This window comes from Chiroxiphia lanceolata, chromosome 5, assembly GCF_009829145.1.
Source record: "Chiroxiphia lanceolata isolate bChiLan1 chromosome 5, bChiLan1.pri, whole genome shotgun sequence".
NCBI lineage: Eukaryota > Metazoa > Chordata > Aves > Passeriformes > Pipridae > Chiroxiphia > Chiroxiphia lanceolata.
Window position 1 is genome coordinate 44,506,607 of NC_045641.1, and position 144,179 is coordinate 44,650,785.

General features: G+C 36.7%; 3 protein-coding genes across 3 annotated transcripts; all 3 read right to left on the reverse strand.

The window, feature by feature from the left end:
- Positions 1 to 20,169: 20,169 nt before the first annotated feature.
- KERA (keratocan) lies at positions 20,170 to 26,217 on the reverse strand. The gene is made up of 2 exons (XM_032689380.1): positions 25,332 to 26,217; positions 20,170 to 20,342 (listed from the first exon to the last, which is right to left on the reverse strand). The coding sequence occupies exons 1-2, from the start codon at positions 26,215 to 26,217 to the stop codon at positions 20,170 to 20,172; spliced, it is 1,059 nt and encodes a 352-aa protein (XP_032545271.1).
- A 12,649-nt stretch (positions 26,218 to 38,866) lies between these two features.
- On the reverse strand, positions 38,867 to 48,729 carry LUM (lumican). Its single transcript, XM_032688786.1, has 3 exons — positions 48,405 to 48,729; positions 44,651 to 45,547; positions 38,867 to 39,894 (listed from the first exon to the last, which is right to left on the reverse strand). Exons 2-3 carry the CDS (start codon positions 45,525 to 45,527, stop codon positions 39,740 to 39,742), a joined length of 1,032 nt encoding a protein of 343 aa, XP_032544677.1. The 5' UTR covers positions 45,528 to 45,547; positions 48,405 to 48,729; the 3' UTR covers positions 38,867 to 39,739.
- Positions 48,730 to 64,818: 16,089 nt separating this feature from the next.
- On the reverse strand, positions 64,819 to 101,786 carry DCN (decorin). Its single transcript, XM_032688340.1, has 8 exons — positions 101,584 to 101,786; positions 97,346 to 97,581; positions 80,953 to 81,065; positions 70,924 to 71,137; positions 70,622 to 70,735; positions 69,366 to 69,459; positions 67,179 to 67,317; positions 64,819 to 66,051 (listed from the first exon to the last, which is right to left on the reverse strand). Exons 2-8 carry the CDS (start codon positions 97,551 to 97,553, stop codon positions 65,857 to 65,859), a joined length of 1,077 nt encoding a protein of 358 aa, XP_032544231.1. The 5' UTR covers positions 97,554 to 97,581; positions 101,584 to 101,786; the 3' UTR covers positions 64,819 to 65,856.
- Positions 101,787 to 144,179: the final 42,393 nt, after the last annotated feature.

Sequence of the window (144,179 nt, forward strand, 5' to 3'; positions counted from 1 at the left end):
TATTCGGTGGTTTTTGGAGCACTACATCTGGAAGCATATCCAGTTGTTGACCATTGCCTAACACATTCCTAGCTAAAATGCATTCCCACTGCATAATTTCTGGCAGCAGTAAATGAATTAATTTATTTCCCTGTTTTCTGAGACAGCTTTGTTTCCATTTCAGTTCTCCTAGTTCTTGGAGGTGCAGTGACTTCTAACTGTGTTCTTGAACTCAGTGCCAAAGCCTCAGGGTTGTCTTATTCTTGTTTTTCCAAAACCTTGATTATAAAGCACTGAGCCTTTGATTCAGACTGTCAGCATTCACTTGATATAAATATAATTTTTTCTTTGCTTTCTTTTCTTTTGGTCCTCACAGATTCATCCCCAGGAACTTGTATAAGAAAGAATGTGTGGGATAAATGCTAGCTTTGCCATAAAATGAAAAATCCTGTCTATGACCCTCTGTCATAGGTTCAGAAAGAATTTGGGTATAGTACCAAGTTTCCCTCTTGTCAACTTCTCAGTCTGCCACCCTGAAGAGAAGTAGAGGTCTTCAGCGCGCTGTGTCAACTCTGGAAATTTCTAGTAGTGGTTTTTATAAGAAGAGTAAGATAATATCCAGCTGTGGAAGGAGTGACAGGGGAGCCCCAAAATGACTCATTCATTTTGTTGTTTCACCTTGGCACCCGGCTAAAAGATGTTCCTGGTCTGAAACTATAGACTAAGAGTAATAATGCAAAATATTGAAGATGTTTATGTATTTTCATACAAAACAGTAGTAACAAAATAAAAGATCACCTTCTCCTGGCCCAGGGACCAGTCTACAAAAGAGGAAGTAATTCTACAAAAGGGGATGTAATACATGAGTGTTCCAGTAACAATGACATATAAGTTCAGCTGCTTGAGCTACACAGTCTCTTAAAAAGTCATATTCAGTTTCCTCCAACTCTTCCACATTCTGTGATCAGAAATGCATCTGTCAGATGAACAAAACAGGGTCACTCACGTTGTGTGACAGGGACAGATGTGTTTTATTCAGGAGTTGGAGGTCTGCGAGTATTCATTTCTCAAGATATGCTATGCCTTATGAGCTTGTTAATGTTAGTATGAGTTGTTAAGAGAATGTCACCTCACTGGGTATAGAAAACATTGGTCTTAAATTTCAAAATTTATATTTTTGGCATGTTCCCTATGTATTTTAATTTATGTAAAGATTATTTCTAGAAAAAGCAAGTTTGTATTGTTTCCCTAAAAGCCCTGTGTAAGATGTAGTTCATTTTTCATATACTAGGAGAGAATTCATAGTTGAAGTAATAAAACATCATACACTATGTGGTTGCTAATTTATATATACTATTTATTTTTGAAATCTTTACTTCTTTTCAAGTACCTATAAACTCTTATCTATTTATTTTAGGTTTCATATTATTTGGTGGCAAACGTATCATTTACTAAAAAAAACTTCTACAAAGAATGTTTATTTTCTTTGACTTTGTTGTAGAGAATTGCTACAAAGTAGTTGTAACTCCTTCGACGGACATTCATAATTCTTTGGAAAGATATTTATTATTGTGAATTTTTTTAAATTATTTTAGAATTTAAAATATGATTCAAACAATATCCTCTAACCTCCACGTATGTATATCAACCTAATCCAAATGGATTGGGTTAAGTTTTCTAAATAAAAGTAGTATTTAGTGTTCCAAACTATGGCCATTGAATGTTCATGAAGAATTTTACTAAGGTGCATAAAAAAGAGCGTTCCCTTTTTGCACTTGGATTAACCTTTGAAATCCTACTTCTCCCAGGCCTTTAATACTAGAATCCTCCAACATTTTCATGAATGTTACATACTGTACCAGCGAGTCTGCTTCATGTCCAAATAAAAGTTTTTCTCACCTTGTTTTTGGTCTGTGACCTTATTATTTCCTGAATCATTATTTATTATTTATTTTCCAATTTAAAATATGTTGTCAGAACTATATTGAACAAGGAGAAAGCATGATGTGAAATCCTGAAATCATTGAAATTACTACAATGAGTTTCAGGGCTAAAACTCAGGCCAGTGTAGAATGTTTCCTTCTGTGATACCAAACACTCTGACTCTTTCTGTTTGTTTGTTCTAAAGACAGAGTGAAGGATGGAAAGGTAGGAAACTGCTTTGATAAATCCCTTGCCTGTTTCAGTATCACTTGCATTTCATGAATTGCTGGATTGTGGAACCTTGTTCATCCTAGGGCCCTGGGAAAAGGGGAGCATCCTAAGAACCTCGCTGGGACTAGGGAACAAAGGCTGGAGAACAGAAAAACAAACGACTCAGAGAGAAGGAGAAAGGAAGGAAATCACATGTCTGGAGAAGGGATTAGCATTTCCATTTTGCTCATCAAAGTTAAAAGAAGTACAAAAGAGGGATTTAGAGTGCTCCAACTGTTCCATCCCGTGTGCAAATCACCATAAACAGGAGGGAAAAGAGAGTTAAACAGAAAATGTGAAATAGCTGCATTTGTTTTTACTACCAAAGTCTTGTTTAGATTTAATTATTTCTACATAAACAGTGAATGCAAGGAATAAAAAAAGATTTTTAAAGAATCACAGAAATAACTACCCATTATGTGTACATAATGCATATACAATCAACTCAAGTGTCTTATTTCTCACATTTGCCTGATTTTTGGTTTTTGATGGAGGATTCTCCTTTCAATTCACACACACTTAAATGTTATTCTTTTCCTTTACATTTATTTTCATTGCCAGTTCTTACTTCCATGGTTGATGTAGGCAGATTAAAGTGTCAAATTTTGTAGTATGATTTTTTCCCCCAATGTCATTCAAATATTTTTTGGTCCAACTGGTTGGTTTTGGGGTTTTGTGGGGTTTTTTTGGTTGTTTTGTTTGTTTGATTAGGGTTTTTTAAATCTTCCAGAAAAAACCAACATGACTATTTAAAATTTGTCAGGCATATGGTTGATCTGCTTAATACTGATTACTAATAGTGAAATTTCTGAATAATTTCATGCAGTCTGATCTATCAGGCTATTGTGCTTTTCTAAATGAGCACCCAGAATATTGTTTTCTTACATATGTAAAAAATGTAAGAAAAAAATACCATATGTATATAGTCTCCGGTTCACCATTGCATTCAGTCTACTTAGAATTTCGTAGCTTTCAAGAAGAAAACATTAACTTTAACAGAGACCATTTACAGCCAAATCAAAAAACAAATCTATAGTTACAGCAACAGGAATGGATAGATCCCAGTTTTCTTTCAGAAAGGGTGATTTAGAATCTTCAATATCTGCTTCTGAAATTATTAAACTTTGTTGTAAACTATGAACAAGATCCAAACCTACTGCTTTTAATTGTCTTAAGCTAGGCTTGCTGTCATGACTGTTTTGCAAAATGCAAAGATCCTCCTTAAATACATTTCTAATTTTACATCTCTGACATTTGTTGGTATAATCAGCTCACAAGTTAAATTCATCAGTGCATTCTGTTCACCCTTTCTGCATGTTATAAATTTTAAAGCAGGTGAAAACCTCATCAGATTGCTACTATATATACTATATGCTCTTATTACTCAAAATTTGCTAAAACAGGTTTGAAATATCCTCTATAATAAATTATATTCCTTGTACTTCTTTTTATTTGATTAAAAAGTCTCAGGAGAATATGTTTTTTCTAAAGATATTTAGTAATTTTGATTTGGAAACAACTGACAGGTAGTACTGAAATATAATCTAAATTGAGTTTGGTGCCTACAATAAAAATTTTCCTTGTTCTATATAAACATGCATAGGAGTGAAAGAGATACACACTTTCTGAAGATTATGCTGGAGAAATCATAATGGGTCAGGTTTTTTCTACCTTTTTACTACTCTTTTCATAACTAATTGGATTACAATGAATGTGGATTGCTCTATCAGGTACATGTACACACACACATGCAGGTTATACTACAGTTCATTAATGAAGGCAGTTCCAGGAATTCCCATTGAAGCCAAAGATGAGAGTCAGAGCTTCAGACTCACATACTTGGCTTATATTTCACTCACATTAGACAGACTGTCATTCTTTCTTCTGAAACCAAATTTACAGTTTACTGTTTAAGAGGTATAATTTTCATCGGTTTTGAGAAGGAACAGGGAAAGAAATCTATGTTCTTTCTTTAAACATAGTTGAATATAAGATAGCACTGCTGAGTATGCAAGCATGTGGTATTGCAGAATGGTTTTTATTAGCATACAGAGCTATTGTCTGCTGTTCCAGCCCAGCCTGTGGACTGGTGGTGTTAGACCCTTTCAGGAAAATGCAGTTCCTGGCCCTAGAGATGGAAGACTTCTAAGCAAGTACAGTTCAGACTTAGGTTATTATATTTATGGTTAAAAGATGAATGATGTTCCTTGGGGTTCAAAAATTAACCAGAAACAAAGTTCAATAAGACAAGGATTTGGAATTCACTAGAGCACAGGCTTTTTGTTGTGTGTTGATATACCCATTTATTCAAAAGAACACTCTTGTACTACACTTAATTTGTGGATGGAGACTATAAAAGATTTCATGTAACATAATTTCCTCAATAGCCTGAGCAAATTTGAAATTGAGGTCATGAATCACAGTTATTTTTCTCATTAACATAAATTTTTCCCAATTTCCTATGAATTTTGAATATGAAATTTTATATATGTTCTTAGGTTTGCTTTTGTATTTTGTATTGTATATATTGCACTGTTTTATACCCTCTATATATGTTTACAAAATGTTAAAAATGTTTGTAAAGAAGATAGTATGACTATTTATATTTGAATCCCTTCCACTAATCCTGCAGTGGTAACATAAAGACATTCTCTGCTTTCATTGAATTTGTTACAAAATGCATGCATACTAATTAGTTGTAGTAACTTAAATTTTACAACAACAGTACAACTCACTAGCAAGTACTTCTCACCTACCGTGATCCAAAAAATTATAATTACTCCAAACTGCAGAATATAATCTGGGAATTATTAGTGCAGTGTATAAACCAGTCATTTTCAGACTTTGCTCAGGCATCAGTGTGTCAGACACGCAGGTGGCATTTGTATTCTCATAATATCAGTTGCATCCTTCAATGGCATATAGGCATTGTCTCCTTTTGATTGTTTCTTCTAGCAGTATCCAAGGTAGTGGCTCTGAGAGCACTGATCTCAAGGGAAGCTCTACTGATCTTAAACTAGATTGGTCTGGTCTAGTACTCTGGAAATATATTAATTCTCTTAATCTCTTATGGAATCAAGGATTGAATATAAGAGTGTTTTTCCCCGGAATAAAAAAAAAAAAAAAAAAAAAAGGAAAAATGCACTTTGTAAAGGGTAAAGTAACTCCCTTTTCCCCCCAACTATTTTTTCAAAGATGTTTTCAAAGAAATTGGGGTTTTCATATTAAAAGTTAGTTTCAAATAGAAGTCATCCTATTACAAAAGCCAGGCATAAAATATGTATAAAGTATTGGAATATATTTCATAGGATTATATAAAATACTAAAATTGTAACCCTACAAGTAGGGTTTTCAAAATATGAATGTCTGACAAGCAGATTATTTTTTTAATTAATGTAATCAAAGTACATACACTGCAAAATAGAGCTGCAAGTGATCTGTTGCTGCTGATCCTCAGCAGGATTGCTATGGCCAGTACAACTGACTGTCCACAATTTGTTTTCTTCCCTTTACTCTAATAACAAGGTAATTTTTTTTTAAATTATAGATGTTTTTATAGAGTAAGCTGTTAGATTTTCTTTTAGCACAGATTTTTCCATAACAGTCTCCATTTTATAGGAAGTTTTCTTTCCTTTTAATAGCAGTTTCTGACTTTGAAATACTTGATATTCAAAAAAAAAGGTTGCGGTAGAGCGTTGCTGTGTATTGGGTGGGATAGCACCAAGACTTTTGGACAAGCTGTAAAAGAGGGGAGCAGTTTCACCACCGTGGCCCATGAGGTGTCTCATGGCATCAGGGAGTGGGAAGATGGGGAAAGGAGAAGATAAACCTGCTTTAGTAGGTACACTAGCTTTAGTAGCCCTCCTTACTTCCCCTTCTAGCAAAAGACAGCCTTCACAGGTTTTTTCATGTGACAGAAGAAAGACTATCCTGTTTCACAGATGGATGCAGGCAGCTTGAGTAATGGCTATACAATATAGCCATATACAATAGCTATATCCACACCAGCACTATGTCATCTGGTGGGGGACCCACCAGACCAAAACCAAAGGTGTATTTCCAAGTAGTGTGGGTATGAGTCTTGTTGGATGATCCACCCTGACTACAACACAGAATTTGGGCTCTCTCCGGCTTTTTTGACAGCTGCCAACAAGCTTTGACTGACACAGCTGAGAGATACAGAAGGAGCTCTGGTCCTCAGTGGGGAGCATGGGAAGTGGGTGCTGTAGTCAGGGAATTTGGGGCAGGAGTGAGCCAGTTGCACAGAGTGAGACAGACAGAGCTGGTCTGTGCCAGAACTAACCACAGCCTGACTCCAGGACCTCTGACACTGTAAATAAGAGACACACAATCCTTCAGCCAAAAGTTCTGTTTATTTGGTTTGAATTTCTTCTTTAAACTGTTTCTTTTCTGAATAGACTTGGGAACATGTCCTTTGAGACACTAATGCAGAAAGAATGTGAGAACCTTGATCTTTCTCATAGGCTTTAAGAAAAAATATCAATTTGCTTTAGCTCTTACAATGACTATGGATTTATCTATTACCTATAAAATGTGCCTGTGAACAAGAATTAAATGTGTTTTTAGTCAGATCTTTACTTATATCAATTAAATATTTGGAAAACATGTTTTAAAATTTTTAGAAAATATCAACACAGACAGCAGTTTGGCAAAAGTGCAGGTTCCTATTAGCACGACAATAGAGGAAACTATCATTGGTTGATGAGCAGCATGTGAATTCCTCTGCTATTCTACAGGCCACATATTCCGTATATTAGACATATTTTTAAATCCAAATATACAAGAAAAATATCAAAGCTAATACTCTGTGTTTATTTGTGGTTGAACAGAAGTATTAACACATTGGTTTTAAGTTCTATTTGAAATATATATGTTTTCCAAAAGTGTTTTTCTAATTTATACACTCACGCACAGAGATCCTAGTAGGTTCAAAGAATCTCAAGATAGTGTAATCAAATGGCCTTTAAACTTCTGATTTTCAGGATTGTCTTTTAGGGGGTTTTGTTTGGTTTTTTCATTGCCTGCACAGTGTGTCATTGACCCTTATTGCTTAAAATTAAACTGCAATCAGCATTTACTTAGCTCACCATCTGCCTCAAATTACCACGTGGTCTCTACTCTGCAATCTCTGTCATCTCTATGTTACCACTAACAGAAACAGGATCAGGATAGGCTGATGAAAGCCCCTATATCTAGCACATTCAACATAGCTAAAATACAGGTAAATTCGTTCATTGAGTGAAATTTCACTACTGTATATCACACAGAAGAGACAAACAAAGCAAAAATTGAGTACCTGATCTGACCAAGTGTTGGGAAAATACCCAAGGACTGGATGACACACAGAAGGGAAAAGGAAAATGTTAGTTAGGGTTCCACATAACTGCAAATGTACTGTGTCTTGGTGCTATTTCAAGGTTGTTTATGTCCTGTTTTTACACAAAGCTGTGCTGGTGAATGTGTGAGGGAATCATTCATGGGGAAGTTTCAGCTTGTACAGGTTTTCTGAAGTTAGGAAACTCAGATTAATCCAGATTCATCCATCTTTAGACTTAGGGAATAACTACGCCTCTGGTGCAGAGAAAAATTCTCCACCCAGGCAGAAGCAACACAGTGTTAAATTTCATTATATAAATGTTGCTTTGTTTTTGTTTCTGTCCTTTGATGAGCAATGCAGTGATTATAGTGTTGTTTGCCCAGATACCCACAGTTATTTTGCTGATTCCTTTTGGTAGTAAATTGGTCCACTGTAAGTAACCAGGGAAAAAATTATCTGCTGGCACCATGGCAAACAGTCTTATGTCAGCCACGTATAAATTCAGGTGGGGACTTAAAAGTTTTTTAACTGTAAGAGCAATAGAACAATTGTCCCATGATGATGAACAGCCTTTGGTAGTTTTAGTGCAAAATCACAGAAATGCATGAATTAGATTATGTGAGAACAAGTAACAGAGATTTTTGCTCCAAATGAACAAGTTCTACAGGAAGATCAGAAGCTTGAGTTTTATCATCTGGGGAAATGGAGTAGGTAGAAATGCTCATCTATAGCCTGATGTGGTCAAGATGGTAGTCAAGGAGGACTATTTGAAACTGCATTTTTAATGTATGGAGTGTGTCTGAATGACCATGTGTGAGGAGAGAAGGAAAAAAATAATAGTTTCTGTACTGGAGACCAGAAAGAAGATATTCTAATAACTGAGCCATATAAAAATATTGACAAAAGCCACACACAGAAATAACATTTCAGGTATACGAAACAGCATAGCGGATAGTGACAAAATTTAGACCACAGAAGGAAGAAGAAGGAGTACAAAAGAAGAGTGAGTGAGAAATTAATATCAGTAAGAAAAACACATGGATTGCATCATCGAGAATTACAGAAGAAAAAGAGCAAGATACATTTTTCCCATTCAAAATTCCGGTTTCTTTAATATAATCTTCGGCAGGAAAGTGGGGAATGCTTACCACAGAGATTAAAGTAGTGTGAATCAATAAACTTGTCTAAGGAAAATGAGCAATGGGAGGTCAGCAGGGAGTGGAAAAAAAATGAGGGAAAGACTAAAAGCTACTGAAGAATGGCCTGAGATATAAGAGGACACCCAACTACTGATGTTGCAGCTAAACCCACAAATAAGATGCTGAACCACCACTATTTCACACAATCCTGGAAGGAAAACAGACATTTCAGTTTATCTCTGCTATGCAGAGATTTAAGTGTGCCTCTCATTTGTAATCTCTAGTATTCATAAATTGTCTTCGCCTTAGTAAATTCTGAAGAACACAGCCTCAGCTGGTGAAAATCATCAGATTTTCCTGTCAGAGTGTAAATTAAATGAAAATTGAACCCTGAACATTTTATAGTAGCTTAATGATAGCTAATATACAAGCATGATATGCCAAAACTAAATATAAATTAAAGAGCAGAGCAGCATGACTTTTAAAACAGCATTACTGAACTAAAGCCATCTGTGAGGTAAATCACTTGAAGCCTGTGGTGAGCTTAGTCTTTTAAGAAAGTCCTTGCTTTCATTTACACCTCTGAAACACCATTAACAAAGGCAGATTTTATTCCACTTTAAACAGAATTCAAGGGCAGTGAATAAGTCAGACATTTCTATCATTAAAAAGAATCCTGCTGAGGAGACCGGTCAGCTTTGGTTGTTACTGTACAGTGCCAGTGACTGTTACTGTGTCAGCTGCTACAATCCTGTAGGACTTTCTGCAATAACATTCGAAATGGTTTCATTTCATTATGTCTGGAATTTTAAATCATTGCATAAAGATAATAAAAGGGAGGAGACAAGAACTCCATAATATATCGTGTGAGAAGAAGAATAACCAAAGCAACAAAAACTTTCCCTTTGGCAGTTAGTTTTTTCCCTTTTACTCTATGAAACATGAGAACTTTTATTATATAAAACTGTGCTTTCTTGTGAATTTTTCCTTTAGGTTTGCCAGTGAGAGATGATGATTTAATTCTTTCCAGATATTCAGTTGATTTAATATAATTTTTTCATGTGGAACAAAATGGGAGAAACGGGCACGGCTCCTAGAATATCTATTCTTTTTCACAAATCCTTAAGGGTACATTTCATGGAGTCACAACATATTTTTGGCATTCAATTCTTGAAGTAATTATATGGTGTTTGGTTATAAGGCTGTTTATCGACGATCATATGGTGTTTGCTCTGTGTTCTTAGCCCTGCTTTTTTCCTTTGTTTTAATGGACAGAGATGTGTGCTTGAATGAAAAATACCATTTAAAACAGATATATTTGAATAAGAAACCCCCTTGCCCAGGTTCTCTAGACACAGCTGTTACTATTTCAAACCCAGAAGCTTTCATGTACCTCATTCTCATTTCATTTCTCTGGGATTATTTCCGGAATAGCTTGAAGCATTGATTATAGTTAAAAGTTTCATTTCTCTCTAACTAAAACCAGTTTCATGAAAGCCTTCATTTCATAATATCTTTTATTCACTTTTGTGCCTCTTCTTCTACCCTGTGTCTTATATGTGTATTCAATATGCTACACATATGTAATTGGAAAAAATTTACTGAAAAGAGCAGATGTATCACTCAGTCACGAGCTATTGACAGAACAATCATGACACTGTGGGATTCTGGAAAGAAGATGTGTAGGTGTGGAGGGGGATCCAGAACAACATTTTTTTCCCTAACTTGATTATATATTGAAATAGAAATGTGTTAAGGTTGAGCCAAAAAGCAATACTGTGGGTAGAGGGATTTGATATGAGAGCTATTGAGTACTTTCTTCTCAACTTTCCCTCCTCTTTGTCATGGAAATTCAACTTTAAAGTTAATAACTTTTTGTACTGTTCCATATATTGTTAAAGTAAAAAAGGACTTAGGGAAATTCACAGAGTTTTCCTTTAACCGTTCCTTTTCCCTTAATTTTTTAATAGGGACCCATAAGGTCACCCCCACTGTCTGGAAATGACTGCTTCACTGACCTCATAGTCCAGGGTGAGGGAACAGCTGAATTTTGTTACTTTTGCTGTCATGACCATTTCAAAACAGTGCTGCTGTTCTCACTGTTAAACTGTTGACCAAAATCCATTTGGGACCAATGTAACCTAATCTATCTCTGTAACAAGAAATTAACTTTTAGATTCCTGGAACCTCAGAGAGAGTGAGATCAGATAAGTTTATCTGCCTTTAAAAAAAAAAAAAAAAAGAAAAAAAAAGACTAAAACATGTTTAACTTGAAAGGTAAACCTATTTTTCTGGTGAAAAAAAAATCTTGCAAGTTGGATTTCTGATCTTATGAAATCAGTATTTAAATTTAACTTTGGTCCATATTAATCAAGATTAAGTATTTAGTATCATGAGTAAGATGACTTTACGAAGCCATCCTATTTATAAATATATGGATGCCAAAGGCTTTATGATGAAGCAGTGTTTGGACTGCACTTAGAATTTCTTTAAAAATTTTTTATATAACCATCCAATAGTGACTTTTCTCCTTCGGCATGGATAACTTTTCTCTAGTATTCCTAGAAAAAAATAGGACTTTTTCTTTTTGTGATGTTAAATGGAGGCTAGCAAGAAGAAAAACTTTCCTTTTTAGCTTGTGGTACATCTGAGCCATGACTCAGCACCTGAAAGTATTTAAGGGGCCATAACATTTCTGTAAAATCCAACAAGTTACCACACCTCTGAAAATTAGTAGACCTTGAATCTTATATCAGCCAGTGTCTGAAACATCAGCTGATAAAACTAAGCATATAAGCTGATAAAAACCTGGAGGAGCATATGGTTTCCAGGATAAAGGCTAAGCCTGAGAAGCTGCCAGAGTTTATTTGCCAACTGACATTGCCCCTTCGTGTGGTTTCCAACTAACAAAATTGATGGTTGTGGCATATTATCATATTCCTTCTGGAATTCATTCTAAAAGACAACTTCACATCAGCATGGAACAGTGCACAGAATAGAAAAATGCATGATTTGAAGAAAGCTCATAGCTGTTATTCACACATCTGCACAGTTTCTTTGTGTTTGGACTATATATTAATTACAGCACTTTGGACAGCATTACAAATACTGAACACTTGTTATTAGCTGTTGTCCTGCCAGTTCTCAGAAGAAGTAACACTAGATTAGGCTGAAGCATTATAAGTCTCAGGCTTTAGGAAAGACCACAGCAGTGCTATAAGAGGCATTGAGGACCAGTAGTTTCCAAGGCTCTCAGTTTTCCTCCCAAAAAAGCATCTAAGCTCCTTGTGTCTCCTCTCTTCTTTTACTCTCATGTGAAGGGATGCTCAAAAAGGCATCTCTCAGTCTTCCTTCTTTTCCAAATATTTTTCTTCTTCCTCCTTTATCTCCTCATACCAAACTTCTTCTCTCCCCTTCCTAGTCATCTTTTTCACATCTGTCGTCCTCTCTCTTCTAGTATTTGACTTCCATTTTCTCCTTTCTTATCAAATTATGGTTATGTTGGTGAGACGACAAATATCCAATAAAATTGTTTTGTTACTTGTTCAGATACTGGCTACAATGAGAGCTTTTTCATATGTCTGGAAGTACTGAGTAAAACTGATACCAGCTAAGACTCCTGCATGGATTTTTGCGATCTCTAAGAATTCCCCCTAAGCAGGCAGTTTTTCCACCATTATGATGCTGGGAAAGGGTATTTTTTTTTTTTTAAAGAGGAAAAGACCACCAATATGGATAAAGCTAATATACCTTTCTAAGTAAAGAATACCATCCACAGCTATTTTGACTGTAATCTATTGACTAATTTCTCATTTTTTCATACCACACCACTTCCCTTTCTACACACTCTGTATCTAGTCCCAGTTCAACCACTGACAACAGATCTCCATGATCTTGTGATGCAGAGGAGGAAGCACCACCTAATCCTGGTCAAGGGCTGTATAATTTGCTTTCAGCTTTCTTTTCAGCTGTAGAAAGCACAAGGCTTCAGTATGTTCAACTCATCTTTAAACAAGTTAAAAGGCTTCAGTTTAAGGGCTTAGCCTCTTGAAACAATAGGTATTTCCATTCCCATCAAGAAAACAGGTTGGAGTCAGCAGCTCAGGTGATTCCCAGTTCTTTAGACATTTTGCTGGATTTGAAACCACTCTTAAAATTATTATATGCATGTCTACACACAAACAGAGCAGGGAGAATTTAGAAATATCAAGTGTTTTCACTTCAATGGGAGGCAAATATTTCATACAAAATGTGTCGTTTAGCAGATCAATGTGAAAGCAAAGCAATACAAGGAACCCCATGGGCAGGAATGTGTTCAGAGATCTTCAGGAAAGCAGAGTTCCATCCTGTGTAATGGTGACTTGGGAAGACAAACACTATCACTCCTTCTTCACCCAGATTCATATACTGAGCATGATGCCTTATAGTCTGGAATGCTCCTTTGGTCAGCAAGGTCAGCTGTCCCAGCTGTGTCCCCTCCCAACTCCTTGCTCACCCCCAGCCTCCTCACTGGTGGGGTGGGGTGAGAAGCAGAAAAAGCCTTGATGTTGTGTAAGTACTGCTCAGCAATAACAGAAACTTCTCTATATTATAAACACTGTTTCCAACACAAATCCGAAACACAGCCTATGGTAGCTACCGTGAAGAAAATTAACTCCACCCAAAACAAAGCAACACAGGGATAATGTGTCAAGCAGAATACATCAAGTGGGATTTTCGTCTTCAGTCACTATTAGGATCCTTCAGGCTTGAAACAAATTTTAAGAAATAGTGTGATTTCCAATCATTGTTGATCCTTGGCCAGACAGAGCTAATTGTTCTCTCTCTCTCTCTGTTTCTCACCTATACAAGTAGCTGCATATACTTTTAAGTCTGACAGTTTGCTCCAATTACATCTTCACCTCCATCTCTCTTGCACTGGATGATTTTCTGCTCTGCATGTTTGTGGTAAAATAGACATCTTTTAGTTTTTGAGCCCCATTCTCGCATTGATTCCTACCACATAATTCAGTATCTTCATAAGCCTGAGCTGCTGGTCACTTGTTTCAGCTCCTCAGACACAAGACACACTGGCTGTCATTCCTCCATCAGGCCCAGATGGTCCATGTCAGAAGCAGCCCAGCAGCAACAGGAGTTATCACTCTCCATACCTCACAGTACTAACATTGGGAAAAATGACAGTATGGAGGTAGCATTAAACCACCAGAAATAAAACCCAAGAGAGTGTCAGGAGGTAAGCAGAGGATGTTTAAATATGGGGAAAGCAGGCACCACAGAAAGCCTTAAATCCCTGGGACCACTTTTTTTCCTGCAAAAGATCTTGCACAAGCATTGACCACCACTGTGGTTGAAACAGCACAAAAAAGAAGGCCTGTATGCAGACTTTACGAAAGTAGGAAAATACAGGCACAAGCCTTAGTAACGCTTTGAGGAGAATGGGAAGCATGGATAATACTGCAGCTGAAATAATTCTCAATGTTCTTCAGTACCTGATAAGTCTGTTGCATTGTTCCCAGACAAAATGTAGATGTAAATAAAGAACAATGGAGAAAAAGGAGAAGCATGGAAATCTTGGTTTGAGAAGAGAAAACTGGCTTTTCAGTTTGTTTGTTTGTTTGATGGTCAGAATAATACAAAAATATTTATATTTATTTGATTTAGAATTAATTATTTTAATCTTCCTTATAGTGAAATGGAAAATAAACCTCACACGATGTTTATATGTTGTATTTTAAATTGAATGTTAATGAACTTGCATCAAACCAAAACAAACAAATAAGTAGCTTTTTGAAAGATTCAAAACACCATGACCTTCAGAGAAAATCCTCATACAAAGCTTTCTCTTCCCCATTTGGCCAGTAATTCAGAGGGAGTCTGGGGGCTCTGTACTTGGTAGCTTTCTTAATGGAGATATTTAAGGTGTTACTCTCACCTACTCTGCTGCTAAGCAATGTTGGGAAGGGTTGTCATCAGACTTTTGCATTGGAAGCAGTTCCAGTCATTAAAAAAATCAAATCTTAGAATTCACAAAATAGAGTGAACCTCTAGTCTGGTGCTCAAAACATCTTCCTCAGAGAAAAAAATATACACTCCAATTCAATCTGCTTCTGATTCAGAAAACGATTTGGACCTAGATCCTATAATACCATGAAGCCTATCCTCACTGCCAGGATAGAGAATCGGTGATTATTTCAAGTCCTGTTACAAAGTAAAGCATCAGAAGGAGATTATCCTCCTTGAAATAGGCTTCCTAGTAGTAGGAACATGATTTCAGACAAATTCCAGGATTTCAGCACATGCTACACGGACATCTTAGCAACAAGAACATTAAATAAGAAGGACGAACACTGTTTTAATTTTTTTCTTTCCTTTACCATGGCTGAAATTCTTTGCTTTTTTTTTTTTTCTGAATTCACTAACATTTAATAAAAATGGTGATAGACCATTTTAATGAATAAATGATGTAATGAAAAAGTCTTCACTGAGTGCTGCTGATTCCACATGTCACTTTCGTTGCCCCAGACCCTAATTAGGAACAGCTTTTGTTTGAGGAAGATGTGATTCCAGATTCTTTGCCAATTTCCCTACAGAAAAGACTGAGAGTGGGGAGAGAAAGCCTTGAAAAAGAGATTTCCAGCTATATTCTGTCTACGTGCCAGCATCAGCCTGGGTCTGAGCACATGCATGGGAGGAGGTGAGTGTGCTGTTTGCTGCGGCAGGTGTGTGGCAGTCAGGGCAATGCTGAATGTCCCCCAGAGAACCCAGATATAGGTGAACTACCAGAAAAGGATTGACACCAAAGCAGACATTAGCGCTGAGTGCATTAACATGCATAAGCTAATAAACACTGAAAAAGCAAAACTAAATCAACCTGATAGGCAAATAGGTTGGTCAAATGGATATAGAATAGTAGAGTGGTTTAGATTGGAAGGGACCTTGAAGACCATCTAGTTTCAATTGCCTTGCCATAAACAGCAAACCTTCCATTCGACTAGATGGCTCAGAGCCCCACCCAACCTGGCCTTGAGCAATTCCAGGGATGGAGCATCCATAACTTTTCTGAAGCCTTCTCTTCTGCAGGCTGAATGACCCCAACTCTCTCAGCCTGTCTTCACAGGAGAAGCATTCCAACTCTCTGATCAACTCAGTGGCACTCCTCTGTATTCCTTCTAATATGACAGAAACCAAGATAAAAACAGTAAGAAGAACATTCAGACAACAGTGCAGGGAGTGTAACAACTGTGTTGGGAAAGGTTTTAAATTCATTACAGTAGAGGATTGTTGGAACTAACACTGATAGAGCAAGCAGAGGACTTGGCAGCATATTACTTCTACTAAAATAGTAAATTAGCTAGGGCAGAACATGATGCCAGTGATGGATATTGCTTCATACACTTGACTGGAAATGTTTGCTACTATTCCTGCACACCACTATACACTATACAGTGCGATGCCCTGTAGAACTTCCCTTCATGTTTAAATGGGAAAGCAATACTGTGTAAAAAAAAAGGAATTATTGAGGAGGCTTTCAATCAAAAGAAGGATGTTAACTTGCTGACTTCAACAATGTCAAAGTTTTTCAGCCACACATGGTAAAATAGGGATATTAGCTGTTTAACAATCAACACAGAAATGTAGATGTTACAGTAATCTGATTCCAGATAGGTAATGAAACTAGATGCAATATGATATCAACAAAGAGTTTTCCCAGGCTGGAAAAATGACAGCAAGTACTTTTAGCAAATGTTGGAAACTGTTTGGGTGCAACAAGGGTGACTGAAAATCCCTTCAATGACACAGAATATGTGTTGGAGTTATAACTGCAAACATGCAAATTGGTTTTCTGCTTTTCTTCCAAATTTTTACCTCTTACTGTTTGTGTTTCTTCCTTCAAGTGTCATACAGCCTGCTGCGGTCACTGGCATCTACAGATGATTCTTATTGTGGTGTTTTTCTTTAAAAATATTGAAGAAGAAAGTGATAACAAACTGGATATTGAGAAAGAAACAGAAAATGCTAGAGTGTGGAGCAGGGAAATTCATGCATATGGTTGAATTTTTAAGTATGCTAGCAGCATCTACTAAGGACTTTTCTTCCTGCAGAACCAACTGTGTTTATAAAACCCCACAGCCTTTTCATAGATCCAACACCCAGCCTCCAGTCATGCTGGAAGACATGTCAGAAATATCTGGGCATTTTTCACTTTTTGAGTCTTTCACTTTGCTTTAATACTTTTCTTTGCAGAACAACTGTGCATATCATAGACTGAGGTAATAGCACATCTGTATTAACAAACTTAATTTCAAAATGAACTCATTTGTAACATGGATTTGTGCAAAAAGCACTAAGTGTTCGTGGTTTGGTTAGTGATTGACCATGACTGCATCGTGCTTGTGGCGACCTGCTTTGTTCTCAGCTCCTCATACTTGTAAATGTCTTTGTTTCTGTATATGGTATTCTATTCAAAAGTATTTTCAATGTGTTCTGACAAATAAGCAAAACAAATGGCTGTTTCATGATGGCAGCTGGGGGTTCAGACAGGACAGCTGAGAGGTGTGTTCCTCACTCCTTTCAGTGGAAGAGACCACATTTTTTTCTAAATCAAGAAATATCACTGGGGAGTTTTAGACCAATCTAGAATTTGGAAGAATTAACATCAGACTTTCAAGCACAGTGATGCTTTATACTGTGTATTAATGACCATCTACATTGAGAAAAAGACACTGTGTTTTACATAGTCCTTTATAGTCTTCTGGCACAATGAATGAAATGAATGTGTAATGGCCAAAAGCTTACATTGTTTAGTTCCACACAAGAATGCAATTCAGGCCTGCTATTGTAGTCTGTAGGGAAATTTCACCAACTTTACCAGGATGTTTAAGAATATTAATACTGTTGCAATTGGACATGTGCATTCACTAAAGCAGCATAACCCTCAATCAGGGTTGATTTACTCTGTGAAGGTCATTACAGAAATATAACTATTTAGTATTCTAATTCATAGTGCTGTTTTTGGTGGAAAAAGTCAAGATGGGACAAATTAGCCTAAGTGAGGATACTTAGGATTTTCTCTGTATTACATAGTTCTCAGATGTTGAGTCAATGGGTTGCATCAAAGGTGTAGAGCAAGCACTTAGCAGGAGTAGTTCTTCAGCCCAATAGAAGTTTGTCCAAGTATATATCATGAATGTTTCTCTCCACTCAGATTAAATGGGATTTGACAGAGATCTTGAGCATCTGTCTGTATGTGTTCTAAGACTGTTCCATAAGACAGCACTGGCCTTTGAAGAACTAATTTATAAGGATTTCCACACTACACTGCATTGGAAAAATAGCAGGCCAGCTGATGAAAATAACTGTTAAAAATTATTTCATATGCTCCTGATTTCATTGCATAATACCCCTATCCAGAAAATGGAGTACCTTGATGATCTAGTGTCCCTTTATGATTTTACATATCAACCCTTCTCATATGTAAGCTAGACATCTCTTTGGAGAAGCGTTAGTCTTTCCTCCTTTAACGTGTACCTTTAAGAGTACCTAAAAGAGTCATATTTTTTTGCTGGAACTTCAAGATGCTTTGCTGTATGACCAGAAATGTAAATAATGTCAATAATATGCACATATGCCTGTGAATATTTACTTTGGAGTACACATATTTATTCCTTGTTTAAAGTGGAGATTGATTTCCAAGTACAAGAACATAATTATTGGTATAATTTAATTAGTAGTATCGTCACTTTTTTTTCAAAAAAATAAATTACTATGCTATTACTGAGTAAAGAACATAGCTAAACATGCATACATATTGTAGAGACTTTTAAAATCTGTATTTTTTCATATTGGGTAAATAGAGATGTACAGAAAATATTTTGGTAGAAGGGCAAGAGTTTCTCAGCAATCACATAAAAAGAACAGCAAAAATAAATGTTTTTTGGATAGGATTTCTGAATTGGTTATTCGTATGCTGGATTTCTATACTAGGTTATTTCCACAAGTGCTCTGAAGCAGAATAAGGCCTGATTTTCACATAAAAAGATATTCAGTGTTAGAAACTGCAGTTCTCAACACTTTTTAAAATCTACTTTTAAGAAAATACCTTATCTTCAAAGTAAAAATTATACCACATGCATAGTCTTTAAATGCTTGCTATTGAGACCAGTCTTAAAATGTTAGCAATAGATGCAAGATATCAAAGAGCAACTAATTACTTCTATCTATGAATGCAAGAAGACTAAAATAATGCGACTGATGGATAGTTTGTTGTGCTGGTTGTCAGAAATAAGGATGTTATACTCTCACATTGAAGAACTGATTCTACTATTCAAAGCATCTATTGAAATCTCATTATTATAAAAGAGAAAAAAATCAACTAGATTTCATAAAAAGTTGCCTGATGATATCTCCCTTGTTAATGAATTGTTAATGTGCTGTGTTCTAAATACCTGGACTTCTCTACAGTCCAGTTTTATTATGTACATGTATATCACATATAGTTAAATGCTGCTGTAAGTTGATTTTATTTGCTTAAACTGCTTTATTTGCATAAATTCCTATGCAAATATTTGGCTAGTTCAGTAAATAACTGGGAAGGGATGTATATCTTAATTTATTAATTTTCTCTTTATCACCATTGCACTAACTAACCATTGAATTTTTTGTGAAGTACCTAGTCTGTGAAATATGTAATCATTACTGTTGGTTGTATCTCTGTGGAAACTAAAATGAACCAAATATTCAGTGACTATTGCAAAGTTACAGAAAGAAATGGTGTCAAACTAGAAATGGAATACTGAAGAATGAAATTGCATAAAACTGGTACTTTGACAGAACAGGATTTCATCTCATGTTCTCTTGTCCCTGGATTTAAGTTGGATCAGTCTATATTCCAATTCTGAAATAATTCACTGAATGAATCCCTATGACAATATATATTCACGATGTTGCTTTGGATGCTGAGCCTCATGTACTTTTTGCCTTAAAAATATCCGTCTTCAAAGGATGACAACAATTTATGGGTTATTTACATGTTAAGTGGTTGTTCACCACTAGTCACTATCTTAAATGACACTGACAGTTCTGATTACTAGTAGTCATGCAGATCATGATTTTACTAGTATATGCATTTGACCAAATGCACCCAAATTCACTGTGTTAGTTACTACATGACAAAAGAAGGAAATATAATTTGTCTATAACAATGATGTTAACAGTGTAGGTGTTGCATTTGACAAGAACCATGTAGTAGGTTCTTTGGAATATTTGTGATCTTATGCAGATGATTTTCAGTATATTCCCACTAGAAATTCTAGGGTAAAGTGTTAAGCACATGTTTCAGGTCCGTACAAAATCTCTTCTGAAAGAAGAACAACTTTGTCAGCCGTAGAAAAGATAAAAGCAAAGAAAAAATTAAAGTCAAATAAAGCTGTTATTTTTTGATTTCTGAGTTAGAACAAGTTTCATTCCAGGAAAACTTGTATTTTAGCACTCTTGTAGTACAAGACTGACACTGCAATATCTTTATATGACAACAGCTTGAAGTAGGCGGAAACATATCATGATGTCCAATGGAATTGGAGGCTGAATTTCATTTCCATCCAGGCGAAGGTATCGGAGGCGAGGAATGTTGCCATAATAACCATAGTCTTCTTCTAGGGCAATTGAAACTGGACATATTTGAGTACCATTGACACCTGAAAATGTAAATCAACATGTTAGGTAATTTCTGTGGGAAAGGTTCATGAAAACAAAATTAATTTAGGAAAATAATAAAGCAGGCTTCCACTGATATTTGTATGGGAGACAGTTTTATCTGTCAGATTTGTAAAATGCCAACAATTAACTACTTTTTTGATGAAGCAAAAAACATTTTAATATAATGTAATCTGGATCAGTGAATCACATATTTACTGCGCTGTAACTATGAATAAAGGCCATGAGATGCATAATTTGGACAGAGAGGACACTAATTTAGGCCACTCCATGGTAAGCATTGAGAAATAGCTCTCTACCTTCTGAGAGAGGGGGACAAGATTAATGTGGAGAGGTTTTGAACATCTTATTTCAAGGACAGTACATTAATTTTAGGCTGATGATATTCCCTAATGAAGATCCTGCATTCAAAATGATAACAGTATTGAATCAGAGGTAATTTTCATTTAGTATTTTTAACTTTTAACATCTGTACTTTCCTGTTCTCTCACATTCTTCAGTAGAGTTGGTTTTAATTGCAAGAATATAATTTTACAATGGGATATTTTTCTTCGCAATCTGAAATCCAGAAAATCCTTAACATTCTTTATGCATCACACATAGTTTGTTTCTGTTCAGATAAAATTTGAAACTAGAGCTTAAATCATTATCCATATTCATAAGTGTTGAATGGCTTGGGCTCTTTCCATTGTCTCCTCTAGGTTACATCTGCACTTGGCTAAGATGCTTTTCATATTTTGTCTTCAGTTGTTGAATACTCAGGCAGCTGCTGCCCTATTTCAGTCTCAAAATGGGCTCATTCTATAAAATACCGAAGTGGCGTTTGTTTATCAAAGATGTCAAATTCCTTTGACCAAATTACAGTATTTAGTGATTGGTCTGACGGTGTGAGGATCTTGCTGGCTCCTGATCAAACGAAGAAAAATTAGTGGAGAATGTGTATGTAACAGATCTTTTGAAACATATTTTTTTAGCAACTCAGATTTCTACCAAAATTTTTCTCCCTTTATATTTAACAATTATAATATGCACATATCTTCTGATTACACTACCCCAAATCAGAAAAATGTTATGATGTAAAAATTACAACATAAATTACTTTTTTTTTCCCCCAAAAGAAACCCCTCCACTCTGTTTTGAACAACTGCCTAGACTTTTGCAACATCTTGGAAGTGGACTTTGTCATGGAAACTAGTTAAATACATCCAGCTGGCCCAAGTCTGAAACTTTTGTCATATCTGTCATATCAAAATGTCTTTGTCTGTCTTGTGAAATTTGATTAATATTGGCAAAGATTTGATATTCTTGGAAGAAACAAGCTACAGCTTATTTTATGTGTAAAGCAGAAAGCTTGAGAGTTTTCATTATGAAAGCAGCTATTACAAATTTTACAGGTGATCAACATTATGTAGCAGAAAATATCCACCTTTTCTGGTCAGCACTACTGTCCGTAGAAGACAAGATGGCTTCAAGTGTGTTCTAAATCTTGGTCTTCTCTGACCTAGAAACTATCTCACTACACTTATTTTCACTGGGTTAATTCTTCAGCCTTAAAGTGAGGCAACAGTTATCTGACCACAGGCCACCTATGAAGAAGTTATTTCTTGATGACATATGGTGTGAACTGATTTGGGGTTTTATTTTTCTCATCTCATAAACAGTAAATCCTACCTAAGCTATCAGAGGAGTGAGAGCCTCTCCCTCTTCCTGTCTTTCAATCCTCTTCATGTGTATATTACTGAATTTTGTTTAAGCAGGAGGGACAGGCCTATGCATCTACATGAGTACAATTTACCTTCCTAAACTGATCCATGTAGAGATTGTCAGCCTGAGTAAACCATTTACACTCTGTTTTTAAACTGAGAGAGATATGAATGTTTGCAAAAGGTGATTTACAGCTCCTTAAGGTGGGATGATTGTGTATTTCTTTGCATTAATTGAGTAGCTGGTCGATACACTAGCCCAAATTAGATAAAAAATCTAGGATAGCTAATTTAAAGAAAATTAATTTTGCTGCTTGTCCACAGTATTATTATGTGGTATAATATTTAAAGATGAGACTCTGGAGCTGCTGTAAAGGAAAACTGCAGAAAGGTTCTCATTAATGTCTAATACTGTATATCTGCTGAATAACTGAAGATCTTGTTTCTTCTTCAACAAAACTCATAATTTAGAAACATAATTTAGCTACTTGGCCTAAGCACTTCTCTCTTTCTCTACATGTGGAATAACATTACCTCAGAGCATCTATCCCAACCTCCTGGTGCTCTTCTGGGGAACTTAATATTCACTCCCCTTTACCTGTCCTTTGATAGCACTGTAATACCACCTGCTAGCCCTTGCTCACTTGTTCCACCATCATTTCATGCCTTCTCTTTGTTTCCTTTAACACTCTCTTTTCCACTATTTAACATCTCCCCAGAGCCTCTCCTAGATCAATATGTAAGCATGTGTGTTTTAAAATGCCATGGAACAAGAGTGGTGCAAATGTTGGAGCCATTATTAATTTTGATTTTATTTTGATTTTACTTCCAACTTTCAAGTGCTTCTTTTCTCTGTGTATTGAGATCCTTAGGGAAGGGACAACAGGTGAAATTCTTGTTCCATTGAGACCAGTGACGGTGAAGGGACTGGAGAGGCTGAGGGAGCTGGGGTTGTTCAGCTTGGAGAAAAGGAGACTCAGGGGAGGACTCATCACTCTCTGCAACTATCTGAAAGGAGGTTGTAGCCAGGTGAGGGTTGGTCTCTTCTCCTGGGCAACCAGCAGTAGGACAAGAGGGTACGGGCTTGAGCTGTGTCAGGGGATGTTTAGGTTGGATATTAGGAAGAAATTTTTTACAGAGAGAGTAATCAGACATCAGAATGGGCTGCCCAGGGAGGTGGTGGATTCACCATTCCTGGAGGTTTTTAAGATGGGACTGGATGTGGCGCTTAGTGCCATGGTCTAGTGACCATGGCAGTGTTGGATCAAAGGTTGGACTTGATGATCTCAGAGGTCTTTTCCAACCCGGTTGATTCTATGATTCTACGAGGCTATCACTGGCTTCCTTGGGCTTCAGAAGAAGGCCTTATCTTCATAAATGGTCTCTGGAGAAATAAGGCCTTGCACTTATATGAAGAACTGATATTAAACAATAACATACAACAAAACATAGGCAAACTATATTTACATAGAAATGTCTGAGCTCTTGCAATGCCAGCATTGTAACTAGCAATCACCAAGAGAAAATGAAGTTGCAGTTGTGCAGGAATATATGAGAATTAATATCACAAAAAGGGTTTGTCCTGCACACATAAAAGTAAAGCTTCATAAGGACTCTTTTCTGGAGAAACCAGATTCAGGATTTTACAGTTATTCTTCTTTCAAAACTTTACATTTGCCATCTTAAAGTAATGACTGATCATCAACTTCCAGGGTTTAAGAAGGTAAAATGAATCTGCAGCAATGTCACATCTTGTTACTCCAGCCCAATGAAATTATATTGCTTGTTTGTAATATTAAAGGACCTTTGAGATATCATCTATTAGAGCAGTGTCCCATGAAGACTATGTCATTAACTCCTACCTCTTTAACAATTATGCTATGTGCTCGAATGTGCCTTACACAATACCTAATTTTCATTTAAGGTATCAGGTTGCCTTTTTTAATATTTTTTTTTACTATTTTATGTGCAGTTACTAAGAATTAAATTTTTTTTTCTTTATTATTTTAGTTAAAAGTAGTTTTGTGCTTAAGGCAACAATGAATTTTGAAAAGTGGCAAAGGCATTAAGGAATATAAGGCTTGTGGAAAGCTATTGTGATTTAGCTTCACGAGTACCCATGTATCACTGGGAAGCAGGACTTGAGCTTGCACATACTACACAAGTTGATTTTCATGGTTTTAAGCTTTGTCAAACTTCAAAGGAAGATAATTGGGCAGCTCTTTAAATACTACCTAGATACAAGCCCCTTCTTAAACTAGACTGACCACATTCCATTGATTTGAATCTAGTGTCCACCTAAAGTGACAGGATAAAGCCTGCACCTGAGGCCCTGCAGTAAAGTAATGAAAATAAATCCCTTCCTAACCAGGGGGCAATTAAATATGTTCAGAAACAACATATGTCATAAGCCCTAACTCTTGATTAACCATTAGAAATCTTTCAGGCCACTTAAATATATGCCAGTTGTACAAAAATAATTTTTTTAACAAGGCTTCATACATTTATTTTTAAAATGCAGTGAATTAACCTAAATTATTAATAGGTCCTTTCATGGGTCCTTGTTTCATACAAAAGCCAAACTGTTATTTTTAGTATATTTGTGAACTACAGTGGCACTAAAGAGTGATAAGAGGCTCTGTATTCAACTAAATTTCCATGACAGGAAGATAAATATAGATGCTTAGCTTCCTTCTGTGTAGTGATAAACAGAAAGCCATCACTTTTATTTTGGCTTTTGGCATGAAACAAAGGATTTACTGAGCAGCTAATTTTAGTACATAAAATATGTGATGTTCCTAACCACCACATCCCCACTATACCTGGATGAATTCAGAAGCAGTGCTAGGAATGGAACTATGACATGACAATAGGCTTCTGTTGCTTTGGGTACAAAACACTGCCTTATTTACACAAAGTTGAAAATGTTGGAAGATATTTGAGGAGACAAATCTTAGTAGAACAAAGCTTCTGTAGAGTCAGGAAAACACTGAAACATGTTGCCCAGAGAGCTGATAGATGCCCCACCCCTGAAAACTTTCAAGGTCAGGTTGGACAGGTCTCTTAGTAACCTTGTCTAATTGAAGATATTCCTGCTTATTGCAGGAGGATTGCACTAAATGACCTTTAAAGGTCCCTTCCAACCCAAATTATTTAACAATTCTATGATTTTAATCACTTTATTTCATAGAGCATCTTCTGTAGTTAAGCAGACACTTTAAAATAATTATGTCCTGGTGGGGTCCCACACCACCAATATGCACTTACTTTTGATTTTGTTGTGATCAAGATGAAGGTGCTCGAGGTGAGCATTGATTGGTGGAATTTTAGTGAGTTGATTGTGAGACAGCTGTAGATCTAGAATAGATGAAACATTAAACCCATTTGAAGGGATACCATCGTCAGATAATTTATTGTAGTTCAGCCTAAGAAAAGTGACTTTGGGTATTGCACTGAAGTAGTTTTCTGGTATAACTTCAATGGAGTTGTTGTCCAAAAACAGCTGCAGTGTGTTAGCTGGAATGCTTAGAGGCATTTTCTTGAGTGAATTTTTTGCTATGTTGAGTTGCATAAGGTTGTTGAGTCCTTGGAAGGTGTCACTTTGAAGCGCGCTGTCCAACAAACTGTTCTGGTGGAGATCTAACATAGTAAGGTTTTCTAAGTTGCTGAAGACTCCTTCTGGTATTCTGGAAATTTTGTTTCTAGCTAGTCTTAGCTGTTCCAGGCTCACTGGTAATGGGGCAGGCACCTCTTCCAATTCATTGTCTTCAAGGAATAAGTAAAGCAGTCTTTTCAGCTTGCTCAGCACACCACTCTCAATTCCATTGTTTGTGATCTTATTCTTGTTCAGATTTATCCATCTCAGATGAGTGGCATTCACAAAAGGCTTCTCTGAAAGTGTTTCGATTAGATTGTTTTGAAGATAGAGGTACCAAATTCTTGCTGGAATCGCAGGTATTTCTGTAAGTCCTTTGTTATCACAGTACAACGCATTGGGGAAACTAGGAGGACAAAAGCACTCTTGTGGACACTCAGAAGTGTAGTGAGACCAATGCTCAGGATCCAGATCATCATAAACTTGTCTCACAGTTCGAGTCCACACAGAATTGACCAAGAATAAGAGCAAAAGGCTTGAATAGACTTTTAGGATCATTGTGTTTGCCTTGGAAGGGGAAAAAAACAATTAGCTGTCTCTCAACAGAATTCTCTAGCAGCACACTAGATTAACAAAGCAGTTTTGCATATAAAATAATATTTCCTTTATAAACAGCCAAATTCTGTCCTCTAGTGTAATACCCATATTAAGGAAAAAACAAACAGTAATATAAGAGGTATAAAAAATTCAGTTCTATATGTTGCTGAACATTTCCCTGATTCCACTTAGATTCCACATTGGCTACCAGTTTAACCAAGGTTCATGCAAGTGTCATTTCAAAGAACCTGAAAACAGGGATCATTTTTCTGACATTAAATCAGTGCTTCTTATAAATTTGTTTAATTTTCCTGTACAGACCTATAATCTACATTATATAATGAACAACCTTCAGAAAAGATATCTTTACCATGATGATACAAATACTATTGTACTGACTGTTCCTCCTTTTAAAATTAATTATACCCCCTTTTCAGTTTTGCTCTCTTTTAAATTATAATGGCATCTGGATCAGATTTTCCAGAGTCCTTTTTCTTTATTGAAAATGAGAGATCAAATAGTGTTTTAACAGCTGTTTGTTGGGCACATTCTTAAAAAGTTTGGAGGGAATATGTTTGGCTAGTCCATTCCCTGCCTCATTCACTCTCTCATATTCAAACTTACAAATTTTCTTTTCTAAAGCAAACACACAAAACAAATGCCCTATCTAAATGACACAAAAAATAAGTTCTAACCAAATTACATCCACAAAAAAGTAAATCCTAACCAAATTATTTTATATACACTCATGCATCTTCTATCTATTTTATCTGCTTTATTATTTGTTTTGTTTAACCTCTTCCACCATTAAATTATGAATAAAATCATTACTGATAATTTATCTGTAATCCAAAAAGAAATATTTGCATAGCACAAAAACAATACTTTAAAAACTCTGTTATCTTGCTTGTTGTCTGATGAAGATTAACAAGCATTTTGCAATACAGAGGCAAGAGACTGATAGGTGAAATTTCTGGTCAAAATTAGGTTAGTTTTTTAAAAATAGTATTTAAATAAAAAGTAAAGACTCTCATAGGATTAATGCACCAGTAAGGTTAAGAGCTCAGCTAAGTTACTGCGTAAGATATGTAGTAATTTAATAATTTTCAACATTGTTATTAGCAGTAACAAATGCAGTATCCTACAGATCTTCCAGCCCCAGACACCGCTATCTGGAAACATTCCAAAAAAAAAAAAAAAAAAAAAAGACAAATAAAATATTTCTAAAGAATAACATCTCTTTTCTACACAGTGAAATGATGACCTTATTACTGTGTAAATATTTGTAACCTTAATAACATTTTAAAAAAGAAATATAAAGCAATTTACCTTGTTAGTCAAGTTCCTGGAGCTATCTGAAGCCAGTTAGAAATCACTGTAAATTCAGAGCTTTTGGCTGCTAACCACTGTGTTTGCTTCCTGTCCTCCTCAGAATTAGCAACATATAAAACTGGAAGTACATACTAGTATTCCCAGATGTATTTCCATACACACCTTATTAGCTATTGCTTCTAATTTGACATTGCTTCAGAGTTTGTGCTTACCTCAGCTTTCTTGGATCTTCTTCTCTTTCTATTGGTCCCTGTTGCTAGACTGTAATAGCTTGAGTCAGGCTACAAGCCGTGTTCTATGAATACAGCCTCATATATATGCATCAGTGGCTACAGCTTTTAACCCCTAAAATAACTAAGGCACCTCAGCACCTATGTAGGAAAAGAAGGAAATCCTGACCTTAATATCAAGCAGCCACAGAGATGAAGGCATTTGATTTTTATGTTCTAGCAGAGGAGAAGAACTAGTCTAGATGAAACAGGTAACCCAAAATTTAGATTTATTCAAAATTTTTGTTACAAGGCACTTTACATGCATAGTTCACTTACGTCATATTTCATTCTCATAATACCTGAATTGGCCACAAAGAATTAAAACCAGTGACATCTGTTTCTAAGGAAATATTTTATTTGATTTTTATCAAATGCAGATGCTGTCATGCCATTTAAAGAAAAAAGTCTTGATTAGGAGAAGAAGAGAGCAAAAACAATTTGCTAAGAATTTTTTAATAACATATTTTCAGTTCTTTAAAGATTAAGCCTTACCTTTTCCTTTTTGTTCAGAGAGATATTTACATATATTTCTAGAGAGTTATAATTATCTCCAATGCCTCCTGCAGTTCTCTTGTTTTATCATTGATCTGAACTAAACTCTTTCCAGCCAACTTGTTATCCAAAGATTAGACGCATATTTCTCACATTAAGTATTTTGGAAGATTTTTGTTTTCTTTTTTTTGATCCAAACTTTGAGTAACAACTTCATGTAAGGAAAACTATCCACATTCAAAGCCAGAACAATGGCATAAATATTTTAAGGAAAAAGCTAATGAAAATACTGAAAACATAAAATATATCCTGCTACTTTTTATGGGTTATATTAGTTTTAAAACTTGTTTACATAATTATTTTGAGTTCCATCTGATTGAGTTTAACAATAAAACCTGTAACAACTTATTTCATAATTTTTAATACTTTGCTTCTTAAACTAAGAATGTCTCAAAAGAAATTTAGATGTACAGTAGACAAAAAGTAATTAAAAACAGGAAAGCAAACCTTAAATACATGGGTAGATTTCACTGACTTCAGTAAGGCTAACGTTAAATACATCATCATTTTTCTTTCACGTGTGTATTTGTACTGCCTTATTTTTTGTTTAGGAAAAAATGCATCCTTAAAACTAGTAATTTTTGCATGGCTTAAGTATGTGCTTAAAAATAAAATAAGTGGTTAAGCATTTCACTCAACTAGAACTCCAGACCCTTCACCTCTTAAAAATTATTAGGGATTTCTTATAAACCAGGTATAAAATTGATTCCTTCAGGCATATTAAGTAGAATATTTTAATAGTTTAAATTATATTAAATTAATTTACATATATACCTAGTTTTAAGCAGATATACTAATTATAAAGAAAAAAATTAGGTGTCCTGTTTTAACTTTTTCATCATGAGTGCTACTTTAAACACCTAGGACTTGTAAAGTTTCCTTTAACCTCCTGCAGCAGACCCAGTTCACACATTAGTGACAGTGATGAGGATGTTCGTCCAATGGGGTCCACCAAAGAGAGATGGGGAGAGGTAGAGGTACCACTGTAAGAAGTTTAAAATCATTATGTGTCCAGTTGTGAGTGATTTAAGAAGGCTTCACCATGAAAAGTGCATCTATGATTTTTGTAAAAGCCAGGCAGTGCAATATAAGACTGGCTTGCATTTGTGCTAAATCTTCACAAGGTATGTAAAGAGGATATAGAGGCACTGAATTCTGTTCATCACTAAAGAATGAACTGAGTCCATCATGAATGTTACACCAAAGGGTCTAAAACAGTGAGTCCTGGTGGCAGATATCTGTTGTGACACACTTAAAATTCATTTTCCCAGATCTTTACATTTAACAAAAAAAAAAGATTGATTTAGCTTACTCTTCATGGGGATCTGAATTTACCTGCTAATTTAACCTGTTAATCACATACAGATATTCATTTTGTTAAGATGGAAGTCAGTGGCAAAGGGACTTGCTGATTACCTTGTGACAGGTAGTGGTACTATTTGTATGAAATACTGTTCAGCAAGGGGTCACAGTCTGCCCTTTGTGGATTTAGAGGCCAGATATTTGATCCTTATCAAACACATACTACCATCCCATTCAAAGAAGGAGTTCTTCATTGGAGAAGAAACCAGCAAAATATGTCTTCTAAGACTTTCTCAATAAAGTGAATTTTCATTTCTTCTTATGCAAACAAGGCAGAAAAAAATGACAAGAATTGTCCTCAAAATCGGGAAGAAAGAGTATGATGACTGTAATACGTGTTGTCATGTGCACTCAAAAGTTTTGGAAATATTTCTGCAGGAACAGGTGGTTACTTGGATGTCCAAGCAGACTTTGCAAAAAGGCCAGCTTCCAATGAAACCTTCAAGGTTATGCACATATTCTCCATCATGCACCAGTTTTGTTCAGTCCTCCATCATCTGGCGTTACTATTTATTATTTAAAGAGTGCACTATATGGTGATAAAGTTTTACAGACCAATAAAAGACCACAGCCAAGATTTTAAAAAATGACTAATGGTTTGGGAGGCTTTTTGTTTTGCATATCCAACCTGAGACACTTTCCAGGACCTTATTTTCAGTAAGAGGCAGCTGAGAACTTTGTGTTAATGAGGTAATTTTTATCTTGTGAAGCTGAGCCATCAAAGGCAAATATCAGTGAAATACAAACTGCTCTTGAGATCATGAACAACTTCCCAAAAAGTAACATTATGGAAGGTATTTGCACGACAATAAAAGGAAGTGGAAAAGTTATTACAGTAAAAATACTGTGGATAGCCACTCTGAATTTTGGAGACCTTTTAAAAGATACTGTTGGGAGTATTCTAGTTTCAGAAAGATGTCTTAAGCTTTTACAGGACTTTTACTTCATATGTCTCCTGGTAACCCACACTGTTAATCAAGTCAGTTTGTATTAAAAACTATAAAAAAGTGAGAAGCACAACTGCAGGGGCTGGTAACATCTCCTTCAGTGGAGTAATGTCCTTGCTTGAAACTAAAACAGCTCACAATCTTGAAAAAGACTAGAAGAGATAAAGCAATAGACTAGAAAGATCCATTGGGAGGAGATATGGACAACTGGGAGTACTGTTAGGAGCTGTTGTTCTGTTTCAGCATCAGAGTTGCTGACAGCGAAAAAATGCATTCCTTTCTTTCAGTAATGGCTGCCATATGTCTCAGACTTAATTTGAGGCAATATCTGTTAAACATCAAACATGTGTGTAGCTCATCACCAGCAAACCCAGGAGTATACTGCAAGCAGAGCTTATTCATTAGCCCTCTGGATTGTTCCATTTAGCAAAGGCTGCAATCCAGGGTGTCTAAATTTGAGTACTATTTTACTAAAATGCTATGTGTCTTGCTCCACAGGACAATCAGTTTATCTGAATCTCTCTCTTGAATTACCTTCGTGGTTACTAGAGAAAAAGTGATGCTTTAAAACCTGAAGAAGATAGTGAGTCCAGTATGTGTATCATATACTTCACTGGTAGTTCCATACACTTAGGCGTGTTGGCTTTTACTCAGGATTCAGTCTGCCTCTTTCACTTCTGAAGGCTGGCATGTAGTGGTGATTTCTGTTTTTACATTGCTGCTTGAAATAAACAGTAGGAAGCTCTGAGTTTTACTCAGAGTCAGAAGACAAAACTTCTATTTCCAAACAGTTGCCTGATCACCACACAGTGATATATCCCAATTAATGATATCTGCTGCTCCTTCTAAAAAGAGCCACAAAAGGTCAGTAAGATCAAAGAGTCTAAAAGCAGATGACTGAACCCTTCAGACAAGCCCAAGGGACGCTGCAGAAAGATCAAAGGGACCAGGCCAGATGTTCCAGACCCTGTTGCTATGGATGTATTTTACTCTATATCATTCCTGATCAAAAAAAAAACAAACAACACGAAAACCAAAACAAAAAACCCAACCAAACAAAAAAACAACCAAACAAAAAACCAAACCAAAAACCAAAACACAAACAAACAAACAATTCCCCCCCCCCAAAAAAAAAAAAAAACCACAAAAAAAAACCCACCAAAAAACCAGACTTAGAAGCAGGAATGCTGCATCTCACCTAAAAGCCTAGAATTACCTGCTTAGACTGCTCAGAGGAAGAAACTACATATTTTATTTAAATAGGCACCTTTGTTTACCTGGGGATCTTTCAGTTTAGATTAGAAGACATTGTTTAAAGAAACACTGAAAAGCACTTTGACTGGCTTAATTTGTGAAATGTAAATGCACCAGACCTCTTGTTTATATAGGATTTAGGAAGATGACATCCCACTCTAAAAGTCCAGAAACAAAATTCTAACAGTTTACTTTCTGCACACCTTTACTCCCTTGCGAAAACCACAGTGAGAACTGAGTAGCTTAGCTTATAGAGATCCTTGCAGAACAACACATTTCAGAAAAGAATAGCTATGAAAAAGGGTTTAGCTTTTATGGCAAATATACTTTCTCCTTCATTAAGGAATTTTTTGACTCTCTGTTCCCTTTCTCTCTGTTTTACAATCCTTACCACAGTAACACCATAAAGGTTCCATGACACAATGCCAAGATCTGGTATTTGTCTTGGCTTGTTAGGTTTACCTACTATGTAAATGATGCTATCAATCTCTTAGTTTGTTTTCTTGCTTTCAACAATTTCAAGACTGAAACAAATCTATCCTACCCAAAGAGTTAATGTTTAAAATGCTAAGTATATCTTAAATTAAATATCTAACATGTATTTATCGATTACAGACATATATTGAGCTATTGGACCCAAATGTGGCTATTTAGATGATATATATTTTCCATACAACTAAGGGTAAATTAACACATGAATTAGTGGTCTGATGTCCATTCTGTAGACCTGCAGTTTTGAAAAGTAGACCATCATGGATTAAATATTCTAAGATAACATAAAGATAGTGAAAACAAGCTGTGTTTTCACTATCCTTTAATTATATCCTTATCCTTAATTTATGTTACCTTTTACTCTCTTATTTTGTTCAGTTGTTAAAGAAGTCCAAAAATATTTGAATTCATCTTCATTTTAGATCCCCACAATGAATTCTGAGAAACTTGGACTTACACAAGATTCTGTCCTCTAAAATAAATTTAAAAAGAAAAGCCAAATGGCATAAGATATATGAAAACAGCTCTTATTTTATTTTCCTTTAATTGTAGTATTTTTTTGTCTAATTTTTAATGCAGATACTCTTGGGAAATACTGAAATTAAACATTAGAATATGTGAATTCTATTTTCTTAGACTGTGATATTGATCTTAGCTTTCAAGAGCTGGAATTTCCCAAAGCACTTGAGTTTTCTTCCAGAGTCCTGAATTGAAGCTTGAATCTCACTCACCGTGGGTCCTCCAGTCACTGATTATCCTTTCAGATGGAACATGTTGAAACTCGGTCTTTCTACCGTAGATGAAATTCCTCAACACCCAGCACTCTGACGCAAACTGACACAACCTTTTCCTTTGAAGACAGCTCTGGAACCCAGCTCCAGAGAGAATTCATCATCCACCCCTGTCCAAGCACCATGCAGCACTCCAGAGGCCCTAAATAATTACGGTTGTGCTCAGCATTGCCTGCTCTTTTCTTGGATGGCTCCCTGCTCATCATGGTGGCTGCTGCAAATCCCAGTGGTAAATGCCTAGTCCCCTTATGCATTCTGTATATAATATATACCTTATCTCATGGCTGTGATTTTCATTAGGAACAACATACCTCTCATCCTTTTGAATCAGGGGTGGGAATAAAAATACTGCAAGTGATGATTTTTCTTGCCAAACTGAGGAACCTGAATAAAAAAGTCTCATTTTTATGCATGGAATCACAAATTCTCCTTAAAATCAATGCAACATTTCACATAATTTTGAGAACTTATTAATCTTACTGTTTAAATTTTTTTGGCAGTAAAATGGCTGTAATGAGGAAATCTAAAAGTGAAGCTCAGGAAACTTCTGTTTATATAGTTTGAAAACCAGTCTACGTAATAAGATGGATGGTAAATTCATGTGATGAGATACTGGAAAGATGAAAACGGGAATTTTGAAAGACAGCACTTGGCCTTGTTCATCTTGAGGACAGCTTATTATTAAACTAGTTTACAAGGTAGGAAATTTCTAAAGACTTCCAGTACTTCTGCCTGAAGTCTTATGCATTTTTCAGTGAAATCATTATCCTCAATAGAAATATATTTGTATAGGTATTATTTAATATATTCCAAAGTGTCTTCGCAATTATTTAAATATGTGGTCTAGTTAGGTTACCCAGATAACATGACTATCTTGTATGCTTTGCTCCATGTTAGGACACAAGGAATAAAGACAAAAATACTCTTTTGAAGCAGCCCATTTTTCAAATCTAACAGCACATTCTCTTTGCAGGTCCAAAGGCTGTGGGTCCAAAGGCTACATGTCAACTCAGTCACCTCCACCGTCATAAACACTTGTGCTAACTGAACAACAAAAGAACTGATTGAGCTGCAGAAGGAAAGCTAACAGAGGCAGAAACCTCCATAATGTCATAGATCTCCTGGCATAGAAGCTCTCCACATCAGTGCTATAGTAGTATCTTTCTCTGCTAGGTGTTGGAGCATCAACCCCATCAAGGAGTCCATCTGCCTATTAAGAAAATTCTTGTTAATTGCCTTGCAGGCAATGTAGCTATGCTTAAAGGTGGACCTAGCAAGCATCTCCACAAGAGATAGGAAATGTGGGAGGTTTTGCATGACTGATGAAGAACAGAAGACTAAAGTCAGCAAATATTTATTGTAAAGCAGCCAGTTAAGTTTTCTGGCAAACGAATATGCTAAAATTCAATCATTTTAAACAATGTGGGATTTTTTTCATGAACATTTTAAAATATTTTTAGACATCTCATAAGAATGGATTTAGACACTGTAATTCAAAATATCACTGAAGATTGCTTTCTTGGAGGAAACAAAAAACTTCATGATCCTTTATCTTTCCTTATGAGACAGGTTTGCTTTCCCCTCTGTTTCTAACACCAAAGAGTAGCAATACATACTTTTTCAGATATGCCGCTGCCCACTGAAACCCTCAGGGCCTGATTATATGACTATACTTATATAAATTGATGGAGGAGTAAAGATATTACCCACCCCCCTCCCCCAAAAAAAAAGGCAGATGGAACCTCAAGGGTCCAAACTGAGAGTAACTGAAATCTTCAAAGCAAAGTGGTTTTGTTATTCAGTGGTCACATTCTTCAGAAATTTAGTCTCACCCCTGAACTCATTCAGGCTGGGCACTTCAGGCAGGTCACCACTCTGAGAGAACTGATGGGATCCTTCTTGTGGTTTCAGCATGTGTAGATATGGGCACTATTATTACCTGTCTGACCCACAATCACAATATGATCTCAGAAGCTGAAGAGTGTAGTGTGATGTAAAGTGCTCCAGCCTCTAAAACTTTGTTTTACATAATGAAGTGATAATTTGCCAGGATGCTTGAACCTGACCTTCCTACATTCAAGATGAGTGTCTTAGAGTACAGAGGTAGCACTCTTTTCTCTGTGTTAACTGATATTGAGCAGTTCAGACTAAGTAGAAAAGAGAGCTATTTATAGATGAAAGCCTTAAGGCCTACCAATTAAGTTCTTCTCTTACAGATCAAAAATCTTTTAACCAATATCTAAATCTGAAAAAAAAATTCAGAACCAAAATGTCCTTTATGAGCACTCTGTCCATTAGGATGGTAGATCACAGGCTGTTTCCCTTATTTTGTTTGGATCTCTAAGCATGTTCGCTGGTGCTATCCCACATGGGAGAGTTAGATGGGATGGATCTCTGATTTCACTGCCACTACTCAGTAGATCACAAGTATAAAAATGGGGGCAGATTTGCACAAGCCAGCTGCAGAGATTGAAAGAAAGTTTCCACGGTTTCTGTCTCAATGGAATCTATATCTAAATGTTAGCTAAGATTTTTTTAGTATCATGAGAGTTGGAATTATGGACTGGAACTTTAAATTTTCCACATGAATTTAATGCTAAACACTTCAGCTGTAGAGCTGGTTATTAATATTATTTTTTTCTCCCATTGGTTACTAGTATTCTTAAAATCACAGATTCACAGAAATTATAAATAAGTTTGAAGGAACATCTGAAGGTTGTTTAGTTCAACCTCCTTTTAAAATTAAGGCTGACTTCAAAGACAGATTAGTCCCCCAGGGCACTGGTCATGCAAGCTATGAAAATTTCTGAGGATTTAGAGTCCACAGCCTCCTTGAGCAATCTGTGACAGTGCTTTATGCACTCATTGTGAAGAATTTTGTCATATGTCAGCTCAAATTTCTCTTTCTGGAATTTTTTCTTTGCCACCTTGCCCTTTCATTGTGCGTCCCAAAACTGGACTCTTTTTTCTATAGCACTCTTTTAGACACTGGTAGACAGCAATAAAACATGGACTGAGACATATGGTATATTTAGAGAGGCTAAAGGAAGTGACTTGGCATTTCCTGGAAAGGAGAAGGCTGAGGGAAGTTCTCTTTGTGGCCTTACATCTTAGTGGCTCTCCACAAAACTTCATTTTGCTTTATAATCTCACCATTTCTGTCATCTTCAGTTTATAGTTGTTGCAGTTGTACATATAACAGTTTAGACTGCCTTTCTGAATCACGTTTTGCCTTTTTGTTGTCTGTTTTCCAGATAATTTGGTTCATGTTAAGGAACTACCTGTCTGTTTCCTTTCACTTAAACCAGAGATTTGCAGTAGAGATAGGACCCTGCCAGCTTCCTTGCACTAGAAGTACAACTCTATTCAACAGTTGCTCAATCCTTTCTTAATCCATTTGACTATGTTGGACTTGAAAAAGCAGCAGAGTGCATGTTGGATTTATGATTCCAGTCCAAAAATTCATGTGACACTGCCTGTTCCTTCTAGGGAGCTTCTGTAATTTAATATAATATGAAAAATATCTTTTAAATCAGACAGTGCTTGCCTACTTGAAAGGTAACTCTATCTTTGTAAATGGCTGTGCAACACACTTGCAAACTAGTTCCTGAAATTTCATGGATAAAATTTTTGTCTGTTGCATTTGTATATTGTTGCTGTTTTTCATTATATTTGTAGGCAAAGTTTCCGTTTTATGTTTACTTTCAAATTTGTGTCTTTCCAAAAGTTCTTGTTTTTTGTAAATTCTTCCATGTAAAACTTCATGTGAAAGTGTTATGATAAGTTTACGAATTTTGACCTGAAAGGAGGTAAACATTGTAAGTAAATTGTACAACTATGCTATACGTTGCGTAGTATGTTGCCCTAAATTCTGGCTAATTTACCCATTCTCTATGCTACTGAAACTGAGTTATTATCTGTTCACATTGCCTACTTTTAAGTAACATGGTGAGTCAATTTTCAGGGCCTTAGCTCTGTTAAGTATTCCTGAACATCTACATTTCTGCATAGTGTCTAGAAAATAATTCATGTTGCTTTCATAAATTGAGAACTAAAGAACATATATATTGTTGCCTATTTGTTTTTGCAAGATATGTAGAGATTGGGAGCTTAGTCTCTGTAGTGATTTAGAACAATTCATTAATGCAGAAGCAGAAACTTGGGCTTCTGTGTCTCATAATATGAAAGCAAATATATAGTGTTCCATTTCTCCTTTAGCAGAAGGACCTCGTGTTCTGGTTTTTTTGTAGTGAGGAGCTTGCTGCACAATGTCATATCTTCCCAACTAACCACGAATTTCTGAACCACAAGGAAGAGATGTTCAAGATAAAAGTACACTGCCAAATGCCAGCTTATTTTACTTGTCCAAGTGCTCATTGAAAGGTAAAGACATCCAAGTTTCTGAGAGAGGTCATTGGTACTGTTTGCTACTTTGACAGAGGACTTCCTTCTATTGTATACCTTGTGTAGAACATAAAAATGTCTTGTGAACATCTGTGGATGCTTTCTTTGCAACATAAGGGTATTTAGAAAATACCTTCAACAGCATTCAACAGGATAGTTCTAAACTATCCTGAGGTGGACTGTTTTCAGTCTCACTGTTCACACTGTTTCATTTTGCATAGAGATAACTAGTTTGCTGAAACAAGTTGAAAAGGAAAATAAATTTCTCTTGTATTGTTAGATTACAGCTATGAGGTGACAAATTTCATTATCAGTTTCTGCTCTAGAAGTCTTAATATTTTCCTGTGAAGGGGACAGTTGTGTTAAAATCTCTCTGGAAATGGCTAAATACTGTTTCCGTTATATTTTGCTATTCTTTGGGAAGTTTTGTATGCATTTACTTCTTCTTTTCCTATGTTATAATGCCTAAGTACCATTCCATAGTGATTCCCACTCTGATGTGTTCAGAAAGTCTGAGACTTAGACTTCATTCTTCTATGAAAATTCCAGCCTACTTGTACCAAAGGTTACTGTCAATCCTTCCTGTATGTGGGTAAAAAAAAACAGTAACACTTATGAATTCCAAAATGACAAAAATGAGGAGGGAAGTATTTCTGTTGTTTTCTGCATCTCTCCTTTTGTTTTAGTCCCAGGTTTCTTTGTGAATTGTGCATTGATATTGAACATCTGGAACTGGCAAAGTGTAGTCTAAATGGTTTGGCAAGGATTGGTTAAAGGTTTGGGTTTTTTTGAGAGGTGATAGTTTCTGCTTTTGCTATAGAAACTAGCAGAGTTTCTGTTTGAGTGTTTAATAGCCTAGTAGTTGAAAATAAAATAGTACCCGTGGGATGGTCTGTGCTTGCAAGCAAGCCACTTACAGCTCTCAGCTACTACACATTTATTTTAGTGTGTTCCAGGATGCTGACAACATTTGGACTATTCATTCCCGAGCAGAATATACTACCATGCCTCTACCATGTGTAGCTGCATTTTACTCACTGTCTGTGGTTCCTGAGAGATTTCATTGTTGTTTTAGCTATACTGAAACATTAATTTCTGGGATTTTTCATTGTGCCATGATTCCCATACTGCAAACTTCGTAATGCGTCAACTTACTAGCCAACATAAGTGCAGTGGAGCATGCTAAATTACATTTACAAACATATTGAAACTTCAAAGTAGAGAAAACAGTTTATTTAACCTTACAATAAATTTTAATAATAATAGAATAGCTTAGATTATCTTGTCTCAACCTGATTTTTTTGCAATGTATAAGAGAAAGAAACATAGTTGACAATGATATGGACACAAGAACACTATTTGATATCTTTTATTTCCTACACACTGGTTAAGAGTAGCATGCAATTAATTGAATAAAAATATATGTATATATGATTTATTTTGAAATAACAATTATACCAATAAAGGATAAAAATCTTACCATGCAAGTTAAATGAAAGTATGAAAAAAGAAAAGGTAAAAATTTTTTAACCTTTTTTTTTCCCTGATTATCTTTCACATATTCCATTAATTTAATAACATCATAGGCTCTGAAAAGATATTTTCATACATTTTAAATTTTCTTAGATTGTTAAACCATTTTTTTTCTTTATCATTGATAGCAATATATAAAAGGTATGATAATTAATAAAGTTGGAGAGGAATCTGGTATTTACACAGGCCAGCTCATACTTTTCAGTATAACCCATGATGAAACTCACATGACTTCCATGTAAGTCTGGAACCAGCTGACATGTACTGCACGCATGGACATAGATTTCTCTGAGTGTTTTTCACTCACCTAGCCAGGTGAAAGTATATTTTGCACTATATCTGGTCATTCTTGTGCTTTCTAAATACAAACATTTGTAAAAATAAGCCTTAAGGCTGCCAAGTGCATGCTAAACATTAACAAACAGAATGGATAATAGGCAGATTGACACTTCTTTTAAGGCATATCTTAATTTTAAAGCACTATCATGATGTGTTATTCCTGTAGTTACTGCCCTTAGAAGGGAATTGGGTAATCCCAGGTATCTCACTCCAGTGAAATCTCAGCAGCCACCCGAAGGCAGTTGTACATCTCCTGTGGCAGGTCAGCCCGAGTGAGGTTGTTCCCATCCAGGCGCAAATGTGTGATCCTGGAATAGGTCGTTGGTCCAACTACCTTACAGAAGCTGCTCAACGGGAACTCTGAATCAAAGAGAACAGGAACAAGAGAAAACATGAATAATTAGGACAAGTAGGACAAAGCCATTCTTTTTCTGGTTTTGGGGTTTTTTTCAATTTTAGTTGGAAATTTTGCCCTTAATTTATTATACTATTTTTAATATTTTGCATATACAGTGATGTAAATCCCCATGAGTTTACTGGAACTTGACTGACTTGTGTTAGGAGACATTCTTCCCATTAGTTGTGAGATGTTCAGAATTTATATATCATGATATATACCTCTATTCAGTTAAAGTATTATTTGGTTCACATACCACCAGAGAGATCTCGAACAGAAATCTGTCTTGTAAACTATGATCAGTATTAACTGTAAACTAGGAATTAGATGAATCACTGAGGTTCTCTGCTCAGTATACATAAGCACAGACATACACATATTATAGATCTCTTTCATGCAAAGACCTAGTCTCAAGAGACAATGTGTGTAAATAAATCTGATATCCCCTGCATACAACATTGTGCAATTCTGCAAAGATGATCTTTTGTTCTCACCTGTGTTTTCTTTGAGTCAGACAGACAATTAGCCTAATGAAAAGCTCCATGACTACTAAAGAAGTAGTCTGAGAGGCTACTGATCCCTCTTCAGGCCACTGACATGAGGTAAATTCATACAGAAAATATTTTAAAGGGATGAAGGGACTCCTTCGATGAACCTGTATACCAGCAGACAGATTTCATGTTTTCAGTTGCTTTTAAGTTGAAAGCACTAGCTCTCATAATTTCTGAGAAATCAAGTTAGCACTCAAAAGTGGATGCCATTTTAACTACCAATCATATGTCATTCGTGGACTTTTGAAAACACCACCTTATGTTTCTTTTCTACGTGGCTATTTAACTCATCTAAGAAAATGTGATGACCTATTTCATGTTGTAGTACTACTGGAAGTGAAGGAAGTAGCTTTTGTACCTCCACATTAAGTTCTGGATTACCATTGGATACTTCCAGGACTGGTATTACAATAATCTTTTGTCACTGATGAAACTGGGCTTTTCCAAACTAAGTATAAATGTACAGGCAGTTCTTTAAAGCATGAGAGCTTAGGTAAATTTTTGGATAGAGATATGATGTTAAGAATAGGTAAAGATTCATGTCTCTTTCACAAAATAAGTTGTTTTGAGTAGGGATTAAGAATATAATTCAAATATCAGATCATGATCACCAATTTAATTAAAGCAAATCATAACAATTTCTTATATTTTGTTTAGTATGCAACCTTCTTTTGGAGGGGTAAGAGATGAAAAGCATCCTTTGAACAGTCTACATTATAATATAGTAAAACTTTAAGACCTCAGAACAATTCTGATACTCTTCTGATTCAGAATGTACCAGCAGAAATGAACTGATGAATCTTATGATTTAAGATCATATAGTCTGAAAGATGTTTGTAGGATTATTTCTGTGTGGAATTTTGCTGAATGGAAGCCTAAGTTCCTGAAACTTTTAGGTCTTTTTCTTGGCTATACCGTTAACTATTTAGATCCAGTTTTCTACAGAGAGCTTGGGTTTAATTTATAAAGTTTAAAATAAACATGAATTCTAATATAGATTTTTTTCCACTGTCTAGTCATTCAGGAATGACATGGTAAGTATATTTTTGTTAAAGGCAGACATTAAGAAACTTTATAAATTTACTTGCTTGGTTGGGTTTTTTTCTTCCATATTGTTATTTTTTGAGCATATATGCTAATGTTTGATTGCAAAGAAGTTATGCTTATACAAGTTGGGTAGATGTTTAAACTACTCAAAGGATGTAAACTTCATGCCTGTAAACTGTAAAATTTAACTGTAACTGAAACACTCATCTGTGTTGACTATTTATGATACTGAAACTACTTGGGAAATGGATGTAGATCTAGTCCTCACAGAAGTCAAATGAACTCTGTCATGGACTTCAGTGGGATTTTGCTCCACTGTTTGAATTTGGGTATTAATTTTTTATCCAGTTCATATAATTGTCAGTCATTAGAAGTGTATTAAAAATGTATTAAAATATATTAAAAAGGTTCGGTTTTTTACTTGCAGTCATCACTAGCAAAAAATAAGATAAGAGGGTCTTGATGTGCTGTTACCAGAATGATCTGAACAGGAACTGAAATCAGTGAGACCAGAGCACTGTTGCATAAAATATCTCAGTAGCTTACTTCCTCCTTTGTTACACTTATTCTTGTTGCAGGGGTTAGAATGTCTTCCTGAATTTATAATCAGGTTCAGGGGCAGTGTACCTGGAATTTTTCTCACATATTTTCCCAACACAGGATTCCTGCATAAGCTGGACACTGAGAATAAGAAAGGTTGGATGAAAATTGGATTTTTATCTGAACAATTACGTTCTCACTAAAAGTACCTGTTGTCATAAGAAATTCTGATATTCCAACAAACTACCTGAAATATGTGGGAGAAAAAAAAATAAATAAAGTAGGAGCAGGCGATTGTTTGATGGAGTGAGCCACATAAAGGACCATCAAGCACCTCCACAACTAACTCTGTTTATAATAAGTGCAATTGTGCTACAGGTCCTGATCCAGTCAATGGACAGAAGCAGAATATATAGTTCCCCTTAACTATCCTCTGGAGCATTTTCACACTTCCCCATTTATACTCCATTTACATGGTATCTGCTTGCTGGTGTTTCATGTGGGAGCAACAGTTCTCTCCTTAATCCTTTATAGGTACAAATGAAATATGGAGAAGTCCATCTTTGGATCTTCTTCTTGTATCACCAAACCTCTTTGATTCTCATATTTTCCATCCTGCAAGTGTGTGTGCGTGTGCTTGTGTGCGTGTGTGTTTTTGTTCATGCACAATGTATGTATATAATACTAATGGCATCTTAAAAACATGGTAGGTAACCACTGCTATTATTATACAGAAAAATCCACCCTTAAATTACCATTAATAGGAAATATTAAAAGACATTTCAATTTAGAAGTTATGGTTTAGGTTTGAGGTATGGAGAAAGCAAAGAATTTTATAAATCTTCCATGGTCCTGTGCTAGCTTGGAGGTCCAACCAGCATCAAGTACAATAGCTGATGTATATATTTGACGCCCACATTCAGTATAATGGATGTGCTTCAATACAGAGATCAGAGGAGTTACTTTGAATTTGTCTTCTTTACAGTTTATCTACTTTACACACTGCTTCTTGCAACACAAAGGATGACAGAACATACTGAAGTGAAGCCAATTCTGCTACACATTTTTAATGTCCATGTTTATCAGCTCTTGTTAAAAAAACTCAGTCACTCAAATGAGAGTATTTCTCAAACAGACTTTTTTTTTTTGTGTATACCAATGCATAATGATTGTAGGAAGTTCTTGGTGAAACTCATGGCCATTAATTTAGAGAAATATTTCTTTTCTTTCTGGTAATATCTAAAAGCTTAGTACCTAGGTATCTTGCAGAAGGCTCAGAACAATGTTTCTAAGCAGCAAAAATTACCTCATATATCTCATGAGAAACTAAAAATCATCATTGTTAGCTATTTTAGTAGTGGCAGAGTATCAGATGGAGTTCCACAGGTTGCTGCAGCACCTTAGGCAGGAAGTATTAACTCATTGTTTTCCCTCATCAAATCAAGGAACTGAGATGCAGTAGAAAAGAAAACATATGTGAAACATAGTAAATATAAAACATTTCAAAAGGTCTTACCCTTCGTCTGGTAAGATCTGCACTAAAAATATTTGGCTTTAAAGGCTACATCTATATGGAGTTGGCTTTGTATGGAATAGCTGACACTGATACTCTTAAACTCTTGATGGATACAAAACAGGCAAACAAAAGAGGGGACTTTATGGTTTATTTTATGCCAACTAGCAAGGTGATGTAAATCCTCCTGCAGAAATCCTGGTATGTTGGACAGATCTCCCTCTCCATCAAGGACCACCACTGACAGGGGTGGTCTTCTGACATGACGGCGAGATCTCTCCAGGTCTGCAACACCTCTTTGTGGACCCAGGAATAGGATAACCTTGTAAAAGCCCTGCCTTAGTAGAAACCTCCGTGAGTTCATGCAAAGTGTGACATTAATTGACTCCAGAAGGAACACTTTTCAAATCGTGAGCGAATGGAGACAAGCTTGCCACCTGACCATATGATGTGTGAAATGGGGATAAAAAGAAAGAACGGGGCAGCTCTTTGGATTTCAGGGTAGGTTTGGAGGGATACTGCAGGAGACGAGGGAGGAAAGAAAGAAAAGAAGCTTCTTTGTTGTATCTTTTTCACTGTGTCTTGTACCTGATACCTTACAAATTTTTTGTCTTCTTCCTCTCCTTTCCCTCCAGCACTTTCACTACCAGCTTCCTGAAAGCCTATGCATACCCTTAGCTGACATCTGTCTCTTCTTGTTGATTTAAGAATTCTGAATTCTTTTGCACTAACCAAACTTTTTGCAGTTTTTTCCTCAGTTGTATAAGAAAACTCCATTGGCTTCTATGCAGTTACTCAATTTACATGAGATGAGAATTTAAGCAATAATTTCCACGGTAGTATAAAACCAGAAATTTCTCTCTTTAAGGATATTTTGAGACACTATTAGATAAATGTCTGTCTTTTAACATTAACATGGACAACAGTCAGATAAATGTTAGTGTATTAACAGTCTAACCAGCACCATTTCTTCAGAGAAATGCTTCATCTATCATTTCAGATACCTGCATTGACCATCAGTGTCTAGTCTGTGGTTAACATTAACGAAAATATGCAAATTTAACTCACTGTTAATTTTGTTGACTTGGAGGTAGAAGTTTTCGAGGTTCTCACTGACAGTTGGAATGCTCTTCAGCTGATTGAAGGAGAGATCCAACTCAACCAGTGATGTGATATTGAAGACATTTCCTGGTATTCCAGAATCTGTTAATTTATTGTGGGATAAACGTAAGTATTGCAGGGTTTTGAAACCTTGGAAGTACTCATCAGGAACATTGGAAATCTGGTTATTATCAAAATACAGCATGAGTAAGGAGTGAGGCAGTCCTGTCGGTAACTTCGTAAGTTGATTGAAGCTTAAGTCAAGATACAAAAGTGAATTCAGGCCTTTAAAAGCCCCAGAAATGGAATCTGCTTTCAGTTGGTTGTTCTGGAGGTGAATGACAGTCAGATTCATCAGGCCCTCAAGTGCACCAGGATTGACTTTTGTGATCTTGTTGTGACTTAACTGCAGGTCATCTAGAGTTTTGGGGAGTGGTCCAACAGCTTCAGTCAAATTGTTGTAGTTAATGTGAAGTTTCTTCAGATTCTTTAGTTTAGAGAAGACTCTTCCCTTAATTTTTGAATTTTCCAAATGGTTGTGATCTAGGATCAGCCACTGTAGGTCTGTTACATTATCAAACGCATTCTCTTCAATTCCCTCAATCATATTGTTTCGAAGATAAAGATATTTTATTCCACTTGGTACAATAGGAATGGTTTTCAGCTTAAGATTGTCACAATACATGGCAGTAGGGTAGCTTAAAGGACAGTTACATTCTGGGGCACAGACTGCTGCGGATGGCCCAAAAGGATCATAACCATAATCATCTCCAGGACCATAGTCATATTGGCAAAAAATGCCACTGATCAGTAACAGCAAGACAGGTAGGGAGTCTAAAGTCATCTTTCTAATATGTCTTGTCCCTGTATGGTGAAAGGGAATAAAAAGTTATAACTTTAATTTTTTGTCTCTTTCAGCAATATGCAAAATTTTACCACACAAATTATAATTTTAATACTATAATTTAAATATAATTATATTTTAAATTATTATAATTAAAAACTAATTATAATTTAAAAATAATTAGGCTTCCTGTTTAAAGTTATTAATTAAGGAAAAAAATATTGGTTTGTTAGTGTTACATTGTTGCTACTATAAACTTACTGCCCATCTTGTTATAATCTGCCTTTGTAATGCAAAACTGCAGGCCATTCTGTTGTTGTAAGTAAAACATTCTTTATATCTTTCTGCATTCATTAAGTCTCAAGAAAATTGACAAAGCCCAAGGTTTTTAAACTTGACAAAGAATTTTCAGTTTTGCTGAAGGCCGTGCTCAGAGTCAGTTCTGCCATTTAAATTCTTTTGAGCATTCCTAATGTACTGAATTGCCTCATATTTAAACATGTGGTTATTTGACTTAAGCTTGAAAAAGACAGGGAAGTTACAAACTGACAGTAATGATCTGCTGCGCTGTGTGTTTTTTAGACATGTATAGCTTGAAATATCTCTTTCTCGTGGATCATGTGCAGTAAAGCATGGTCCACTAAGTTTCATATTCACCTAGAGGACAAACTAATAGAAATAAATAGCATATCTTGGACATACCAAACAACCCATATTACATATGTGTGCAGAAGGATACTCTATCAAATATGAATCTACAGTGGATCTGAAACAACTGATTTTCAGATAGTGAAAATGTCCTTAAAAATTCTCTATATAACAAATATGTTGATTACATTGTGTGTCCATTTTAAATCAATCAAACAATGAAACACTGGCTTCACATAGATTTCTAGTTCACATGGAGCAACGTATGTGAAAAAATTCAATGTCCTTGGGGATATTTTGCTGAGATTCAATATGAGTTGTCTCACCTTACTTTTTAAAAGCATATCTTTCTCATCAAATACTCCACAAGCTGCTGATTAATCTGTGCAGATTAGTATCTTACTTATATTTCTTACTACTTAGACAGATATTTTGCTGGTAAAGTAGGTCTAGTATCAGTAAAGTCAGTGAGCTTGCTTTGATTTTCACCAGTAAAAGATAAAGTTCCAGGTACTCAGCTGCTGTTCAGAGAGTGAGAGGATTAAGAAAATCCTTAAAACTTTTTGTTCCCAAGAAATTTCAGAAAGTATGTGAAGCCTACAAACAGACCACTAGATACTGACTTCAGATCTGGGCAATCTTCCACAAAGTTAGTCCCTGAATAAGGAATATGATTGCATATTTTTTCCATGGTGTTGGTCCCATCACATTTAACCAATAACAAATCATAGAATAATCATTGAAATATTAGTTATCAGTGTAATTTCCTTTGTCTGTTCTTCATTACTGCATGAGAACATGCAAACTCAACCTTCAGTCCCCTGTTGGTATAAACAAGTACAGCTGGTATGAAAGCAAATAATGCAGTAACACAATTCAGCTCATAATTTGGTCCTATTCAGGTACTAAACATTAAGGAAGGAACACCAAGGGCTTCTGTATTCAAAGTATAAAAGAGAGTATAGTGAACCTCTAGGACTACATTCTTTGGGTGGTATTTTTTACACATCTATGTAATTTTATAGCCTTAAAGATAAAATAACAGACGTTATTAATTCAAATTCTATTGCTTTTCTAGTTTCAAATTTTATTTGTAGTGTTAAGTTTCATTATTGATATCACAGAATGACAGTCCTTTAAGTAGTGTACAAAGTTTAACTTCTCTGAAGATCCCTGGAAGTAATTAAAAAAACAAGTGTTTTGAATTAATTTATCAACAACATTTTAGAATATATGTTACAATTCTGTGGTTCAAGGACATATGGGCATGCACGTGGCATAAAATAACAAAGTACATATATAGTGTTTTTAACTTGTTTTCTTAATGAATTTCTCATTCAGGTATCTAAAAATTTGTCTGTCGGAAGTGTAAAAGGTTAATAGATTATGTGCATATGCTTGTTTGTTGCACTGAATTACATGAATCCAAAAGATAAAATCAGAATACATTCTTAGACAGTTATCTTACAACATAAGCGTGATTGAAATAATTGCCTGTGTTTGCTCTAAGCAGTTATATTATAAAATACCTGTGAAAATATTTGTGAAGTAGCTCAGGAAACTTGTCAAATCATACTAAATCCATGATTCTGGAAAAATGCTCACTACATTAGAGTAGACATCCTATTCAAACTATTTTTGATCTTTTCTATACTACCTTAATTGTAAAGTTGTTGTGGAAAAAAAAGAAATATAAAATTATAAGTAAATCAACCTTAATTCTGTAGCATAACTTCTTACACAGTTTGAAAAAGATTATATTTTTAAAAGTTTCAACAGTATAGTTAAAATGTACCTTAAAATTAACTAAAAAAATTCAAAATATCTATAGTTTTCCTCTCATTGTTTATGTGACTAATTATTTAAATATCAGGATACCTTGCTTCTTTGTAGAATGAAGCAGAATGATTTAACAAATGGAGTTTATGGAGCTCTTACTAACAGATTATGAATGAAAAAATACACAATGAGTACTCTTACAAATTTCTTTGTACTGTATATCAACTCTTGTTCTGAAATAGAATGAAACAGACTGTAAAAAGATGCAACACTGATCTACAAAATATGTGAAGTTGTTTTAAGGAAACTGAGAAAGCAAATCCACTAAGCAACTGCTGATTTGTGCTCAGTTTACAAATTGGCAAACTTATCCTGTCATGTTTTCATGTTCCCACTGCAGCTACATTTAAATAACTGAACATTACAGTAAAAACATGCAGCAGCACTTACCTTACTGCCTTGAAGCTGCTTTCCTTAATTCCCAGAGCAGATGCAATAAGAGACTGTATCGACCAATATATGCTCTTAACAGTGTCAGGAGATAAAAGTCTGCCAGATCCTCTGTGTTACAAGAGGGGAAAAGAAAAAAAAGCCCTAGTCACGCTGTTCTCTGAAGCTGCTATGTCATCATGGTGATCTTGTGGTGTCGCATGTACAAAAATGCAGCTCTCTAATGAAGTGCAGGTGGATACCATATTTCGTACAAGGACAACCCATCTGTTAGTCCTGTAGGATGACCAAATGATATTTCACAAACCTGAGAAAGTTTATAAGTCATAGGCTTATACAGTAATTTTTGTATTTTAGAGGGAAAACATTTTAGATTGTAAAATAAATTGCAAACAGGCTTTTGTTTTCCAACTTATTTTATACTGCTAGACATGAGCTAACACATAGCACTTAGACCTCAATGCTGCTGGGCTTCTTCAGCCAAGTGACTCATTCATTTTTCTGCCTTTTTCTTTAACTATCTTATGACCACAGTAAAATATCCTTAATAGAAGCTTTAGTTTAAGGATCAGATCCAAAAGATGCAGCATTATCTTCCAATCATAACCTTTTCCACACTACATACTGAGTTCAAAGATTCTTCGGCAAATCATTGGAATTGATTTGGTCTGGAGATTTTCGTTGGTGGTTGAATGCATGTTTGTTTAACAAAAACACATCCCAGGAATGGTTTTTCAGCAGTTACTGTAAACTCCCTTCATACATTTGTTCATTTTTGCACTTACAGCTTTCTCCTGCTTTTCAGAATCTGGAACTACTCAGCTTTATGTTGTCTGTTTCTTATTCCATGGATGTAGTTCAAGAATTCCTCTTAAGGCTTGGATGACATGTTATTTTCACAAGGCAGTGTCGAAAAATAATGCATTAAGACAGCAACTATTTAAAGTGGGTGTAAAAACTTCCATAAGAACACTCCCTTACCTCTAAAAGGTGTACATCTTTTTTTAAAAAACATTGGATGGGGGCAAATGTCAAACATGCATATGTTTGCACATGTTTGTGCGTGTTTAAAATGCACAAGCCATTTTAAAGTGACTTGCATGTTTAATTGCATTTGACTGTAATTGTTGGGCGTAGAAGTTAGGGGTTTTTTGTCCATTATCAACTCACTATCTTTATGAAAAGTTATGGTACAGAATGTGGCTGGGCTGAGAACTCCAACAGCTTCCCAAAGAAGAGGAACCTGGACGTGGGCGTCCCCCAAAATCTGCCGTTGATACATTTCACTCTCCACACCAGTGAAGGTTTCTGGGAGCAGAGAAAGGCCAGTGCCTTTCCCTGAGAACAGGAAAGACACCAAACAATTACAGACCTTTGTACTTCTGCAATACCACAATTAGCAAACAAATTTACTCAAGACAGAGTGCCAAGTACCAGTGCAACTTACAGGGAGTGAATGTGGTGCTTTTGGTGTTCTGACATCCTGCCTGTCTCCCTGGTGTGGGAGAACCATTTACACATTGGGAAACACGTTGGTGACAGATCATAACTACAGTACTATTTGAATGGTGCAAATAAGTGAATGTGAAGAAGTGGGATTACAATAGTGAACTAATCTAAGTGAAAATCTGTGCATGGTATCAGAACTAGAAATGTAGAATTGGACAAAGCTGCTGTTGTTCTGTGTGTGGACAAACAGAGACCAGATGGAATTTCTCACACACAGAATGATATTTATTTGAACACTACTCCATAAGTTTAGTTGACCAAGGAAAACCTAAACTGTAGACTTGACTGAAAATGTGGCAACAAGCAGAAGCACTCAGCAAAAGATCAGCTGGAATAAGGAAAATAATTTTAACACAGAAAGAGGTACCTTTCAAGGCAATACTGAAGTTTTCTCTGTGAAAGAAAGTGCATCAAGCTGAGCAATGAATGGAGCATAATATTTGTAAGGAGAATTTTAAAAATCATGAGTTTTTTACATTTATGGATTTGGTTTGAAGGAAAAGCTCAATATTATGATAAATTAATACATATTTTGAACTCTCAGTAATAGATGTAGTTTTGCATTTGCAGTACAAATAGAATTGTACATTGTCTGCAAGTACGGGATAGTCTAGGCTTAATATGTTTTTGACACAGCTGTATTTATGCACCAGTCTTTTGTTACACTGATTTCTGTACATCCAGTATATATCCTTCTTTTCATTCTATTAACAGAAATACAAAACATGCATATCTTTATAACTTGTATAAAAAATCTTCTTAAGCAAATGTGATGGTATTTTGCAATTAATATATGGTAAAAGGTTGAGCCACACAAAGTTCAGCTGAGACATATTCATTCATATAGTCCTTGTCTTACTGACTGTTTTAAATTAACTATAGAAATTGCACAGTCAAGATGAATAATCACATGCCTTCCAAGGTTAAGATATAAATCAATAGGTTTTCCCTTTTCTTTAAAAAAAATTTTACCATCTCTCCACTCTGTTATTTCTTTCCATTCAGCATAATTTTTATGCTTTCCTAATCTTATTGTTCTGACTCATGATGCTCTCTCCTCATAAACCTCTTTTCAGGAGAACAGGTAGGTATGAAAGCCCAGCAAATGGAGGTAGGGCTTCTTCTGCAACAGAGGGGTAGAGTCTGGGTGGGTGATTTCCTTTGTTTTTCTATCTCTGTTTTTTGTTTTGGGTTGTGATTTTTTTGATAACTCTCAGAAGTCATGTGACAGTCTGTGAATATAGTCTAGCTAATTTTCAAGGAATATGCAAAATAATGCGTAAATTCATCTACGACATCCAAGTTGCAAACTGGTTATGAATACACTTCACACCTGATCATGTCAGGACATATTGATATTACCCCTTTACAAATCCTTTGCTCCAGTTTGTTTTTTTCAAAATTAATTTTCTTCTTATTCCTCATTTATTCAGTCTTCTTTGGTGGGAAATATGATCAAGACCTATTCTCCTCTGATTTTCTTTGGCTCGTGATACATGAACAGAAATATTTCTTTTATGTGATACAAAGTTCCTTTTTATAATTCATATTTTTGTGTCTGGAGATGGTCAAGAAGTCTAGTAGGTTGTAGTGAAAGAATCTGAAAGGAAAACTCACTGCAAGTGTATTAATTTGCAGTGGGCAAGATCTACCCTTCAAATATTGTCAGGTTACAGTGTCATTGTTTTGTCTCTTTGCTCATCAGTGATATCCTCTTTACCTTTTCTCTCTTGTAAAACTGTCTTCTTTATAACTTCTGTGTACTTCTGCATACTTCTGCATAAATGGAAGTGCAATCTATTTGCTTTTAATCCCCTTTTTCCCAAAAAACTCAAGTTACTAAAACCTAATACATATTATCTAATCCAACTGCTTTGTTTTCGTCTTAAACCTGTGCACACATCTGGTACTCAGAACCAAGAGATTTGGGTACCGAACATTAAGAGTAGGATATCTGTATCATAGAATCATATAGCCCCAGAAAAAGTCCTTGTGGAAGTTCTCACATTGCCACATAAAAAAAGTAGTGAGGTTTGTGAGGTTTTTCCACTGATCACTCAAAATTTAAATTAAACGTTGTTCTCAAGATGCAATGAAGGTTAGTTCATTTTAATTGGCTACCTGTAGAAGAAGGTAAAGAATAGGCTGTTCCATGGACAACACGCAGTAAGACGTGAATTATGAAGAGGTAGCATATAAACAAAAATATGATGTTGACTCAAATCTTCAGTAACAATTAGTTAAATGTTTTTGTAAAGTTCTGCAGCATTTTGAAAATACTACTGAAGGCTGACTCACATCAAATGCGTTCCACTAAAAACAATTCAGTTCCAGATTCTGGAGCCTGTAGGTGTTTATTTTTTCATCTGAAAACTTCCTTTCCTGCTAATTGAAATTTTATTTTTTCAGGCTCTACACTGCACTTTCATGTCAAATGGAAAGTGTCAGACCACATACTATAAGCATTACAAAATTTGTGGCAATCTAAGTCCTTCTTTCCTTTCTCCTAAAAAGGAAATACCAGCTCTCGAAATTTACAGAAATGGTAATAGTGTTACAACTTACTAGCAGACCGCAACAGATATTTTAGTTGAGCATGAATGCTTGTTTTTGTCCTTCTGAAAAACTGTTCACTGTTTTGCTTCAAACTTGACTGTGTCTATACTCTAGCTCTGTTATAATCCTCTCCATTTCTTTTCAGACTGTTTTTGTACTACACTGTAGTTAATTTGATTCAAATCGTCAACAGCAAAATTCCTTTGAGTTAATTCAAAGGTTGATCAAAGCTTTTTTATGATAAGGACTACACAGATGAAGGCAAGAGTCTGTTTTTAAAACAAATTCCTTTATATATACTGTATGTTTTGTCATAGCATTCAAAATTTGCTAATCCATGCATAAAAGAAAATCAGGTGTTCCTGGAGCATGAAACAATTCAAACGATTCCATAAAGAATCCAACAGGATCGCAAAAAGTTGTTGAATTCATGAGAAAGTTGTGGTTACAGGTAAAAATTGTAACATCTCTGTATTTTAAACAGTACAGATAATTTATAGGAAAAGAAAGAGCTGGATTTGGCAAACTCGGCTAGTTCACTGCTTGTGGTTTGTATATACTAATGCTGTATCAATATAGACCTCCTTTGAAAATCACTGGGTGCTTAACACCTTCCCCTAATCTAAGCATTAGCAATGTTTGTCTGCATTCACATCACAACAGAGGATGTTACATCATCTATATTCTGCTGTATGACCAGAATGTAGTATTTGGCCTTCTGTTAATTGATGTGACCCTGTATTAAAACAGATCCACTTGGTGATAAATTGTCTTTGCCATGGAAATGGGAGAGTTTGGAGGCACCTAATGTGCAGCTTTTAAAAATACTGCTCAAATCTGGACAAATCTACTCCTACTATGGAAGTCACTGCTGTCCACCAAGTTTGTAAACTCACAAGCAAATAAAGGTTTCCTAGATAATATTTATTATATCATTGACCATCTATTAATATCTATTCTGACACTAGTTGTCACTTAATTCATTACCAACTGAATGCTGTATGAGATTTTTTCATTACTTTCCCTGGGACTGGTGGCATGTCAATATGCTTGAGGTGTTTCTTCTACCTACTTGTAGTCCATGAACAGTAACAACACACTGGTGTTCTGGTATTCTCAGGCTTATGACAATGGGCTGCAAATGAACCAAGGAACTCTTAGGTGGCTTCCTAAGACATTTAAGTACAAATTATCATGACAACCAAGTTTGGAAGTGTTTATCACTAACAAATATTATTTTCCCCTTTAGAAAGAACATGACAGTCTTCATATGATAAAAGTATATCAGTCTGAAGAAAGCACATCTTCTACTCCTCTCCAGATGCAGAGAAACAGTGTTTACTGATTTTTTTTCTTATTTAATTTCCAGCCATTGTCTTATCTGTTTAGTTGTGCTGGAATTTAATTTCCTCATCATAAACTTCATCTTACAACTATCTTCAGCCGTGCTATCTCTGAATCTGTCACTGGTATCTTCAGTGCAACTGTTTTATTTTTACCTTATTACTAACATGGACAGATACACTTTTATATATACTAAAAATTTCTTACTTCTTCATGTCTCATGCTTTTTTTTCACTTTTAATAACATTTTACTTTTCCACTGAAACAAAGTTATGGCTCAAATTGACCTTTTTGGGTGTAATATCAAGAGGGAAGAGGTATTTGAGGACAATCTCCTAAATTCTTCTAAAGTATTCTTATTTTTCCTACATTTTTTCCTCCCAGACAAATTTGCTCATTCATCCTTTTCCTGTTTGGAGACATTGAGCTCCTCTGTAAGACTGGCTGGAAATATGCTTTTGGCCATATTAAATGGCCAGCTTTGGTAACCACAGATTCCAATCCAGTGATTAAATTGTCTTTGTTCTTTATAAAGATGTCCAGAGTGGATTAAACTCATGTTGTAAGCAATACCTTTTGTCTTAGGAATTGTGAAGTGTTGAGAAACTCAATGCTTTAGTATAGGTACTGTAGTACACTTTAGTACATGGCACTGCTAATATCTCAAAAAATCGAATTTCCCATTACAAAAGCTACTTGTTTCTTAAGTTACCCCACCTCATACCTCATTAAGATTGCCTCCACTTCTCTGTGAGATACAGACCATCTATTATTATAAATGGTGTCAGGTGCTGTATCTCACATTTTGGTGCTGAGAGACAGCATGTGTTCTAGGAGTTCAAGCACTCCTTAAGGTCAATGGGATGTAGTAAACAATTATGGAATCTAGGGTATGATTCAGTTCTCAAAAACAGGCATCATAACAGTATTCGGTTGCCTAGGTAGACATCTAATAATATTTGAGAGGCTCTAAGTTAACCAGCTCATCTGTATAGATTATGAGAAAGTACTTTAACACTTGTGCCCTTTTCAAATGGTAGCTGATGACAAAGCAAAGAACCCCACAGTGCTTAATAACAAGGTATCTGCATTTAGGCAATTGCCTGTTAGCAAGGGTTTCAGTCAGGTCATACAAGGGCATCTAACTGCTGTCTGACATATCCAGGGCTGTAAAGCACATCCAAGTGGGTCTGGCTACTATGACTCAGGATTCTGAGAAGACATATCCTATCCTGAAGTAGTAGCAGGAGGCCAGGCACATATAAGCAACCTAGAATGACATTAGACACTTATATTTTGGAACCTTAATTGTGCCCTTGGAGCTCCTGTCCAGGAGACAGTCAGTTTCCTAAGTAATATCCTCACTTTGTGTAAACTGTCTGAATAGTATTTTCACCAACAATTTTCTCTGCAGGCTTCTCTTAGCTGAGTATTCATCAGAATGTCTGCAAAGAAATGCCACAGAAATTCATCCAAGCAAAATGAGATGTACAAGCCTGGAGACAGTCAAGACTATACCCCCACAGGTATTTTCCATTTTCCTACCACCTCTAAAAAAATAATAATAAAAAAGGCAAATTTGGGAATTTTTTGAAAGGTCAAATAAAAATTCAGAAGACAGTTCCCCAATTCTGTTAGATCATTCCCTGAGGCCTCAAAAAAACTGAACAGGGTTTTTTTCTTCAGTCAAGGAAAGCTTTTCAATAGATTTCAAATATAATTGTATAAGTTATACACATGAGAAGGACAGAAACTATTTAAGACATTTTCTGTCACAAGCACTCATAAGCTTTTTTTGAATGGATGTAAAAGTGCTCAAGGTCTAATTTGATATCCATCCAAGCCAAGAATAGGCCAGCTGCACCAACATTTCCCTCATCCTGGAATGTCTTAAGGAGAATACACTACTTCCCAATTAAATTTGTTAACTGCCCATAGATTTTAGACTTCTGTCTACTTAATTTCTTTTTATTTTATCTCTTTTTATATTTTTTGGACTTCAGTAAGCACCTAGCAATTGTATTTGGATAGTTCTGAATCTGTATATTTATACATAGGTGTGTTTGTTTGTTAAATGGTAAACTAGTTTGGACCAAAAACTGGAATGAAAATCTATCCCTTTAGCTTCCCAATAGACTTTTTAATGTTTTCATAATATTTTAAATTACCTTTCTTATATAGATACATTATGCTATACAACAGAAAAGCATTTTGAAAGATGCTGTGCCTTTTTGGAATAGTAATATGAAGCTAACTCAGAGGGAATGTCTTCCCTTCTCTCTTCAAACACTGGATTGTAATGTCTTTTGGATTGTGGGTATGGAAGGTAAAGCATTGCAATCAAATGCTGTAACTCTTCCAAACTCTCAATTGGATCAGAACTCCATAGTATCAGCTGTTCAAAGATTAAAAAAAAACAAACCAAAAAAACCCCTCAGACATAAACTTTACTGTGAAGGGCTGAAGAAAACGTTAGAATTGACTGAGAAGAAAACATAAGGCAAACATTCAAATAGCAAGCAGGTTAACCGCATTTTCAATATTTGGGTAGATCAATGTAAAATATTAATGTCACAAGACAAAATTATCTTATAAAAGCAAATTGATGACTTACCTCCCCTTTAGGCTTTACCTACACCAGTAACCCTCATAATGTCTCTGACACTGTCAGTTTATTCTTTATAGTAGTAATTTATTAGAATGGGCTTTTGTGTGATTCTAGCCCAACCTGAACAATTCCTAGCCAGGATTTGAGACTTACCACTCTCAACAGAGAGTTTAAATGAGGCCACCCTGTTTCATTGGGTAAGAAAGCCTTACAACAGAGATGGGGCAAAATCATGTTCCAGAGGTGGAAAATGGCATGATTTCACTTATTAGTACAAATGCAGCTTCAGACTCTGGAATATAAACCGATCCATCAATAAACAAGTAGACATCGAAGTCCTAAGGTCTGCTGACATGCCCTGATGCACGATTGTATTATTATCGAAATATAATTTCACGGTTTTCACCATTATCTCAAAATTTATGTTTCCATGTGTATGTGTGCGCATATATCACTTTTGCTTTACACTGAAGTTTTGAAGAAGATACATGGATTATTTTTAATTTTCAATAGAGAAACAGATATATTCCAGAAATAACATGATTCCAAGATTTAGCAGAGTAATAACATTTGAGTGGAAAAACTGGTTTCACATCAGACTGCTGACATGAACTTAGCTACAGCAGTACCGGTGAGCAACACTATAATTTAAGTCATTTTCTTATCCCATAGATAACTTCAATAATGTGGGTAGCCAGCTGTGGTATAGAAAAACCATTGCTGCTATTCGATCTCACAAAAATAGAATGAGACCTTCTTGTTTCCAGAGCTGAGGATCACACATTTCTAATAATATTGCTCATGAAGGGAAGGGTTTTGCACTGTGTTTTAGCAGTTAAATCTCTGCAATTATTATGGAACTTTTAGCACAACAATAATTGAATAACCCTGAGACACATAAGATTTGTTTTGTCTCAGATCAGTGACTTTTCTAGGGAATCCACATGAGGGTTGTTCTTTCAGGCAAGTGGGGAATAGATGTGCAGGTGAAAGCCCACAACATTTTCATTCAAACCTCAGTGAAGGGAAGAAGGTGTTTGCTTTATCAATTAGCACAAAATCCTCTTTCTGAAAGCCACCACTAATGACTTGTCATATATTCATGTAAAATATTTTTTAAATGTGTCTTCCAAGGTCTTGGAAAACAATGTTTGGGATCCTAATTAACTCAGGTGATAATGAACATTTTACTCCATGCTTACCCATTGGCCAGCAGCTGTATTTAAGATGAACCCCAGTCCAAGTTGTAGGTAAGCTGTGCCTAGCTTTGTACCTGGCATTATATTACTCACACAATATCTGTTTGACCCTAAACCTGCCTCCTCAGTGGAAATCTGTTGCTGGATGGTTGGGCAGACTTGGTTACAGTCACCAAAACAGCTTTACTCCGCTTCAGTAGGTGCTGTGGGATCGTGCATCTTGCTCCTGAGGTTGCTGCTCTGCCTTGTGTAACTGCTGGCTCCTAGCTTGCCTTCACTTGCACAGCTGCCCTCTCTTGCTGAACTCCAGCAATAAGCTCAGGGAAAGGACAAGGAATTGAGCTTAAACGTAGCTCCTGGACAGTGAGTTGTAGATGTCTAGGTGGACAAAGGTTCTGGAAGATGGTCATGGCAGCAAGAGCCTACTGGTGTACTGAGGGCCCCTATACTGCATATGGAATCACAGAATGGTTTGAGTTGGAAGGGCCAGTTAAAGATCGTCTAGTCCAAGCTCCCTGCAATAAGCAGGGACACTTTCCATGAGACCAGGTTGCTCAAAGCCCAGTCCTACCTGGTTTTGAACACTTCCAGTGATGAGACATCCACAGCTTCTCTGGGCAACCTGTGTATCACCACCCTTTATTTAAAGAATATCTTCCTTCTATCCAACCTAATTCTACACTCTTTCAGATTAAAACCATTGTGCCTTGTCCTGTCACTACAGACCACAGTAAGAAGTCTCTGCCTTTCTTATAAGCCTCCTTTATATAGTGAAAGACTGCAATAATATCTCTCTGTAACCTTCTTTTCTCCAGAACAATTTCAATTCTCTTAACATGTCTTTGCAGAAGGTGTCCCAACCCTCTGACCATTCTTATGGCTCTCCTCTAGGCTCACTCTAACAGCTCTTTCTTCTACTGGGGACCCCAGCACTGTGTGAATAACTGCTGATGGGGGTTTCATGAGAGTGGGGTATAGGAACAAAATCACTCCCCTTGGCCTGCTGGTCACGCTGCTTTTGATGCAGCCCAGGATACATTGGACTTTCTAGGCTACAAGTGTACATTGTTGTTTCATATCCAGTTTTTCATCCACCAGTATCCCAAAGCCCTTTTCTGCAGGACTGATATTAATCTATTTATAACTGAGTATGTTGGGATAACCTCAATCTTCATGAGGTTCACATATGTTCATATACTACCTCATACACTCTCATACTAGCTCAGAAACTGTCCATGAGCTAACCAAGAGGCTTGAATGTTCTTTTATATTCTCTTTCTCACTTGAACTGTCAGGAAGGATAGAGAGGGACTGGAGGCATCCTTGGCTTCGTCTGCTGTAGGTCAGAGCTCTGATAAAAGGAACATCTTCTCCAGTTCTTATTCCTGCTATTTCTTTCTCAGCTCTGCAGAATAATCTAAAATCATTGTGCACTTGCACTGTTTTTCATAGTATGAGCACACTCCGTCTGTCTAAGATGTAGGGAACAAAACAATCCTGTATGTCAGAATTCTAACAAGGAAGTTCAAAGGGAATATTACCACTTCACTGTAATTTAGTCCTTTGACAGCAGTAAAGAGCCTACCTATTTAACTTTTTCCATAACAATCCAATTATCTGTATCTGTTAAAGAGAATTTCGCACAGTCTTCTTTATCTCCTGTAATCTACACATGCATTGACTCCTCTCTATATAAAAAAAATGATTGGCATGTCTTTAAAGAACTTCATGCTGAAAATGAGCAGTAAAGGATAAAAAAATACCCCAAAAGGTTAATCTTTTTGTTTCATTTTTTTGTGATGGCATGATGAAATATTAAGTCACCTGAGGTTTAGGATCTTTCAGTAGCTCTCTTCTAGCCAACACTTCATAGACAGTGCTTTTTTTCAAGACTTCACTGCAATGTATCCACTTTTTCCTTCAAGGTTAGAATGATGTGTAGGGACAAACCTCTGAGGTTTATTCTCAGAAGTGAGTAAGCCTTTTAAAACATGTCAGTCGTCTAGAATTTCTAGCATAGTCAAGCAATGTTTAGAATTACTCTGTCTTTCATGTCAAGATTATTTTATGCATTTTGAAATTTCTTTTATTTTTTTCTACTCTCTGAAATTTTGTTTATTCTTTATAAGCTTTTGATTCCTGCAAAGATTCAATATCTTAAAATTATAAGATTAAAGGATTCAGCAGCAGAATAATTCATGATTAGCTTTAATTGTTTCTGAGTTTTTCTGTTGAAAGGGCTTTCTCACATCCATTTAGTAGCAGACATATGGTCCCTATTTTCCATGTCTTTATACTGGGATTTGAACACTTTCAAAAATTACTCTGTAGAGAAGAACTAGCCTAATTTATCTCAATTAAAGTCTTCATCTGGAAACAATAATGTAACTTGTATAAGCCCAAAGTTTGCAAAAAAAGAAGCCAAATCCTTAAGGCTTTTTTATTCAAATATAATATGTACTTTAATATATTAGTTGAAAATTAATAAGAAGTGTAAGCAGGATTTATCATAAATTATATACTTCAATGCTGTTGAGACAATAACATAAAGAATTGAAAAAATTTTGCTTGATTTCACATTAGATATGAATATAGAACGTTTAGCAGATTATAACCATTTGCACAGAATCACAGAATCGTTTGGGTTGGAAGGGGCCTCTGGAGATCATCTAGGCCAACACCCCTGCCAAAGCAACTTAGAGCAGGTTACACAGGAACACATCCAATTGAGTTTTGAATGTCTGCAGACAGGGAAACTCCACGATCTCCCTGGGCAGCCTGTGTCCAGGGCTCAATGTAAAAAAATCCTTCCTCATGATGAGGTGGAACTTCTTGTGTTTTAGTTTATGGTTATTGCTCCTCATCCTGTCTCTGGACACCACCGAAAAGAGTCCGAAACATCTTTTTGACACCCGCCTTTGTGATACTTGTACACATTCATGAGATCCCCTCTGACCCTTCTCTTCTCCAGACTAAACAGGCCCAGCTCCCTCAGTCTCTCCTCATAAGATAGATTCTCTAGACCCCTAATCATTTTTGTGACCCTTCACTGGACCCTCTCCTTGATTTTGTTGTACTGAGGAGCCTAGAACGGGACACAGTGCTCCAGATGTGACCTCTCTAGGCCAAGTAGAGGGGTAGGATCGCCTCCCTCAGGTTGCTGGCCACACTCTTCCTGATGCATCCGAGGATAACATTGGCCCTCCTGGCTGCAAGGGCACACTGCTGCCTCACGGTCAACGTGTCATCCACCAAAACTCCCAGGTTCTTCTCTGCAGAGCTGCTCTCTAGTAGGCCAGACTCCAACCTCTACTGGTACTTGAGGTTATTCCTCCCCAAGTGCAGGACCCTACACTTGCCCTTGTTGAACCTCATTAGGTTTCTCTCATCCAACTCTCCAGCCAAGCAAAGTCCCACTGAATGGCAGCACAGCCTTCAGGTGATTCAGCCACCCCCTCCAGTTTCGTATCATCAGCAAACTTGCTGATGGTACATTCTAACCCTTCATCCAGGGGGTATACAGAGTAAAGCATATATATTCTACTGTCTGTTCTACCACATTAGGAGCAACACAACCTACCAATTAATATTTGTACATCTAAATAAAATTACATATACCACCAGAAATCATAATTTTCAAGTAGTCATCTTCTCTCCATCTGGGTGTGAGCCAAAAACAGTACCTGGGACAATTCTTTGGATGAAAATTTTCTGGAGGGATGTGATTTAGGCAGTTTTTTGTTTGTTTCTTTAAAAACAGATTTTTATATTTAGACAATGGATGGCACCTTTTGCTTAATTTCCCTTTAAAACTGAGTGACAACCTGTAGCTTTCAATTCCTCTGACTGAAAATATTGGAATTATTTGTGTGGGTAAATGTTGAAAAAATTTGTTTTTCAAAAGCTTCTTCACTATGTTGCTTACTACAGACATATATGTGGATATAGAAATACAACATCACTCTCTCTCATGACACTGCTACAATTTTACTATCAGTTCCCTGCTATCATATAAAAGGATGAATGAATATATATATTATTAAGACAATACCATTTTTCATAGTTTTATCCATTCTTTCTCACAGATTTATGTCCCAGTCAAGCAGGCAGTAGAAGAGCATTAACATTCTTCTGGTCTGCTGATTTAAGACACCCACGTGGAGGTAGTCTCCAAAGCTTTCAAGCAGCATAATGTACACACTGAGTAGGGGAATTGCCTGACAAAGCAGTTTTGAAGAAACCACATCTTTATATCTCAGAAAGAAAAGTGTGGAGTTTAACAGATAAGGTAAACAGCCTTCTGTAATGCCTGTATCCAGACTGATCCTCAAGGCCTTATGGCAGACTAACAGCCCTGAACTTCCAGAGCAGGAAGTAGGGCAGGAGACCAAAGACTGGTTTATGTCACTTAAAATGTAACCATTGAAATACTCTAGCTGTTTTAGTGTTTGAGTTGAGTGTAATTCAAACAGCTAAACAGTTTGTGTTGCTTGTCAGGACATCCACAGATCCTTTGTTCTTTTGCAGATGGAGCTGCTGGAGCATTGTTAAGGTACTGTTTTATGCTAAAATTTATCAACTATTTTTAGTTGCACTATTTCAGTTTGAAGATGACGCACTTAATATTGAACATGTATCTCACAACCCATGTTTCTCCTCCAGTGCTGTGCAACTTGTCACTAACATGCTCTTTAATTTATTTTTCTTTTTATTGAATGAACTACTTTCAACTAAATTAGGCCACCTCTTTTGAAAAAAAAAAAATTGACAGATTTCTGAAGGAAAACTGATTTCAGAACAATGTGTACATTCAGGGAGGATGAGCAAAAACCCATTCTTGTTCAAAGAAAGAGCATTTAACTGTGGGTATACAAAAAGGCTATTGATTTCACAGCTATGCACACCTGACTTAATATAAATATAAAACCGAAACAGCGGAGTATGTGAATTTGTGCACCTTCTTTTCATAAAACCTCATAAACTTCTTTCCTTCTGGTTTTCACTAGAGAACAGTAACTTTGTTATTGTCCCTCAGTGACACTAGATGGCACTTCAGAGTAGTGGTGGGATCAGAAAGTCTGTAATCTCTAGTTATTTTGCATATGACATTAGAGATGCATTAAATTAATGTTTGCTTCAAACAAAAATAATTTCTCAGCTTTCTCTTTTTTTTACATATGACTGCGAGGTAGAAAATTATATCTGTTTTTAGAAAAATAACAAACATAAGTAGAAATAGATTAAAACAGAGTAGTTCTATAGCAGCTCAAGAAACCCAACAACCAAGTTATGGGCCAAAGCTCTGTTTCCAGACCTTGGGCTTAGAGAGTTTGTGGAGGCAACTGAAAGAAACCTATAGTCCTGGAAATTAGAGCAACACATTCATGTCAAGGATTTAAGAGGTGAATCTATCCTGGAAATGAAATTAAATTTAATGTCACCTCAACATCGGCAATCAAAAATACAATGATTGCCCATAACCTGGTGCACTATAAGAGAAACCAGCCCAAAATGGTCACAGCTTTTCCTTCAGTAAAGGATAAGATGCTTTTGGGCTCCACTAGGAAACAAGGGTATTATTCCTTATGTATTTGAGTCCTACAGTTGTGACCATTTTCCGTTTTCATATTTTACAGAGAAATGGAGAATGCACTGTTGGGCCCAAAGGCTTTCTACTTCAGTTCTCTTATTTCTTTCCTCCCAACTGTTTATAGATTTTTTTGTTCTTTTTTTTCTTTCTTTTATTTTTTTCCTTTCCTTATTTTGTTTTTAAGTGGGAGAGCATCTGTTCTATATTTATATGAAAAGCAGTTTTAAAAGTATTTGGCTTCCCGCTTCTTTGAAGTCTCTGCAGATGCTGTGTGTGGATAGGATCCCATCAGTCGAACAATATTAGTGTGGTTGCACAATTTATAGAAAACCAACAGCGTGTTTACCTTTTGAATTTTTCAGGATCTTGCTTAGGTCTCTAGTTATAGGATGTGCTTATTCTGTTTCATTGAGCAAGACTGGGAACAAGGAAATCCCTTCTATCTTTGCAGCCCTTGGTTATTAGCGGGGAATGTATTTTATGGGAGGGGAAAACTTGTGCTTTAGCAGCAAGCAGGGGTAGAGAACATATCATGGGTACTACAGATGACTAGACTCAGATATTTTCTTCTGGACTTAAAGTTCCTTCCAATTTGAAAGTAGAGCCTTACTATGGGAAATTTTAAAACTACAGATGGAGAAATGGAAAGCTTGTGAATATGTTTATATGAAGTTTTAAGTAACATGTAATTGTTATTATCTGCTGTGTGAATCTCTTGCTGTAAATTGTATCTGTATCTGCTAATTTGAACCAGGCACATACAAACACTGTACTTACAATACCTTTGTTCTGTCTTGAAATGCCAGTGTGCAGTTTTCTGCATGAAGTCTCTGTCTTCACAATAGCAAATATCCAAAAAGAAGAACCAAAAGGGAAAAAATCTAACTGATGAATTTCTGGAGGGTTTTCCTTTCAGTGACAGAAAGATATTATGTACTGTTTATTTTATTTAAAAATAACACTCTGAAAATGTGAAGCCCAGAAGAAAAAACCAGAGGCAAGTGGGAGAAATCATTGGCTATTATATGCAGAAGATACCTAGCAAGAGTGCAAATATACTTTTTGAGTGTAATGGCTTTAGTGAGTCATAATTGTTTCCAACTATTTATTACTGAATAAATGACAACTATAAAAAGGCTATATTTGTTTTCTACAGAAAAAAATAAATATGAGGTTTACACACGGAAAAAGTTCCTTGACGCAAAAGATTTTCACACAACTTGCTTTTACTTTAGCTATCACCATGCTGAAGATGTTCAATTTTCAAGACTTAATTTAGGTTCTACTAACACTGTGTTATGCTATCAAAACAAAATGAAAGACAAACACTTTGGAGTTTGCCTGTATTACATTATTCTTTAATATAAATGACATAGAAGTTTTACAAATTAAAGAGATTGACCTTGGAGTATTAAGAGACTGCAGAAGATTCTTTCCAGGTGATGTTTTTGTTGAGTATAGGTTTAGCTTTGTAGATTGACAGTAGGAATGTGCAGCCTACCTTTGATGTGCTTGCTACTCATTGATATGGGTTGAAGAATCCCAATTTAAAGAGGGTTCAAAATCACTCTAAATAGATACTTCTACAAATGATGTCCCAGCAATGTCCATATTTGCACTTATTTCACTTCATATATTTCTATACTTATGATTTTGCTTACAATCTAAATTCCACAAATTTGTCAGATGGAGGAGCCTGCGTATGTCTACTTAACAATTAAAAACTTTGTTTAAACAACAAAAACAGTAAAGGATGCTGAAAAATGTACAATGCAGAACAAGTGAACAGTGAATTGCTATTATTTTTTTTTGTAGATACATACATGGATTGATATCAATTACTAAACCCTTATACCATACTCTGCAAGGCAGTAAAGTCATTAAAACTGCTCTTGTGACTAAGGTGAGAGGGATTTGCACTACAGAAACAGTCATCGAGCTCCAGGTATAGATTACACATTTTTTACTGCAGACTACTCAATACTTTGTTCAATAGGACGATGTTAGGCTAATTTTGAATAGCACTGCTCTAGGAGAATGGTAACCTTTAAAGAATCATGTATACAATAAGAATTTTTTTTATTTTTCCCAAAATAATGACATTAGCAACCACTTTATTTGCCTCTGCTAAATAGATACATTCAGAATTATCTTAGAGTTATAGTGGATATTTTTAAACCTCCAGGGCTTGAAATAAATTTAAAGGAGGTAACTCTCACCTTCTCAAGTCTCAAGATGATTTGAGAGTCTTTTTTCCTCTATTATTTTTGTGTGTGTGTGGCTATAAAAATAACCTCACTCACTATTTTTTTTTCTATATCATAGCTTAACAAATATTTACTCCAAATCTCATATACAGTGGAATCTGAAAACCTGCAGCATTCAGTGAACTGAAAAATGCCACAGAAAGCATGCTGGAAAAGAAGGTTGAAATAAGTCAGTTTAAAGCACAGTCGACAATTCTCTTTGATGTTATGCTTGCTCTTGTACCTCTGTAATGTTTCATTTATTCTACATCAATGAATCATCTCCACTTTAAAGTGAAGTTTCTGGTATTTGGCATTAATTGTTAGCAACGATTTTTTGAACAGGCCTGTAACAAGAGATACTTCAGCTGAAACACAACCGAATCCCGTCTTTAGACACCTATTTGTAATTTCCGATCTGTACTGCAGAGCGTTCATGGATACATCGGAAAGCAGAGGGCTGGATTTCCCAGTACTGCACAGGATTGCTGAAAAGACTCACACCAGAATAGCTAGCCTTTTTGGTGTTGTAGCCAAGGGGGCAAAAGTCGTTGATACCAATGGAAGCAATTTTGTTGTTGTGAAGATAGACCACCTGAAAAGCATGGAAGTACAGAAGTGAGAAATAGAGCTACTGTGTCAAATAAGATAAATTATTTAATATCATTTATCAAAATACATTATTTGATATAATTTATTAAATGCTTGCTATGTTTTTTGCAACATTATACAGAATAACAGTATATCTTTTTTCCCAAACATATCCTTGATTCAGCTCACCTTTTGAAATATCTGCAGTACACTCAATACAATAATTTCTACAAAAAGTGCAGAAACTGCGCAAGGCAATCTAATAACATTACTGTCATTTGGTAATGGTAACCAAATAGGGAGTCAAAGATGTGTAATTATTAATAAAGCACTGTGGCTCAGAAGTACATGCTGTATATAGAGAATGCATTTGATGCTAATTAGTTTCTCTCTGGCTGTAATGCTTTCACTCTCATGAGAGTAACCGTACAGGACTCAAAGCCAAAGTAGTCACTAACTAATGATTTAAAATAGGTGATGAATATTAGTTTGCTCCTGAGTCATAATTTCTGATTAATTTTCCCAAGCTATGCACAAGGGGTGATTTACATTTGGGAGTCTTCATTCTTTGGGAGGTTTCTTTTGTGTAAAATCTTAGTCCAGGTGAAGATTTTAGTTACTTCCAAGAGGCCGTATTTCTAGATATCCAGCCACAAAGACCCTAAAAATACTGCTGAAGTGAAATGCCTATTGTATCTCTTTGCCCTCCTGAAGGCACAACTTTGTGAGATAACAAAGGAAAGGTTTTTGGGAAAGGTTGCAAAATGTCACTGACTAGAAATGAAAAAAAAAATCAGCAGAAGAAATGTTCTTTGAAAGTATTTTTTTGAGTAAAGAGGAAATCAAAGCACACAAAATATCTCATATTTGTTGTGGTCCCTAAGACACACAGAGACAACAAATGTACACCTCCATATCTATATACCTCCATAGCTACTTCCACAAAAATCATAATAAGAGTCTTCCTGTTGTATGAAACCTTTCCACAACAATTCAAGAGTTTATGAAACTTGCATCAAGTTACCTTTTGCACAAATACTGTGTATGTTTCTGTTCAATACTGAATAAACACATAAACATCATTTGGAATCTTTCAACTATTGCTCTCTGAGGTAATATGATAAACTTTACCTGGATGTATTTGTGATCACCCAGTCCACCGGGTACTCTGACAAGTTCATTGTTGTTCAAATGGAGCTCTCTCAGATGAGGTACATTGTTAAGAGAGCCATTCTCAACTGAAGAAATACTGTTGAAACTGAGACCCAATCTAGAAAATAAAAACAAACAAAAACAATAAACCAAAACAAGCAAACAACCCTCCCCCACAACAAACCAACAATAAAAACATGTTAAACTTGCCCTCATAACCATCTTCCTTAGGTTGATTCCTTCTCTACATTACTGTTGTAGAAGAGACCAGACTAATTTTCAGAATTATGTCTGAGCTAGAGTCACCATGGAGTTTAAAGAAATATATTCAAATAAGCTTGGCATCTGATGTGAGTAATCATAATTATCATTATATCATTCAACTTGTACTTATGGTACTGCATCCTCTGAAAGGCCTTTAAAAGACTTGAACAATTTTACAAGAAAATTGAGCAAACAAAAAGGACAAATATTAGCCATCTACTAGCATTCAAGAACTCAAAAGAGAATGAGCAGTAGACCTACACCAAGCTCTTTCATGGAACATTTTACAGTTTAAAATACTTTAACACAATCAGAAAAAATGTCCTGTTTCTCAAAGTTTAACTGTGGTTTAGGGTGCCTATTAGGCTGTTGAGCTTGAGTTGACATATTTCAGGTTATCTGATCCTGTCCTAATATCTCTAAAGACTTAGATGTGTAAATTAAAGCTGGTTTTGGTAGCTTGTTTCTGTGGTACGAGGGGCATGCTGCCTTTAGATCATCCCATATGGTCTCCTGGAGCTCTCACATAGCTCCCTCCTTTCTTCATCTGTCTTCTCTGTTACCTCCAATCCTTGTTGCTCCTTGTTTACCAATCTGTATTCTGCCTTACCTCTCAACTTTGCAAAAGAGAATTTCTGACTGTGCTCAGGTTACTTGCTTAAGCACAGAGCAGAGAGTGGTTTAAGACTTGGTGCCTGCTCTGAGTAGCTCCACATTTCTACACTATGATCAACAGAATATCTTGTTTCTCCGTACAGAACAGCCACAATAGAAGCAGCCCAAGGTTAGACATTTTTATGTCAGCACTTGCTGTGTAAAACTTTATGTCTTCAGATGGACTTTCAACAATTTTGTCCATGAGATGCTACCTGTAATGTTATCCAAGTGTGAATGTGAAAGAGTAGAAAAATTGTCATCTGCAGGACAACTCACACACGCCACAACCCACACCTCCAAATAAATTACTCTCTACTTGAGTAGTTATCATACTGTTTTGGTTTTGGAAGTTTTCTTCATAATTTCTCTGAAGAATGTTACATTCTATACTAAACCTCTGTTATAAACAATAACTGCCTCATAGTCCTCTATCCCATAATTATGGTATTTTTATTTTTTTCATTAAAATAAAAGAACAGAATTTTTTTGAACAGAGATAAGTCTGTGATCAAATATGAAGTTTTAAAGTATTATATCATCAAAATAAATTGTAATAAAGGCCCATTTTACTCTGTTAGCATGTTTTGTGATGTGAACAAATTCAAAAACAATTCCATATAACTACTCTTTGGGAATTCTCCTTACATTTTCCTACAGTTAGAGAAACTTATTCAACAACGTATCCACAGATTAGCAGATTAAAATCAATCTGACAGTGACACTTTTTCATTTTTTTTTTTTAAATCATGTTTCTGGACCCATTGGAGACTTGCCTTTCTTGAGAAGCAAAGAAACCCCTGTTGAAAGCAGTTTTGGTTCACATGTGCTTTTTTCATCAGTTTCCAGGGCAAATTGTATGACCAAGAAAACTGCATAAACCAAAGATGGACATAAAATTAAAGAAATATGATATGATCTAAAAAAAAATTTAATTTTTCTCTTTATCTTTTTTCTTTTCTCCATTTTTTTTATTTGTGTTTTTTTTGTTTACTTTTTGTTTTTTAATAAATCAAATAAACAGTTGTCTTGGACATACATCACTCATAGTTGAAAACAGATGGAAAGTTTTGTTAGAAAAAAAAGTTGGGTTTTTTTTTTTAAATCAGTACACAAACCCTTAGAAGTTTTTCCTGCATCATTGATGATAATGCTCATGAAGTCCAGACTGATGTTCTCTAATTGTGACTGTATGACAATTACAATTTCAACTAATATTTTATGTGAACAGATGAAACTAATTCATACTTTGCCAAGTTGGTGAGTCCAGACAGACTTTCAGCATCAATTTTACTGATTTTGTTGCCATCAAGATGAAGTTCAGTAAGGGATGGAGGAAGGCCTGAAAACAAGAACACCATCAAATTCCTTTTGATTATACTGGATTATTATCATTTTTAAAAAGACTTGTATTATACTGAGGCTCTTTTACAGTTAAAAAAAGACTTTTAATAACATGCTCAAGAACAATTCACTGAATGAAACAAAGAACTTTCACAATCAGGGAAAATTAAAACAGCTAGTAACAATTTATTTAGCATGAAATAAGACCAGACTCCTAAGGTCCTAAGGTCATTACAGAACAGTTAACTCTTGAAAAATACCTCTTGAAATTCTTCCCAGATATGATTTCTAGCCTTCCTGATTGTGTAAATGGGATATGCGTAACAGTGTAAGAGAAAGAATTTTCTTTTTAGACAGGGTATCCACATACATAAATGTACTAACATTTAGCTCCTAGGTATTTAACAAGTAACAGCAGCAGAAAATGCAATTGTAAGGATGAGGTAAAATAACTTTAATAGTTTGCAGATTCTGTTTATCAAGGAAAAAAAAAGGAAACATATTTTACCTATCCAAGGACCCTCAAAGGAACATCCAAAACAGAAAATGTGGGAAGAAAAAAATAACAAGCAGTTTAAACTTTCAAAAAGTTTTCAGCCATTCTAAAATGATCAGTTGGCTGAAGTATGAATAAGTTGAATCTAATTTGTTCTGGATTGCACCATTCTGGTTTGTTTGTTTTATTTTTAAGAGATCACAATGAAGTTGTTCTTATGTCATAGCAATTTGCAATTAAGCACTTATAAAAATAGTAAAGGTTGCTATTTTGTATAGGGAAAGTATTTTTGGCTTCAAATCCACAGACTTGTGGAGGGCTGATTTTATGCTTTTAGAATTTCAGGTAATTCTACATGAGTTCATATCTGCTTAATGTTAATCAGGTTCAACAACCAGGGTTGGAGGTTAAAAACATTCTTCCACTTTATATTTCAGCTATGAGACAAGAAAAGCCAAATAGCATAAAATGGCTTACTTTTTACAGTACACCTCTTGTGGAGCTTCTCATAACAGAGAGACAAAATTTTCCAAACTACTAAGTAGAGTCAACTGATCAAAAAACATAGTCAAGTAATAAATACCGGAAGGACTGGCTCAAAAATCTTCCCCAACTGACTGTAAGTCACTGTGCAAATCTCTGAAATATTAATTGAATTTCTTACCTTTTGGGATGCTAGTAATGTTGGTGTCCGCAATACGGATGTAGGAGAGCCTCTTCATCCCCTGAAAAGCTCCGTTTTCAATGCCTGAACTCTTGATTGGATTGGTGCCTAGTTCTGCCAACAAAACATGGTCATAAGCTGTGATGCAGTGTAGGTACCTATATTCTTCCAGTCAAAACTAATTTGGAGGTACTATTTATTGGAGTGTTTCTTGGCTTTCTACATGAAATCACTGACTGAACTAAAAACAACATCTTTGAAAGATACTGAGTTGCTTTTGTTAAAATTTCTCATGATCATACCTAAGACAATCACTTGATTCAGTCCATTAAAGACAGTTTTCCTCAACTTGGAGATCTCATTCTCATGAGCCCGTATCTCCTGAAGAGACTTCGGCATATTTTCCGGGAGTTCCTTCAGGTTGTTCTTAGACAGGTATAGTCTTTCCAGTTTCTTCAGAGGAGCAAAAGCTAATGGGCTTATTTTGCTGATTTTGTTGTTAACAAGGATCAATGCCTGTGGAGGAATAATGAAGGAGATCTCAGATGATCACAAGGGAAATTACTTTAGGAATGAAGCATTTAAAAATTCATATTATTTTCTAGTGCCTTTTGGCCAGTTTAGTGAGCTGAAGAAAATACAATGCAGTACTAAAGAAAAGAGATTATAAACTTTTGAAACAGTGAAAAATAAAAAGTCCTACAGAACACGTGTTGTTTCATTACTGAGACCACATGCAGCTTCTGTTAGCATCCATAATTTATACCCATGAATAAGTACAACCTTTCCATTTGAAAGCTTTAATGAACAAGACAGTCATAAAAGCCCAAATATTATCATTTTTGTTGGGTTTTTTTTTTCTCATTTTGTTTATTCTGAGGGTATTTTTAAGCCTTGCCCATCATCACACAATCATTCTAACCAGTTTCTCCTGAATAAGAAATTCTATGACTCAATGCAGTGAAGGCACAGCCCATCTTAATAAAAATATACATAGCATCACCTCTTTCCTCTCAGTCTTACTATGACTGCACTTAACAGATTTCTATCTGATAACAGCTTCATTTTTTGCAGAGATATATAAGGGTTTTTTTGTGTTTTTTTTTTTTTTTTTTTTTTATTAGAGTAACTTTGTATGGAAGGGGAAAAATCTGAAGCATCATACTCCAAGTCCTGCAGTTAGGGATCATGGACCATACCCACTTTGCCTTCCATGTAGGTGCCTGATCTAGTTCTCACCACTGTGATATCTAGACTCCAGGTAACTCTAAGCAAATGAGCTCTATACAGCTGAGGGACAAAGGCCTCCATGAAAGCTCTGTTACTTGTAATAGGTGGCTCCACATGTCTCTGAAATTTTACATTATTGCTGAGTCTCTTATTGATTAATCAACCACGACACAAAAAAGGAGGAGAAAGTCCCATTGCTGTCAGAACATAACACACATAATGGAAAGTATTTAATATTATACATACTTGAATGAAACTTATCATTTCATCTGTTTGCTATCTATGTTTTCTGTCTTACAGTGCTGCATGTTAGTTGCAGTGAATTAGGTAGAATGGGCCATGTAAACATAGATATAATATCATAATATCTGCTTTTATTTATTACTAGAGAATAGATACAGAGCATCTTTGTTCACTTCCTCCATTATGCTAATTTCAGATACAGAAGAAAAAAGTTGCTATGTATACTATAGTTAACATTCAGAGCATTTTAATACACTTTCAATATTTTCAGAATTACAATTTAGTCTATTTCTTGGAGGAAAATGGAGCATTCAAATCATTCCACAATCAGTTAATTATTAAAACAGTGGCAAGACTGTCAGCATCTGTGACAGCACCTCTCTCTCAAGTAAACTGAAAGAGAAGTGAGAAGATAGTTTTAAATGGTGCCTGATGTGTAGTTTTCCCCTAAAGTACTCCTCTTGCAGATCATCCTGAACAAAGCAAGCAGTGTGTTCTGTACATGGTTTCACTGAGTACACGTAAAACAGAACATATCTCATTTTAATTTTATATGTTAGCTAGAAATAACACATATGCAAGAGGAGATAGAAGAGGTCACTCATAGCTCAGTGGAGTATTTCCCTAACAATAAGCCTCTCCCAAAATAAGTATGTTGGTCAGTGGAAGCCATGGCCCTTACTCTCTTTTATTTGAGACTGAGCTATAAGAACTGTCATGAGAACATACAGGGTACTCATCAGGTGTGATTTCTTGATTCATCATTGCCAGAATTGTGATACAGATGTAGATTCTGCCCACAATGAAATGCAGTCACCTGTACAGTATTAGGACATGGCAAACATCCCGGTTATTGAAAAGTGGTACAGTTTGAATTATACAGATTAATCTCTTACATTGTTTTTATTGCAATAATTGAATGTTCTACTGCTAATTACATTCTTCTTTATTTTTCTTAATTTCATAATGGATTTCTTTTCCATAGATCTCTAAGTCTACATTTAATGAGTTTGGACTCATCTGATGAACACTTGAAATTTTTATCCTGCATCTTGCTTGGTACTGCTTAGTAATTTATTTCAGCTAAAAGCTGCCTTATCTTTCTTCTTTCTTTTTTCTTTTATTTAACTTTGTTATCTTTTAGATAAAAATCTTTGGGCTGGGATTATCACAACAGATGATTTAGTGTGAAATATTTCTTGATGGAAACAGGTGGGTATACATTCAGCTAGGCACTGCAATGTAAATATTCTCTTGAGTAGTTATGTTAAGAGGATGTTACATCTTTTCAGAGCAAAACTGATAGCCTTGACCAAACCCAGAAGTTATCTAGGTACCTAGGATTAATCTGTTCTGCTTTGCCAATTCTTTCTCCTGAACATGTTAATGGTATCTTGGGGAAACACACGGAACAGTCGTTTTATTCAAACACTCAGAGAGTCTCTCAGAAACGATGGTGTCTATCAAAAGTATGTTTAAAAATACTAATTTCGCAGTGGGAACTTGTGTATGGTAGTATAAGGTGGGAAGGTATCAAAAATCAAAGTTTTCAACTTTTTTGTACCAGAATATCATTTTCCACTTAGACCCTCTTCTGCAAATCCTTGCTCCCAGTATTTTAAACCTGCATTATTTTTCCCCATTGTTGTGCAGCTGCAAAGAAATAAAAATAAACCACACTAGAGTTTACAAGAAAAGTTTTACTATCTCCCAGAGCAACAACAAATGATGAAGATAACACACCACTATAGCACCTGGCAAGTCATAGCCCTGGATTCCCTTCCCACTTCACAATAACTCTATTATATGCAAGACTTAAAGAACTGTTATTAGGCTTGGAGCAATGCTGTTTACTTTCCTCAGAATGTGTCCCGTATGGTTTGCATGCAACAAAAGCTAAACCAAATCAAAATAAAATTAAATTAAAAACTCAGGGGATTTTAGAGGTCAATGAAAACAGGAACTAGAGGAGGAAAAACCTAGGGAAAACATCTGCAGGCAGTGTTCCTGAGCAATGGATCTTAGGCAAAAACAGGTCATGTGGACTAGCTATCCTGAATAAGGACCAGATGGCATGATGGGACATTCTATTTATCATGTCAAAGAACACAACAAAAATTTTGTACATGGCAAGGAGTAATTGGAGAGGGAAATAAGGGTAAACCTGAAAGTGCTCAAAATGCTGGACCCCTTGGTCACAGACATCACTTGCAATGCAGCTGGTATGAAATGATTTGGCAGAAATCTGACAGCCTAGAACAGAGAGTCACAAGAAATGGCACTTTTATTTGAAAATCTACCTTCTTCCACAGTTCTGCTTTTAGTGGAGGAAAAAAATATTTAATTTAAAATAAATGTACAAAAAAAAAAAGAAGCACATCAACAATTCACAATAAAAAACGCTGAGCATACAAAAGTACAGCTTTCAACGTGATCTGATACGGATGCAAAGATATATAACCATGGGTAAAAAAAAGAGACGAGAAACAAAGAGAAAATAAAAAAGGCATAAATACATCAAGTATTAATATATCACTTAGCCAGGCTTAGAAGGTTCAGAGCAATTCCCCATGGATAAGAAAAAACTTAACTTCCATCTTCATTTTCCTGAGATAAAGCCTTTTTCCTTTGTCATAACATAGTATGTAAACATTGCACAGTAAACACTAACATTTTTATAATATTGCACCACGTTGTCATAACCTGCAGTTAAAGTGGTGTTCAGAGAGGAAAAAGATCCAAGCTTTGCTCTGAAGATGACTTTCTTTTTAGTGAAACACCCCTGGTATTTCTGTAGTCAGGAAAAAAAAAGAAAAATCACTGTGTGACAGGAATAGATACTGGCTACGTTGAAGTCAGTGGGAGTCTGGCCGTTTAGCTGCCTCTGACATGATTTCTACCTCAAATATTTATTTCCAAAACAAAAAGAGGGATTCACAATTCATGAAATTTTTGGAACCCTTATTGGCATGCTTTTGTCAAAATATACCCTGACAAACTGCAGAGGGAGCATGCAGTAGTCATGTAGGAAACAGCATAGGGTTTTTCTTCTTGAGGTTACTAAAACTTACAATTTTTGACCTGTCTAGGAGTGGAGAGCAGGGGATTTAATTTTTTTTTTTTGTGTGTGTGTGTGTAATTTCATTATATTAGAATCTCAGGAGATTGTTCTGAGGGGTTTTAATCCCTCTTCATCTTAATTTAGAATAATTTGAAGTGAGAGCCTTGCAGACATCAGAATTAAACTGTACAATTAGCAGCAAACTCTTATCAGCCATACTATATAGTGAAACACCTGTTTTGCCAGCTGGGGATGGTACTCTTACCTAACCTATGAGTTTTTTAATGATGCATTCATCCTTGAGGGTTTAAACTGAAAACTCAATCCACTTACCCAATGGAATGTCTTTAATTTCCTGGGTTATGTGTTACATTTTTTCCTGGTTTTTATTACAGTTCTGCTAGGAACAGTTATGTCTTAAGAACTTTAAGCCCAGGAGCTAGGCATCTACATAAAAACAATAATAAAATTCATCCCTTTGGTTTGCCTTATGTTTTCAGTTTTTAAGTCATACTCATAACCTGGACATATAGTCAAGGTTTTCTGCCAAATTATTAGGGGCGTACGTACACTTAGGGAAAAAAACAAACAACTAAATAACACAAACAAAACCAAACAAAAATAATCCAGAACCTGACATTCTTCTCTAATTGTCCAAACCCAGGATCAAGAGGACAAAGCTAAGAAAGACAAGGAAAAAGGGATGACATAGAAGCAATAGGGAAGAGATGAATGAACTGTGAAGAAAGAAGATGACAAGGCCCTGAAACAACAACCTGACAGTACAGAAGCCTGTGCAAAGTAGTTTGATCACATACACAGTAACTTGTTTAATAATCTCACAAAGCCAATGAGCCTGCTGCAGATCTAGTTTGCCTGGCCTTTGAGCTCTCACTGGTAACTCTCGTGCAACATGACTTGCACAGATGATGAGGGAGCACCTGGCTCTACATTTCCCTTTTTCTTTCAACCCCGTCCTTGTCTACTGTGACAAGCATTTTTGTAATTAATTGAATTTATGACAATTGACTTGATTACTTTATTGTTGTATTCTATAAAAAAATTAATTTTTTTCATAAACTTGGTATGCTGACTCTTCCCAGAATTTTAAGGACCTAAAAGATCTTCTGTCCTGTTTTTTTCATAACATGAGAATATCTTTACCTGCTGCACAGGAAAAATGTTTTGTGTGCATGTGGTATGTTGCATGCTTGTTTCAGTGGAAAATCTCATCGTGTGTTAAGGATAATGCAAAGGAGAGTCTGAGGAAATGAAAACTCTCTAAGGGAGTATTGTATTTCAGAAAGATTAACTTTTTTTCCTCTCAGAATATTTTTTAGAAACCTACAGCTGCACCCACTGGGAGGGAAAAAAAGTAAACTTTAAATATATATCTGTCAGTCCAGCTGAGAATGTCTGCCATCAATAATAGGAGGAGCTGAGTTCAGAGGTAGAACCTGGACAGAGATATCTGTCCTTGTGTTTTTCACGGTATGACAGTAATTAATGAATCTTCATTCTGTGATTTACTGAATATTGTGTTTACCCAACTTCTCTTTATGCCTGGGAAAAGGGATCTGAACCTGTAATGATTCGTCAGAAGACTGGATTATTCCATTTTTTTTTTTTAAATCTGTTAGGAGCTTTTCTATATCCCTGGAAGATGTCCTTAGACTTTTCTTCAGTTAAATAGTTTATTTATTTATTTATTTATTTATTTAAAGAAAAGTTTAAAGTTCAAAAAGTTTAAAGTTTTTTTTGAAGAAAAAGATGTCATGAAACTTTTCTAATACAATACATTGTTTTTCCACTTGCTATTACTACAAAGATTGTTTCATTTTCTTTGCCCATATGTTCAGTGCTGATAATCCGTTAGTGTGGATATGGTTGCAACCTTAAGTTCCAAGCTCATATCTTTGGTCTTTTCCTTCAGTTTAGATAAAACTGGTTTTAGCACTGTTGTGTGTACCACCATGGCTTTGCATATTTCTGCAAGCTTCAATTGATTAATGCTCTATTTGATTTCAGGCCAATAACACACATCTTCTTTCACTATACTGACACTGTGCCATTGAAAAATTCCTGTTGGAAAAGCATGCAGTCACTGTTGTTTGTGCTCTTCTTATAGTGATCTAATACTCAGTAGTTTCTTTTAACTCCTTTTCCAAGTGCCAAGTATTATGCTGGTTTGCTTTGGTTTTGCCACACAGCAGGCAACTCCATGTGTTGTTTGTGTAGACTCCTCCTCTACTCTGCATGAGGGCTTGCTCATGTAGTATTTTGGATTCTTTACTGTGTCCATGGGGTCAAAGTACTGAACTTTATCCAGAAATGTCAGTCTGCCTGGAAAATTCCGACAGTTTCATAGAAATAGAAGACTTTTTTCCTGGCTTTTCCAATAGTGTCTGTTTGATTTTTTGCCACAGGTCTAAGTTATAAGCAAGTTTTTTTACATAATATAAGTCAGCTCTCTGAAACCACAAAACTCAGTCCTCCACCCTTAAAAAAGACTCAAGCCCACTGGTTAAAAAAAAATAAAATCTTGTCTGTCAATTTTAAATTGAGTAAAGTCTCACTGAGTTTTTTTATGAAAACATTAATAATTTAGCCACTTTTTCCTGGATAATTTAGAACTATAAAAATATTAAGCATAACTCTTGACTCTGGTGTTTCCTGGCAGGAATCCATTATTTGCAGGTAAATATTCCCTTAGTTGTATCCTTTTCTAGTTGCTTGTCTTATTTCCACAGCTGCAAATTTTAGCTGCTGTTTTATCTACTTAGGAAATTTTTCAATACAAAGAATATTTTTGTAGGTTCTAATTTCTCTTTCGTCTCATTGCTGTGTACCCTACAGAGCATAAGCAGCTACATTTGTGCTGAAAGAGAATCCTTGGGCAAGTTATAGGCAAATCCTTTCTTTTCTTGTTAATTATTCTGGGGTTTATTACTAGTTGAATCTTAGGTTCAATCCAACTTGCTCATGAAAATCTCTTCTAAAGCTATTACAGCTGTGGTTTGTGATATCTATAGGTATTAGGGAGGTATTTAAAAGGATTATTCAAAAGGAATAAACTGTGTATACTGTCCATTTTGGAGTTTAAGGAATTGTTCCCTTAAATGATCAGTTCATGAAAAAGGTTAACTTAGATTTTGGAACAATAATACTGACAATTTTTGCAAATCTTCCTGTTTTAGTAGAATACAAGAATGTTTAATAATATCTAAGAAATATTTGAATTTTTGAACATCACACATCACATCAAGTGTGACATTAACCCAAGCTATGTTTATCAGAAAATACGATTAAAAAGCGTATACATCATAGATAGATAGATAGGTAGATGGATAGATAATCGCACACACATATCTCCTTAAAACAAAAGTTGCAATGCAGCTCTACCAACAATGTTTTTCAGTTTTATTTCCTAAAAGCAACATTTCCCTTTCACTATCACTCTGAAGAATATTTAAGTTAAAGTTGAGGAATGGGAATTGTTCCCAGCTATTGCACAGGAATATTCCTCCTGAGAGCAAAGATGATGCCTAGTTACATAAATGTACCACATGACTAAATTATGTTGGGGAGGAGATCATAGAGTCACAGAATCATAGAATCATAGAAAGGTTTCGGTTGGAAGGAGATCTTGAGAAAATCATTATTTGTTCTTGAGTAAATTCAGGAAAATTGCAGTTTTGAAGGTTATTTGTTAAAAATTTTGTTAAAGTTGTCAGTTTTCTGTATGATTTCCAGTCATCCCTAAGCATGTACTGGGTACCTTTAGGAATAAGCCAAACAAATAATGAAGAGTTACCTATTTAATTCATTATTAAATTGTATCTATTGCAATAAAAGGAAAGAAAAAAGAAAGAAAAAAATGAAGAGAAAAAAAGAAAGAAAAGAAAGGAAAGAAAGGAAGGAAGGAAGGAATAAAAAAGAAAAGAAAGAAAGAAAGAAAGAAAGAAAAGAAAGAAAGAAAGAAAGAAAGAAAGAAAGAAAGAAAGAAAAGAAAGAAAGAGAAAATCCCTTAGAGTTACCTTCAATGAGATAAAATAGTTCACAGTGGCTTAACTCACATCAGGATCTGTAACAGACTTGAACTGAATGCCAAGTAGGTAGGAGTCAAAATCACTGGGAGCCTTGATTTTCACCTGCAGTACCATACTATGACTAATTCAATGCAGTGTCATGAGGAAGGATTGCTAAAAGATTTATTTCACTGATAAGACTTTTGTCTTTTTTAGCACCTTATAGATAATCTTCACTGAAAACATAGGACTTCTTTCCAAGGTGGAAGAAAACAAAAAAAAATGGGAAGGAATTAAGGTGTCAAATCTGCTCAGTAGCCAAGGAGAGAAAATGAAAAAAATCTGGGAAAAAGTCATCTCATTCTCAAACCTAGCCTAATGAAATGTGATGCAGAAGCAAGTGTTTTGTTGACTTTAGGGGTTATCTATGTAACTAGATCAAGTATAGACACCCATGCTAAACTTAGATGACATGAACACCATCATGATTGAGTCGTGCAGATCCCTTCTCTATGGACAGACTGGCACTGTGCCTATTCCTTGAATTTTTTTTTTAAATTATCTTCTTGATGTTGAATTGAAACAAAAATTTAAGAGGAACGTCGGAAGAAATTAAGAAGGTAAATGTTTGTAGGATTTTTTTTTCCCGAGTATGAGTGACTGAATGCAGATTCTGGTTGGAAACATTGCTTATTTGGTTGATGGTATTGGCACTAGTAATGGATAAAAAGTGGGAATTAGCTTCCTGTTTGTGAAAGAATAGCATAGCATAGCATAGCATAGAATAGAATAGACTAGAATAGAATACAAAGAGGCTGTGAAGAGCCAGGAAAGCAAAGCCAAATAATTTATTGTTTATAATATAAATGATGAAATAGAGTAATACACAGAATAAACAGTTGTTGAAATTCTGGAAAAATAATATTTTTAGACATATTCCTGAGTTAGGGTATTACTTTCAGAGACAGAGAAGTAATAGCCATTTTCTGATCTGTAAAGAAAAATATTTCAACAAAACCGAAGTAAGCGTATGAGGTATAAATTGTAAGATGTTGATAAAAACTACAGACAAGGAGGAGGACCTCAGACAGAGCAAAAGAAATTTAGAAAGAGAGGAAGGTAGTTGTCTGATGGAAACTTGGAAAAGAGGTGAACCAGAAAAAATGAAGCAGTCACAGAACCCAGGAAGGAAAATATTTCAGCAAAGAGCAAACCAGACAGCAGTGATGGAAGAGACTGGCAGGTAAAGGAGGATGAGGATGGAGCTTTGCTATGAGAATGCTGTTGCAAGTACACTATTTTATTGTGGTGCAGAAGAGAGAAGAGTGATTTGGAAAAATTCTTGAGCTAAAATTAGTACAGAAAATCTGCTGACAAACACGGCACATACAAATCTCTGTGAGCTCAAAGGTGGGAGGGGAAGGAATACAGTAATAAGTGACGGAGGTGGCAGGGTTGAGACGGAAATAACCAAGTCACTGTCCCAAAGAGACTGAAAACACAAATAAATAGGTGAGAGAAATTATGATGGAGATCAGGAGACTGAATGGACACAAGATAGGTATGATGAGCTGAAGAAAGATGAAAAACTTCTGTTGTAAGAAAAGAGAATTTGCAGGAGAGGAATGGGAAAGCAACTAAAAAGGCTGGGCTGGTGGAGGAAGATCACAGTGTATTTCATCAGTTGTCCTTAAAAATCACAGTACCAGGTCAAAATCACATTTTCTCCCCATCTTTGTTGACAAATGCCAGTTCATTTATAGACTTACATGAAGATTCTTCAGGTTCTTGAAATCTCCTTCTCTAATTTCAGTGATTTTGTTGTTCTGTAAGTCCAGCAGAGTTGTGTCTGGAGGAAGGTCTTTTGGCACTTTTTCCAGACCTAACAACAGTGAAAAGAACAGACAACTGACTTTGAAAGAAACTTTAAATAAGGGACAGTATTTTTCTTCGTAGCATTTTCCTTTCAGTAAACACCATTTCTAGAACTCATTTCCTGAAGAAGTTTATGAAGACTTATCTGAAAGTGTTTCTGTCTCCAGCCAGTCAAAGAGAGTTTTGTTTTGCTAAGTTAACCAAAATTTATTTATTCACATTTCCATTATGCCTTTTCTGAGAATATATCTGAAGTTTAGCTTGAAGAAAAGGATTTAGTTTGGGAAAATTATTTTTAACTCTTTTAATTCCACTGAATTGTGTAAATAAAAATTGCTTTTGGAAACAGATATGGTATTTATCAATTTCACTGTGTGTTTTTGTGGACAGAGAATGTTTCCTGCTATTTAAGAGGTACTAGGCTTCTTGAAAGAGGTACAATAGCTAATTGCAATCATTTCCAGAAAAAATACTATTTGTTTGACAGTGAGTAAATTGTAGTACAGTCCGCCTTAAAAAAAAAAAACAATCTACCTCCTCCCTTTTCTTTGAACTGGAACTATGTCCAAGTTTTTTGGAGAACAAATCATTTGGTTTCACTACAACTGCCAAAAGAACATCAGACAGTTTAAATTAAAGACTCTCTTTGGGACTATTTTCTGAATAGCTGATATGTAAGTCTGATGAAGTCATGGAAATGAAATTATTTAGTGTTAAATAACACTTGCTTTACCCAGCTTTCGTTTCATACTGTGACTTGGAATAAAGCAAATCTTTTATATTCATTCTGATTTACCACAAAATTAAAATGTTCTTTCCTAACTAGCCTTTTCTTTATATAACAGAATGTGAAATGATAAATGAATACTTGGTAGGAAAAATTTATAGACACCAATAAAGTCCCTGTATGGGCATCTGGCCTTTTCTGGGTAAAACAGTCTTTCTGACAAGTAAAGGCTTTAACTAGTGTTCTTGAAGCTGTATTTGAACTCTTCTGGGAAAGATCTCTCTGCAAGCATTGTCAGTATCTGCCCAGTATGATGGTGGACTGCATGACATTCTTCTTAGGTGAAAGATCTATGCCTATATATATTATCTTTTTAAACCAATATATTTTAATCTCAGACATGGAATTGCAAACACAGAGAGATATGCTTCCCACAGATAAGATATGTTTTGCCCACATCCATGGGCATACTCTAAAGTTGTCTAGACACAGCACTAAGTAACCCCCCTAAGCAGGGGGTGGACTAGATGATCTCAAGAGTTGACATCTAAACTCAGAAATTCTGTGATTTTGTGATACTTCACATTCATCAAAAATGTGTTTTGACACATAGAATGTAGGTTTCTCTGTCAAAGTCCTATGTTAAGCAAAACACCTTCTCTTTCAATCCATTTTTAGAATATATCTGTATATATGGTTGGCTCTTATTGGAAAGGATTAAGGTAAACCGTGAAAAGAAGGAAATGTTTGCTACTGTATTCAATTTTTTCAATTTACATAAGGAGCACTATTCTGTATAGTTACTACTATAAAACTCTACCATAAACTGTAGAGAGGCACAATGATGTGTACTGAAGCTTTTTACTACAATTAATGATGTGCTAAGAATTCAGTAAAGATTTGGCCATATTCTTAAAAATATCTGCATGCAGATGAGGCCTCCAATTTGTCTTTTGGCACCTTGTCGGAATCTTCCACAGTGCTGAACATGTCAGAGATCCCACTGTGTCTGCTAATGCTGTTTTTCGCTTAGCAAATTATGGAAAAAATGATGCTTTTTTAGTTGTCTATATATGGATGCAGGAGACCTAAACTTTTGAAAACTGTTTCCTTCTTTTAATCTTACTTTTGAGTTGATAATATTAATGTGTACAGAACATATTCCATTGCCCATTATGAGCCACTACAAAAGTTTGGTGTCTGAATTTAAAACAACATCATCCCAAACACCCTTCAAATTTATTTTCCTACCCATAAGTTCTCTAACATTAGATAAAAACATTAAAATATTTGGATCAGACTTTTATTAAAATTCAGTGCAATATAAATTAACCTATCTGAGCTTTAATCACACCAGAATTCAAGAGTTTTTAAAAGCAAAATCATCCAGCCTTGGATGAATTAGTAAAAGCTTCATAAACTGACCAGAGCCAAAACTCACATCTCATCCTGTTTACTTTACTGATATTTAGTGCATAAATATTTGATCCGGATTAACATTCTTCATATTACTAAAATAACCTTTCCTCATTCAGGCATGGACTTCATTTTCACTGCAGTAGTTGCAAAACCCTCATTACCTTCAGAATTTTAGTACTAGAGTTCCAAATATATAAAAATGTGATACTGTGTAATTTGTATGTTGGTTGTCTTTGGACAGTTTCTCTCTTCAGTGAACAGGAATGATGTCAGCAACTAAAAATTCTTACCAAAAAAGCACTACTTTCTCAAGACCATAATGCTGTTATAAGTTCTTACAGTCTAGCAACTCCTATAGCATTTTTCACATGTAAACACAAAAGTCAAAGGGTTTAATTATTTATATTCAAAGTAATGTTAGTATATTCTGGTTGTCAGTACATTTATATTAGTAGACTGATATCTCTAAGTGTTTATGGTAGACAGTGGGGCACAAGAGCTATACAGCTGTACTTTATGTAATGCTCTTGGAACATATTTTGTAAGAACACTTGGAGAACATTTGGATTGCCACTGAAGGGATAATTTGCCAGAGACTAAACTTCAAACTAAACTTTACTTTTCAGCTTCATATGTCAGCTCCTAAAAACTTCTGTTATCCATGAATACTAGAATCAATAATTTCTGAAAGCAATGAAGTTGGACTTTAAATGTTTCAGATTATAAAGATAAGACAAATTTAATAATCAAGTGTCCATTAGAGAAAATTATTTATAACATTTTCCTGTCTTGTACTAGAAACTAGAAGATATACAATACAATAATTGCCTCTGCCTGTAGAGTATATTTGCCACCACTTGAAGTGTTAAATTTATTTTATTACCTACCTCATGTCTAACTCTGTTATGAATTTCCTAAATCTGTTTTTTAAAATGTTTTCAAAACCAGCTATAGACATTATATTTGATTTTTCTTTTCATGACTTACGTGAGTTTTGAAGAGCAAAGCATAGAGGAGTATCTGATGCACATCAGCTGCTGGAGAGACCTTGTATTATCAGTAAGAAATTTAGTACATCCTCCAGCTTCAGCTACATCAATAGGAGCTCTCCAATAGAAGAAGAGCTTACAAATGGGTGAATCTGGACACAGCCTTGCAAAATCAGCATCTAAATAATTCAGAACTAAACCGCATTTGAGGTGTGGACTGGATCTACAGCTACGTTAACTTGTGCTTCACCTTACAGGGCCAGTTCTTTATATGATGTACCTCTGGACAGAGAATGTGTTGGAGGAGCATTGATGTAGTGCAAACTAGTCCCTGTGCTGAAGACTCCCTCCACAGAGAACAATCCCTCAAACCTTTCTGGTTAGGACAGATCAACAGACAGCCAAGTCAGATGAATGAGGGAACCTGAACTGACATGACAGTCCGGCAGAATTTAAATTGAATGGAGAAAATTGTAATCCTACTAGAAGCTCAAACGACTTTTGGCTCTTGGCTTAGAATTATTATTTCCCAAAAGGATTTTTTAATTCTTCTGTCTGGGAGACAGAAATTTAGAAGGGAACTGTTGGCTGTTGTTACTACCCATTTCCAAGAAACTCAAGTGATGCCCGTGCACTTCTGAAGCCATGTTGTACAGTATGACCACATGTCCACCTACAAATGCCTTCCAGTGAAATTTATGTAATACCAACCAAATGGGGAACTGGTGTTGGAAAATGTCAGTTGAGCCACATCTCAAATTTTTAAGAACAGTATACACTGATATTCCAGCTCTTGGCTATGTTTTTTTCATACATTATAGCTTGCTTCTTAAAAAGCCATATGAAAATCTCTCATAGCAATCTGAGTTTTTATGTTAATAATCAGTGTTACACAGTTTGGTATTCAGTTACCTTGAAATATTTCAGGCCTCTGGCTCCTAAGATTAACTTATAACTGATTAAAAATTTAGATTCCATTGCCTTTCCCACTTACATTAAATTGAAAATACATATGTCTTTTTTATTTTGGTGGAATAAAACTAAGTCAGTTAGAATTTAAGTTGGTAAATAAATTTTTAAAAAATCTACTCACAAATTAGTAGAAAAGGTATAGCTCCACCCTTCCAAAATCCTTGTTTACATTGAGCTTAAGAGCTTAAATATTCCGGAAATAGAAGAGACTTCATTAATCAGTTTATGTATCTTAGTCAAAATACAGTTTTAATTTGCACTAAAATATTTCTTTGGGACAAATTATGACCTCCTTATAGAAGCTGAACAGCCATCGGTTTCTGTAGCACAGGTCAAAATTGTATTATCTTATGTGGATTTTTAGAAATAGAAATTTCCTACTGTTTTTCTTTATCAACCTGTAGCAAACAACTATTCCCACCAGTGTACATGTATATGTCTAAAAATGCATGCATATTAAAACACATAAAGAACAGAATATGCCATAGAACTACAAAATGGAAGGAACAAGTTGTAGAAGTAAGCTTGGATATTTCCTTCTGCTAATCAGGATAAGCTGAACTTTTATTATCCCTGGTAGAAATGTTCCTAACTTTTCTTACACTTAGTCGCTACACCACAGATTTTTGAAATAACAAACAAAATCAAAATATATTCAATAAACTCCAGCATAGGTGGATAATTTCTTTTATGCAGGCAAGACTCATACAGAGTCACTTTTGTCGAGGATAGGTTACAAGGCTCAGAAATCCCTCCTTAGTGGAAGACGGAGAAGGTAACTTTGCAGAAATCAACCTTGTCTCTGTGGGATCGCATCCTTTTGGAGTGTAGATTTTTCTTATAATTTCTTAAACAAAATTGCAGTGTCTGGCTCTTTAGCTGTGATTGCTTCACCTCCTGGAGAGGACAGAAGACTGATGGGTCTGGAGATTTTATGAGACCAGAAATTAGGCAGAGAAGAGCCAAGACTGGTATAATTCATCCATTATCTGGTCCCTGAGAGAGAATCAATCAGTGGCTAGCCATCTCCTGTGTAGCACTGCACCAGCCCAACTAGCACATGCTGCTGTTTAGCTGGACAAAGAGGTATAGGAGACGTGGAAAGGGTCTGGAAACAGTGTGAGGACTAAGGGAGGTTATGGGGTTTGCTATACACAACAGGCTTTATTACTTCAGCAGCTGAGGGAGTAACCTGCTTAGCTACAGGAGCTGTGATCAAATGGCTGTGGAATTGTTTAACCCATAAAGGAGAAGGATGTATTTTGAACTCTCCTCGCTATGAAGAGGTTTCAGTCCACTGCTCCAGTTGCTCAGCAGTGAGAGCCACAAGCTAGTCTGCATCTGGCATGGAGCCATAATTCTGCTGAAGCCATACTACTATGCAGAAAAGGAATGCAAGATTTATAGGGCCAGTGAGGGAGACTAAGCAAATGGAAGTCTGAGCCCGTATTCCAGAGATGAGGACAGTTTCCTGAGAATTTCATCCTCGTCGCAATGAGACCACCACAACAAAATAACAAATATGTGAACAGTGCCAATTATAAACAATTTTTACAATGCAATAGGGTTTGTGGCTTGATTTTTGTGTGTGTTTGGGGTATTTGGGAGATTTTTCCTCTGTCTATCCATTTACAAGCAGCAGAGATAGGGCTTATTCCTCTGAATAACCCTTCTCTTCCCCATCTGGAGAGGAGGGGCCAAAAGGTAGAGAGAAATTTGAATGCTGTAGCTCAGATACATGTGTTACTACATAGCAACGCTTATGATTATTTTGACAGAGGCCATAAAATGGGGCTCTTCTAAAGACTCCCTCAGTTTCCACAAGCAGCTGCTGCCAGCTGAGGAATTTGGACTGAACTACATGTATTTCCCATCTGTGATCATCAGCGGCTACACTCCCAGTGGAGGCAGCCTCTCCAGCAGCTGCCTGAGCTGCCTTGTACATGCTCCAAGCCCAGCTCTGCTGCATCCTACTGACAGGCAGCAATCCTCCCAGGGGTGAATGACCTTAGCAATGCCCTGAGTGGACTCTGGGGCAAATGAGGCGAATGGCAAGTTTACAGGGTCAAGAATCTTAGTCACAGAAAAATAACAAGATACGAGGACTGCTTTCTGGAAGGATGGCAAGGAACTGCTTTGAATGCTTTGACTTAGAAAAGTTTGCTGACACTTTCCCAGGCTATGTGTTACACAATTTACAGGAAATTTGTTCTCTATTGTGTGGAATTTGCAAATAGGAATAATTTCATTATTTGCATCCTACCATCTCCATAAAGTAAGAAATCATTGTCTTTTCCTACAGAGAAGTATCCATAGCCTCCTTCTCTGTCTCGCTTTCAAATCAAAAGTTTGTTCTCCACCTTCTCCTGTGTTGCTATGAAATCAGTAAATATTTTTTTCTAAGAGGTGTAAAAATCCATTACTGAATGCATAAGACTTTTAAAATACAACTTAAAGGTGATTTACTATCACTTTTTTCCTGTTCAGCAGTCTTTAAGACTCATATTCCATTAAGATCCATTTTGTAGTTATTTTTATTACAGACTAATATTTTGTATATGTCTGACCCTTTCCATGGGAAAGAACAAGAAAACAAACTTCATTCCCTGCTGAGGTAGCCTCTCACGATGGTAGACCTACTGACCTCTTACTATGCTGGGGGTTTTTTCCCAAACATTACAACATTGCTTCCCAGAATAGACTGAGGAACACAAAAAAATAGAAACATATTCACACATTACAGTCAAATGCATTATTCTGCATTATGGTAGTACTAATAGTTATAAATGCTCTAGTAAATGTTTTAAAATGAATGCACTGCTTTAATTGCTCTTTTCCGTTTCAACCCACTCTGTGTAGTGAACACATATTTCAAAGTATAACAGATATTGCATACCACAGATGTTATGAATTATTTTTCAGTCCTACATTTTTCAGTCCTACATTTTTGGTACAGATAGATTCAGCATCCTGACTCCAAAAGTAATACTAAGAGTAATAATACATTCTTAAAGCTAAAATTCAAGCAACTTCTACTTCTGTGTTCTTTCTAACTGACTTTTAATTTTGATTCTCTCAAAGGAATATGCCTCCTCAAGAATCACTGGAGCATTTTAGAAAGACAGAAAAATAATCTGAAATAATATTGAGACTTCAGGGATTAAGACATTAGGTAAAATTAAAATAAAATATCATGAGTTTTCTGAACTCCTAGAATAATCAGCTTTACATTTCCTATTGTCACGGTTACAGACATAAAACATCCCGTCAGACAACAGCAACTGACCAGTGTGATTCATGCAATCTGCCAACACCATGTGCATAATGGCTTTACTCAAAGTGGATGCAACTTAGATGTACTGTCTGCGAGTACTGATGCATTAGGTGAAACATTTATTTTTTACAAATGTTTTACAGTTGTCATAAGAAAGATTCAGTGACTCAGAAAAGTGAGCATTATCTAAAAAATTATATTTTGAATGACCCTTGGCAGTAATATAATTTCATGTTTACCTGTTTTGCAGTTTAAATAAGCAACAGGCAGCAGATGACAATTTGAGGATAGCTTCCTCAGTCTTTGGGACTTACCAGAATTACTTTAAAGTGTCATTTGGGGGAGATCTCTGGTTTCAAGTAAACTTTCCCCTTCCTGTTCTGACCACATGGTCATTACATAGCCCTAGTTTTATTATAACCTGAGGGCAGAGATATGTTCATGGTTATTTCAGGTACTTCTAAACATAACATGGCCATTTTTCATAAAAGTTGTAGGATTACTGTCAACTTACTCTCATGCAAGCAAACAAAGGAGCTGCTGTGATCGTGTTGGGACACAGTGAATAACATTTAAATAAATTTGGGGAGGTAATTTCCTGAATGAACCAGGAAGTCTGCAAACTGCTAGTTCCCTCTTTCTACCATGTGATGTTGTATGTATCCTTTTAGCTCTTAGAAATTTTTGCTTTGTATCTCCTTTTATTTTCTTAGCCATTTAGTGATAGATCTTCACCAGGTCAACTACAGCTGTATCAATCATCCCCAGCCCACAGAACATGAACTCTCTGCCACAGTGTGAGTGAAAGAATAAAGAAGAGAATGTACATTTTGCCCCTCAACCCTAAAAAACAGTAAGATTTTAATTCAATCCTTTGCCTTTGCTCCTATATCTCTGAGGTAGAGATAGTCAGCAATGAGTTTGATTATTGCACCACTGCAAGCATTCTTCTTCTATGTCACCCTCAAATAAGAATTCATTGAGAACCTTTTTATTTTCTGAAGCCCACTCTGGAGCAGTAGAAGGGAAAACATGTACTCCAGCATAGCAACTGAAATTTTCTTAGGTTTTCACATTTTAGGTAGTAGAGGAGGTGCAAGCAGAAACTGGTTCTGGGATGTCCTATTGCACATTTCAGCTGTGTTAATATTGTATTACAGGACCAGACTGTTGCCTCATTTACACTTGCAAATGTTTTAAAAGCTGTAGCATTTCTATAAATAATCTGTCCCTTTGGGGTTTTTGCCATTAAATCCCTAAGACTGCCATGAAATCAGGTGGGCAGAAATGTTTCTTATTTTCACTGCTTTTTAAAGATATATTTATTGCATTCCTTTTCTCATTTAAATTAAAACTACAACCATCCTTTCTTCAACAGATTTTTGTAGTAACTGAAACCACTTCAAATATATCCCAGGAAACAAACACAAAAATAGTATGGGATGCTCTCCTGGGTACCCTCTCACTTGAGCATGCATGCAGAGAGCACAAAAATTTGTAAATTCTGTTTTTCACCATTTGTATTCCCATTGACTACATAAGAGGTTTGCAGTAGAGTTGCCCCTATAGCAAATGTAACCGCACTAAAATCAGGTTCATTTGCACAGAACTGTTTGAGTCTCATAATTGATACCATAAGTTGAAAACTGTGACCCAAACTCCCCCTTCTCAAAAAAAAACCATGCAGGCATGCTCCTTGTCTTAAGGCCCCTGTGTGCCTTGTTCACCGTTTCTCCCTCTTTCCTTGTAGAGAAGCCAATAAGCAAGTTCTATTCTTCTATTCAGACTGGAGAAGAGGAAACTAAGGAGAGACCTCATCACAGTCTGCAACTTCCTCGTGAGGGGAAGAGAAGGGGCAGGCATAGATCTCTTCTCTGTGGTGACCAGTGACAGAACTCAAGGGAATGTCCTGAAGGTCAGGGAAGGTTTAGGTTGGATATTAGGAAAAGATTCTTCATCCAGAAGGTGGTTGGGCACTGGAACAGGCTCCTCAGGGAAGTGGTCACAGCATGAAGCCTGATGGTGTTCAAGTGTTTGACAGCATTCAGAAGCTCGTGGTATGATTCTTGGGGTTGTCATGTGCAGGTCCAGGAGCTGGACTTTGATGATCCTGATAGGTGCCTTTCAACTCAGAATATTCTATGGTTCTGTGATGCTCCATCTATCTTCTTTTTTTTTATAGTATAAATACAGTCTATACTATAAATATTGTACAGACAATAATGCTCTGTGTGAATATATTAAATAAAATAAAGCTGAAGAGACCTAGCCTTCTGCAATTGTCAATATTTTTTTGTCAGGCGTGTAAAGCAGGAAGAATAAGTTTTAAAAAACGACAATGTATTTTGAAGAATATATTCTTTGATTTGAACCTTAGGAAATTATAAAAGTATATTCAGAAAAATATTTTTTTTTCCATAATCTGATTTTGGACCAGTTCCTTTTAATCCTATGACAGACCCAGGACATGAATAAAGCAAAATATAGACCAGTGAGTCCAAAGTCGATAAGGAGGGGACACACTCAAATCTGAGTTTGAGATGGGCGTTTTGAAAATGTTCTTAAAACCAGAATATTTTCAAAATACCATGGTAACCGGACCTTGTGAACAGAGTTTTCCTGAGGACCTGGAGGCTGATACCAGAAGTTTCTTGCTGTTATCATTGTTGGCCTCACATAGGACCTAAATTCCTAGATTTCCTCCCTGTTGGCAATGAGTTCTCAGTGAAGTTTGCGAAGGAGCTTTTGGGCTCTTTAGCTCTTCCTAAGACTTGGCTGGGAAGCTTCCACAGTTGAATAGCACAGGTTTTTGTTGTGAAAACACAGATATTTTTAAATAGTTTTATGTCTTACCAAGTAATATACCCCTCAAAGGTGTTAAGACCATAATACATATACTAGTCCACCGTATAAGTCACACCTACTAGTCCGTAACACCAGTTCGTGTGAAAAGTGATTATTTAGCATGTTTTAAGCATTGTAGTCACCTGCTATGACTTATAACTGACTCGTATTTTACTAGTTATCTATTAGCTATTTATTTGTACATTTGGAGATTTTAGAAACGAATGCTTGTCACAGAGCAAGACAGAAAACCATCACTTCTTGTATCATTTGGACTTAGCAACCCTTACTTCCATTCCTGCCACTAGGCTTTCTTAAATGGTATTTTCTAGTCTGAAGCAAGCAAACAAAACTAAAAAAAATACAAGGAAAAAAGAAGAAAACATACAGATCATGTCACTGATACCTTGGAGTAAGCAGTCAATAAGGAAGGGATATATTTAGAGTAGATTAATTTTAATCTAGAATCCTATTTATCATCTGGACCTGGAACATCAGTAATTCAGGTGGGAATGCAAAAAGGCCTGTCTTTTACTGTTATACTGGCTAAGGGTAATGGCTTTTTGTTAATACAAAGCAGACTACATACAGGCCAATTTTTTTTCTTGATAATTTTTTTTCCAATAATTTTTGTTTTCCAATTATTGGGCTCTTGATTTAATAATTTTTCAGAATGTACTGAATACAGGGCTTTAATCACGCTTTCTTAACTTCCAGGACATCCCCAAAATTGTATTGAAGCAGAATATATAAAAAAATTTTAATAATTAATGGAAAATTTATCACAAAACAATGCTGACAACATGAGTTTATTTTTCCATGCCTCAATTTTATCACACATAACTTTGTTAATCTGAAAGTAAGTTGCATATCCTTGAGTGGTCTTTTCTCTGTTTTGGCAGTTTGATTCTCCAAGAGTGATGTATCCTTTCTGTCACCGACATCCACCTTAGACACGATGAACTACTGCATGGGCAGCTGCCTAACTCACTCCACAGCTGTGAAAGGAACTCAGATGATTCTTTGAGTCCTAACATCACCTGAGATAGCTCCTATATTGAAGATAATACCTGTAATATTTCATATAGATCCTCCAGTCTGACTGCCAATGTGTTAAGAGCATTGAAATTCACCCAGTCAGCATGTGGAAAGCCCAATGAATTGTGCTTGATGATGGCCTAAGTTATGGTCAGCTAAAGAACGTTGTCCAAAAAGGCATTTAGTCTTCAGTTTTAAGGCCAGAGTATCATGATGTAGAGGCTATTCTCAGTATAAGTGACAATATAGGTTCACAGATTTCCTGGTTCCATTTTTAATAGTAATAATTTTGTTAAATGAACTAGTTTAATGAAACCAGGGAATCATGAGATTCTCAGCTTCTAATAAACATAAAAGGAGTAAGTCTCTAATCCTTATTGTTAGAAGAATAAAAAAATGCATAAAATATGAAAGAACTTGTCCTAAAGGCTCATCAATTGCAATGTAAATTAACTAAAACATTTTTCTTTAGAAATTACATTTGTTAATGTCTGACCATTTAAGAATCCATTCTTTCTCTTATTGCATGTTTAGAAACACAGAAGATTTTGAGCCAAACATTTAGCTTCAAAGATTCTGTTTTTGAAAGTCTGGTTAGCTTTCAAACAGTGGCAGGGATTCTAAAGCTGTGTACAGAATGAAAAGTAAGTCTATCTGTTTTGTTGAACTCATAAAATGACTAAGACTGATCACCACAGAATCACTGAATATTCTGAGCTGGAAGGGACCCATGAGGACGAAGACCACTCTTTAGTGAATGGCCCATGCGGGGACTGAACCCATCACCTTGGCACTATTAGCATTCCATTCTGACCAACTGAGTTAACCTCAGGGCTAAACAATGAGGTATGTAATATTTTTCTTTAAAAAGATGTTATGTTGAGTAGTTCAAATCCAGGTATATCACGAAGGAGATAATTTACTTTAAAATTAGAGGTGATGTTCTCACGTGGAGTCATGATCTGAAAATACATGTTCAGATATTTCTGGAAGATTATATACAATGAGATAAATAATCTTTAGTCAACAAATAAATTGTCATGTTACCATGTTTCAGTTATGAACAACCATCAGTTAATATATTGAGACACTCTGTGTATTAAGATAAACTGTCTCATATTACCAGATCCCTGGGATAATGCTTTACATATCTCTGAGCTTTTCACTTACTGATCTCAAAGTGCTGTTCAAACACGCACTCCAACACCCATGCTGAGGTCTCTTCTTTACAGCTGGAAAAACCTCACATTTCTGAGCTATGAGTAAAATTCCAATTTTAGTTGTATTACTGCTTGGACTTTGATTATTGATGTCTATCTCTTGCACACCTTCCAGAGACCACAATTCCTCCATGGATGCTCACTGCAATAGGGATGGAGGGACAGCCTTATGTCCTGTAAAGTCTCCAAGGAAGGCAATATCAATGCCTGTACAGAGACACTGCTTGCTTAGTAAGAGGCTGCCAGACTTATCTGAAGGTGAAATAAAGCTCTGGCCACCACCCCTGAATGTACTCATGATGCATTCTGCATCTGCTGCAGGGCTGACTAATCACATATGCGTCCTGCTGCCTACCAGGGCACTCTGGGTTGAACTTTAATTGAGACTCCCTTTGGGAGGATAAGACTTTAAATGAAACTATTAATCCTTGCTAGAGTTTTTATGAGGCATATTTGCCTGGGCAACTGCATATCTTCCTTCTACTTATTATTTTTAAACAGGAAGAGTGGGCTCCGACCAGCTATATCGGCTACTCCCTACCTATAGTGTGCACTAATAAGGAGTATGTTTGTGATTTCTATGGGAAGTCTGGCTACAGAATAGTAACCCTTCATACTGAGTTGTGATTAGAAAGTCTGCCTATTGCTCCCTTTTAGCAACAGGGGTCAGATTCAGAAAAGGCAGCACTTTTATAAAGATACCACAATGGCCTTCCTTGGTGAGATACTTGAGCCTGTTAACAAAGATAATACACCTCATGAAGGGTAGCTCTGCTCTTGATCCATCAGTAACCACAGTTCAGAGAGAATTCTTCTTCAGGATATGAGAAGGCAGAGTTCTCCTTCCTGCCAACTCAGCTCTTGGCTTGGAGACAAAATAAATTAATTTGTAGGTGTGTGCTTAGGAGGATGTGACTGAAGCTTAAAAGTATAGAATGCAAAAATTTAGCTGACAAGAGTGTAATTGGACCACTGGGTATTCTTTTCTTCACTGTTTTTATTGAACTTGGATTTTATTTTTTTGTTATTCCCACCCAGTGCTCATGAGAAAAAGCGAAAACTTGATCTCTGGACTCTGGATCCAATAGTTCTCCTGTGGTTTACTCACATAACTTTGTGTCAGATAGTTGTTTTTTCCTTATGAAGCAAGAGTTTACAAACAGCAAATGCCCCTTTGAGCACAAAAAGAAAGAGGCTGAGGAAGAGGAGCCCTCTCTATATGTTGCCCACTTTAGGGTCCTCCAGATGCCTCACTCATGGGCTCATGGCTGCAAAGAGCCCTCCCATGCCAGAGAGAGAATAGGAGAAAGTATCCTGATTCAGATTTCAACTTTTCTTTGTGGGACTTTATTTAGTAAGGTCTTAATATGTCCTGTGAGGAGTCTTATTACGGTCTGCAGTTTTTCTTCAATTAGTGCTCATGGGACTAGGCGACTAAATTTGATAATTTAGAGGAAGGGAGGTAGCTAATTTAGTTGGGTCGGAAGTGCCTAGAGCTGAAGGGAGAGTCAGACCAAGAGTAGTGGTTAATAGAGGGGTGGAACTGTCACTGCTGCTTTCATGGCTCCTGCATGTAAATTGCCCTCCTGATGGCTGCACCTCAAGCACCGTCCATCTCACAGCTCAGGAGCATGCTAGGACATGTCCACAGCTTACAGCAAAAGTTTGATCTCTCAGGGCCAGCAACTGGCTTTCCTCAAGTCAGTAGATAAATATGATTTTGTCTGGGCCTGAGTCACACAGAAGTGGATTCAAGGCCAGAAGAGAGAAGAGCGGAAGGCAGGTTTGCCTGTGAGCTGGCAGCACACACAGCTGTCCTGTCCCTGTTGCAGGGTGGCCATCAGACCTGTGCTCTCATGAGCCTCTCACTTGGGCCACCACCCAGTAGGGGCCGTGGTAGCCATGTGCTACAAGGATGGGTGAAACCTAATGCCAAGGCTGACATTGAATGGTTATTACTTCCTTGAGCTCTACCAGGAAAACATTATTTATTTATTTTTCAGGGCTGCGTATTTTGAGCCCAGGGAGATCTCTTTTCCTTTGTGTCCAAAGGGTGGACACTATCAGCCCAGTTGCTTCAAAAGCACAATTTTTTCATTGGACATTATATAGCATGTGGGTTTAAACCAAGCTCAAAATGTAACTCTTTCTTTTCACTCCACTTGAAATTATCTGGGAAACACAGACCTGGGGCCCTAATTGTGGTATTTCTGAGTCTCTGGGTCAATATGGGACTCTATTAACCCAAAGTATCTGTATACAGTGAACTGTAGTGCACCCTTTGTAAACCACGTGTGTATGAAGGAGAACTGAACAACCATGGGAGCAAATACAGCAGTAAAGGGTCTCTGTGTGAATATTTCTACTTTTTCACCAAGTGAAAGCTCCTTACGTTCTGGAGAATTGAAGCAGACTAGGAACAAGTTCCCAAAATAACTCAAATTCCATCAGTATTACCGAGTGTAACAATAATAAAACCTAAGACTTCCATGACGTGTGGGGCAATCTCCTCCCCATTACCCATTCTATGTTTGCTACTCTCTGGCATATAAATGGTAAAAAAAGAAAATATCTTTCAACAGGGACAGTACTGTGAAAACTTTATGAATGCATGGCTAGGTTAGCCTGCACTCATTTGTGCAACTTGGCTTGCATTGTTCACTGGGTCTTTGCCAAACATATCTGTTGCGTAATTATGTGGCTTGCTTTAATAAAGTCATAGAAGTTTCTAGGGGTGTAACCAAAGTTTCCCCCTCCTTCCTGTAATTATACAACACCCACCACAATGAAACACAGCTCCTAATTGGAAGATTTGTGCCATGATTTACAGTAATCATCAAAGCCAATGCTACAACATAGGAAAATAGCTATACATTTAAAGAGCTGAGGGAAGACTTAAAAATACCCAAATAGCCTCTTTAAAATCATGAGAAGTTATTTGTCTGTCCACTGAATAAATTCTCTAATTTCCTTGTGAGCAAAACCAACTTTAATTCATTTTCTGCACTGTGCACTGACTCAGTCTGAATAATACTGGTTTAAAACAAATTCAGCCTCACTGAAATCAGTTTCATTACTCGAGACTTCTGCATGGAAAAGTCAAATACAGTGATGGCAGACAAGGCTTCACATCCTGCTTCTCTGACTGCGCAGACAAGCCCTTGTACATGAGGCAGTAAGGGGAGCTTATGAAAAAGGTTCTCATGGTTTCAGCTTGTATAGTGTCTAATAAAGATATTTAATAAAGAACTCCAAAATGTGTTCATTGTTTTGGAGTGTTTCCAAGCTCTTTCCTCCAAAGAGCTGGTTGCAGGATGTATGATTCAGTTAGTTATTCCATGCTCATGTATTCCAATGGAAATGGGATGATTTCTATGTTGAGGTACTAGACAGAATGATTAAGGGTCCTGGAGCTTGGACCACACAATTTAGAACCTTTTAAAATGTTTCCATCCCCACATCTGACCTCACTGAATTTATTTAAGATGTATTTGAAGGAACAACTTTGAAAAGTTATTTTCTCTGCAAGAGAAATCTGTGGTCTTTCAAAGAACAAAAAAATTTATATATATAAATTCATATTAAAAAAATCAAACATTCTTCATGATCACAACAAATGTCTATCTTGTCAGGGGTTTATGGCCTACTTTGTACGGTAAATTCTAGTTAACTGTAGCTGTAACATATTTCTTTGGAAACAAAACCAGTTACAGGGTGGCAGTGCATAGCAGCCTCACCATCTCAGCAGCAAACTCAGTGACTAGAAAGTAAGTGTATAACCTGTGAAGATACTCTTTGGCTTACCTAGGTCAGAGCATTGCACCACACGAAGATGGCACTGGCAACGGAAAGGGCACACTGGTCCAAATCCAGAAATGACGGGATCATCCGTTGGAGGCATGTCGGCTGACCCTTCATCTTCCAGCATAAAGTCAAAGAGGCCCTGCTGGTGGAATGGCTTGGCCAAGCATGCTGGTAGTAGTAGGACGAAGAGGAGAGCCAGCCTCTTCATGGCTTAGTTCATCGACTCCCAGCAGAACCTAGGATTCAAAGCAGCAGATTAACAACAAAAGTAGAAGTTTCTCATAGCTGCAGAGTTCCTGCTGAAGGAGGTCCAGTGCATCCACCAATTGCATAACTGTTCCTTTCAGTACAAGAAAACTGAATTGTGAAAATAGGACAGTTATGTGATAGGACTCTGGTAACTTCTTGTCAATAGCCTTTTTTTTTTTTTTTTTTTTTTACAGAGCAGTTTGAAGGCAACTGTAAACACATCTGTTTGCATATTTAGAGCAATATTTATTAAGAACAGGCAGCACTGTCAACTTTGTTATGCAAAACAGTCAAAGCAATAAGCCACATTTTCCATGTGCCTGTTTTCAGCCAACGTAACAGTCTATTTGATTTCATTAGCATTTATTTCATAGCAATGGGTTTGTCCCCTGGGGACAATCCTGAGGTTCTCAAACTCACAGTAATTCAGTATTTCATGTCTTGAGAAATATTTTTTTTAAGTGCCAGCTTGGTGTGTGTTTTAAATTATAGCCTAGTAAAACTGACTGAGAAAGTGTAGGATCTAGTGATGGGGTGGAGGGAGAGGGGAAGATCTTTAGCTGTTTAAATGCACTATACTTCTTTCCCAGTTTATACAGCATAATAAATGTAATACAATGTTGCATTATATCAAATATCCTTGGCTTTCTTTCCAAATTTTTGACATGCATCCTGAAAATCCTCTGCTTTGCACTGCATAAGCATTCAAATTGTTGCTTGTAGTGTTGTGTGCATGCTTTCTAATGGGACTTCAGGATTTAATTCTGCAGACTTTCATGCTCCGGAGCAACACTACACAAGAAAAACTGCTTATACATGTTCTCAGGACCTAGGCCTAAATGCATTACAACATACTGTACATTGTGCTACCTGTGTTGTCTTGCACTAAGGCAAAATTACAAAATTGTTTGCAGGTTTTGTATCAAGGCTGTATAGATCAGCTAATTTTCTGAAAATTATTTTCTTTTTACTGTGTATTTTATATAAAGCAGCTTATATTTTACAAACCTTCATTGATCTAAAAGAACCCATAAAAAAGTAAAATTAAGAAATTCGCCTTCCAGTTGCCAAGTGACAGAAAGACTAACTTGTCATTTATATAGGAGCCTTTTCTTAAAATGGATGGCATAGTCCTGAATACAGATGTTGCTCTGTGTGATGAAAAATGTCCACTTGCTTCTTCATGTCCATGTCTTTTGAAATGCCCTGTCTGGATGCTAGCTGAGATTACTTCTTTTTCTAGCAGAAATAATCTGACAGTTACGGGCGTGGTATAGCATTTTACATTGGTGGAAAGATAAAAAAACTGTGGGAGAGGCAGAAGAGGAGGACTGTCTCCCTCCCTACATTGCCATATGGAACCTATCAGGTAGATGACTAACAAGAATAGGCAATGTTAGGCAAGAGTGGTTTACTGAAGCCTGTCTCTAAAATACTACCACCAGCTACTCTAACAGGAGTGGTTAGTGTAAAAACAATTAAAAAAAACCTAAATAAATAAATAAGTAAACCCCCACAGGACTGGAATTAGGTACAATTTATATTCTGTATCCTGCAGAAACCTTTAGGTCTGTTTCTTGAGAGGATGATAAGGTTACATTATGAGAGAGGCTACTGGTTTAAGATGATAGCTTACATTTCTGTGATTTACCTGACTGGAAGACAGGTATCCCAAAGACTCCCAAGTAACATCACATGGAGTAAACCGCTATTTATGTTGTCTCTTTAAGAGACATAGTTGTTTCCTTAGTTGGACATGAAAGTATTTCTATTCCTGGAACAGACATTTTACTGCAGGCACTGAGGGGTTTCACAGACCCCAACATCAACTAGAGAGTCAGTTTTTAGCATGTCCTGTCATCCAAGCTCAGTGCTGTGTAAACTCGTAGCTGACATGTAAACATGTAGCTGACATGGAGCAGGCTGTGTTCCTGTGTGGACCATCCCCCTGTGCTTCCTACTGTCCTGGCCCCCCATTGACACTGGGTCTGTGGTCTGTGACCCTTCCCCAACACCACCTCCACAGTGCAGGCAGAATACATGTGGACAAGTCAGGCTTTCACAGCAAAATGCTGTTAACGCATAGTGGTGAGATGTTACCAGGATTTAATCTAAAACAAAATTATTTAAATAATAATTATTATCTACAAATTATTATGAATTAACAATGCAATTTATTAGCAGTCTGAAAGGAGAAGACAAATTTGCTAAATAATCACCATTCATTGCAATAAGCTGCCTTGTGAAAATAATCAATAAAACTTTACCCCAGTAGAAATTATTTTTCAAAATGTACATTAACATCAATAAACTTTTGGAATGATACATGCTAATCCTGGAATGCCAGTGGCAGTCAGTACTTTTTCAAGACCTTCCTCAGCATTTTTTTTAATGTATTAATATGATTCTAAATTATTTTTAAATATTTAAAACTTCTTGTATTCCTTCTCGGGGTCACTGATAGGTACCGTCCATCCTAAGAATGCACTATCAGGATCTTATCCTGGAACTAAATTGCTACCACTCAAAAAAGCCCCAAGAAATGCAAAGGCACTTTGAAAGTCTTCACACTTTGCTTCTTATTCACATTAATATTGATGACTTCATATATCTCAGTTAAACCCTGTAGTAGGCCTTTTCATTTGGTCCCTTTTTTTTAAAAACTACAATAAAATTAGAAAGAATTGACTATAAAGTAAAACTTTAGGACAACAAAGGAAACCAAGTACATAATCTGAGGACACAGAAGAGAAAATAGCAAACACAAGCCACATATTAATCAGGATATAGAAATATAAATGGGTCCGCATGTTTTCAGTCAAATATGTATTCATCCTGCAAGACACATGTATCTGTTCCTATTGTTTGCATGTGTAAGTGAACACAAACAAAGAAAAAGATATATACATACAAAACTGTACTTTCAAGAAATGTTTACATTTCACTTACAAAAAACAAAATAAAGAGGGCAAAAATCTAAATTCTTAAAGTTCTGTGACACAATATTTATGTCTGCAGGACATAACTGTTTAAATTTGCTTTAGTTATCTGTTTACAATGAGGAAGACATTTCCACAAACAGAGGAAGCTATACCATAGGCTTGGCCACATTTCGGTTTAAAATACCCCTGGAAGTGTGCTTCATGAGTTCACGTCACCACTGTATTGGTGGTCTTCATGTCAGTTTACCTTAATATTAAGGTTTAAATTAGTTCCCCTATTGTCAGAAGTCTCTCAAAATTCCACAAAAGACAAGTTAAACAATGTGTGCATTTTCAAAAAAATCCCCTCAGTTTTATGTTTTACCCATTTTATGCAATCAAGTCTAGATGTGGAAACATAGGAGTTGGAACTCTTAAAGAGATTAAAATTCTGTTAACAGAAGTTTCAACTCCAGGAATTTTCTTTCTTACTATTTCATTCATAAGAACCTTCTTTAAATGTGTTTCCCTTGTTTGTACCCTGTAACGTAGCACTTTCTAACATTTTAAAGGCATATAATGAGCCCGTTTAACTAACTGCTACATATTTTCTTTCTCTGAAATTGAAATTATATTCATCAGTGTCTGGAATATATATGAAGAAACCGAAATGAAAAAGAAATCACAGAGTGCAGTTTAAAACAGAAATGTAAGCACACACGCATTTTTTACACTCTCTACATCACCGATTCTAAACACTGGATTGCAGAGAGAGAATATATTGCTGCAAAAGTTTACAGTAATGAAAAAGAAAGGGCTATAGCAGTGCTTATACAAATCAAAACAAGAGACAGAACAGTCAAATAAACAGTATGAAATCTGCACAGTCCTTGAGAATGCATTCTTGTGTTTTCAAGAAACAAAAGTGCTGGATAGAAAACTTAACATTGCAAAACATTTAGTAGGATTTTTAGCTTGGTTATCTTAAAATTCAAGTAGTTCTTGCCGTAAACTTGTCTGAAGTTTTATTAGTGCAGCATAGTTCAGGAGAATTACTAAAAACCATACCTTTTAATCCAGGGATTTGCAACAGGAGCTCTCAAAGCTGAGATGTAATTAAACTAAATATTCAACCCAGGAAAAAGCTTTGCAGGTGTGGAAAGGAGGAGGGGGTAAATTCAGCTCAGTGACTGTCACTTGGTGGAAAACCCTCCTGCTTCTATTCCATAGCAGAGTTAAAAAATAAGGTTTCTCTCAATGAACACAATCCAGGCTGACACCCACATTAGATCATATGGTAATGATATGTCTCCTGTATTGTAGCCAGAAACTTTATCAGCTCTTTTGCTTTCTTTTCCTTCTTTTTCTTTTTCATTCCCTTTATTTCTCTCTCAACTGTTTACAGTCCCAAACTCCTTGTACATTATAAGACAGATTCTTAGCTGTAATTCATCTTACTTATTTTAGTTAAATCCCTACAACATATATGTAGGAAATTCTTGGTTTTAACTATGGGTTTTTTCATAAAAAAAAAACGTTTGGCTGTTCCTCTTGTTTATAGTATTTTTAAGTCAAAGAAATTATATAAAATTAATCTTAGAGTTAGGCAAAGTGGAGATTATTATCAGGAAAAAAAAGAGTTAGTTTTAAGTAAAACTACTTAAACAGACATCAACCCTCCTTTGCTTATGCTATAATCACTGTCAAACCAAGTAGTATATAGTTTAATCCACTATTATCTTGTTTAATAATAGAGTTTGTGTGTATTTTTTCAAAATACAGCATGTTTTTGAGATATATGAAAATCATGTTTTCATTAGTAAAACGATTCTAACTTTTGTGGTTAGAACTGCTTTATATAAACTTTGCTTCTTTTTTTTTTTTTTCTTCTTGACTGCCTTCTCACCAGGACAGCAAAGCAGAGAGGAAATTAGCTTTAACTGTTTGGGTTTGGGTGGGGTTTTTTTGTTAGTTTTTTTTTTTTGGTTGGGGTTCTTTTGGGGGGGGGGAGGGGGGTTGAGTGGTTTTTTTCGTTGTTATTTGGGGGTTTTAAGAGACAGAGGAGATTTTTTTTTTAAAACATGAAAGGAAAAATATATCTGACTCATTGTTCAGCTTTATATTTTATTTTAGTAATTTCTGGTTTTATGCAAATGTCAGTGGAAGCTAAAATGCAATTTCTTTATTCCTGCACAATTTTAAAAATCTAGCAAACTGAAAGAAGAGCAAATCCAATAATTACTATTTATTTAGTAATCCAAACACATTGTGAACACGTGTAGTTTCCCTGTGCTGTTGGCTGTCCTATCTAAATACTGAAGGCTTGTGTCTCTGTGTTTTGACTTGTATCCTTTTATTTCTGCCCCTAGGCTAAGACCAGGTGCAAATCTGAAATTAAAGCCTGTAAATGTGAAATGATGTTTAAAAGAAGTCAAAATTTTTAGACACAACAGACTCTTGAAATTTTAGCTGTCCTCTTCATTTAAGTTCAAGAGTCCTTGCAAGAGTTTTTAATTGTTCGCCTTTGGTAGAAAAAAACCATGGTAGAATAATTGACTGTTAGTTTTGGTCTGTGTAGAACAAAGGTGTAATCAGACACCTTACATTACAGTTTCTTTATGTAGCTCACTCTAAAAGTTAAGAATTGTTTATTCAACCCTAGTCCTTAAGCTAGCGTCTTTTCCCTGTTCTTCACTGGGTTCAAACTGCTAATGGGTTTTGTTGTGACATTTTTCTACATATGATTAGTGGTGTTCCAAGCTTTCATGCTTACAACAAAGCCTTATCTTTGTCCAGAAGTGTCGCCATGAGGCTTGATGAAATCTTGGCTGCATCTTAGTAATGTCAGTTATTTGAACCTTGGTCACCAGCTGCATCTGGTGTTTAAAAACATTTCAAAGCAAGATTTTGATGAGGAACAGGTCAGGGTAAACTCGTTGTCGGTTTGCTTCACAAAACCCATTCATATCCTTTCCCAGCAAAATTTAATACATTTGTTCTGATATCTGTTACAGGATTGAAAGGTGCTGTAATTTAAATAACTTAGTAATTTCTTTGGAGGCAAAGGATGATTGGACAGCCATCTCTCCTTCTTTTTGTTTTAGGCTTTAGGGAGAGTTAAACTAAAATATGAAGATAAAGGTGGAGCACAGGGAGCCTGCTGAGTGGACTGGGGGTCCATTCCAAGAAGCTTAGAGGGGAAAAGATGTTACTCCATTTAGGAATTATGAAAACAACTATGCTACCTGTAGATACCCAGAGGTAGAAGGGGTATGTTTTAGGTGTCCAAACCCTCCTGAAATGGTAGGTGGAGTATGTGGAGGATGGAGAAACTGAGTGGGAGAAGACTTAGAAGATTGAATATTGGTGCAGAGCCCTATTAATTGTTTTAACTTAAGGAATCAAAGAATTGTTTAGGTTGGAGAAGACCTCGAAGACCATTGAGTCCAACCTCTGATCCATTACCCCTTTATCAATTAGACCATGGCACTAAGGGCCATGTCTAGTCTTTTCTTGAAAACCTCCAGGGATGGTGACTCCACCACCCCTCGGGCAATCTCTTCCAATGCTTAACAACCCTTTCCATGAAGAAATGCCTCCTGATATCCAGCCTGAACCTCCCCTGATGCAGCTTGAGGCTATGTACTCTCCTGTCACTAGTTGCTTGAGAAAAGAGGCCAACACCCACCCTGCTGCAACCTCCTTTCAGGTACTTGTAGTGAGTGTTAAGGTCTTCCTTGAGCCTCTTTTTCTCCAGGCTAAACACCCCCAGCTCCCTCAGCTGCTCTTCACAGGACTTACTCTCTAGACCCTTCACCAGCTTTGCCCTTATCTGGATATACAATATTTGTGTGCCTTTATGGGAACGTGGGATCATTTCTGATACAAGTATTCTTTCAACCTCACTCTTTTCCCCTTGCTATGTCACTCAAAAGACGAACAACCTTAAAAAAGCCAAACAACCAAAGAACAATATTAAGTCATTATATAATTTTATGGCGCACGACCATACAGATGGCCTAGCATCAATAAGCCATCCTTCCCAGTCTGACCTACTTTGACTATTGCTTAGTCAGTATAAAAAATCATTATTAGAACAGTCTTGGTTTCTATGTGATTTTATTACTCCAGTTTAACAAAGTTTTAGGGCTACATGCTGCTCTAAATACTGATTCCCAGAAAGTCACAGGCAACTGCATGTAAATGTTATTTATATAACAATCTTTTTATTAAATTTTGATGGATAGCATCTGCTTCATTTGCTCTTAGATTGCTTTGTGGGTCTTTCGAAGGGAAGTGATGGGAAAGAAGGCAGGAAGCCTGCTTGCTGTTGACTGCTCCACTTGGGTCCAGTGGAGGTCTTTTCAGGAAAGAGATGAACACTGCCCTGTAAGGAGCAAACATACCCTGGGGAAATTGCTCCCAGAGCATGGGGCTGGACTGGGAGAGAGGCACATCCAACAGGCACCCAGTGCTGTGAGAACGGGTTGCAGACTCCTCAGAAGAACTGACACAAATTCCACCCTGGGGGTGGAAAGAAGGGCTTTTATTTAGGTAGTCTGGGAAAAAAAATGGGTAGCATTTATTGCAATGCAGAGAGCTACCGGAATAAAACCAAAGAAGGAGGACAGGATCTGTTCTGCAGGAACATGGTGTCCCAGAGATTCAAGTTCTTTCTCATTCTAAGTTTTCACTACAGAAAAAGGCACTTTTCTTGGGCTGCCTTTTAGTAGATCCCAGCTTTGATGATCAAAAACTTCTTAACATTGTTGTGATTGTTGTGGTAAAGAAGGGCAGGCAAGTCTGCCTCAAAGTCTTTGTGAGCCAGCTAGGTAAGTGCCTATCCTATCAGGAAGGAATGAAATAGATCCCCTGCTTGGCTACCTCTCAGGGATCCTCTCCACATCCTCAGTATCTCATACCCGGGCTTTACCAGCTCCCTAACGTGGCATCCTCCACATTCTCTAGATACTGTTGCCTGTCTCTTCTTTCTACATTGGGCATAATAATTTCTTCCAATTAACTGTAGTAAACAGTTCTTTACCATAGCAATGGAGTTTCTCTACTAAAAATGTGAGTAAATATTCACCCCAGCTTAGTAAACATTGATTCAGGTAAATATTGACCCAGGTACAACCTAACAAGGTAGTTAAAGAGACAGAAATGTAATTTCTGGTCATTCTGAGTATGAAAGTTTCCTTCAGTGCTCTGTGACCTCAGAAATGATCATCCTGAGCTTCTTCACATTTCTACAGATCAAAAGGACCAACGTGTCAGATTTTTGAATGTGTGCTGCAAGTACCATTTTTTTAATGCAGCTGTGAAAAGCAGTTCCTGTGTAATAGTTTGAACAAAATACAGACAAACTTCAAAAGAGAGAGCTCTCTCTTTGGAGGAATAATCTCTTTCATTACTGTCTGTCTTCCCATCTCTGCCTTTCCCACTCTGCAAGAGCATGTGCTGTTTACCCCTCATGATCAACTCTCTGCTCTCTCCTCAAGGTAGTCTGTGGCATCTGCAGATCACTCTAGGAAATAAATTCAAAAGTTCCCCTGCTGAAGCATCTGACATGTTCATATTCTTTACTTCAGTCTCTTTTCTTTGGAAAGCCAACCTGTTCCTGTACTTGACACCTGCTTTCCTTTCCACTGCCATTTCTTTTCTCTCTCAAATCAAATCATATTGTCAAGATGTATCTAGCAGCTGCAGGAATTAACCACATATCCATGTAGCCTTACTACTCACTATGACTTCAACTGCTCTGAACTTAACTTCCACCCTTGAGGAGGAAGCCTTTCCTAACTATTCCTCATGTCTCTGTAGTGTAAATGTACGTTTTGAGATCATTGTTACCTCTCTTCCTCAAATATGCAGCAAATAGGTAAAATAGACTTTGTATGAATCATTCCAGCTCCTAGCCCATCTAGAAAAAAAGAATGAGAGGAAAGTAAAAGTAATTGTGGACCAAAGACCCCAGAATCTCACTTTGACTTTACCTCTTCACCTTTAATTAACGGTGAAGAAAACATAGGCAAAAACTTTTGCTATCACACACCTTTGTATCCGTTCTTGGATGCTCCATTTTCTGTTCTTCAGTAATAGACAGCATAGAATTTTGCTCCTCCCTGGCTTCTGCGCAAGTGTCAGCAGCCTCCTGTCCTCCAGAAATCTCTTATAGGAAGGAAAGCATATGCTGGTAGACACCCCTCAGAAAAGGTTCCAGGAGGCTACAGGTCCCCATGGAAGACACTTTCCCAGGAAAGAGTGTCACTCTGGGAGCATGGACTGTGAAAGAGGGAGTGATGACTGGGGAGGATAGAGGATTAATTTAGGTAAGAGGAGATTAATCTTCTTCAAGTGAGCAGCTGTTTTATCAGATTTTGGCTTTTCTCTGTATCTCACAGTATCTTGAGTTGGAGTCAACTATTTTCAAGGTTCGAATGAAAAATCTAAACCTTAATTCTCATTTCAATGGCCCCTAGATCATGCTCTGGACAAGCCTCATCATCCCAGCTGGATTACACAATGCCCTAGAAAAGTATGATGGTAATTCATGCAAATGTTGGAACTGTATTCCTTGCACATCCTCTTTTAATCATGGGTTATGAACCAGCATTCAAAATGAGACACATCCTATGCAGCTCTGAACAGCCTATTCCCAGATTATGAAAAACATGTGAACAGCCAAGTCATCCTGGATTTCCCATTTAGTCATCACAGAGAATAAGTTTGTTCAGGGGGAGCTGGTGACTGTGTTACAAGGAAAGTCCTGAAAACAGGAGTAAAATAGGAAAAAAGGACATTTACACAAGGTTTTGTGCCTTTTTCTCTGTATCAAAGTGCTCATTTTTGTATGTTGGCAATCTGCTGAGGAAATAAAAATTTCTGACTTCATCTAAATATACAACATGATGACTTTGAAGACACAAGCAATAGCAGAGTTTTTATAAACTCTGTGTCCTCACTATAGAGGAAAGAAGAGTGAAATGGAAGTTTATAAAAAAGGGCAGTCAAAGATTTTAAAGTGATTTTCACACTATAATGGCTAAAAAAAAAATAAAATATTGGATTCTTTGGAAACAGTCTCCAAAACATCCATTGGATTTCATTAAGCAATTGAAGAGTCATTCACTTTAACTTGCCATTAACCAAATATGAGTTTTTCTTTGACTACTATTTAAAGTACTTATATTCTACTTTTATTCTTATAAATAAACTTTTCAAAAGATTGCTCTGACCAAATAATTTCACTGATGTTCCTCAACAGAAATTTTCCATAGTCAATCTGGATAAAACATAGTGAGGTTTTCTAAACAAAATAGAGTTTAATTCTACATGTAAAAACTTCTAACGTGATGGCAATTCCTTCAGCTACCAAAATACAGTGAAATGTTTATTGACAGTCAGAAAACAATTAAGGCTATCCTCTTTTGACATTATTCATTGTTTTATTTCCTTCTTTGTAATTTGTTTCTCAGTTACTTTCTGAAACATTGTTTTCCAAAAAGACCAGTTACATTTTAATTTAGAGGATAACATATATTCATTGTGTTTCAACTGAATAGAAGTTAAACTACTGTTTGTATTCTTAATATTTTTGGGTGGTACTTATTTATCTCACTTTTGGGTTTTTGGTTGGGGTTTTTTTCAGATCTGTGTATGTAATAGATGACTTTATGAGCATGCGGGGACACAACTCCAGACTACATAAGTCATACCATCTTATTGAAATTGCAGTATCCTGTGATTTATGCCATTTTTGAACTTAGTCACTGATTTTATTTACTCAGAGGAACCCAAATCCTTAGAAATCTAAGTCAAGATTCGTAAAAGTGACTAATGGTTTTCCAAAATATCTCAGATAGATTTGGTTTTCAAAGAGACTTCCAAAAAGCAATTTTTGAAAATCAGGTCTTGCATAATGCACTGGAGAATGTACACAGAAAACAGACAGGCAACTGCACTATCTAAGAGCTTTTGGGAAGATCAGTGTATTGTAGCAGTTGGAAACTACAACTAAATTTAAGGATTGACTTATTCTGGTTTACATGTAAAAGTTAAATAGGATGTTTCAAAATGAATGTATCAGCTTTTCATAGCAAGACAGAAAGCTTGCCTCTGAAGAAGCCATACATGTGCCTGCAAGTAGAAATCTTTTCAGAGACTGTTCTTCACTTATAAAACCAAACTCACTCCAAATTGGTCTTGAAACTTGGAGGGGTTAGAACAGCTGGTTCTCATCATGCTGTTAAGGGCCTTCCTCTGTGTTCGTGCACACTATGTCTCCAAACAGTTTGAATCAGCTTCACAAGAGGAATTACCTATATTTAAGTCACAATTAGAAAATTCATCTCTCTGAGGAGTTTACACTGTATCTAACCCACTCACAGCCTGCAGTGCCATTTTAGTGTCAATTTAAAATGTGAAACAGTTGATAAAAAAAACAATAGAATTAGGTTACAAAAAATAAACAATTATTATTCAAATTATTGGATAGAAGAGAGAAAAACATGTTTTAAAATACATCCAAGAAAATGCTAGAAACTTGTAAACTCTGTAGAACATTTCAGGCCTCACAAAATCCTTACTTTTGTGGCTTTATTTTGTTTGGTTCTTTTTGGGGTTGGGGATTTTTTTTTCACATGTCCCACTAATTTAGCTTATATTTTAGCCTAAAGGACACCTGCTATTTAGTGTGAAATGCCTATCTAATTTGTCAAGTGCACATGCAGGATGAAAGCATATATGCTTTAGAAAGAGTACATTTTGCAACCTCTCTTCTTTTCCCATGTCCCAAAGCATGTTGCATTCCCCTGCTCTAACAGAATAAACCTTTGAGTTACAGACTACAGCAGGCTTGCAGGGACAAGCTAGGGTTCCTTAGGGTTGGGATTACTTTAATATATTTTTATTTTGTTTTGTGGCCTTGAAGTGCTAAATGTGAAGTCATCTGAAGTTTGCTATAACCATTACCAGGACATGTAAGAGGAGATGGCATTGCTGGACTGAGAGGCTCAATGACCTGACCAGTCTGAAGAGCTCAAATAGTCACCCATAATGACAACAAAACATGTTTTTCTGTGTGCAGATCTCTATTCACCTCTTGTCAGCACTTTTCATAGCTTCATTTCTGCGTACGTTCTCACCCTTGTCCATAAACGTTATCGGTCAGCCATTTTATATTCATTTAGTACAAAGTTATGGACCTGCCACCATCGACTGAAATTCTCCCTTTCTTTCCTGCAAGTGTCCCCACAACTTCTCAGGTTTTTTGTTTATTGAGACAGTTTGGTGCTATTCTTCAAAGCAAGTAGCTTCTTTGTATAGTTTCTCTTTCAAATAGTGAATTGATCACTTAGTACAGTATGTTTCAGATTAAAGGAGAACAATATTGGTGATGCTAAAAAAATATGAAATGTAATTGCCAAAAACTCTGGAGAAGGCAAAATGGGTTTTGTAGTTCTTAAAAGTATTCTTTGAATCTCAAAAGAAGGTTTGGCTTGTGAGATTATTAATTTTTATGGATTTTCTTACATATATATACCTCAGTATAATTTTTTTTTTTTAAGAAAAAACATAATATGGCCTTCCTTTTATAATAAAAGATGGGTGGCTGTAGAAGATGAAATTTTACATTGTCATATTACGGGTCTGAAGTTAAAAAAAAAAAATCAGATGTCTTTCATCAAGGAAAAACAGAGTCAAACTACAGCTTTATAATGAAAGTTTGCACAATATCTACCAGTCTGAGAATTCCTGGGCCTATTCAACAAAATGTGGATTTTACCTTTACATACTCCAGTTTTTCACCAAAACATGTATAAATATATATTTTCATCCTGGCTGGTGAAGAACCACTTAGTCCATCTTCCTTCTGTGAGGTGGTATCAAGTAGAACACCTCTCAGATACACTGACTCTACCCCAAGGCTGTATCTGTTCCCTGTGCTCAGGCAGGTGCAGGAGGGCTCTGCTCCCCAGCACTGGATCCAGTTACTCAGTTCTAGTGATGGTTATTAAACCTTTCTCAGTATCAAACACGAGTCTCTGTTGCAAATTAAGCCAATTACACTTTGTTCTACTTCTTGTGAGACAACTGATGACAGTCTTTTTCATAGCAACTTTTTGTATGCTTGAAGTGCCATCATTTCCTTCCTGTTCTCCAAACTATTAATCCTCTATTTTGCTTGTTACACTTTTTATTCAAATACTCTGATGATTCATTTATTAATTTATTTATGACCTTTAAGGCCCTTTCCAATCCAAACCATTAATGATTCTCCAACAGATTCTCTTAATTAAATCCTAAAATGAGTTCCCTAACTCTTTATATGAATTTCATCAGAGCATAAAAGAGTGGAGCAATCATCCTCTATGCCTTGCCTTCTACTCTAGAAAGTCTTGTGCTTTTATCTCTGTGGAGATATTTCTTGACAGTAAAGAATTTTCAAAAGCATTGACTCTTGCTCTAGTTACATTTTCCTTGAAAGTAATTAAATTTCTTCTTAACCTTAACAAAATTAAACGAAAACTTTGTTTTGCACAAAAAGACACTTTTTTTGAAATGAATCTTTGTCACTGTGTCATGTTCTTTTACGTGTCTTCAAAACATAGAGAATCATGGAGTTAGGAGTTGGATTGGAAGGGACATTGAAGAACATCTGGTTCCACCCCCCTGCCATGGACAGGGGTGCCATCCACTACAACAGGTTGCTCAATTACCAATCTAACCTGGCCTCGAACACTTCTAGGGATGGGGCATCCACAGCTTCTCTGCACAGTGTGGTCCAGTGTCTCACCAGCCTCACAATCAAGAATTTCTTCAGTTTCTCTGGTGCAAATACTGTAGATTGAAATGAATATAAGACTATGTCCAACCTACTATAACTGGGTTTACAGAGTCATTTAAATTGGACTGATTTAGTTCTTTCTACCCATGCAGAGATTAGTTGTAAATATTTCATGGGAAGCACATATTATTTCAGAGAAATATTTTGGTTTGTTTAATTTGGTCCAAAAAAAAGATTCCTATCTTTTAGTGTGTCTGAAATAAGAAATTATGGAGTAAAATTGCAATCCGATTGAGCCTGGATTATCCTCTTCACTTTTACAATAAAAACATGGATGCAAATTTTATAGCAATCCATTTCACATGAACCAATTACTGAAGGAACGTATTAACACTGACACACAATTATGTGATCTATAGGCGTGAAAGAATAGCCAGGCAACTTTGAAATTGCAGCTCAACAGGACTGTAGAGTCATATAGAGACAACACCATTTTTTTCTGGCATTGAAGAAGTTGTTTGCAATCCAGGTATTGAAAGCTGTTCTTGGAGCATGGATATGGAAAAGGCAAAGTACTTATATTCATTATATTTTGTATTAAATGCCACTATAACTGTAGGGCAGTACAGTATGCAAAAATATGCATCCCTTGAATATCTGAAAAGGTTTTGCTTTAGCACATAGTGTTATAAATAATGATTGGTATGTGGGAATCAGCATCTCTTTTGAAAAAATACATCACTCATAATTGAATGTGAAGAAATTAAAATTAAAGGAGGAAATAAAAAGACAGAAAAATGGGGAAGGAGAATGCTAGATGGAGAAATATCAAAATATAAGCTATATCTATTGCTTGCCAGACTGAATCACTTAAAATTTTCCTCCCCTAGAACATGTATTTTTCTGACATCCTTTGCCATTATTCACCAATTAGACTTTAAAAATATGTACACTTGAACACTCCAACAGGGTAATACTTCTTTCTACTTACTTTCATGCTGAGAAATTTCTTTAGTCACTTCTAGAAAAAGGAACCTGTATTGTTACAAGGTAGATTCTATGTTTCATGTTTCTTAATTTAAAAAGCAGGCTTTTCAAAAATTTCTAAACAATGGGTAGAGTGGAAAGAACGCTGAAATAATGTCATTGAGCACTAGGCTCCTTTCAAGTTTGTGTGTTGCACAGAGGCCTCTGAAAGAAATTTGGGTGCTCACTGACTGCTGCTGGACAGGGTTTTGGCTGAACATTTCAGCTGGGTTGCCTCAGTGTCGTTCTAGGGTTACACAGAGTATGATAAGAACAGAAGAGTAAAGGCTGCCACAGGCAAGTTGGAAAGCTTGTGTAGCTTATCTGGGATGGGCCCTAGGAAAGAACAAGGCTCATGGACATTCATAAATTAGCAGGCAAATATGTTTACTAGATATGTATTGAATGATTTTTTTCCTTAAGTTTTGTTTCTCAAATATATATTTCCTTTATTTAACAAATTTTTATTTGACTAAGTTCTTCAAAGAGTGAATTCTTTTCCTCCAAAGTCATTCTGCTTTGCACATAACTTAAAAAACCTCTTTTTTTCCCCAAAGCTGCAGGAAGTTCTAAACGCTTATTTAAAAGAGGGCAATGAACACTTCCCAGTATGATGTAAAAGTAAAATAAATACCATTCTCAGTCACATATGGTTCTGACAGATACAAAACAGATTATATGAGAAGCCGTGAGAAAATTGCCTGCACTAATAGGCTGAGAAATGAAAATAATTCAAATAGTATTATTATAGTGCATTTGCTCAAGGCTATTTTCTTTATTCTCCAGATAAACTTCTTTTGCCTTATGGTAGAGAACTAAAAAATAGGATTTTTTTTTTCTTCCAAATAGTTTTGCATGATATTCTAAATAAGAAATAGTGTAATATATATAGAATTTTGCCATTGTTCTTTATCAACAACAAATTACAGTAGGAAAGACTTAGAAATACATTTTACAAAAATAAATGTCAATGATCAGAAATAAACATTTTCCTCTAAACCCCACTTTTTTACCCATTTCTGCTTTTTGCATTTTAAAAATTCTTTTCACAAACGTTTGAATGGGTTCCCTAATGTTTAAGGATGTAGCAAACTCCTTCATCTTATTACACAAAAGGAATTTTTTTTCCTTAATTTCAGTAGATGTTGGATAGGACCATAAATAAATAGGTCAATTTTCTGCATCAGTTCAGTTGTGTTTTCTCATTGAAAGATGTGGGAAAATTCAGTACTTCTAAAAAAACACCACATATCTAGATACAAATTTATATTTTGGGAATGGTATTAGAAAATTTAAACTACTGTGAAATCATGTATGAATAAAACATTACAGGAAGAGTAAGCAGATATTTAATGTACTGAAAAAGTGTTGGCTCACATACACTTTAATAAAGATTTGTATTTTACTTCTGCAGAACACATTTAGAAGGACCACTAATTTCACTAATATGGATTTTGTCCAGACTGGACTTTTCTCCACCAATGATAAGAAATCATTTTGGAACTCCCAGTTCCAGTATCTAATACTTTATCTTTCCTTGGCCTGGGACTGGTCTGACATTCTTCATGTAGGGAATATTTTGGAAAGAACATTTAATATACCACTCTGTGTTACTTGCTGCTGAGTTTTATTTTATTACAGTACATGCAGAGTATCACAGTAGGTAGAGTACAAGGTACTTATGGTGAAATAACATTTGGTGAATTAGCTAGACAGAATGCCCAGTCTTCTTGGTAGCTTTACTCTTTCACCTATTGCTTTTCAATGTACTAGGAGTACTTCTAAATATCAAGCAGAATAAATATTTATGCCAGAAAAAATATTTCTGCTACCTAAAAAGTTAAAACAATAGAAAATTCAAGGCTGTAAAACTTTTGGGTTTTGACTAGAAGTGGTTTTTATCAGGTATTTATCTTGCAACAAGAATACAAAGCTTATCTGTCATTTCAGGTTTCCAAGAGCTATGGTATAAATTTTAATATTAAAATGATATGTATTTAAGTGGCATTTCAAAGACTGACTTTCTTGTTCCATACACATTTGGAATATGTCCTTTGTTTGCACTTAACAGCACTCATGGAAATACAGGCATACTGATAAAGACAACAACTAGAAGACAACAAAAATCATTGAAGTCGAGTACCACTTTTGGCATATTATTTTTCTTTCAGAAATGGATCATTTCTGCCTTTGAATTGTTCATTCGCAGTGATTTTAAAATATATTGAAGTTTGTTGCAATTTCTGCTGAGCAAATTGCTGAGAAATTACTGAAGGTAACATTCAGATATTCATTTGAACAAACTTCCACGTGTATATAAGTTCGGGAAAAACAAATACAGAAACCAAAAGGAAAATAATTTACAATTTATTTGAATACTTGAAAATACTTTGTCCTTATATACACTTAAACATAGGGCTAACTCAATCCAGTTTAAATATTTTTTACTTCCCATAGGTGTGTGAAATTTCCACCTCACATTTGTTCATACAGAGATTTCTATAGATAGGTGCTGAATCGTTTCTCAGGAACAATTTCACATTTTCTAAATACACTTACAGTTGTTTGAAATTTTGGATGTGATTCATGGAGACAGCCAACCCTTAGGATTCTACAGATAAATTATTGCTTGCATTACTCTGGGTTAAAATTATATCTTATAAAATGGTCATAAATATTACTTAACCCACTAACTCTGAATATTACATAACACACTGGTCTTGACATGCATGTTCATATTTCTTGATACCTCTTGTAGATACATCCAAGAAGCGTGGACATAATATGGAATTGAAGTTATTAGCAGGGAATAACTTTCTTCTCCTAAAAAATAAAACATAAACCACACATTACTAGATATATTTTCTGAACTCTTAATTCAGTACCGGTTTGCACATTACTAAACAAGCCTGCTGGATCAAACTTGTTCAAATCTGATAATTAGGGCATTCTTCTGGGGCTTGCTGGTGATTTTTCAGCATCTGAATACACCATTGAATGGATGGTTTCTCTTTATTTTACTTAAGAGAATTTGAATCATTCTTCAGATTAGTGTGACCACATCAGTGTAGGTTAAAAAAAGGTGCTCTGAGTGAAGAATTGAATTTACATTCAGGTCTTTAACATATAAATATGCCAGCTGTGTACTGCTGGTACAGATCTGAACTGTCAAGATGCATCTTACTACCGAGGTACTTTATTTTTCACAAAATTTGACCAGTCACAATTTTTTCCCCAAGTTTCTTTCAACTGGTAAAATATGAAAGTTGAAAATATAAGAGCCAGGGCTCTCCCAAAAAAATCAATTTCCTGGCTGTGCAAGGAGTGGATGAAGGTTCAGATGATGGCTGTCACTTGGAGTAATGCTGGTACCCTGTGTCGTGGCACCCCTCAGCAGCACATGGGGGCGCATTCTCCTATGGGGTGTGCAGGCCTTCCTGGGGTCACCTGAACTGAGGCTGCGTCTGCAGAAGGTGGATGAAGTGAAGATGGTGTCCTCACAGTTGCACTGGCAGGCAGCCACTTGTAGCATAAGGGAGAGCCAGGGCCTGATTCACCATCCTATCCACTCTGGGGTCCCTTCACATCTGCAATAACGTGCAAGATACATTCCCAAAGGACTAGACACTAATTCATTATGAACAGGCAATTTGGAAGCTTTTGTATTTATTTTTATTGGGTGGCAACAGGTTTTCTGCAGCTATTTCAGAATTATAGCTTATTTCATAGGCCATCTGAAAAATTAACAGACAAAGAGTGTGAAAAACCAAATATAAGGGTGCAGACTATTCTTGATTTCATGAAATATATTATTTTCCTGATAATAAAGGGCTATCAACACCTTTAGCACTGCAAATACGCTACCTTTAAAAACATCCTTTGGATATGTGTTGCTGCTAATTCTAGCAAACCTGCATAAATATAATTTGCAAAAAGACAAAAAAGGAAAGTCTTTGAGTTACTAAACAGTGTTTAGTTTTACTAAGTAAAGTTATGCTAGCATTCTGTATGCTTCCTTAAAATTAATTAGCGAACAGACAGCTGACAAGCTAAGAGTAAAGCTAAAAAATTGGGAACAATTAACAGAAAGCAAATGAAAGGCACTGTTATTCCTCTTTGCTACAGAGTCAAAAATATAATTTGTACTACAACAGTTGCTTAGATATTTAGTAGAATAAAGCAATTTATGCATAAGAGAGTATAACCATAAATATAACTGCAATCAGGAAACTGTACGAGTAGAAAAAAAATTCATTTAAATTGAAGCCAGAAGTTCCATTGTCCTCTTTTCCAGTGGGTGGTTGTTTTGAATATGTGGATATCAGCAGAGGACCTTGACTTCTCCATGGGTGTAGGTGTTTACCCCATCTTGTCACTTTTAGGCTTTGTACCATAGGAAGTGAGCTTTTCATCATTTATGACAAGCACTTTTGATACTGACTAGTGATTCAGAGCTCTGTCACTAAATGCAAAATTATATGATCTTACCTTTTTGAATGTGTACTCAGAAGCTTTCCATTGTTTTGTATTGGTATGGGAAATGGGACGATTTAAATTATCAACTATAGGAAAAGAGACACTAGACACGAAATATTTCAAATAAAAAAAAAAGAAGTGGATTGAAACTTACTTCAGCTTCATAGAATCACAGAACCACAGAGTGGTTTGTGTTGGAAGAGACCTTCAACATCATGTAGTTCCAACACTCCTGCCATGGGCAGGGACATCTTTCACTACCTTGGGTTGCTCAAGAGCCCCATCCAACCCAGCCTCGAACAGTTCCAGGAATAGGGCATCCACAACTCCTCTGGTTAATCTGTTCTATTATCTCACTACCCTTACAGTAAAGAATTTCTTCCTAATATGTAATCTAAACCTACTATCTTTCAGTTTGAAGCCATTCTCCCTTGTCCTGTCACTTCATGCCCTTGTAAATAGCCTCTCTCCATCTTTCTCGTAGGCTCCCTTCAGGTACTGGCAGGCGCCTAAGCCTTATCTTTTCCAGGTTGAACAATCCCAATTCTCCTAGCCTTTCCTTGTAAGAGAGGTACTCCACCCTTTTAATCATCCAGGTGGCCTTCTCTGGACTTGCTCCAACAGGTCAGTGTCCTTCCTCTGCTGGGGACCCCAGAGCTGGATGCAGCACTCCAGGTGGGGTCTCACCAGAGCAGAGCAGAGGAACAAAATCACTTCCTTCACCCTGCTGGTCATGCTGCTTTTAATGCAGCCCAGGACACAATTGGCTTTCTGAGCTGCAAGTGCACATTGCCAGGTCACGTCCAGTCTTTCACTAAAGTCCTTCTCTGAAGGGCTGTTCCTGAACTATTCATCCTTCAGCCTGAATTGAGACTGGGAGTTGCCCCAATCCAGGTGCAGCACCTTGGACTTGGTCTTGTTAAACTACTTGAGATTCCCATGAGCTCACTTCTAGAGCCTGTGCAGGTCCCTCTGGATGGCATCCCATCCCTCAGATGTGTCAACCACACCACTCAGCTTGGTGTCATCTGCAAACTTGCTTATGGTGCACCTAATCCTTCTGTCTATTAGTGAAGATATTGAATAACATTGGTCCCAATATGGACCCCCGAAGGACATCACATGTCACAGATGCCCATCAGGACTCCAAACCACTGACCACCACTGTCTGGATGTGACCATCCAACCACTTTTCTTATTCATCTAAGAGACCACCCATCAAATCCATCTCTCTCCAATTTAGAGAGAAGGATGTTGTGGAGGACTGTGTAAAAGGCTTTACAGAAGTCCAGATAAATGCCACCTGCAGCCCTTCCCTTGTCCACTGCTGTAGTCACTCCATCATAAAAGGCCACTAGACTGGTCAGGCAGGACTTGACCATGGTGAAGCTGTGCTGGCCATGTCAAATCACTTTCTTGAAGCTGAGTAGACTTAAAATGAATATTGCCTCTTTAAGATTAACATTTTTCCTTATTTTAAGTAAGGAAAGTATGTAGTAAAAGAATTCTTGGTGGTGCTGCTATGTTCCAAGTGAGTATAATGATCAGAGTTTGAAATCCTTCCTTATCAACAAAGGAGTTAAGACTATAGTCCTACTATCCAAACATGAGAGATTAAGTTTGGGCCTCAAACTCAAGTTGCATTCCTATGGGAAAAACAAGCAAACAAACTTATTAAAAAACTTTGTCATAGCAAAAGTGCTTTTTTCAAAGTAAGACCAAAGGCATTTTTGGGTCTACAGGAGGAAGGGATCCCAGCAGCAGCGACAGCCGCTGTACAAGCCCCCTTAACCTACCATTTCAAAAGAGTCGGCTTTGGTTTCTTTTCCAACTACTTCAGGTTTCATATCTTATTTCACAACTTTTTTTTTTCTTTTTAGGAAAACAATGTAGTCTTTTGTTTAAAAACTATCTGAACCGAGGACAAATTGTCAGACTTAATTAGGAATGTTCTGTCTGTCTGTTTATTGGTTTAAAATATTTCCTAATGAAGTATAAAGACATTTTGTGCCTCAATAGTATGAGTACAATATTCATTGTTTTGAGCGACTTAGATGTCAGACGATCGTCTGAGCATCTGTAATTTGAAAAGTATATGAAAAAAACATTTTCTAAGAAGTAATATCATATCTTTAGACAAAAAAGTTGTTTCGAATGAAACTCAGCCGATTCCTGCAGATTAGTAGTAGTCAGATCTCAAGACGGACATGAAGACAGAAAGTCCAGTAAAACCAGCAGAATAGGCTCAAGTTCTTTGTAAACCCAGTATTATCCAAAACCAAAGGAAAAATGTACTGCTCTCACTATTTATACAGCATTTCAAGTCTCAAAAAAGCTAAATAATACTGTGGTTTAGATGCTGCACTATCATCAAACAGCTAGATTTGCAGAGTTTTTTGTACTGAAGACAAAGAGGGAGGTATCTGCTGCTGTTTTTAGGAACTCCCTTTTTTCTTCTGTTTGCCTATGTACAGTTGCTGAACTGCAAGTTCTACAAAGGAATGAAGGTTTTATGGAAAGCCACTGAAAAATAAAGGCAGAGCTAATATATCAAATGAAAATACAAAAAACAAAAAACAAAACAAAACAAAACAAAACAAAAAAAAAAAAAAAAAAAAAAACCAACCTGGTACAAAGGCAGAAAATGATAACTGAGCAATTCCTCTTTATTTGGTTTCAAACTAGCAAAATTTATTCTTCTCAAGCATGAATTTGAACCCACTGTGTTAAAAACTGACAAATCACTGACAAAGAAAGAGATTGTTGACCCTCTAGCCAATCCAGGAACCTGCTACTTTGTCAAGAAGAGGAGGAGGAAAAAGAGGAGAAAGAAGAGGAGGAGGGGTAAGATGAAGTGGCTACCATGTATCAGTACCACCCTCCAAAAGTGTGAAGAAATTATGCAAGCTGTTAGTGGAGAAGTGGGTCCTCTAAAGGCACCAGAAGCCCTCTGTTGTGCTATGCTAAGTCTCAAAGCCAAGTACTCAAAAATCATATTAAATGTGGATAGTTGTTTGATGGTAAAAGACAAGAATTTCCAAGGTTCTGAGCTCCTACTGCTACCAGCTGACTTCATTAGACTTGTGGATGCTACATGTCTATGTGAGGAGTATCAAATTAAGCAAAAGCAGCTATATATAAAAAGCATAAATAATCCCCTCTGAAAATGCAGTTTACTTTTATACATGCCTGTGTGGAAAAGGTTACAAGAGGTGTGCTTGAATGGTATTTGTCACACAAAGAATATTCAGTGCCAGAAATTGTTATTCTCTTTCTGAAAAATAGTGCAGGGAGTTTACAGGAACTGGAAAAAATGGAAGAGAGAAAATGAGGAAAAGATACAAAAACAGGCAGATAATCACGTAATATTTTACTTCTTGAATTTTAAATTAAATTAAAATATATTTACTTCTTGAATTTTAAATTAAATTAAAATATTTTACCACCAAATACCATTTCCTTTCCTGTCAGCTAGAAGAACCATTCTTGCTGAGTGGATTGAAGAAGTGGGTATTAGTTTGCTCGACAGTATTCAGTCTTCCTGCATTTACTAACCTGTTTGATTAATTTTTTAGCATGTTTTACCAAAGCCAGTTCTCTAATATCACTGGCATAAGCTTCAAATATTAATTTAAAATGCAAATGTCTGAAAAAGTGTCCAGTCTACCTGTACTGCCTTTCTATCAGAAGAGTAATTTTGAAATATATTTCCAAGTATCCAAAAATTAACTCTTCTATAAGGATTAAGTGAAGCAAATATGAGGGCATTGTTCTTGCTGTACCTAATAAAACACTATTTTCTTTTCTTCTTTTTTTTTTTTTTTACTCTCTTTTCAAAGTTTTTTACTACTTGTAAGGATAGTAGCCACATAAATCTGAACAAATTTAGGCATCACTGCCCGCTGGCAAATAGGTTACTAGCCTATCTATGAACTGCATAATTTCTGCAATACTATTCCATCCAGTCTGTGTTATTTCTGAATAACATCGTTACCATGGGGTTTTTTCCCCCTTGTGTAGCTGTGTCTACATAGCCACAAGTATACAGGCAACTGCTTACACTATTGAATAACATTTAAATAATCACATTTTCAAACGTACTTCAAATTGCTTTGTGAGCAGTAGAGCTGAGGAAAAAAGCCAAGCCAAAAGCTTTCTCAAGTCTTTCAAAACTACATGTAGAAGTAAAATTTTTGTAAAAAAAAGAATTGACACAGGAATTCCAACAAGTAGGTTTGCCAAATAAATGCTCTTATAAAACTGAAATATTTAAACTTAGTTAAGATAAAAGGAATTATTAGACATAAAGAATTCTAATTATTCTATTATAGTAGCTTATAGTATGCATCTTAAATAATAGCAGATTGATATATATTTCTGATACATTACAAGATTCCCAAACTCAGCTTAGCATGATGACCCATAGAAGTAGTAATGTGGCTCCTATCAGTTCTTCAGGGAAGGCAGTGAGGCACTAACCTAGGTGTGGAGCAGATACAAATTTCTACTTGGCATCCAGGAGCTCACTGTACACTTTGAACACAGAGATGCAGAAGAGGGACCCCATCTCCCTGAGAAGGCATGTGATCTGCTCAGTGGTGCTCACACTCACTGAGACCCCTCACAGCTTCCCCAAGCCACTAAAAAATGGTTTACTGAGAAACTAGAGTAGCTTCAACTCAGTCTTTCTGACTGGGAAAAGCTTTAATCAGTGTCCCAGAATCCAGGGAATCTTGAATCCAGGCTGAGTTTCCCAGAGACACTGAAAGACGTTTTTCTAAGTCATAGTTGAGTTTTGGCGTAACCTAGATTTTGAGAAATCATTTTAGTCATTTTAGATTTTTGTCATATAGGGTGCTGCCCATGACAGGAAAAGCAGGGTTAAAGTCCCCTGTATTAATTTCTCTGCATCTCCAAAACCACTGTTATATTCAGAATGATGAATAAAAACACTTTCTATTTTATGAAATGCTATTTCAGTAAAATATTTGACAACTTAACACTGAGACCAATTGTAACCCTACAACTGAGGAGAGCACAGGAAAGGAATTAATTACCAAAGGCAGTACACGGAGAGTGGGAAGTTCTGATGCTTGTTTTGCAGCTGTAGCCACCTTCTCATGAACCTATATGTTTGTTCCCTTAGTAAACTTTACCCTTAATGCTGTCTATACCTGTGCATATTTCTCAAAGCACAGACCCCACATGTTCCATGAAGTTTTTTGGCACAGAGAAAGTCTCTTCAGTACTTTCTACATGTTGCCACTGCTAATTAAAAGAATAAGATAACCCTTTTTTTTCCCCAAAGCCAAAGCAAGAACGTGTCCTACAGCTGCTGATACTCCAGTTTAATCAAAAAAGCATATATGCCACTAGTTTAGTCCATGTTCTTTGCATTAGCACATCTAATCACTGCAAACCATCTGTCACTCAAACATCAAATTTTTTTTCCAGAAATCTCTGGAATTCCCATCTGCCATGTCCACAAGTATGAAAACTGAATTTCTCAGTCAAAGCTGCAGGATAATTTGCAGCAATTTTCTCATAAGTTTGTAGGTGTTAGAAAGAATTCCTGTTCTGAAAGTAGATGTGTTTCTTCAAGGCAAATTATTTTAAGTAAAGTTTATGAGATTTGAGAGATACTATCTGTATACTTCTGGGTGATGGTTGGAGAATGTAACTAAAGCTAATGCAATGAATTATATTTCCTTTATGTTTAACATGCTGGAAGTGGAAGAATTTGGCCATAAATGCTGCATAGGCACAATCTGGTCACAGTTTGGCTTTTGAAAGAAAATAATATGCTAAAGTTGGTTGCTGTAGTTCGAGATTTTCAGAAGTTGTGAGACTCCAAAAATAAGATATGTTGGAAAATTAAGGGATGCAGATTCCATTACTATCAATGTGATAGTATCGCGTGGTGTGATTCTTCTGGTGTCCTGTACAGGGCCAGGAGTTGGACTCAGTTATCCTGATGGGTCCCTTCCAATTCAGCATATTCTGTCATTCCTCGATTCTGTCAAATATACCAGGCACCATGATGGTATGCTATTATAACAGTGAAGCACTGTACTGCTCTTCTCACGTAACTTGGCAACAGAGGTTCTGTGTGACAGAGGTGTCAGCCAGTGAGCTCTATAAATCCCAATAGCAATGTCTGCATTTTTGGCTAATATAACCATCCCTTGAAAACTGAGAAGATCACTAGACTGTTCTGTAGGAGTAAAGTCATCACCAAAATGAAGTTTCCATGGTTAAAATAATATTTGCAATTCATTTGCTTATATTCAAATATACTACTTCTTCCCAACCAGTAATATATTCTTAACTAATTTATAGTTTTTTGTACTAACTCCCAAAAACTGAAATGACACATTTGTTAAGAGAAGGGAAATGGTGGAAAGTGAAATCTCACATTAGGAACTGTAGTCGGAAAATGATATTTTCCATTATTTCATCACATTTAACTGCACTAGCCATCCAATAAAACACCCAAGAGGTTCTGGAACTGAAAAAAAAAGATTGATTTCTTGTCTATTTATGTGTTTAACAACGGACAGTGACTACACATTAGCGTAAACCTACAAGGCAGCCCTGGAAGAATCACAGCTGCAGCTTGCTGCTAAAAGCATCTACTCTAAACAGGCAAGATAGACTCCTAAATGGGTTTGACACCACAAACATTACCCCTGGAGTGGCAGTAGATCTCAGACTGGTGGTAGTGTCAGAGAGAGGGGTGACACTTTGGAGGAAAACACTAAGTAGAAGCAAACTTAAGGAGAAAGGGGACATTGAAAGGAACAGGGAATAATGAAACAGTGTAAGATGAGAGGCAGCTGTGGCTTAAATGGAGATGTGTCCATGAAAATTTATAGATCCAAATCTCCCTTAAGTAGAAATGTCTCCAAATCTTCACAGAACCCTCCTTAGGCTATGTCTGGAGCTGCCCTTGTAGCTGAAGTTTCTGGCTTGATCTTGCCTCTGAATTTCACCCTGGAAGATGGGTAGGAAAGGAGGAAGATGACCTGAATTTTATTTTTCCCAGAACTCTCTTTTCCATGGGTCTGGGATCAGAGTGATACTTTGGAGATCAGGAGTTAACAGCTGGGCCCCATCATATCCCTTCTCCTTCAGGACAGCTGCCCATGCCATCTGGAAGAAATGCGGTTTCTACCTCACACAAAGTTCTCTCTTTCACCACACAGTTACTACAAGGCCTGTTTATTCCACTGTTGTAGCATATTCCCTCCTTTGCATTTTTCTGTTCCCACCCATCATTTACTCATAACAGATGACATCATTGCTGGACAAATATATGGTGAAGGTGTTTTCAGCCTTTGTAAAAGCTCTAAAGCATGTGCAGAAAGTCCATTATTAGCCTAGATTTGTAAAAAGCCCTCTCTCCCTCTTTTATTGTTTCCTTTTGGTATCTTTCCTTCTAACAGTGTCTACATAAACATAACACAAATATTTAGGACCCCAAGCTCTCAAATGCAACCCATGCCTGTTCATTTTCTTTATGGAAAGTAAGGCTGTGATTAGACATGAAATAACTCTAGCTAATAAATCTGCTTCCAAGGACTGAGTAATCTCATTACAAGTGGGAAATGATGGTTTATTCATCAACATGTGGAGTGCTTTAAAAGTGCTGGAACTGCCAAGCTAATGTAGAGAGGCAGGCAAATTCAGCTTGAAGAAAAGAGAGAACCTCTAGTGATGTTTTACATATGTAGATACTTATGTTGGAAAGAATATCCTGGAAAATAGGTTAATTGTAAAAATCTTTAGGATGTGAGGCCTGCATAAATATTACCCATTCGCATAACAGGTTAATTCTGATGTTCTTAATAGAGATGAGAACATATGTTGTACATGGTGGAAAGGAGGTATAAAGTAATTTCTAAGTGTATTTTTCTGCTTGGAAAACCTCATGGTGAGATGTCAGCCTCCTGTTACACAAAATGCCAGATTAGCTTCAAAAAATGGGTTTTCTTTTGAGCTAATTGTGGTTTTGCTAGTATGATTCAGTTTGGGAGAAAAGGAAATCTCTGCAATTTTCCAGAGAGAGAATCAGTTTTTCTCCACAGCTCTTTTCTTTCTTTCATGATTGAATACAATGCCTATAGTGACATCTGCTTCCGCTGGGATGGAAGATGCAATATCAGTCCAAAAGAACTTGTAACTGTTGACACTCTGCATGGTTTTAAAAACCTTGATTGCCAAATTAGAATATTTAATTATCACATTTTTTCTCTTTTCATCTGGGAAATGTGTGTGCACTTTTTTAATTTGCACAATGAAATCTGAATGAAAATTAGGCCCTAAGCTGTCTTTTGTGTTTTGGTTGTGTTTTTTTGGGTTTTTTTCATAACTAGTTGTGGAGGAATGTTTAGTTTTGGGGGCCAGATGTAGTATTCTTTCATCAACTGTGCAGGAATTGCAATGAACTTTTTTGTTGGAAAATAAAGCGCTACGAATTTAGTTCTCAGAGTTAAATTAAACGTCATCTTTATACCTGTCAGCCTACATTTTTCATAGAGTAATTACAAAGATGTTCTGAGAGTGCTAGAAACTGAGCTAGTTTATAAGCCATGAATATTTGAATTGTTCTTCTTTATGGCCAAATGGAAGAAACTGTTGAGCTCCTTCCCAGAATAAGACAGCTGGCACTCTCAAAGCCTGGACTCCAGTGTATGCGATGTCTCAGCAGAGGCTGAGTAACATGGGTGAAACTGTTTCCACGAACTGATGAGAGTAGAGAACTGGGTGGTTTTTTGGTTAAAATTGGCTGCTTTGTAAGAAGCAGATAGAAATTAGACTGCAAACCATAAGAAAAATTAGTGTGGCCCTGAGAATGTTCTAAAGGACATAGACTGAAGAATTAGAAAATTCAAGCAAGGAAATAGTCTCCATCTACCTCTTCTTTTGCAAGCATGTGGGGTTTGTCATTCATTTTACATAGATTAGGTTGTGTTACAGAAATTTCTGTCTTATGAAATCATGCTTGCTTTATTGAGAGGGAAAAAAGTAAACCATCAAAAGAAGTTTCAGTGAGCACCCAACAGAATTCTCGGAGAGGGAAGGAACAGAAAGTCTTGTCAGGAGGGAAAGGAATATATCCATATCTTCACAGAATCACAGGGTGGTTAAAGTTGACAGGGACCTATAGGGATCACCTAGTTCACCTTCATGCAAAGCAAGCTGAATAACTCTAAGGATGGATATAACAGAAGCTCACTGAACACCTCTACAAGAAACTTCTTTATTTTAGCAATACAGACAGACTGAATTAAACAGACAGGTATTGAAGTGAATAATTCAAGGGACCTGACCTAGGACTAAGAAAGACAAATGCAGATGTAGGGAAAATACATAGATATAATTCAGAAAAAAAAAAAAATGTAATTTGAAGGTCTTTTGAGGATAAGGGTATAGACTCTACCTTTTGCCAAATCAGACTAATTTTATGAAGTTTCAAGGTAAATATGAAACCTTGGTTCCTCCGTAGAAAATGTCAGAATTCTGAATTACTACCAATGCAGAAAAACACCACTCTAATGTTTGAGAAAAATATACATTAAAAGGTAAAACAAATGTAGCAGTGGTAAGGCAATTACAAATTAAAGGAACCATCAGAAAAATGAATTCATGGTTTCAACAAATTGAGATCAAATAAAAAACTGACCATGGTTTCCCATTAAGCAAAAAAACACGGACACTTAAAAGCGGGGAAATAGACAAGACAACGTCACGACCGTGACAGTTCTGAAGCTTGTCAATAAGATGTTAAAGAGGAAGCAGAAAAAAACTAACACCAGCGACAGAAGAAAACCCTCTAAGTTTCATCTCATGATGAAGACTATCTGATTGAGCTAATATTTCACTGAGGCTGCTTACAGCACCCTGATGAAAGCAAAATTAGTTCAGAAATTTGGAAGGTGTTTTATTTACTGGTTTGTTAAGGGCATGCTGAACCAGTACAGAGCACAGAAGGATATGCTGGCAATCACAAATATGAACCCTCTTGTTTTTGAAATAGAAAAATATGCTATAAATAAGTGTCTGAGAAGCCCTGGTGCTTACCATTTAAATGCTTGAGCTGGTCTAGGCAAAAAATAAATATTGGTACTCTTTGCCAAGCTGATGGGTAAAACGGTCTCATAATGTTTCCAGTACTTTATGCCTATGGCTTGGTCATAGACCACAAGTAAAACTTTTCCATGACCATTTTGGAATTTCCACTTCCGTTCAAGATTGGGAAATGCAGTCACCATTAGCACAAGGGAAAAAAAAAAAAAAAAAGGAATTTCAAGAAACTTTTACCAAACTTCTGCATCACAATATTTTTTGAGTCTTATTTTTTTTTCACACAGTGTGTCTCCTATAGCACTCTATAACTTGTTACTGTAACAACAGAGCACAGCACCATCCGTAGGAGGAAAACCTGAGGACTTTGACTTAGAGAGATCTAGAGAATTGAAAACATCTGATGCTGTTCCACAGAGCCCCCACAGGATCTAAGAAAGTGAAGAAATGGTGGAATGATCAAAGTGGAATCTATGTGGGTTGAGAACAGTATGTGAGAAGGATGGGACAGCTACAGTAGAAGAGCAGGAATAGGGAAGGGTTTTGTTTCTTCTGGCATCAGAGCTACTGGTGGGAGCTTTGGTCAGACTTCATGGACAGCCAAGGCAGTGAGAGAGTGGTCTTTCTCCTGCTGCTTGCTTTTCCCCATTTGACTTGCTATACCCAGCTCCTGCAGCGCATGGATGGAACAGAGGAAGCAATAGCTATTGCAGCCCACAGGATTGCAAGGCAACTGCACCTTGCTCTTGGCACACCTCTAGCAAACTTCACAACATACCCTAAGCAACTGAGATACTGTGTTGCTGGTGCTCCCTCTGATGATGCTCTGGGCTGCTCTGAGTGTCATGGCCTTCAAACCCTCCACCCTTTCAGTGCTCAATCTCTTCTTAATGTCAGGAGAGTGACATCTTCTTCCAGTACTGGCAGGTTTCAGGGACTGTCCCAGTAATATTTCCTTGGAACACCATTAGAAGCAGGTGGCTGGAAGGTGCTTCAAGAGGGCAGATGTTCAGCCCATCCTTGTGTTCAAGGGCAGTTTCAAGCATACCTATACAATACAGATATCCATGCATTTGAAAGAACATATCTTAGGTATTTAAAGGGATACTGCAATTTCTTTAAGTAACCATTCAAGTGATCAGTTAATGACTGATCTAAATCTGTCTTGGTGCAAAATGAGCCAGTTTCTGCACATCCTGCTCTCTGTGATCCAGGAGCCCAATCAGTCACTGTTTTCTGGGTAGCTGTCTTGCCATAGTTATTAGCATTTGCCTTCTCAACTCCTCATTTCCAGACTAAACAAACCCAGCTCTCTCAGCTTTTCCACATAAGTCTTATTTTCTGACTGTCTGTTTAGTAGGAAACCACAGACCAGCTTACAGGTTTAACTTTGAAATCGTGTACTAAGCTTCTATTATCTACACACCAGAAATAACAAGGTAATATCAAGAATTGCAAGATAAGTGACAGAAATTTCAGAATGGGTTTTCATAACTTGATAGCATCTGAAAAGTTCTTACGTACAAACGTATTTAGTGCTCTGGATAGTTTCAGATCATGAGGTAGTGAATACAGCAGGGAACTCTGGAACCATCATGTTTACTATTGTAAAAAATAATCTCTCCTCCCAGATTCCTCTCTCTCTCTCTCCAGCTCTCTAGACAATTTCAATTGCATGAAGTAAAGAAAATTTTTGTCTGAAAACAGAAAACTAAAAAGATGTATGATCTCATCAGTTACTACTCAATCTGTCCCAATGCTTCACATGCTACAGCAAGCACCCTGCTCAGTATTTGCAAGGAACATTTCACACTTCGTGGCACAATTGCACTTGTTGCTTCACCAAGAGTAGTATTTGTCATTGATGCTGCAATTATGGTCAGCAACTAGCTGTACTGACAATGTAGAGCCTTTACTGTTTCACAATCCCAATCAGGATGAGTAATTTTTCCCATTTGAGATCTTCTTTGACCGTTTTTTTTATCTTGCTCTTGTCTAGAGCAGTAAAGAGCATGTGTGTCCATACTGACAAGAGTAGGCAGGAGCCTTCACAGGGAGTTGTCAGCGTGCCGCTGCAGCCAGCTGCTTGCAGATACAGGGCTCATCCAGCCAAATCTGCTGTGTGAGTTTTGAAGATGGTTGCTTGCAATAAAACTCTTCCAATCCACAGCCCAGCATGCAGTGTCCCCAGAAGATTTCCACAGACAGCATGAGTTTTTCAGAGATTGCCAGAGCTTCCCCCTGCATGAATGGAGTCTCACACTGAATGGGGGCCACTGAGTAGAGCCAAGTCGGGAGCTGCAGTTATGTCTCTTGTCCTCTCCCTCCTCTGCAGGATGCACCACTGAGAGATAGAACCAGTGCCACAGGGACAGCAAGATGAGAGGATGTTTCCCATCGGACCCAGATCAGCCCTGCAGAATGGGATAAAAGGATCCCCTGAGGGTCACAGAAAGGTGTTTTCTAAATCCATCACAGATTGTGAACAGCAGGATAGCAAGGAGGTGCTACTGCCATCTTTTACCTACACATGGTCATGCTAAGTCCTGGAGGGAAATGCTTAGGATAACACGCTAAGTGTCTTAATAAATTAGCAAAGAAAAGAGGTGTCTGGTCCTGAAAACATCATGAACCTTCTGAACAAAGCTTCTGCCTTGTGCTGCGCTAAAATGAAGGTATGGAAGCCTATGACATGGTGGAGCAAACACTCTTCCCATTCCAGAGTGCTCAGTGAGCTGGAGGAGAAATCTCTGTTCTCACAGGAAGAAAATTATGTGTTTCTCCAAGGTTATAAGTGCCTTCCATCATGGTTAATTCTGTGTTTCTTCAGGTGTCAGGGTGCCAATCTAATGTTTCCCTTTCTACACCAACATGGGTGCTATCAGGAGTTCTAATTACTTCTGCACATTCCAATATACCTTTTACTGTGGTAAGGAGATAAGATAATAGGGAAATGCCTACCTTTTTTATTATTTAACAAACTTTCTGCGATAAATCACAAATATGTAGACTAAATAGTAGGTATGGCAAATTAAAAGGCTTGGAAGAGAACAGTTATATGGGGCTGTCACACTTCTCTCCAGTACTGAAGTACAGGTGTCTGTGCTATGTGATGCACTCAAGATGTGTTGGATCTATGTACTATGCACATTTTACACTATTGGCTTTTGCAGAGTAAATTTAATGATATCAGGACATTGACACTAAGCATAGTTGCTTGCCTAGGAAGCAGATACAAAGTAAGTCAAGAGCTTTTCAGATCCATGTAGGTTTGTTGCACAATTCAGTTGCTTAGGGACATACCTGAAATTTTGGATGTATGGCAGCCTGGATGGAGTTTCTAACTGAGTGTAACCACATCTCATTTGCCAGCACCATCAAACAGCTGCTTATCTGACAGAAAATCTCCACTACCAATACAAACGTTTCCAGAAAAATTTCATTTTCAATAAAAAACATACAATGGTAGGGAAAATTCAAATATATAATCTTTCTCCTTCTTCATCTTTCCTTCCCTCCCCAAAAATTACCTGCAATTTGCCAATTATTTCAGTTCTTTCCTCCATCTCCCCCTTTCCTTCTTTTACTCCCTCCCTCCTTGAGCAATTAACTCTGTAGTAGCCAGCTAGCTGTTTTTAATATGAAGCCAGATTGTTTCAGGAGAGAAATCTGTGGGAATGTTTTCGAGCCTAGTTTGAAGGTTTGCCTGGAAACTGTCTCTTACTGTGGCTGATTGGAGATTGTTAACTTGGAGTCTTCTCCTTGGAATGCTGCCCCTCTTTGGTTTGAATTTGAGCTTAAAATTGAGTCCTCTGAACAATCCTTAGGGTTCTCCCTCAAGAAGAACAAGGACTGGTTTGACGAAAACAACCAAGAAATCCAAGACTTGTTGAGGAAGAAGAGAACCGCCCACCAAGCACACCTTGCACTGCCATCCTGTCACGCAAGAAAAACAGCCTTTCGTCTCGCATGCAGCAAGCTCCAGCAGAAACTTCGCGACATCCAGAACAAGTGGTGGATCGATCTAGCTGAAAAAACTCAATTATGCGCAGATACAGGTGATCACAAAGGTTTCTATGAGGCCTTGAAAACAGCATACGGACCTACATACCAGGTCCAAAGCCCTCTACTCAGTGCTGATGGTCAAACCCTTCTAACAGATAAAACCTCCATTCTGAATCGATGGTCTGAACACTTTCAGACTCTTTTCAGTACCAGCCGTGTAGTCCAAGATTCAGCAATTCAGTCCATCACACGACAACCAGTAAAATATGAATTGGATACTGCCCCCACTTTAGAAGAAACTCTGAAGGCCATACAGCAGGTAAAAATCGGCAAGGCAGCTGGGGTTGATGGAATTCCACCTGAAGTCTGGAAACATGGGGGCCTTGCACTCCACACCAAATTTCACGAGTTTGTGGTGCGCTGCTGGGAGCTCGGTGAACTACCATCAGACCTTCGTGATGCTGTCATCATCACTTTGTATAAGAAGAAAGGTTCTAAATCAGATTGCTCAAACTATCGTGGTATTACTCTGCTCTCCATTGCTGGCAAAATCCTGGCAAGAATACTCTTGAACAGACTAATACCCACTATAGCAGAAGGAATTCTACCTGAAAGTCAATGTGGTTTCAGAACCAACAGGAGCACCACAGACATGGTATTTGTCCTCAGACAACTGCAAGAGAAGTGTAGGGAACAGAATAAAGGTCTCTATGTAACCTTTGTCGACCTCACCAAGGCTTTTGATACTGTGAGCAGAAAAGGTCTGTGGCAGATTTTGGAACGTTTAGGTTGTCCCCCCAAGTTCCTTAAAATGATCATCTCACTCCATGAGGATCAGCACGGCCAAGTCAGATATGGCAACACACTTTCTGAGCCCTTTTTAATTAAGAATGGTGTGAAACAAGGTTGCGTTCTCGCTCCTACCCTATTCACCGTCTTCTTTAGCATGATGCTCCAAAGGGCCACAGCAGACCTCGATGATCAGGACGGCATCTACATTCGATACCGTACTGATGGAAGTCTATTCAATCTAAGGCGACTGAAGGCCCACACCAAGACCTTAAACCATCTTGTCCGGGAGCTGCTTTATGCTGATGATGCTGCCCTTGTTGCCCACACAGAAGCAGCTCTGCAGCGTTTAACATCCTGCTTTGCAGGTGCTGCTGAGCTCTTTGGGCTGGAAGTCAGCTTAAAGAAGACAGAGGTCCTCCATCAACCTGCACCTCAGGAAGTCTTCCTTCATCCCCACATCACCATTGGCCAATCAGAGCTCAAATCAGTCCAACAGTTTAATTACCTTGGTAGCCTCATCTCCTCAGATGGTAAGATCGACGGAGAGATAGACAACAGATTAGCTAAGGCATATAATGCTTTTGGAAAACTCCACAAGAGAGTATGGCGTAATAAACACTTAAAGAAAAGCACCAAGATCAGTGTTTACAAAGCCATAGTCTTGTCTACTCTCCTATACGGCTCCGAATCATGGGTCATCTACCGCCACCACCTGCGTCTCCTAGAACGCTTCCATCAGCGCTGCCTCCGTACAATCCTTAACATCCACTGGTCAGATTTTGTGTCCAATACATCTGTACTTGAGCAAGCAGCTGTCACAAGTATTGAGGCCATGTTACTGAGAACGCAGCTGCGATGGGCAGGGCACGTCTCAAGGATGAAGGACCACCGCCTCCCTAAGATCCTGCTCTATGGTGAACTTGCCACTGGCTGCCGCATGAGAGGAGCCCCGAAGAAAAGATTCAAGGACTCCCTGAAACAACATCTCAGCCTTGGCCATATTGATCACCATAACTGGTCTACTCTGGCCTCCAATCGGGAGGCCTGGAGACACACCATCTATAACGCTGCGGAAGCCTTTGAGAACTCACGCAGGATCACTCTCGAGGAAAAAAGGCAACGCAGAAAGAACCGTGTCTTGCAAAATACACCATCTAAGGAGTCTTTCTGCTGCGCCTTTTGCAATCGGATATGTCTATCACGTATTGGCCTCATAAGCCACCAGCGTGCCTGCTGCAAATGTGGATAGTGCCTTCACAAATCTTCGTTCGCGAAGCCTAGCCATGAGCCAGCTAGCACATAACAGGGACTTGTACTTTTTAGCATCCTTTGTTGTAGAAGATGTTAGAAATAACAAGTTTTGATATTTTCCTGCGTTATGGAACTGTCATTCAAGCAGGTCATTTCTAGAGTACCATTGAAATGAAAGCTTTTTCAGTCAGTTTTCTCCTCTGTTTGGTCTATCTGATCCATGCACCTCCAAGGCCTTTCTCTACTCGCAATATGGCATCCAGGCCACCAGCATTCCTCAGGCTGCCCATGCCTTAACTTTAAATGACCTCCTTTTCTAAAGATTAAGTCTGTATGCTCTTTCTCTCTTTCCTTCTTACCTAGTCCAGTTTTTGACAAAACTGAAGACAGAAGGAGGGTCCTGTTGACCCATGACCAGGCTCTGTAACCCAGAACACATCTGGGAAGGAAGAGCAAAGTGATCTCTCGTCCCAGCTACATCTGACATCCCCCTACCTCCCTCACCCACTTCCTTCCTCCTTCTGCTGCCCTGAACTCCCAAACCCCTCCTTTACCCTTTAACTGCTTCATGACTTCTTATTCCATTTATTCTCCTCTATCTCTCTGCAGTTTCTCCTTCTTTCTCGAAGCTGCTACCTGATATTCCTCCATCACTACTCATCCAGTGCACGCATCTTGCACTTTCTTTTCACAACCAGCTTCTGGTTGTGACGGTAAACTCTAAAATTAGACGGTAAACTCTGATTACATTTCTTCCACACACACACACTTCCTTCATCAGAGCAACATTTTAGTGAAACGCAGACATTTCTCAGATTTCAGTCAAGAGCAAGGGTCAGATTTACACTGCTTGGGTATGACATGGAATGAGCAACCCAAGTATGTTCCCTTGAGCAATTAAGTTCATATAACCCCCAGCTCATGGGCAAATACTTGCTGGGATATTCTGTCTGCCAGCGCTTACTTTAATTCATCTGGTGCCTTACCAGCTTGGCATAACTCTCCGCAAAAACTAATCTCTTTCCTTTTTTACTTCTCCCTTCTTTTGCCTTTTTTTTTATTTTTTAACAAAATACACCTTTTCTAGTCTTGTTTCCCATGGAAGTGGTAGGTTTGCAGTGAACACCTGAGAGGTCATGGAGTGGCAGTGAAGCCAGGCTTTGTAGCTCCATAGGCAGTTATGCAGTTGTTAACATGTACACACAGCAAGAGATTTCATGGTGTTTTATTCAGAAAGTTGTATCTTAAGAACCTTTTGCTTAATGAACCTGAGGTCTGGACCACAAAACCAATAGTGCATCATGAGCAATTCTAGACGAGACCAGCGAGAGTTTATGGTTATGGTCTTAAATAAAAAAAAAAAAAAGTTTGCAAACGTAAGGAGTTCTCCACCTTAGTTGCTACAAAACTGGCAATGTACTATAATAAAGCATTTGAGGGCTCTGGCAGGCACAAAGCAGAAACATAAATGCAGTCCTGCTTTTCTAACATAAGCACTATAAAAACAGTTCTACTATAATGTGTAAAGGAGCTGTTAGACGAGAGCGTCTTTGATTAAGAAATCTTAGACCACATCAGACTACCCTATTGTCTCATAACAACTACTTTAAGAAAACTCATAATATGGCCTGTTTCTGCCAAGTAGGACACTTAAGATGGCCAGCCACTATCACTGCTTTCCCTTTGTAATCTGGGACGGGGAATATCGGCTTCAACACAGTTTTCCCTCCTTCTTAATGACTCACACATGGCTGTGCTGGCACTTCCTGCAGTTCCTCCCAGAAGAAGTTTTTGAAGTGTTTAGTGTTCAGTTATTGCTGCATCAGTGCATCTTCATTCTACAGGAATAGGGAAGTGCACTTCCATTATCGTCTTGCGCTGAGGTTAATTAAAAACAGCTTGTGACCTGTTTGACAGTTGCATTTTGTCACATATTGCAGCAATATCTGAAAGCAGCGGTTCTGCTTGTTTATTGGGTCACATAAATATATCTGGTAAAGATGGTTCTGCATAGAAATGTTTAGAACAAATATGCTTATGCATATGTGGATGTGTGTTTGTACACATATATGTTTTCTGGGGCCCCATTCCCTCATGTCCTGTAATTCACCCAACCATTCATATAAAGGACAATGTATCTAGACATCTTTCCACAGTGGATGTGATCTCATTTCTAGAAAATATCATGAAAACCTTGCTGCAAAGGAGCAGGTCCTTATATTCAAAGTTGTGGCATCTTAGCTACTTTCAGAAAGCCACCTCCAGTATTGCTCTCAAATCAGACTGACTAGTTTAGAACACTCTTGAATACTTACCACTATATGGCAAACCAGAAATAAAATTAAAAACTAAAGTTTTCACCACATATCTTCTGCAGGGCTACACTCTGAGGTATTTTCAGTAACATCAAGCTGCCACAGTGCTGTGGCAGCTTTTTCTAGAGGTCCTGCATAGGAACAAAAACCCTGCTTACACAGTTCCCCTACTGCCTTCTATCTGCCTTCACATAGTATTTGCATATTTGAAAATGTCTGCTGAAAGCCTAATTACAACTGCAGTAAACATTAAAGACTTCTGCAGTTAAATTGCTCACATAACACTGATTTGGGTTTGGTTTGGTTTTTAATATGAAAACAACAAGCATTCCACAGCCAATTATACATACCTTAAACAAAGTTCAGAGCAGAGAAACCCCCTGATCACCGATGCTATTTAACTCCCTTCAAGTAGCCAAATCACAGAATTACAGACGCAGATGAAGAAAGACTACCAGTAATCCACAAAAATGCTGAAACAAGTGCTTGTCCAGCCCACTGGTCTAGTGTCCATTGTTCATGTCATAAAGTTAAAGGCTGCTGCTTGTTGTTTCTCCAGAGTGCTGGTTTTACACAGGGAAGAGTGGTGAAGGTTACTCAACATGCAGACCCCCCTTCAAAGATAATGTTCCTGATTTTGGCCCCAGGATGAGTTGATCAGCCCCTGTTTGACAGTGGGGAAAGTCTACTACCGTCCAAGCTCATATGATGGAAGGTATGAAGAGCATTAAGGGAGTGGTTTCAAGAATAAAACTGAAAAAGATCAAAAGAACACCATTTGGATTTGTCTTTAGTTGAGGCTTGACTTGGACACTGCTAACAAAGGAACTCTTTAATCTAGAATCTTTTATTACTGCAGAGAACAAATGCAAGGTATGAAATATTCGTTTTAATTATTTTTCTCTCTTCCTCTCCTCCGCCCCAGGACAGTGAACAACTGAGACTCTGATGCGGGTTTTAGAGGTGCAGCTGTGTGTTGTGTTTCCAAGTTCCTTTTTAACTCGCACTTCTAGCAACCAGTCACAAAAGTTATAGACTGTTAAAAAAACCTGGGTTTGGGCTCATGCTAAAATGAAAGACTAATTCTCTAGAAATCCCTGAGGCAAAGTAAACTGTGCCAAGAGTAATTTCGCTTCCTTGCTGATTGTCTTCTTTCTCCGATGCAGTCATTCATTTGCTCTGTCACATGTTCCAAATTATAAACAGCATTTATCAGAAAATTTCTGGCCTGTGACTGTCAATGACTATGTGGATTTCTCTGGTAGTCTCCAGGCTTTTTTTCTTCTCTGTTCCAAAAGACATATTTCCCATTTCTATTTTCAAAGAGGAATTAAGGTGTTATTACTGTAATTGCAGAGATTGTTATAGTGTCATTATTACTTCCTTTTTCTGCTTATGCAGAACTACCAGGAACGTATCTTTTTCTACTTGATACCTTTGTCAAGGGTGGTTTTTAACAGGCTAGTAAATCTAAATAGAAGTCAACTTTTTTTCTATGGGCTTGAGCAACACACACTTCTATTTGAGGCTTTGACTGGAATAGGGCTGAGGCAGATCCTCCCCTCCACCCACTTTATAATTAAGTATGATTTATTAGTAATTTTTTTCCAGTATAGCTTCAACTGAAGATTAAAATATATCTTTTTGTAGTTTTAGAAATTCCAAGAAATAGTATCCAGACCCTTTAGTCTCATGAGACAGAAGACAGCTTGCTCTGAAAACAGACTAACAACAGACACATGATATTTCCACCAGGACCATGAAGTCATTATACTTTACATTGCATGAAGGTGAAAAAAAAAAGCATCTTTTAAAATAATGCTATACAGGCTTTCTTCTAGTACTGGGAATGAGCAGGATAAAAATCCAGAGAGGGTCTTGGTTTTTATAGCTTGGAAGCTGCAGCTGATCTCCCAAATCATGACCGTATAATTTTGTCTCCAAATTTTACTTCTTACTTACTCCTCTGCTACCATTTCTATGATAGCTGTCCAGATGCCACTCTTCAATAAAGTCTGATATTTTCAGGATTTGAAACTATTTGAAACTATTGGCCTGAAGATTCTCATAAAGTGGATCTTTTAAGAGATGATCCGTGGTGTCATGTAACCTCATATTCAGATACAGATGAAGTAGCAAATAAGCAAAGGAACAAGAACATTTTAGGTTTTTAAGGTGTAACAGTGGAAAACATGCAGTTTCACTCCATTTTGGTCCAGACATCAGCTAATTTTAGTACTCAAAGAAAAATTTTTCTGTTGTTCTGTTTCTGACAGCCACAGGCTCCCTCTGTAAATGCAAACAGGAACTGTGATGTAACTAATAAAGTCTGAGTCTTCATTTTTTCTGTACTGTTTACATAGTGGACTTTTGAATAAATTCAATTTAAAAGAAAGCTCCATGGATTGATCTTGGCAGTTAATCACAGGATGTGAGCAAGAAGAAAGGTTCTACTTCACATTTCTTTAGATTAGCTGATGAGTCCTATTTCCTAACAACTGTTCATCTACTACTGTCAGAGTTACGAAGCAGATCATTCTGAAGAAAATTGCTCTGTACAAATCTGGGGGAAAATGAACTTCTTTTCATCACTGTGATATTGAGAGACTCACTGCACATAAGAGAAAATCTAAATTTCTCCATAGTTGTAAAGAACTCAGCAATACAATTTACAATTATATTAACACATGGAATTCTTTCTGGAAGCAGTTTCTGTGAAAGACCCTGGACAAAGAGGAAGGAAATATAAGGAATTTGGAGCAAGTTTTACTCAGTCATGTTTGAGTTTAGGCTTGCAGACTTTTGTGCTTTTCCAAATAGAATCTGATGGCATCAATAATATGTAGCATAACAGGAGACAGAGACCAGCTGTGCTTTGAGAGTTAATCTCATAAACTGCTTCCAGAGGAAGGTCATATTCAGAACCCTGAGGGCTTCCAATATGTTCAGACTTGAAAGGTATGTCAAGGAGGAATTGATTTTAAACCATCTAATTTTAACATGCAGTTGGGCCCCAGCACCGCAAATCCCACATGCACATTGCAAAATATCAGAGCTCTCAAATTTTGCATCTCCAGGAGAATACATGTAATAACCAGAGATACTCAAAACTTAGTGATTTATTTAACACAGTACCTCCTATGACCTTTAAGATAAAAAGGTGCATTTCCTCTCACAATAGTCATATTGTTTGCAGTGCAATTACTGTGTACAGCATGCAGGACTCTGATTCGTTAACTCCCATGTTCCATGGCTCTTTTAAAGCAAAATGTCCCTAATTCTGCCAGACAAAAGTTCACATAGCTTCCACATACATATTGAAAAAAGGGAAGGGAAGGGAAGGGAAGGGAAGGGAAGGGAAGGGAAGGGAAGGGAAGGGAAGGGAAGGGAAGGGAAGGGAAGGGAAGGGAAGGGAGGGAAGGGAAGGGAAGGGAAGGGAAGGGAAGGGAAGGAGGGAAGGGAAGGGAAGGGAAGGGAAGGGAAGGGAAGGGAAGGGAAGGGAAGGGAAGGGAAGGGAAGGGAAGGGAAGGGAAGGGAAGGGAAGGGAAGGGAAGGGAAGAAAAATGAAAAATTAAAAATTCATTAGGTTATAATATATGAATGTATTATAAAAGACCAGCTGTCAATCTGTGATTTAGGTTCATTTCATTCAATACAAACATATGTAGAAAGCCAAGGAGGTATCATCCCCTCTTTTTACTCTCTTTTAGATTGTTTAGAATTTTAATAATGGTCACTTAGTAATGGAGGTAAAATATACAGAAAAATTCAGTAAAGTTTGTTCTTCCCAGGGCTGTGACATGCTGCTTATTAACAGCCAATCCATCTCATTTGAATCAGAGGGAAATTACTAGTAACACGACACTTGTTTATGAATCAAAAAGAGACACTTTCACAAGGACTGAGAAAAATCTGAGTTCCATCACAGACTGTTGAATATGACTGGGGAACTGTCCCAGCAAAAAGTCCACTGCTCTGAATGAGATTTGATATTTTGTATTATCAAAGATGGCACAGACATAGTAATATGTCTGTGTGTCAGACTGGCCTTTTGGTATTGAACAGCATTCAAATGCTTGCAGTGGATATTTGCACTACAGATTTTCTAGAAGACAGTAGATGTTAATTTTGCATTTGCTAGAAGTGAAAATGAGAGGAATTAACCATCATTCAGGGGATATTTGATTGTCATCTTGGTTCAGATATTGCAGCAATTTTAAAAGAGAGCAAGCTCATTTTTATTTCCTCTCATGATTACCATTGAAGATGCTTAAGACTGAATAATGCCTACATGTTACATTTGGATGTTCCAGGTCTGGATTACTAGAAATTAAAGAGGCACTTTTAAAGACTTTAAAAATTAATTGACTCAGAAGATAATCTCAAGTTATTTTACTTATAGGAAGGTAATAGAGTGGTACAATCATTGAGTGCAAAATTCACATTGCACAAAGAAATCACACAAAAAAATTATTCTATTTGGTATAAGTTAAGGTTTTATTGTAGGTTGAATTTTAAATTAAATTTCTCAGCTGGTATCACTCTGAGTTTATAGCCACAAAGATCTTAATGTTTCCACAAAATTTCTGAGAATCTTCACTTCCACCCTTTTACAGAACTTGCTTCCATATACCAAATCTAGAAAGACAAAATTGCAGATTCCTTTGTCTATAAAGTATAGGACAAAAAAAATGAAGAATCACAATGAATGCAAGGGACTGATTCCCCTTTCACACCTGAGTTGTCTCCAAAAGAGAAAAGAAACTTCATGTGGGAAGTTTGAAAATTTTATCTTATGAATCACTGCTTTTCACAAAGACCAAGATACCCCGATCACAATTTATGCAATTAGAAGTTACAGTGCTAAGGGGAAAGGACTTTCATTTCATCTAACTTCCTTTATCTGTAAGTTAAACATCCAAAGTAATCAGTTATGTATGTAACCTCTCTAGTGCATGGAGAGGGTTGGGCTGTTACAGGAAGTGGTTCACCCTGTTAATCATACAGCCCTATATTAAGATGATTCCAGCACCACGTGGCTATGCGATTTCTTTCCACAGACCACAGAAAAAGCCTAGATGAATAGCTGAGGTTGGATACCTAGGATCCATAAGCCACATCCCTAAACTACTGGAAACCCTTTAAAACCTGTCCTTTCCCCCACCTTGCCATCCAAACCATCACTGCAGTTTTAAGGTGTGAGGAATATTTGCCACTTTAACATCAATACCTTGCATCTAAGTCCCCCTCCCATCCACACAGTGTTTCTTCCACATGCTGTTCACAATCAGTGACAAGAACCAGGCCTTCACTGATTTATAAAAGGAAGGCAGTAATCATGCAACTCACCTCTTCAGGATTTCCATCCTTTACATATATATAGTTAGGGTAAGAACAGTATCCAAATGAGTATTTTTACTTAAGGATAGTGCAAGGCTGATACTTCAGAAACATTTTTCTGTGAATTTAGTTTACACTCAAGTGTCTTAAGAAAATGAAAGTCCATGGCACATCTTTTCTCCAGACAATTTTCCACAACAATAGTATACTGTATTTAAGCCCTATTTCAAGCCTGTGTTTTATGTTACTCTCCATAATGAAGACAAATTCATCTGTCGAGCATTCTTCCAGAATCCTGAGATCTGCTCAGATAACAGGGCTCTGCTTTGCCTTCAGACATTTAAAAAATATCCTAAAACAACTTAAACTTTATAAATATTGTAATCTTTGATTGTTGTCATTAATAGCATGATTGTTGTCATTAATAGCAAGACACTTAGATTTTGAATTTTCCTCTGTATCCATGAAAATAGCATGTTTAAATTGTTTCCACTTGAGTCAATCTACTTACTTTTTGCAACTTGAAATTTGCAAGCTCAGAAATACAACTGAGTGGAACTGCATTTCTTGAAGTTTCATAACAGTCCTAAGATTTCATAAATTTTCTCCTTATGCCAAAGAACAATAGGAGAAATCACTGTGTCCCAAAATAGTCACTTTCTGGAGACCTGAGGTTATCACCTCTCATTTGATAAACCCAAGTTCAAGTAACACTTGGGACTAGGCCTGGGACTAGCACAAAGCTCTTGCATTGCAATGTGTGCTCTAACCACCAGGCAACTGGGTGCTCTCTCAGCTGAGTACAGGGGCTCTCTCAGCTTTTCTCTTTCACAGTTAACCAGCAATTCTATCCTGAATCTAAAAAGGTTTTCTTAATAAATTTTGTTTGCATAGCACATTTCTGTGGAAAGATTCAGTGACAGCGAACAGATATTTTCTGACCTGAAAAATATCTTGTTTGCCGAAGAGGTTTTCTGACAACTCTATTAGGGCAAGGAAACTTAATGCCACTTTTCAAATTAGCTGGGCATATTTGATCTCTCTCTCTGTATTGGAGAAACCAGGGGTATTGAATCTGTGAGAGGAGACTTCTGTCCGAGGTCTCTGCCCCTCCAAATTGTCTCTAATCGAGACAAGTCCTCTGTGACATTTTTCTTATTCAATCAGAACTTTCTTCACCCTTTGACTTCTGTCATAACTCCTTTTGTATTTAGCTCTATCTGTACTTAATCCAACTGGATGGGATGTGAAGGGTTAGCAGGGGAAGCTATATATTCATACCTGTCTATATCTAGCCAGATTCAGAGATGTCTGATTGTTTCTTATCAACTTTCCCACCCCAGCTCCTAACAGCCTGTCTGACACACTTCAGAGTTTCTGCTTAGAGGTACATGAAAATACTTCTGAAATCTAACTCTGTATCTAGTTTTGCCATAGAAATTCCAAAAGCATTGCTCTTATTGCACTATACTGAGTCTGCCCATATAGTGCTGGTTTGACTTTCCTGTGAGAAGACCAGATTCATAAATCTCGAACCCAGCAAATTGGGTTTTTCCCCCTTTTATTTTCTTTCTTGTCCATACTATGTCTACTATTTTGTTTTCCTGGACACTTATCTGACATAGTGATAAGCACAGAGCAGCATTTAAGTCATGAAGGAATAAAATAACAATACTTTCTCGTTGTCTTGTTGTTAGAAACTTCACAATAAGTGTGAGTCGGTTGCCTTGGGCAGCTGAAAGAGCATTTATTGGAACAGCATACATTGTAATTTGCTATGACACTGTGTAAAGGAAAAAATACTTATTATAAACTGTTTTATAATACTTTGGCCTTGGGACAAGAGCATGTGATATCTAACCACAGTCTACAGAGCTGCTCTAGAAACTAGAGTTATATTATTCAGTTAGAGGGTTCATAAGTTTCTTAGGATCAAAAGGTAGAGAAAAGTACCAGGATAAAATAAGAAGACTACTAACTTTAAATAAGCAGTTGTGGAAAACAAGGGCAGACAACACTTCATTTTCACTGCATTAAGCAGTTCAGTGTTTGTCCAGAAGCTTTGTGTTGACTACTCCTTATTGGCTACTATCAAACTATTATACTGTTATTAAAGCACTTTTCTGATCTGACTTTCTTTTTTTCCAAGCTAAAATATAGTATCCATTCTCTGTTGAGCTGGACCAAGATCAGTGCCAGGCACTCAAAGAGTAAGCAGTGAGGCAACTGGGAGAAAGGTGCTATCCAGTTTAGCTTTGAAAACGTGTATTTGGACCTAATGTTTTTTGGCACCAGAAATTCTTGTGTGAGCCTCCTAGAAAGCTTCCAAAGGCAAGGATGGTCAAATTCCATGCAGAAATGGAAGCAAGTTACAGAATAGGGAATTAGTATTGCCCTTGAATGTGTCTTGGACCTCACTGTTCACCATCAACAGATTTTCAAAGTGAAAGGACAGAAAACAAACTTATTGTTTTACTTAGGAAAATTTACTTAGTAATATCTTTTTTCCAGGTTTTTAATATTGCTTTACTAAAGTGTCTTTCATATCTGTTTTCCCTCATCTTGTGTCAGGAGTGTCTGACAACTTTTTTGCATAGCATATAGGAAGACTCAAGAAAAAAAAAGATAATGTGGGCATGGGGTCTCCTTTCATCGATTTTGAGGCTTTCCCCATATCTTACCAAGATTATGACTGTCCTATTTCAATAATGAAATCCTAAAGTATCACATTAGGGACAGAATTCTGATGGTGAAATTTATCAGAATACGAAAATTATAGCCCTGTTTAAAAAAAAAAAAAAAAAAGAAAAAAGAGAGAGAGGAAAAAAAAAAGGCTTCTTCCACCATGCCTAGGCTATCTGATGAAAAAAGAGCAAAGGTTGTCTTAGCAAGGCTAGGGGGTCCAAGTGTAGTGATCTGGGCTGAGGGTTGTTGAATAGGGATGTTCATAACATGGCACTTCTCAGAAAAAGCACCATGTAAAGGAATAACATGAAACAGAGATGGATAAGGATGAGACAGGAAATATGCTCCTACAGTCTCACAAAAGGCAGTAGTCCAGCATTAGCCAGAGGATCCTCGGCAAAATGCTACTGTGAACACTCACAACTTTGGGGACACACCCTACACCTCACCCTATCCCTCTACCCACCTACTCTGCCCCGCAGTCTGCAGGTGAGATACCCTGTAAACTGGCTTGAAGAAAGCATTGGACTGCTCTGTGCATGAGGTGATGGCACAGCAGCATGTGGAGCTTGGCTCTGTGGTTCCACACACTGCAGCCAGCCACCATCTCGGAGCATACTGCAATCGCAGGAGTTGGTCACTGAAATCCCCATTGCTGAACAGACAGAACTGAGGAACTCAGTAACCTCACCACTTCTGAACTCATCAGCAGAGTTTATATAACGATGAGCCGTCAGCTCTTTCACTTCAAGTACTGCCTCAATTTACGTGGCATAGCAGCAATCTAGCTTTGGAGAAAAATGTGAAGGAATGTGTTCCCTGGGGAGTAATTCAATACAGAATGTGAGTAAGAAGGAGGCTGTGCTGTTAAATGATACACATTTCTATCCAGAACATTT

Bases quoted from the DNA above. Each gene is read 5' to 3' on its own strand.
- DCN (XM_032688340.1), bottom strand. From the start codon at position 97,553: ATGAAGAGGCTGGCTCTCCTCTTCGTCCTACTACTACCAGCATGCTTG. The intron at 71,138-80,952 runs GTAAGTCTATAA...ATTCCTCCACAG, and splicing joins AGAACCTGAAGAATCTTCAT to GCATTGATCCTTGTTAACAA. The intron at 70,736-70,923 runs GTATGATCATGA...TTTTGTTGGCAG, and splicing joins GAATCAAGTGATTGTCTTAG to AACTAGGCACCAATCCAATC.
- LUM (XM_032688786.1), bottom strand. From the start codon at position 45,527: ATGACTTTAGACTCCCTACCTGTCTTGCTGTTACTGATCAGTGGCATT. The intron at 39,895-44,650 runs GTGAGTTAAATT...TCTTTGATTCAG, and splicing joins CCAAGTCAACAAAATTAACA to AGTTCCCGTTGAGCAGCTTC.
- KERA (XM_032689380.1), bottom strand. From the start codon at position 26,217: ATGATCCTAAAAGTCTATTCAAGCCTTTTGCTCTTATTCTTGGTCAAT. The intron at 20,343-25,331 runs GTAAGTGCATAT...TTACATTTTCAG, and splicing joins TGATCACAACAAAATCAAAA to GTGTCAATGGTACTCAAATA.